General features: G+C 41.9%; 2 protein-coding genes across 4 annotated transcripts; both read left to right on the forward strand.

The window, feature by feature from the left end:
* The first annotated feature begins 7520 nt into the window (after positions 1 to 7520).
* On the forward strand, positions 7521 to 11214 carry LOC132830438 (dynein light chain 2, cytoplasmic). The gene is made up of 3 exons (XM_060848128.1): positions 7521 to 7671; positions 8841 to 8980; positions 9946 to 11214. Exons 2-3 carry the CDS (start codon positions 8849 to 8851, stop codon positions 10081 to 10083), a joined length of 270 nt encoding a protein of 89 aa, XP_060704111.1. The 5' UTR covers positions 7521 to 7671; positions 8841 to 8848; the 3' UTR covers positions 10084 to 11214.
* Positions 11215 to 18237: 7023 nt separating this feature from the next.
* On the forward strand, positions 18238 to 92458 carry heatr6 (HEAT repeat containing 6). Of its 3 annotated transcripts, XM_060847734.1 has the most exons (21): positions 29079 to 29109; positions 29205 to 29251; positions 32829 to 32936; positions 37904 to 38044; positions 40179 to 40294; positions 41786 to 41900; positions 44831 to 44932; positions 50174 to 50314; positions 54137 to 54426; positions 55619 to 55796; positions 57527 to 57733; positions 60626 to 60725; positions 70784 to 71145; positions 72526 to 72648; positions 74401 to 74487; positions 75851 to 75985; positions 77283 to 77405; positions 79717 to 79841; positions 81803 to 81899; positions 86386 to 86590; positions 89873 to 92458. In XM_060847734.1, the coding sequence occupies exons 3-21, from the start codon at positions 32898 to 32900 to the stop codon at positions 90430 to 90432; spliced, it is 3246 nt and encodes a 1081-aa protein (XP_060703717.1). In that variant the 5' UTR covers positions 29079 to 29109; positions 29205 to 29251; positions 32829 to 32897; the 3' UTR covers positions 90433 to 92458. The 3 variants fall into 3 exon arrangements, with proteins under 3 accessions (XP_060703716.1, XP_060703717.1, XP_060703718.1); XM_060847733.1 differs by lacking the exons at positions 29079 to 29109; positions 29205 to 29251 and adding an exon at positions 18238 to 18430; XM_060847735.1 differs by lacking the exons at positions 29079 to 29109; positions 29205 to 29251; positions 32829 to 32936; positions 37904 to 38044 and adding an exon at positions 38858 to 38924.
* Positions 92459 to 144179: the final 51721 nt, after the last annotated feature.

Consider the following 144179-nt stretch of genomic DNA (forward strand, 5'->3'; position numbering starts at 1 on the left):
TTACAAACTGTTGTAGATCTTTTTTTCTCACAATCAGCTGAGTGCCTATATCAAATGAGTAGCTGGCAGCACAGATCAAGAGGTCACAGGTTCAATTCCAGGAGAAAACTGATCGCGGAAGGTTGACAACAGAGTTGGTATGGTAATTTTTTTTTAGATTAGATTAGATTACTTACAGTGTGGAAACAGGCCCTTCGGCCCAACAAGTCCACACCGACCCGCCGAAGCGCAACCCACCCATACCCCTACCCCTACATATACCCCTTACCTAACACTATGAGCAATTTAGCATGGCCAATTCACCTGACCCGCACATCTTTGGACTGTGGGAGGAAACCGGAGCACCCGGAGGAAACCCACGCAGACACGGGGAGAACGTGCAAACTCCACACAGTCAGTCGCCTGAGGTGGGAATTGAACCCAGGTCCCTGGCGCTGTGAGGCAGCAGTGCTAACCACTGTGCCACCGTGCCGCCCTCAATCTTCAGCATCCCTGGGTTAGAGATAGAAGAAACAAGCCAATGTCTGGTGGCTGTACTACAAAGTATACATGATAAAGCATTATAAATGAATATGATCAAACTTGGCTGTTTTGCTTTGCATGAGCAAATGTTCAGAACTTGAGTCAGTGGATAGGGCAGGAGTGTGAATGGCATAGAGGCTACAAAACTGATTTAAGGGCTGGGCAAAAGGTGAAAAGTTATGTTCCATAAACATCAGTGTTAAGGTCATTGTTGTTCACCATTTACATAAACTTTACATATTTAAGTTTCTAAATGCAACAGAGCCATTTGGGGTTACAGGTACAAAAAGCATGAAACAATACGATGCAGGTTAATTTGACCATTTAAAAATAGCTGGAGTTCATTTCTAGAGGGACAGATCTGGAATGCAGAAACGTTAGGTCAAATTTATGTCTTGTGGCACAGTGATAGTGAATCTGCCTCTGAGTCAGTAGCTCTAGGTTCAAGCCCTAGTCCAGGAGGGTTGATCAGGGCAATGCTGTTGATTTTGTTTTTCTTTATTCTTAAGTTTTGATGTGAGCATTGTTGGCAATGGCAAACATGCATTGCCTACCTCTAATTGTCCTTGAACTGAGTGGCTTGTTGATCCATTTACAAGAGCAATTAAGAGTCAGCCTCATTGTTGTGGTTCTCAAATCCCATGAAGGCCAGACTAGATAATTTTGGTAGAGGTGATTTTTCAAAAAGACAAAAGGAAGGAAAGGGTGGTGGGAAAGCATTTTTGGTAAAAAGATGGAAGATAGCCATGAGAAAGAACACATTGAATATACATAGGACAGACTCCTAGAACAATATGTTGTGGACCCAACTAGAGATCAATCTATTTTGTGCAATGAGACATATTTAATACATGATTTCAGAGTAAAAGGTCTTGCAGGAACCAATGATCATAATGTAGTAGAATTCAGCATTCAGCTTGAGAGGAAGAAACAACTGTGTTAAGCTTACAAAATGGTAATTGCAAAGAAAAGGATCTTGAACATTGGGCCAATGGGCCAGGGAGTGGCAGGTGGACTTTAGTGAAGATAAATGAAAGGTGTTGCAATCTGGTAAGACAAATAAGGGAAGACTTACACAGTTAATAGTATGGCCTGTGGAGTGTGTTGTAGAACTGAGAGACTAAGGGGTTCAGGTGCAAAGTTAATTCAAAGTTGCATCACAGGTATACAGGCTGGTGTGGAAGGTGTTTGGCACAATTGCCATCGTTGCAAAGATCATCGAGTATAGGAGTTAGGACATCATGTTGCAATTGTATAGGACATTGGTGAGACCACTTTTGGAGTTCTGTGTACAGTTCTGGTTGCCCTTCTGGTGGAAAGATATTACTAAATTGGAGAGGGTGCAGAAAAGATTTACAAGGATGTTACCAGGACTGGAGGGTCTGTGTTATAAGGAGAGGCTGATTGAGCTGGGCCTTTTTTCCCTAGAGTGTAGAAGGTTGACGGGTGACCTTATAGAGGTTTATAAAATCATGAGGAACATGGATAAGGGGAATGGCAAGGCTCTATTCCCCAGAATTGGGGAGTGCAAAACTAGAGGGCATATTTTAAGGTGAGAGGAGAAAGATTTAAGAGGGACCCAAAATGAACTGCCAGAGGAAGTGGTAGATGGCTGTACTTTTACAAAATTTAAAAGACATTTAGACAGGTACTTGAATCAGAAGCGTTTAGAGGGATATGGGCAAACACAGGCAAATAGGGCTAGTTTAGTTTGAGAAACTCAGACAGCATGAACAAATTGGACGACTGTTTCTGTGCTGTATGACTCTATGAATGAGGGCAGAGCTGGCTGGAGTGGACTAGGAAAGGAGTTTACCAGCAAAGGCTGTTGAGGAAAAGTGGTAGGATACAAGAAAACAGTCTGTGGGTCACAGCAAAGACATATTCTAGTGAGGAAGAAGGATACTAATAAGGGGGTAAGCCAACCATGTTAACCAGGGAAGATAAGGATGGCAACAAAGTGAAAGAAAAACATACAACGTGGCAAAGATTAGTGGTAAGCCAGAGGACTGGGAAAGTTTTAAAAACAAGCAAATAATGACCAAAATATAGTAAAGCAGAGAAAACAATGTTTGAAATTAACTTGCAAGTAAAACCAAGATGTACAACAAAAGCTTATAAAATATATAAAAGGGAAGTGAGAAGCCAAAATGAACATAGGCATCTTAAAGAAAGAGGCTATGGAAATAATGGGGGAACCAGGAAAAGGCAGAGGAGTTGAATAAATACTTTGCACCAGTCTTCACAGTAGAAGACATTAATAGCTTTGCAAAATTATTAAACAATCAAAGGGTAAAAGGAGGAGGAGAATTAAACAAGTATGACTAGAGAAGAAGTGCTCGTGAAAATTATAGAACTAAAGACAATATGTCCCTTGAACTTAATAAGATGTACCCTTGGATATTAAAGGAAGTAACTACAGAGATAATGGATTGACTTGTCATTATCATGTAATAATCCTTAAATTCTGTAACAATCCCATCTGATTGCTAATTTCCAATGTAACACCATTTTTCAAACATGGAGGGGGATAAAAATCACACAACTATAGTTAGCTAAACAGCTATCATTGAGAAACCATGAGTCTATTATAATAGATATAATAGTAAAACATTCATAAATACATAAAATGATCAAGCAGAGTCAGCATGGCTTCATGAAGGTGAAATCATGCCTGACAATTTTACTAGAATTCTTTGAGGTAACAAGCAGGATAGATAAAGGGGAAGCAGTACATGTAACATATTTGGATTTACAGAAAGTGTTTGATAAGGTATCACATAGTAGTCTACTTAATAAGAGCTCATGGTGTTGGAGGTAGTATATTAGCATGCTTATGGGATTGGCTAACTAAGAGTACAGAGTTAGAATAATAGAGGCATTTTTAGGATCACAACCTATAATTAGTAGAGTGTCACAAGAATTAGTGACAACAATTATTTATAATATATATTAATAGCTTGGATGAGGATAGTGAATAGCAAAGCTGTCTCACAGCACCAGGGATCCGGGTTCAATTCCAGCCTCGGCGACTGTCTGTGTAGAGTTTGTACATTCTCCCCGTGTCTGTGCGGGTTTCCTCCGGGTGTTCTGGTTTCCTCCCACAATCCAAAGATGTGCAGGTCAGGTGAATTGGCCACACTAAATTGCCCAATGTGTTAGGTGCATTAGTCGGGGTAAATGAAGGGGAATGGGTCTGGATGGGTTACTCTTTGGAGGGTCGGTGTGGACGTGGTGAGCCAAATGGCCTGGTTCCACACTGTAAGTAATTTAATCTAACCTTATAACCAAGTTTGCAATGACACAAAAATAGGTGGAAGGCAATTGGTGAAGATGACACAAAGTTCTGCAGAGGAATAGAATCAGGTTAAGTGAGTGGTGAAAACCTTGACAGATGGAACATAATGTGGGAAAATGTGAGGTTAGAAGAATATTTATTTAAATGGAGATAAACTGCAGACAGCTACAGAACAAGGGAATTGTGAAGCCTTGTTCAAGGATCACAAAAAAGCTAGCATCCAAGTTCAATGGGAATAGGGGAGGCACAGAGAATGTTGCTCTTTATTTCAAAGGGATTGGAATATAAAAGTAGAGATGTTTTGTTAAAACTATACAAGGCATTAGTCAGACCACAGCTGGTGTACTGCATCCAGCAGTCTAGGGACTGCACTTAAGAGAAAATGTGAAGACATTACAAACAATGCAGAAGAGATTTAAGAGAAAGGTTCTAGGGTGAGGAATTTCAGATATGAATATAGATTGGAAAGACATAAAGAAAGCTATAAGGAGATCTGATTGAAGTTTTCAAAATAATGAGAGGTATGGACAGAATAAATATAGAGAAAATCTTCCCACTCTAAAGGATTGAAAACAAGAGAGCACAGGTTAAATGAAGCAAAAGTGACACGAGGAAACTCTTTTTCACGCAGTAGGTGGTTAAGGTTTGGAATGCACAGCCTGACAGCATGGTGGAGGCAACTTCAACTGAGGCATTCAAGAGGGAATTGGATGATTAATTGAAATGGAACAATGTGTTGGGTACAGGAAGAACATGAGAGAATGGCAATAGATGTGATATTCATTTGGAGAGCCAGACAGACACAATGGGCCAAATAGCCTCCTACTGTGCTGTTACAATTCTGTGATTGCAGAAACTTGGTTACCAAAGAAGGTGCATTGATAATCTAGCCAAATAAGTTGAGAGTCAACTTGTGAGTCCTAACATACCAATTATAAGCAGGAAGAGAGGGAGAGATTCCTGGTCAGCTCCGGGATGGAATGAAATTTGGAGCTTCTTCCATCAGTATCAATAACTCCAGATTACAACATGCACATAAACATATTTGTCACCACAGCCACCCAACTGCTTTGTAGGGCCATTTGGCTCAGCTAACTGGACAACCAGTGTGGTCGGGTTGGTGCCATTGGGATTTGATCCCTGTTCTCATTTTGTTGGATTCACGACCTTCCCCCTTGCCCTATTCATAGTGAAGGTGCTGTGGGTCAGACCTGCTTCAGGATGAGAAGAGGTCAAAGCCTTGGTTGACCCACACTATGAACAGGTCTGGTCTCCAAATTGTAAACTGCATAACAAGGCATTAGGAATTCAAAACAAAAAAATGCTGGAATTAAACCACAACTGAGAGTTTAGAGAGAAATGGCTGAGGTTCTTTCCTCTAGGAAAAACATGAAGTCATAACCTATGAAGATCTTGAAAACTGTGAAAGCGTGTGTTGGTGTCCATGTGGAGACTTGTGAGCGAGACCAGAATGAGGGTCCTTAAACACAATATTAGATTAGATTAGATTACTTACAGTGTGGAAACAGGCCCTTCGGCCCAACAAGTCCACACCGACCCGCCGAAGCACAACCCACCCATACCCCTACACATACCCCTTACCTTACGCTACGGGCAATTTAGCATGGCCAATTCACCTGACCCGCACATCTTTGGACTGTGGGAGGAAACCGGAGCACCCGGAGGAAACCCACGCAGACACGGGGAGAATGCGCAAACTCCACACAGTCAGTCGCCTGAGGCGGGAATTGAACCCAGGTCCCTGGCGCTGTGAGGCAGCAGTGCTAACCACTGTGCCACCGTGCCGCCCATAATATATCCAGTAACAAATTCAGTCAGGAATTTAGGAGAAATTTTTCCACTCTAAATACTTAGAATCTGGCACTTGTTGCCATACAGAGTGGTTGAAGCAAATAGCGCAGATGAATTTAAGTTTGGTAAATGTATCAGGGAGGAAAGGCGTGATTTATTGATTGGGGATAGATGATAAAGGATGAAGAAGGACAGAGCACAAGTTATGTAAATAAGTTGCCTGTCAAGATTCACTCTCTATATGTCCATAGAAGTGTTCTCCCCAGTATGCTGTACATCTCTATGTCACTAAGATTGGTATGCTTGCCTTTATTGGTCAGTACATTGAGTATAGGAGTTGGGAAGTCATGTTGTGGCTGTACAGGATATTGTTGAGGCCACTTTTAGAACACTACATGCAGTTCTGGTTTCTCCATGCTGTGAAACATGAAAGGGCTCTGAAAAGATTTACAAGGATGTTTGAATTATAGGGAGAGGCTGAATAGACTCGGGCTGTTTTTCCTGGATGCTGAGGGGTGACCTTATAAAATTGTGAGGGGAATGGATAGAATGAATAGACAAGGGCTTGTCCCTGAGATGGGGGAGTTCAAAACTAGAAGGCATAGGTTTAGGATGAGAGGGAAAAGATTTAAAAAGGACCTAAGGGGCAACTTTATCATGCAGAAGGTGGTGCATGTGTGGAATGAGCTGCCAGAGGAAGTGGTGGAAGATGGTACAATTAGAACATTTGGATGGGTACATGAATAGAAAGGATTTAGAGGGATATCGACCAAATGCTGGCAAATGTGACTTGATTTATTTAGGATATCTGGTCGGCATGGACGGAAGGGTCTGTTTCCATTCTGTACAGCTTTGTGACTCTATGACTAAAGATTTAAACCACTGTACGTAGCAAGGTGAGGGCACTCTTGTAAAAGTACTTCATTGTCTGCGAGGTGTTCTGGCACACCCTTAAAAGTTCCTGAAATCCCAGTGGAAAGCAGAAGTCTATTTCTCACGTGAATAAATAAATGCTCTTTTGAGTGAAGTTATTCTGGACGTTTACGCTGTGCATGGAGCCAACTTATAGTCCAGGTGTTCAAGGCAGATGGGAACAATTGGTGAAAAAAATGGGACGGGGGAGTATTGCTGACGAATATATTATTTCCTCACTCGATACAAACTGATTTCTAAAAAAGATAACTAAAGTTCCAGTGCTGGCCAATCGAATTTCAGTACCTCACTTTCAAGGGGACACTGGGATTCGGCTGTGAAGTTTCACAAGACGCCGCTGGGTGCATCACGTTGGACAGACAAGTAGAGACATTAACAAAGTGATCACACACATACACAAACACTCCCCCCTGCAGAGAGCAACTGAAGCTCCGGGAGTGGCGCTAGTCAAACGCTCGCCCTTCCAACCAAGCACCGTCAATTTCCCTCAATTGAGGGACACAATCGTTCATGTTTAGATGTGATAATAGAAACAGAAACCAGACAAAAGGCGGGGCGGGGGGGGGGGTGAAGAGAGGTAGAAACACACAGGACTTGCTGGAGAAACTCAGCAGGTCTGGAAGCATCAGTGCAGAAAGCAATAGAGTTAACATGTCGAGCCTTCATCGGAAAGGGGTAGACATCATCCACTGCACCCATTCTAATCTTTCTTCTTTTTCTCCTCCTCCTGTTGTTACCGAGGTGCCATTCCCCCCCCTTGCTATCAGTGTGTGTGTGTGTATCTTAAAACACTGTAGCCCAATCAGTAATGAGCAGCAGGGTTCCCTCAGCCCACTGCATTGTGGGCTGAAATAAGATGTGGGCATAATGAGGCCAGGGGAAAATGCACAGGCGGAGAGCACGGCCCGCGCCGAGCCAATGGACGTGGCAGGCGGCTCAGCCATTGCGGGGACTGGGCGGTATTTCAGGCAGGCAGGGAGGGGAGAGGAGGACTGTCGCAAAAAAAACAGCGGATCGCATCAGGGAAAAGCGGTTACAGGGGAAAAAGGAGGTGGTAAAGCGAGCCGCTTTGCTTGGACATAGATTGGCAGATTAACATCTGGAAGGTGAGATCATCACCTGCAAAGGTTTTCTCTATATTGTTTTTTTTTAAATGTGGTATCATCACGATTTTCAGTTACCTTTAAATGACCTAAGCTCTTTTTTTCCCCAATAAAGTGGCTACGATTCCAAGGTATCATTGCTAATGCACGTATTTGCTGCAGCTCCTATTCGGGATGGGGAAAATATAATATGATGTGTTTGGAAACCCAATTGGCTTTATGTACGATGAGAATTTTTTTCAATCTGCGAATGACTGACTGACTGGAGCTCTTCTTTTGAAGGGGTGAACAGTATAAATTCAGTTGAAGTTGCATTCCTTAGTACAAACTATAATTTGTAACGTGGATGATTAGGCAGAACGTGATGGTGACTATGTTTTTCGCGGATGTAAGGGGCTGATTTGGAATATCTGCAGAGATAAATGGACTCCACCTTCAAACACAGTAGCTTAATCTCGAAATAATTAATCGGACCTTTTTTCTCTTGTAGCGGTGGATTTTCTTATGGTGGGAGGTGTGTCGGGGAGAGAGGTGAGAGAGAATGGTGACCCTGCTGGGGAGGAGTTAATTGTCTCTAGTAATCCTAAAATGCCATACATTTCAAAAAGTCTGTTTGTACCCAAAGTGTGTTATTTTTGTTGTTTTGCTCTTTCCCTTTTTCATATACGTTCCCACCCCGGTATTAATCTGTATCGAGACAGAATCTAGTTTTCTCATAGCTTGAAACGCCAAGTTTTTAAAGGGAAAAAAAGGTAACGCTTCCTGTCATACCAGTGTAATTTATTTTTCTATTTGTGTGTGTCTGTCTGTGTGTGTGTCTCTCTCTCTCTCTCTCTGTGCAAATGGAGGCTTTCCCGTCTCGACTTGCGTGTCTGATGGGGAGAGGGCGCTATAAATCCCAGATGAATGAGCTGCATCCGTGCCGAGTGCTCGTACTTCTTAAATTCTTCCGCTTTTTCAAAGCGGGAAGTTTTAGGATGTGCGTTCTCGTGTCTTTTTTTTAAATTCGGACTTAATGTTGGAAGTCCAACTACGATCAAGTCTTTATATCTTTAGATGCATGTTCTTCTTGAAAGCCAGCAGTCCTGTACGTAGCTTTTATAATCGTGCGCTTTCAAATTAGTGCAATTTTAAATCACGGTGTGCTGCTTTTTCTGCCTTCCCCTGTCAAGCAAGCACGATGTCCGATAGGAAGGCTGTGATCAAAAATGCTGACATGTCTGAAGATATGCAGCAAGATGCAGTAGACTGTGCAACACAAGCCATGGAAAAGTACAACATTGAAAAGGACATTGCCGCCTTTATCAAAAAGGTACCTTGCTATATACTTATTTTCTTTTTCCGTTTTAACAATTGCTTTTAAATGGGTATAGCCTTGAGCTGAAGAGCTGGTTACTAAGACTGTGTGCAGGAGCCAGTTAACAATAACGTGCAGTTACCCTTGTGCTGTTGTAATGCAGCATCTGTATTGTTTATCTCTCCTCTTGCTTTTATTTCAATACAGCATTCAACCATTAGAAATTGAATTCAAAATCATAAGATCAGACTTCACTCATGCTCTTCTACAATAAAAGAACTTTGCCTAGCTTATCAGAATTTTGAGATACTGAGTGAATATTGTGCAACTGTTGCAGGGTTTTATCCTTGACGTTTAGTGTCAGATAATTGCCACTCACTTAGACCTCAAGACAATCACAAAATCAGTGTCTTCTAAAGGAATGTGGAGTGTTCTTGCATAATGTAACTTAAAATCACCTGGGAAAACCAATATTATGATATTGGAACAGAAAAGGCCTCTATGTTAAACACAAACCATGGACTTCGTACCCTGAATGAACAATAGGGGGAATTTTGTGAAATGTTAAGACTGTGTGTACATTTTCTACTTTTTAATTCTTAATCAAGTCATGCTAGTTTAGCTCCATATAGCCTTAAACCCCCCTGAATTTCAATTGAAATGTCATCCTTTGCATCATCTTCCAAAGATGGGTAATAAAACCCAATCTAATTTACTTTTACCCCAGAATTTTTTTCCATTACAACCCCTATTCACCAAACCTGGGACTCCATTGATTTGTATCTCTAGCACTGTACTATTTCACTTTTTTAATGTTTTTTTTTTGTTTAAAACAACAGTTAATAAACATTGTACTTTTATTCGGGATTGACCTATACTGACAATGCATGTTGTGGGAAGATGTTTGTGTGCGTGTGTGTGGTTTTTTTTAATGAATGATTGATTGATTGATTTGAGCTTGTCACCTTCTTTCCTTGCAGGAATTTGACAAGAAGTACAATCCAACATGGCACTGCATTGTTGGCAGAAACTTCGGTAGTTATGTCACACATGAAACAAAGCATTTCATCTACTTTTACCTAGGTCAGGTTGCAATTCTTCTATTCAAGTCTGGCTAAAAGGAGAAAGGGGTTTAAGAAATGAACTAATGCACTGACGGCTGGAGCCACAGTCCCTTTAATGGCTAAACAGCTGCATGGACTTTATCTTGTGTATATGTAGCAGTAAACTTGCTTTAGTTGCCCAGAAAGGCTTTCTTTTCTTTGTATTCGATTGAAATGGATAAATGCTTAACAGTGGCCTTTAAAAGAATAAACTGGAACGGTTGTACTTGAAGATTGGATCACTGGACTTCTCTTCAGAAGCAAAATTTTATTTTTCAATTCAACCCCAATCCTATTTTTTATTTTTCTCCAATTCTTTCTATTTGGAAGAGAGGGCGGTTGTACTGGAGATGTTGGTTGTATTGGCTTTCTTTTGTTTTTTTAAGCTATATTTTTTTTAATAGCAAAAATTGCTATTGCATTGAATTCCATCAGCAACACGTTCCTTTTTTTTTAAAATAAAAAGGTAATTGAATTTGATTCACCACTGTTCTGAGGCTAAGTAAGATTTTATTTAAAAATCCGCTACATAGAAACATGAAATTGTTGGATTACCAGAATGACCAGGAAGGCTTGATTGCACCTTAAGCAGGGCAAAACAGTGTGTTTTCCCCCTTGTGCTGTAATCTGCCAAGAGTGGAGAAACTTTCAATACTTAGAATTCTGTGCAAGGTCATCATCAAACCAGCAACAGCTGAAGTTGCTCTGACTTGCTGTAAAATGTACAGATGCTACCAGGCAGTTTGTACATGATCATGTGGTGTTTTTTTTTTGTTTGCATGTTTTCCAAGGTATCTGTAACATGGTGTCTTTTTTTTTCAAAACCTATCCCTTACACAAACCATTTTAAACATTATAAGCTATCCTTATTAATATAAGCAAACTATATATACTTTAAAGGTGCTTATATTGATTTTCTAGTCTTCCCAAATGTCAAACAAATCTAAACTGCTGAGAATTTTGATTTTCTTCCCCCCCCCCCCCACCCCCCCACCCCAATACCTTTACTTGTGTATGTACTTAGACTACATAGCTTGTGATTAAAGCATGGAAAAGCTTCACTCCTTGTTCATAATCTGTCAATGAGCTAACTGTTAATGTAATTGCCAATAAATGGAAAGTGTCAGACCTCTGTCAATTATGAAAGCTGTCTTGATGTTTTTCTTTGATCATGAAGGGCTTGAATGTGCAAACGAGTGCATTGTTGCTTTTTGCTCATTGAAATGACAACTGTAACTGGATACCATCTTACATGAATGAGCTGCCCTTGGACTCTGCTGAATTCTATGCCCTATCGTAACTCTTTTTATCCATTTGTATTAAATTAACAACTGAGCACAAGTGGACCATTGTGCTTGCACCTAGGTTTTGAGTAAAGCTGTTTTCTAACCTTTTTTTTATAAGCTAATATTTTTGTCTGTATGCTCCTTTTTTAAGGCCTTTTATTGTGCAATTGGATTTTTTTTTGGATCATCTTGGTGATGTAACTCCATGTACTTTGAAGGAAAGCAGGAGCTGAAGGACTATCCTCTGTAAGACTTTTTATTTTTTAAAAAAAGCTATTCGCTTGTCCATACAAACGGAGCTAAGAAAATAAGTTAAACTCCCAACATTTTTTTTTTCTATAGTCTGACTGGAGCACGACTTCCAAAGCTTTGGGTCAAAGAATCAAGATAACAATGAACATGTCCTGTCAATCTAATTGTTTTGAGTGACTCTTAAATATTGTTCAAATAATGACAGCTTTGCAAAGAAAAGGAAAAACAAAATTCTACATCCTGAGAATTAAATTTAAGGTTTGCAGGAAGGAGGGTGATAAAGAGAAAGAAAACACATAGTTTGTACTAAGCATGATAGCATCAAACAATTTAGTTTTAAAGAAGTTTCCTATGTTGTTCAGTAGCAGCTAGGCTGAATGGTGAGTGGTTTTCTTTCATTTGGGGTTCAGGAGAAGGAATTTGTTTTGGTTTTATTGTTTTTAACAGAAGTTAACGAATTTGCATTTGAGAGCCAGTTAATAACTAAAATCTTAATTACACTAACAAACTAACTTTCTTTTATATTGGTGTTTCTGCACTGCAAAGGCACAATTACCTGAGTGCTGTGGTGAGTTTGTTTGAACATCGAAATCCCGTTGAAATAAAAATGGAGTGGACCATATGGGCAAAAATACTTCAGTTTTCTGTCCTGTAAGTGTTGGAGGAAGTAATTTGGTTCTTCAAACCTACAGGAGTAATACCAACTTTACATTTCACCTTCTGGCATTACAATTCTTAATTCCCGTACTACCTAAAACGATCAACAGTAGAAAAGTGGCCTTTCAAAATGCTGAGGTAGTTGGGACTTCTGTTTATAATCTAAACCAGGAATAACTTGCTATCCCCAATGGCCAACATCACTGTCCTAGGAATGGCTGAAGTTTGGAGCAACCATAACCTAGTTGTGTTAGTAGAAAGAGCTCCATAACTACCTCCTATTACTCTATATGGCACTGCTCTTCTCCAGTGAGGAAACTAGGTGTGGATTTCAATGTTTAGTGGTACCACTGCTGTCCAAGTCATGCAGATGTGGTGCTAGACTCAAACAAATGCTCAGCATATGAATGTAGTCTACTTCACTTACATTCACTGTGGAAAACTGGTCATCTTGGATTAATGGATCAGCACAAGAATTGTATGCCACCACAATTTTTAACAGCTTGGCACAACCTTGTTTTGGTTTATAAGCGAGGCAGGAAATAAAATCCTTCAGAATGGAAGGATATGCTAGTTATACTGAAAATTATCATGCGATAATATTTAAAAAGCCATTTAGTCACCAGAAGTAGCATGTTGTAAACAGCTTTAGGATTCTAAAGCTTGCTGGACCAAAAAGGTATACAATCATGTTTAGGTTAAAAATGGCAGTTGGCACAGAGCTGAACATGCATGAATGTTCACAGCCTCAACCAATATGGCACTCAGTGGGAGCGAAAGACAAAGATGAAATGATTCTAACTGTTTTAAACCAGAAGGACAGTGTGTGTGGTCTCTTTCAGCCTCATCCCAATGACTTGTCATCCATATCATAATGTTATAAATATAACATTAAGTCCAGTCACTAATGTTGACAATCCACACGGCCATAACCACTCTTTCGGCTTACTGACAATATGAATGATTGACCAGTTATATACTTTTTAAAAAAAAAAAATTTAATCTAATCCACTAAATTACTGCAATATCAGCCTCCTCTCCATCCTCAGTCCAATAGGGAAAGGGGTCATCAATAGTTTGGATGATTAATGGTGAAATCAGGTTCCATAAATACAGCTTAGCTCTAGATGTTATCATAATCTTGATCGAGTGCTGTGAGCTGAATGCTAATAGAGAGGTTAGAGTACTTGCCCTTGACTTTAAGACCAGATTCAACCAGCTATGGCACCAAGCAAAACAATTAAAAGGGCCAAACCCTCCTCTGGCTACAAAAAGGACATGTCAAACAGGAAGATGGTATTGCAGTCCCAGACCACAATGTATCCAGATGTGATTCATCAATGACCATCACTCAGTTGCGAGGTCGGAAGTGGTTGTGTGCTGATGAGTCCACAAGTGTTCAACTGCATCCACACCTCTTTCAAAAACCCTTGTCAGCAGGACATGGATAATGAGTTAATCAAAAGAAGTTCCAGACATTTCTCCATGACCTTCAATGACACAACTATCACAAAGTCTTCTACTGTTATCAGAGATCACCAAAAGCTGGATGTTCACAATGTGTGATTCACCTCCGAACTTAGAAATCCCTACATACAGTCTGTGAGGCTTAATGCCCACCTAGAACAATGCAGCATCAGCTATGTTGAAGGTGTTTGACATAATTCAGTGTATTTAAGGTACCCCGGTCACCTTCATCTATATGCATCCCTCTTACCATTTGGTGTACTGTGGCTAGAGTTCCTAAGTCTGGCAAGGTTCATTGCAGCAATATAACAAAGCTTCTTTGACAGTATCTTCCTTCCCTGCAGCCTTGACTACTGAGAATCACAGAATCCCTACAGTGTGGAAGCAGGCCTTTTGGCCCATCAAGTCCATACCAACCTTCCAAACAGGAGCATGTCACCCCTTTATCCTATTCCTGTAACCCTGCATTCCCCATGGCTAATCCACTTAACCTACACATCTTGGTCTGTGGGAGGAAACCCACACAGACATGAGAATATGCAAACTCCACACAAACAGTTGGCTGAAGTTGGAATTAAACCTTGGTCCTAGGCGTTGAGGCAGCAGTGCTAACCACAGCCACTGTACTGCCCAAAAAGTACAGAAGCATCAATCTCATGAGAAAACCATAACTTTTAAATTCTTCAATTCACATGCTACCTGGAAATGGCCAGAAATCATACTCCTGCGATTTCCAATGCATCATCATCATTAGGACTGCTGTCATTTGAGAAGAAGGCCTCACATACAACACCAACCTCACCCTAGGACAACTGGGGATGGGAAATTAATATTGCCTTGTCATTGTCATTCAGAAACTTGGAAAAATATAGTAAGATCTTTAGGTCATTTCAGAACTCCAATGCTTTTGTGCCTAACAATACTACAAAGTGTAAAGATAAGCCAAAGAGACCAAATAGGACAAAAATGAAATTCTTGGGTTGCTGGAAGCCAGAAATCAAAACAGAAAATGCCTGGCATTCTCCTGTCAAGAGAGAAAAAGATTTAATGTTGCAGAATTAGACTAGGTTACATTCTAGCTTCTAGGTTAAATTGTCATTCTCTGTGGTTCTCAGCCAGGGAGGAAGCAGGAATGCTAAAATCAACTTCAGCATCCCTGAGCTGTCGAGAGGAGTTAGGCTTATTCATATCTATCAAATCATTACCGTTGAAAGACATAGACAATGAATAAAGATTAGATTCAGATCATTTGAACTTGCATTATTTTTCCTATAGTTCATGATGTCCTTAAGAGAATGTCAGAAGTCACACAACACAGGTTATAACAGGTTTATTTGAAATCACAAGCTTTCAGAGCACTGGTCCTTCATCAGGTGAAGTGAAGAGAAGCACACAGGCACAGAATTTATAGGCAGAGAGTTCAAAAGATGGAACAAATGGTGTGAGTGAAGTGTTGATAGACTGAATAGCAAGTCGCTGCAAGTGATCAAAAATGTCAGACGGTGTGAGTAAAGTGTAAACAGCTGAATAGCAAGTGAAGGGATGACCTATGATCTGATTAATTGAGGCTGAGAGATAATTACAAAAAAATTAAAAATAAGGTGGTGCTTAAGAGAACAACATTTATCATCCTTATCAGGTATGGCCTACATATGGCTCCAGGCGCACAACTTTGTGGATAAATCATAACTGAAACATCCTAGAAAGCTTTACAATTTCATAGTAGTGGATAATAAGTGCTGGGCTTGCCAGTGACACTCACATCCTGTGAATAAATTATTTTTAAAAAGTACTGATGCCAATATAACGACACCCCAGCAAGATTAAAGGCATTCAAACTGGAATGGTGAAAATTGTGCTTTCTACGCCCAATGTTTCCATAATTATTTTTCTTATTTTTAAGGTAATGAGGCTCTAATGCTAGGCTATAGTGTGCAGGGAATAGATCAGCCTCTAGTGATGGACTTCATCCAAGTTGCTGATCTTCAATATGTGAGCACTGATGATGAATGTTAATGGAAATCAGCAGGATGTTCAATAGTGAAGGCGTTGTTACTAATGCAGATTCTGTTTGAATTCAAAGTCCCCTATGATGTACTGCTAAGAATGAGTTCTTGAATACAATAAGGAACAAAATCTGAATACAATAAGGAACAAAATCCTTATTCTGTGTGGATCAGCTACTGGAGCAGAGATCAGGGTTTGTTGCTGGTCTGCCTGATTCAGATACTTAGGAGATTAACTTGGTAAGCCTGTTTGGATCTTATTTGCTATAAAATTATTAAATGATTCTCTTTCACAAAAAATGACCTTAAAATTACTCAGGCCTCTTGGTGCCACACTTTGTCAAATGCACTTGATGCAACGGTTGTTCTTACCTCACCATTGGAATTCAGTTGTGTTGACCCATTCTGGGCTAAGGCTGTAACTGCTTTGGAGTTGAGTGGCTTTGGTAGAACCCAAATGGAATATTGCTGAACGAAATGCTACTTGATAAAATATTGATTACACCTTCCATTAAAATACTGTTAATTGATCCTACCTGCCTGGTAGTGTGTCAAAATATTGATTAAACTAACTATACCTTGGAAGTTTTCATTTTCTTTCAGCTAAGTGTTGTATAGCTCTAGTGGAACAGCTAGTTCTGGAGCATCAGTATTCAGCACTACACCTGGGATGTTATTGGGGCCCATAGCCTATACTGCATTTGTATACTTTGCCATTTTTTAATACTACATGTAGTGAGAGAAACTGACTGAAGACAGGCATCTGTGATTGTGGAGTTCTCAGGAAGAGACCGAGATGGATCATTTACTCATTGCTTCTGACTGAAAGTGGTTACAAATACTTCAGACTTGCCTTTTACGCTTACACAAAAGCCTCACCATTGTTGAGCATGGGGAAATTCACAGAGTCTCCTCCTCCCATTGACTGTTTAATTGTCCATCACCATTAATAACCAGCAGTGACCGCAGTTAGGCGAAAAAAAGAAAAAAAACAAAAAAAAAGGAATGTTTCACACAGCATTGCCTTTAGTGAAGGGCACTGCTTGTCATTGGACCAGAAAAATAGAGAAAAAAAATAACCAAAAGTGGCAGGACAACGCTTTAGTCTGATCCATTGTTTGTGGGATTGTTTAGCTATATCTATACCATGGGGCTTCGGTTGTTTACCACAGTTGCAGTCCGTTGTAGCTGCATTATGTTGGTAGCTCATATTTAAGAACACCTGGTGCTACTCTTGATGGGCTCTGCTATCGTCTTAATTGAAACAGGATTAGCTTCATGGTTTGCAAGTAGTAATGTTCGAGTCAGATATATGCCAGGCCATGAAGTTCCAGATTCTGATGGAATAAAATTCTGCTGCTGTTGAAGCCACCATCATCTTCTGAATGTGCAGTTTTAAAGTTGGTGGTGACTTTATGCTGATTATGTTCCCATGATAGCGTTAGGTTGCTAATTCCAAGATGTTGACCCTATCCACGTTTGGATGCTGAATGTAATTAATGAGAGATGGCCTGACAATAGGCAACAAAACCACAAATCTCTAGAGATTTAAAACAAAATGCTGAAAAAAAACACGGATTTTCCAACAGTAAAGTAAAAAGCAGAGTTACATTTTGACATAAGTCTTTGCTAGAATTGAAGACTATAAGGAAGCTTGTTTAAAGACATTATGAATTTTCAAGATGAAAAATAGCTAAAATTTGTGAAAACAAATGTGCTTTCCAAAATTGAACAGGAAAGGATTCAAAATGAGATCCCCTTTTCTGTTTTACAATTACGTTTTTTTTCATAGATCAAATTATCATTCCATATAAATCACTTGTCGAGCACTCAACACACGCCATCTCCTCTGCTACAGAGTAACAATCAGAACCCTGGCAACACAATCCAAATCTATCTGGCTTCGTACAGTGTAACTGTAAGAAAACATAGCGCTTACCAACATCACTATCTCCACCTGGAGTAATTCACAATGCCAGCCACTCAGTAAAGGTTACTTGTTACCACTGTGTATACATATAGTGCATATTATAATTGTAACTACTTTTGTAACCAGAGAACAATTGGAATTATATTATTAAAAATATGGTTAAAGAACCGAAACTCGAAAGGTTTTAAAAAGAAAAGACTAACAGAATAAAGGATACATTAGTAAACCTTGATACTAACTCAGGTTCCCAAACAGAAAAAAACTAATCCTTATTCACAATCAAAAACCCTTCACAGCCATGAAAAAAAATCTTCCATTAAGTTTCCCCTTTGTCAAAGTAGCCCAAATGATTCGAATCTTGACTCAAATAATCTCGTTAACTCTGCCAGGAAGAACACTTAAGGTTCACAAACACAGCACTGAATCCCTCTCAATCGAGAGAGGAATGAGACCTTTACCAATCAGTTGTTGATGTAGGTGTGCCCTTTAACCCGGAGGAAGTCGTTGGTTGTGTACAGTTGTTACCATAGAGAAGAGTTCAAATTGAAGGAAGTGAGTCAATGGGAAGAGCCATGGCTGCTGAGGAAGGACAGAGGGGAAGAGCAGCGGTTTACCCTCAGCCAGACTGTGGCTTTCACCGCTTCTACACCAAGCTCTCCACCATCAGGGCCTCGGACGACGAGAATTTTAAAACCGAGGTCAACCTGGTGTTCGATCAGCTCATCTCGGAAAACTACCTCAACGATCCCAGCATCAGCCGCGAGGTAAGGAACAGGCGTGGGGGCAGAGCCCTGCTGCCTCTGGTCTGGGGTAAGTGACAGTCACTCCAGCCACAAGCCACGAAATACAGCCACGTCGCAACCTCTTGCTGCAAATCGTTTCATCTGGGAAGCAACTATTCAGATTGAGTTGTATAATGGTTCTTGTGGTGCGGTGGTAGTGACCCTACCTGTGGACTGGGAGGCCCAGGTTCAAGGCCCGCTTGCTCCAGAGGTGTGAAGTAATTTCACTCAACAGGTTGATTAGAAAAATGGGTTAATTTAAAAGAAAACATTGCCCCTCCCCTCTTCAGAGTAAGGGAGTTCAAAACTTGGTGGACCTAGGTTTAGGGTGAGAAGGGAAAAATTTAGATTAGATTAGATTACTTACTTCGGCCCAACAAGTCCACACCGACCCGCCGAAGTGCAACCCACCCATACCCCTATATTTGCCCCTTTACCTAACACTACGGGCAATTTAGCATGGCCAATTCACCTAACCTGCACATCTTTGGACTGTGGGAGGAAACCGGAGCACCTGGAGGAAACCCACACAGACACGGGGAGAACGTGCAAAAACTCCACACAATCAGTCGCCTGAGTCGGGAATTGATCCCAGGTCTCTGGCGCTGTGAGGCAGCAGTGCTAACCACCGTGCCGCCCACTTAAAAGGGACAACCTCTTCATGCACAGGGTGGCACGTGAATGGAATGAGCTGTCAGAGGAAGTGGTGGAGGTTGGTACAATTACAGCATTTAAAAGGCATCTGGATGGGTATAGCAATGGGAAGGGTTTAGAGGGATATAGGCCAAATGCTGGAAGATGAGACGAGATTAAGTTAGGATATCTGATTGGCATGGAGGAGTTGGACTGAAGGGTCTATTTCCATGCTGTACATCTCTACAACTCTATGTCCTTCTGGTCTATTGGTTGATATATTTAAAGGGGCACAATCTTGTCATCCTCCCCCATTTCAAACACAAGTTTTTCATCCCATTTCTTGCTGAACTCGCTGTTCAAAATTGGTCGAATCTGCCATACTTATTCACAATGACTACTTATTTAAAAGAAATGCTTCGTCTGTTGGAGAGCCCTTTGGAATATCTGGAGACACTATACATATGCCATTGTGTCTTTGATGGTGAGTGTTGTTAGAATGATTTGGATGTTGAGAAGGTGAATGCCACTTCATCATTATCCACTGTCTGCGAGTACACCTGTTTTTAAACAAGATCTGCTTGGTAATTATGAATGGATTGTTAAGGACCAGAACAAACCCCATCAAAATATATTGAGAAGATAGCCCAAACCCTATTTTCTTATTTTCAATGTAAGTGTAAGAGTTTGCATTCCAGATTAATTCAATTGGTCAAACTACTTGACTTTAAGCAAAACACACTTTATTGTTACACAACAGTTATACAGTCCTTGATCTGAAATCCTTGGGGGCCAGTTGTTTTTCAGATTTTTGAATTTTTCAGATTTCAGAATGAATGACATTTTCACAGTGAAATAAAAACATATTACCAAACATCAGACCCACTCATGACTAGTACAAGCTCTGAGACACAATTGACTCCTGCTGGTGCTGGGCCACGCCGCCACATCACATCTGAGTGAGTTAGGTTGAGTAGGTGTGGAGCTGGGTCACATTTTTGTATGCCAAAACAACCTTGTTATATAGAAAAGAACTTCATGAAAAACACTTCAGATTTCAGAATTTTACATAAAGGATTGTGTACTGTACACTTAAAATAGAGACAAAATAAAAATAGAACATAGAACAATACAGCGCAGAACAGGCCCTTCGGCCCTCGATGTTGCGCCAACCTGTGAAATATTCTAAGCCCATCCCCCTACACTATCTCATCATCATCCTAGGATTGTTTAAATCTCCCGAATGTGGCTGAGTTAACTACATTGGCAGGTAGGGCATTCCAACACCCTACCACTCTGAGTAAAGAACCTGCCTCTGACATTTCTCTTAAATCTATCACCCCTCAATTTGTAGCTATGTCCCCTCGTACCAGCTGACGTCATCATCCTAGGAAAAAGACTTTCACTGTCTATCCTATCTAATCCTCTGATCATCTTGTATGTCTCTATCAAATCCTCTCTTAGCCTTCTTCTTTCTAATGAGAACAGATCCAAGTCTCTCAGCCTTTCCTCATAAAAGCTTCTCTCCAGACCAGGCAACATCCTGGTAAATCTCCTCTCCACCTTTTCCAACGCTTCCACATCCTTCCTGTAATGGTGCGAACAAAACTGTACACAATATTCCAAGTGCTGCCGCACTAGTGTTTTGTATAATTGCAGCATGACGTTGCAGCTCCGGAACTCAATCCCTCTACCAATGAAACCTAATACACCATATGCCTTCTTAACAACACCAACCCTCTGCACATCCACACTACCAAGAATCTTTCCATTGACCCGGTATTTAGCCTTCCTGTTATTCTTCCTAAAGTGAATCACCATACATTTAGTTGCATTGAACTCTATTTGCCATCTCTCAGCCCAATTCTGCAGTTTATCCAAGTCCTCCTGCAACCTGCAATATTCTTCCACACTGTCCACTACTCCACCAACTTTAGTGTCATGTGCAGTCTTACTAACCCATCCACCTATGTCTGCGTCTAAGTCATTTATAAAAATGACAAACAGTAATGGTCCCAAAACAGATCCTTGTGGCACACCACTAGTAACTGGACTCCAGGCTGAATATTTTCCATCAACTACCACTCACTGCCTTCTTTCAGAAAGCCAGTTTCTAATCCAAACTGCTAAATCGCCCTCAATCCCATGCCTCTGCATTTTCTTCAATAGCCTATCATGTAGAAGCTTACCAAAGGCTTTACTGAAGTCCATGTACACCACGTCAACTGCCCTACCCTCATCTACATGCTGGGTCACCTTCTCAAAATACTCAGTGAGGTTTGTGAGACATGACCTGCACTTGATGAAACCATGTTGACTATCGGAAATCAAGTTGTTGCTTGCTACATGATTATAAATCCTATCTCTTAAAATCATTTCCAAAACCTTTCGTACAACAGAAGAAAGGCTCACTGGTATATAATTACCTGGGTCATCTCTACTGCCCTTCTTGAGCAAGGGCACAACATTTGCCATCTTCCAGTCTGGGTATTATACCTGTAAACAATGACAACTCAAATATCAAAGCCAAAGGCTCAGCTATCTCCTCCCTAGCTTCCCAGAGAATCCTCAGAAAATCCCATCTGACCCAGGCGACTTGTCTACTTTCACTCCTTCTAGAATTGATAACACCTCTTTGTATCTAACCTCGATCTTTTCTAGTCTAATATCTCTATAAGAATTGGTTTAACAGTAACTCTATTAAAATGCTTAACAAAATAATGTATGTTTTAACTATGACTAATTAACTGTTCCAATATAGTAACATTCCACAAACATTCCCTTGGCAAAGGCAAATTCAGTAAAATAGATTGTCTCACGTGCAGCAGGAAGAGAGTCCCAGGTTTTAGCTGTAAAGAAGAGATGGAGAAGAGTTTCTACATCCATCCTCAGAACCCCAGCAGCTGCAGAAAGTTAAAACTAAAACTCCTGGTTCTGGGGGAGCTTGGCCCGACCCATTCAGACTACTTTTATGGATCCAACTTTAAAAAATAACCCCAAGGCCTCACAACCTGTTTACTTTATTGGCTTTGGTTGTCACCTCTGTCTCAACCTTTCTTCATTTTTTTTAAAAAAAGGATAAAATACATCTTTTAAAGCCAAAGTATTGTCACATGGTTCCTTGGTAAATATTTATTCTGCCTTCCTGAATTCCCAAGATCACTTGTAGTGTCTGTACTACCAACCTCACTACAGTATAAATTGGAGATTAACCTTTTGGGTTCCTTGGTTGTGGTACAGTACTGCACTGTGTAGTACAAAGTAACTCACTGTTAATTTTTGTTTGCTCATTCGGAAAACAACTGGCTGGATGGCCTAAGTCTTATGTCACACAGTGAAGCTTCTGTTCTTGTGCCAAAAGCTTTGTCAACTTGACTGTGGTTCAGTCAATGAAAGAAATGAAGAGTGATAAAGTTGCACAATTTGTTTGAGGGCAGTCAGCACCAAGGAATTGTACCTCAGCATCTTTAAGGTATTGTATGTTAGTGATGAATTGTGGAACTGATTTTTGAATCTCAGAGTTGGTGAGATGTATCGCCTGAATCTTTTCTATTCCTGCATAGATGTAGGCTGTTGTATTTTTTGACATAACAAATTCAGTTTAACAACATAATAATTACAAAGCGCTTTTAACCTACTAAATTGTCTCACGGTACTGTGATTTGTTAGATATGAAGTGTTTCACATGCTTACAATATGCTTGCTTGTTCATCTCAGAAAATATGGGGACAAAATAGCAAGGAATCATCGTGACATGCATGATGTGTAGCATGTCTTATTCTCTTCTGTTATTAACTTCCTTAAAAGGTAATGTTGTACTAATGATTCTTAAAATGGATTTCAGTCATTTGGTTAGAAATGGGATTGAATGTTCTAGGGAGATAGGTGAGTTAATCTTGGATGGATCAATAAGAGGCATGTACTGCAGAACAGCTATTATCTGGGGAAAATCTTAAACTTCTCATTCTGCGCACTGCCCTCAGAAATACATAATGGGTCGTTATGACAATGCAATTTGAAAGAAGTAATTTTGCCAGGTCCAATGAACTTGACCTATTCCCCACTTTGCGTCCTAAACTTCAAAATGATGGATCCATTTAAATATGTTTCTAATTTTAAACTGCACAGAAGAACTGATTATAAATATTCCAATATCTTCGTTGATTTTTTTTTAAAAAAAAGGCAGTTCTGTTGATCTAGCACCAAGGAAAAACATTGCAGGAAATGTCCAATAATTTCTAACATTAAAGATTTGTATTCAAGCAATAATTGTACAAAGCCTTTAGTAAGCTTTGTCGAGTGGAACTGTTGTAATTATGCATCTGTCTACAGGGGGACTTTCAAAAGAATGTGACTGGGAAAGAAGAATTGATTTTAGTTTGGCTGGATTGTTATGGAACTGCAGCGCTTTCCATTGAATATCCACTTGATTATGTAGTTCTGGCAGGCTTTTTTTTTCTAGTGTGATATTTTGGTACATCTTGTATATTTTGTTTGCATTAAAGTTCTCCTTCTGGCTGTACATAGAAATGAGGGGAACACTTGCTTTGGAGGGCAGCCTGTGGCTGCCACATGACTCTTGTTGACCATGAGACTCTGTGCTCTTAGTGCCTGCTGTAAATGTATTGAAAGTATTTGTGGATTGATAATCAACTACTTTGACTCCACCATGAATACATCTTCCATGGCTATCAAGTCCTGGAACTGGACTTGAACACAGAGCTACTGGCTTAGAGACCAGAACACTAACTACTGGGTTATAAGACTTGCGCTTTTAATATTCCCTGTTTCATGACCTATTGTCACAATCACATGACGTACTTGGATAATTTCTGCTATTTAAAAGTGACTGCTGTCCATCCAGCCTGAAACCAAGGTATGACTGAGGCATTCATTGGAAATCCTTGTGCTAAATCTTGAAGCAACATTGCTTTTTGATTTAAAAAAAACATAACTCATTGATTGCTATCAGTTTGCACGAGATACCTGAGGAATCTCAAAATGGTGACAAAGGAGAAATGAAATTAGTTTCTCAAAGATAAAAAGGATCTGAGATACCTTTTTATGTATAATGTAAACTGTTAAACTGGCCCAGGAGAGGATGACTGCAGAATTAACCATACCCCCTGGGGGAGAAAGGGACTTTATCACTGGTGTTCCAGCAGCTTGGTCAGTGTAAAGTGTAGTTTGTTTAATGAAAGCACTGCTTATGCAGTATAAATCATTGGAAAATACTGCACGTCTACCCAAATCAGTCTCCCGATGCTGTTCTGTGTTTTTTTTTAAATGTAAGTGTTGGAATGAAGACCGTCACTGTTAAGGTGGCATTTGTTCCCTATCTGCGACTGCACTGGGAAAGTTTGAGACAACTGTGTAACTCTCAAGGTCACTGCAGAGGATAGTTAAGAGTTGCTTACGCTTAAAATACACATGTACCAGCCCAGGTGAGGATGGACAGGTTTCCTTCCCTGCTAGAGATGAGAGAACCAGTTGGGTTTTAATGACAATGCTAACTTTTACTGGCACTGAAATTTTGTTTTTAAATTTTTCAAACTCAATTCAAATTCTTGGACTCCCATTGCCTGGATTATTAGCCCAAGCCTCATGAAGATTAGTCCAGTAGAGGGACTGCTCAACAGCCAAATACTGCAATATCTAGTGCAGATAGATGTAAGGTACTACTTATGAGTATGTCAGAACTTCATTTGACTTTTCTCCAAATGGCAATCACTGCAGTTTTCCTGCATGTATGATATCAGGACATAAGTTGTATGTTTTTCTTTTCCCTTCAGGTCAGTTGTTCCCACCCAGCTGTGCTGCATTTTAGAGCCCACTATTATCTCCAAGAAGGGTGATGGGATGCTGGAGGTTACTAATAGAACGTGTGCTGCAGAGAAGCAGGTTGTCACTGAGTCAATCATGAGGTTCTTAATAGATGTGAGGGTCTGTAACAATTAAGTCCTTGCAGATGTTGCCCTCCCCTCGCTCATTCTCATCAGTTTCTAGAGTCTTTAGGGGAGTGTATGTTTTGCATAATCTGGTTGATGACAGGTGTTGATGCCTGGATGCATTCCAGGAACACTCGGAAACCCACTGACATAGTTAGATTGCATAATATTGGAATATACACAATTAACAGGCTTGGTTGGTGTTTTTGTCGATTTAGGACACAAGTGAAAATGTGATAATCCTGCTGCATGATATCCTTCTTGGATCTTCTTTCTACCTGACCATAGAGACTATCATCACCTTTTTTTTATTGGTTGCAGCCCAGCACATCACTCACTGAAACATCTGAAACACTGTCAGATTCTATCAGAGTCTGGTAGTCATTTTTTAATAGCACTCACAGGATATAGGTATCGCTGGCAGGGCCAGTGTATTTTGCTGATTCGAAATTTCCTTTGAGAAGTTAGTGATAAGCTGCCCTCTTGAACTGCTGTAGTCTGTATGATTAAATAACTTACACAAACTTTATGAATGGTAGCTCCAAAATCATGATGCATCAGTGAAGGAAGTGACATGGTTCCAAGTCAGGATGGTGTTATTCCCATGCATCTACTGCATTTCTCCTTCTAGAAGGAAGAGATCATGTGTTTGCAAGGTGACGTCATAGAGTCATAGCATCCTAGAGCTGTACAGCATGAAAACAGGCCCTTCAGTTCAACTTGTCCGTGCCAACCAGATATTCTAAATAAATCTAGTCCCCTTTGCCAGCATTTGGCCCATATTTCGCCAAATCCTTCTTATTTGTATACCCATCGAGATGCCTTTTAAATATTGTAATTGTACTAGCCTGCATCACGTCCTCTGGCAGCTCATTCCATACATGCACCACCCTCTGCATGAAAAAAATTGCCCCTTTATAAATCTTTTCCCTCTCACATTACACCCATGCCTCTAGTTTTGGACTTGCACACCCCAGGAAAAATACCTTGTCTATGCCCATCATGATTTTATAAACCTCTATAATGCCATCCCTCAGCCTCCAACAACCATGTGGGCTGCTTTGTCTTGAAACTCTTGGCCTTCTTAAGTATTGCAGGTGTTACGCTCATCTAGGTAAAAGGAGAGTAGTCTATAACACTCTTGACATGTACCTTGTAATTGGTGTAAAGGCTTTGGAGAATCGGGTAGCAAGTTATTCACTGCAGAATGTCCAGCCTCTGACTTGCTCTTCTCACTGAGTCCTTAAATGGCTGATCCAGTAAGACTCGTGTACAGTGGTAACTCCCAGACTGTTGGTGGTGCATGATGGTAGTACAATTGAATATCAAGGACAAGTGGTTAGACTGTCACTTTTAGGAGATAGTATGAGTTTCATCTTTGAGCTATAACTTCAGTGCTGCATGATAATATAACCAATTCCAAATGGTTATTAGACTAATTGCCTACGCTACTGAGTAATTGTTTATCTCTGATTTTTAGGTATCCATATTTACCATATTCTAATCCCAAATGGCTTTAAGGATGGCTACAGACATTGCCCAGTAGTCTCTACTCTCTGTATGGCATAAATTAACTTTAAAATTAGGTCATCATGAGGTAGATTATCATACCCAGTCATTATGTCTAAAAGAACTTTGTACTAATTTGTACTGTCCTCATATATTACCTAACAGGAAGCCTTATTTTAAATTTTATCAAGTCAGACTTATGTAGTTTATCATATTGTCCCATGCTTGCCAGATTACAAAATTAGTTTGGCTTACAGGGGCAAAAACAAGATCTCATTCTATGGAGAATAACAGCTGGTATTTGTGTATAATTAGTATAATATATGCCTTTTGTGAATGTATTTTCAAACAAAAAAGAAACTTTTCCGGATTGTAGTTTCTCCATGTCAGTCGCAGTTAATTATTACCAATTAGGGACTGAACGGCGAACCTGACTAATGTTACTTTCTCCCACTTGGCATTCCCTGATCTTCTTCTTTTGTGACTACAGATGTGGACAATTTTGATTTTTAAGGGTTTCAGACAGTTCATAATATTAGCAGGATAGGCATTAAAATTGAACTCACAATTGCACCCCCTGTCCCTTTGTGCTGCCTGTGCTGTCCTGCTGTTCCCTGACCCTGCCTTCAATTCCTGGTTTTTCTGTTGCCATTCTTTTCCTTTAGCTATCGGCGATATCTTTTTTCTAGAGTCCTGATTAACAGATGGAGGCAAACTGGGGGGTTCCCAGTCAGCAGCTGATTCAAGGTTTCTTAAGTTTGCTCCAATGCACAACAGCACTGAGATTTTACCGTGCAGCCTGTGTGATATCATCAAAATATCTGTGAAATTTTACAGATAAACCATTTTAGTTTATTCTTGCTCATCGTCCTTTTTACATCCTTTAAGAACATCGCACTTAATGTTTCAAAAATCTATTTATCCTGTCTTTAAATAATTTTAGTATCTAGCCTTCACAACTCTATGGAGTGGAGAATTCAAGACGTTCAGTACTACCTGAGAAAAGGGATTCTTTCCATCTCAGTTTTAAATGAGTGCCACTTATTCTGTGACTATGTCCCCTTTCGAGATTCCCCCACCAGAGGAAACTGCTTCTCAACATCCAGCCTGTCAAGCCTCCTCAGAATCTTCTAGATTTCAACAAAGGTATCTCCTCATATCTCTAAACTCTAATGATTAATAGCCTAATCTATTTAGTCATTCTCCATAAAATCCCAGGAATCTGCCCGGTGAATCTCTTTTGAATCCCAGTCAGTAGTAAGTTATTCTTTCTCAGATGTGGGGATCAAAGCTGAGAACTGTATAGTCCATAATATTAGCAGGATAAGCATTAAAATTGAACTCATTTTTGCACCCCCTGTCCCTTTATGCTGCCTGTGCTATCCTGTTGTTCCCTGACCATGCCTTCAATTTCTGGTCTTTCTGTTGCCATTCTTTTCCTTTAGCTATCGGCGATATCTATCTTTCTTCTAGAGTCCTGATTAACAGATGGTGGCAAACTGGGTGATTGCACAGAGGGATGCTGTGTCTGTGGGTTCGGCTTCAGCCGTTTCAGATATCCACAGTTTACAGTGGCCTGACCATATTATAGAGAATGTTCCAGAACCAGGGACCAGGGGCTGCTGGGAAGGTAAATTTCCCATTTAAGTGAATGGGTTTGCACTTATCCACAGTTTTGGGCTTCCGTGTTGAGTCTTGGAAAGTATCCCCTGTGGGTACGGAGGGGAGTACTGTGCTTCAGGTGCTGCCTCACCAACACTCTGTATGATGTAACCTGGAAAAATACACTGTTATTGGTCAAATCATGAAACTGACCATCAGCAATCTTCAGCATGCTTTACATAAAAGAGGATTAAGGCTGTTACAGTCCAAGTAAAGCTTCCTATTTGGATTTTTCTTTTAGCTGTTCCTATCCTGTAATGATTGCTGGAATGGCTTAATTTGTTTCTGGGAATGGTATTTAATTTTCACTTTGTTGGTATGTGTGCATTTTAAAAAGAAACATTTTTGTTTTAACATTCAATGCTTTTTTTCCATGTCCTATATTTTCCATGTAGAGTGTGCGCATTGGAGACCAACTTGTGGGCATTAGCCAAAATCACGATGTATCCTGTGGTCTGTGTTCAGCATCTTCTGCATAAATGTCCATCAATGATTAGGACTTTTGTGGGAGCCTTACAGAGGTATCACAGATACCAATCTTCAGCCAATTCATTTCATTCTGAGTGATATCAAGAAATTATTGAAGGCACCGGTTACTGCAAAGGCAATAAGTCCTGACAACATTTTGCAATAGCACAGAAGACTTGTGCTGCAGAACTTGCCACATCCCTAACCAAGCTGTTCCTGTACAGGTACCTAACACTGGCACCGACCTGACAATGTGGAATGTTGCCCCAATGTGTCTATACACAAAACGCAGGACAAATTCAATCATTCAATCAGTCTAGCCTCAATCATCAGAAACGTGATGGAAAGTACCATCAGCAGTGTTATCAAAGTGCTATCAAACAGCACCTGCTTAACACTAACCTGCTTACTGATGCTCAATGCATGTCACACATAAGAAAGGTAATGATCATCTTCATAAGAAACAACCTTCCTTCACTGTTGCTGGGTCAAAATTATGGAACTCTCGACCTGATATTATTGTGGGTCTATTGCAGCGGTTCAAGAAGGCAGCTGAGCACCACCGTCACAAAGACAAGTAGAGGTAGGCAGTAAAAGCTGGTTGAGCCAGCAACACCCACGTTGTATGAGTGAATTAAAAATAAATTCCAGTGTGCTCGCTGGAACTAATTACACCAAGACTGAGGGTCAGGTGCAGATGGTATAGGATGAGTCCATAAGAAATTTACAGTGATAGAAGAAGATCAAAAACATTGCAGTGGAATATACATTCCACAAATAACTGTCTGTGTTTCTATTGTACTTCATGCAGAAAAATGATCCAAGTGCTTTAAAAAAAGCAAAAATGGAATTTAGCTAAAGAGCAAGATGTTAAGATATTAGGAAGCTGAAGTAGCACTGCAAAACTCACAAATGACCAGGCTCTTAAATATGTTGTTGACTTTGAGAGCTACTGAGTATAACTTCTCAGACAATCACCAGAGCCTTGTCATTGGGTCTGTTGCTTCAGCCATTATCCACATTAAAAGTGTGATAGGTGTTGTTGCTGTTTTATATTGTCTCATTGTAATTGATCTTTTCCCAACACTGCAACTTCTTGTTAGGTCTCATCCTTTATTATCTGTACCTGACCTGCATTCTGGTGGTATCAGTTTCAACTAGCTTAATGGGATCCCACTCATTAAAAAGTTAGAGACCAATCCAGTGTTCTCTTCAACGGATTGTGTGTATGCCGTAGGGGAGACGGATGCACTGCAGGGAGCAGGCATGCAAAGGAAATATGTCGTTCTTGCCCAGTCTGGCTTACCTGTGACTCCAGAACCACAGCAATGTGCTTGTCCCTAAACTGCCCTCTGAAAATGACCTAGCAAAACAGTCAGTTCAAGGGGCAATTAAGGATGGGATATAAATGCTGACCCAGTAAGTGACACCAATAACCGCTGAACGAAAAGTCAGAAATAGATGAGTGGGCACTCAACCTGCCTTTGGTGATGATCACCCTGGTATGATTGGAATGTTTATAGTGCTGCTGTTCAGGACTATTTCTGCTTTCCCCCACAGTCTAGTTGCACTTGCATTTTAGCCACAGCTTCAATGTGAAGCAAAACTATGATCAGATATAATTAAATATGAATTTATGGCCTGCCATACAAATGCAAAACACTGGTACGCTTGTACCTCCTTATTTATTTCTGGCAGCCATAAAGCAGGAGCAGGTGCCATCTCACTAATAAGTTGAGAATTGAGGAAAATCCATTATGGACTCTCGAACGTATTGGTTTTCAAATTTGTTTTTGGCATCTCTGAATGTTTCACAGGGTCACCAGATTTGGGTTTGGAAATATTGCACGTGGAGAGTACATCTTGTAAATTCTGCATTCTACATTTTTCTACACTTACTTACTTTTTTCCTGCTTCTGTTATTGCAGGAGGATTTAATATTAAAAACACTTTCTGCCCTGTTTGTGTAATTTCCCCTTAAGCAGTTGACTTTCAAGAATGCTTCAGGAATTGGGGGGTCTTTCTCATTTTATAAAACAAATTTAAAGTGAAATCAAAATAGCTGTGCCGGGCTCCTTTTCTCTCTAATTCTCCATGTAAAGGTTTGATAGATGTTCCATGAAACATTTTGATCCGGTTGCATATTCCAACTAGATCTTGGGAAGTTTTAGGTCTTTGCAATGATGTTAAAGTCACCATAGTCCCAGGGGACATGAGGCTACTCTCTCATTAGAGAGAGAAGACTAATGGTGAGTTTAACCTGAGGGTCACCACGTCTCAGGCAAGAAGAGACAGCTCTTAATAGTAACCTTAGCCGATGCAGGAATTGAATCCGCACTATTGGCATTACTCTTTATTGTAAGCCAATCATTCAATTAACTGATATAACTCCAGTCACTTTCATATAACATAATATTAGTATTGGAAAATATTATTATTGATATATGCTAACATAGTAATACAGTGCTGAAATTCAATGCTCATGGATTAATAACTGCTTGCCTGTTAAACTCACTGGTCAGTGTCATAAGTCATATCAGCATAGTATTTCAGCTGTGTGGAATGGAGGTCAACACCTTATTTATAAGAGCAGGATTATTATTAGTACTATTCAACAATATGCATGACAATGACATAATGCAGAGATCTTGTTTCCACATAATGCTTGGGTTTCACTTGGAATGTTTTCACTTGGATTTCGTTAAAGTGAATGGTCAACAAGTGAAATCTTTATATTTCTCCTGTCAACTGTGCACATAATCTGGGTACAGTTATAAATGCTGGACTTGTCAAATGGTGTTGTACCTGAAAAGAGTATTTTGCATGAACAGCAGAAGAGTTTAATACTGTACTGATCTTGCTGGTAATGTCCACATCCTATGAAAAGATAAAATAATTGCAAAATCAGATATGGTGAATAAAAGCTTGCTTCTAGCAGTACTGTTGTGGTATTGATTTGCGGTATTTGATTTTTCATGCAAGAATCGTGATTTTCAGATGGACTGGTTTGGATCTAATATTTTCTCCCTACATTGCCTTGATGGCAGTACAGTAACTAAACTGATGATATCACAGAATTAAAAAAGCCATTCCTTTAAAAAAACTTCATATCTATTTCTGGTCTTCATTTATTATTAAGGGCACTTCTATATTTAACTGGGTTTTGAGAGAGCAATGCTAGTCCTTCATTTGAGAGTACTGTCCTTCCTTATCTGTGGTTAGTATGTCACTACAGATTAGTCAGAGGTCTTCAATTTAGAAAATGTAAATCTATTTGTCTAAACATATACTGTCAGTGCATGAACATGGTCCACAGGGGCATGTACTATATACAGAGTTTGTGAATTTATACTGTCCAGTGCCTCCGTTTGGTGTAGGTCCATTGGAGAATGCCAGTTTAGAAAGGGGAGAGTTTCCCTTTTGGGAAATCAGATCTCAGTTTTTCAAATTAACATCCTCTAATTGCCCTACACTGAACCAGTGGAAGCTCTTACTGGCATTTTTTTTTGCAGTAATGGAAAATCGATATTTCTTGTCTTTAAAATAAAACAATGGCCTGGAGAGCCCATGCATGGTAATGCAAACCTGCGCTCCAGTGTAAGAACACTGGGGAACCAAAATGAATCAGGACAATTAGTAAGCTATGCAGGGGGCAGGGATTTTGTGGCATATCTGGAGACTCAGCAGAAAGTGGCTTGTCACTGTTGCTGGCTAAATAGAAGTAAGTAAATTTTTTAAATTCTAAATGTCATCGCACTACAAGAGCTGCAATGTTGAAGAAAGTGATTAAGAGGATTACGTCTGCGAGTATTTAAGATAGGAACTGATATGGAAGTGTAAAAATCAGAAAATTGCAATTTAAATCACGACATGGAATACAGGTATAAACTGTTGGAAGGCAAGTGATGTAAATCATCTCAGTATGATGTCAACAAAATGTAACCTGAAATTGCAAGAAATCCTTTACTACAGGACTAATATGTAAGGTGGATTGTTTGATCAGGTCTTATCTAAATTGTGGCAGGTTTCTAACTCTTTATCACTGTAAATTATAAATAACCCTTCAACCTTGAGAATGAATTAATTGAAAGGTTGTTTGGATGAAGGATGAACTTTTGAGAAGTCTCAGTCGTCTTATTTTTCTCATATCTCAATTGCAGCACGTATGTTCTTTACTTGTCCAAGCCTGTCGACTTGTCCAGTTAAACCAGGAGCACCTCGTAAACAAAATGTGTCAACTAATCCATCATTTGCTTAACCGCTTACAGGTAGGAACCTAAATAAACTATTATATTTATGATCCCTACTATTTATAGTCCCTTTTTTGTTTGCATTTAACTGGTTTCTAATTCCCTTTCAACTACTCTGTTTTCAAGTACTTATGCTCAGACACATTGAACTAATCTATTTGTTTCATTAGAAAGTCTAGTAAATGCCTATCTTATTCACTAATAGTAGTGAACGGAATGGTTACAAATATCAAAGGTTATAAAGCAATATGTTCGGCTCTTGTGGAGCAGTGTTGGTGTCCCTACCACTGCGCCAGGAGGTCCAAATTTAAATCCACCTGTGCCAGAGATGTGTCATAACATTCCTGAACAGGTTGATTTTTTAAAAAAAAATGTAACATTAACTAACTGAATGGTTAAGTCTTTTTCCTGTGATAGGAAATGGAGTTAGAGTATCATAACGGGTTTGTTTGAATGGGTAGCATTGGGATACTAAACCATCTGACATACAACATCACAGTTTCAATCCCTACCATGGGCTTGAATCGTCTGGAGTGATGGCAGAAGTTTAACATTTAAAGCCTGGACTCAGAAGAAGAGGAAAAAGAAATTGCTCTAATGAACCCTAGGGGAAAGTGTGTGAAGATGTTGAGTAAGACGTGATGGGGCTTTGCTGTTGTGCCACTTGCCTTTCCCATCTCCAGATTGTGTTTGAAATATAGCCATTTGATAGAAGTATCAATGAGCAGGATATTCACAAAACCATATTCCAATACTCAGAAGTGCTTCAAATAGAAGTTATAAGGTTAGTACCCAAAGACTGAAGACTAAAGAAAGACTTGGGCTTTTTGTCCTTGAACACAAACCTTTAGGAGGTTATTTCATGGGCCCTTAAGGTAGTAAAATGGAAAAGTATACGTAGAACAGCACTTCAAAGCACCAGAAATGAGGCCACTGTGAACCATAACGAAACAACAAATACAGTTGTTGTGTTTAAAAATATTGTCTGTTCTGTTCTAAGATGAAGAATTTTAATAATGGAAACTGGGAATAACGATTGCAGCTGGACAAATGGGTTCCACCACTTTATCTTAATGCCCCCTTACCTGCTTAGATTCCCTACAGTGTGGAAACAGATCATTTGGTCCAACAAGTCCACACCAACCCTCCAAAGAATAACCCACCCAGACCCATTTCCCTCTGACTAATACACCTAACACTATGGGCAATTTCCCATGGCCAGTCCACCTGACCTGCATATCTTTGACAAAACCTCCCTACTTAAACATTCCATTCAACCTGTTTCTCTAAAACTATTGAGGGTCTTACCATTCATTAAATACTCCCTCATCTTGTTTCTCCTTCCAAAGTGGATCAGTGTTAAATACCACCTGCCCAATGCATCTATATTTTCCCATTATTCTGTTGGCCTTCCCTACTCTTGCTAAGTTTGAATGCAAGATTATGTTGGATGAGGATTCCAAATCCCTTTGTTTTGCAGCTGTCTGCAGTCATTCTCTATTTAAATAATATTCACCTCTTCTATTCTTTCTACTAAAAGGAAATAACCATACAGTTTCATACATTACATTCCATCTGCCAAGTTTTTGCCCACTCGCTTAACCTGTTTAATTTGCTTTGCAGTCTGTCATCCTCACCACTTGCCTTCCATACTACTGTCATAAAGAAAGCGTAGATGATTAAAAATGTATCAACTTTGTGTCTGTACAGAAGAAAATGCAGAAATACATTTGACAAAGATTTTCAAAAGATCTAAACTAATCTCAATTAAAAAACATCTAATACAATAATTGGAATGCCAATAACACTGGATCTTATCGATGTGAACACCAACGCTTCCACAAAAGCTTAGACATCCACTATTAAAGAAAACAGAATTTTTATGAAAAACTTTATGGCATTGGTTACTCATAACAAGTTGTATTGAAATACAGCACTGTGTTAGCTGCATGACAAACCTAACCACTGCAACAGAGCCACTGCGCATACTGCAATGAGGCTGTTTTGAAGAATCATCATTGGAGCCCTGGATCAAAGGGAGTGGCAGAAGGCTAATCAAGCCAAGCAACTCAGTGACAGGGAGAACACAGGGTTTTGTCAAACACAAGGGATGACATCCTAAGGAAGTTCCCATTGATGAGTTATCTCATTGGATTTCGATACCTTAGAAAAAGGGAACCCCTCCCTCCTCTTCAAACTACGTGACATGGCAGAGCCAAGGTCTCTAAGTCAGCACTAAGTTAACCTCCGGGTGGAAGACTGTCTTTGACCCTTCTCCACTGGACTTCATGTGGAGGAGGGGATAGGGGGCCATGTTGGGACAGCCATTAATCTTCACCATGCAAATCCCTATTTATGTTTAACATCCTTTCATGGAATGTGAATGTTGCCGGCTGGGCCAGCATTTGCTGCCGCTTAGGTGGTGTGAGCTAATTTCTTGAACTACTGCAATCCACTTGGTAGGTAGATCCACAATGCTGTTAGGGAGTGAACAACCCATTTCAAGAATTTCCCCTTTCAAAACTCCCAGCTTATCGCCACAGAACATATTAAGTTCCACCCACAATAGCTACCAAGCTGCCGCAAAGTTATGCGTCAAGCTAAAAGCTTTTCAAGAACATTAGTGTTAAACATAACCTCATGCTGAGTCACAAAACTAAAAACATAGCATCACAGAGCATGGAAACAGAATCTTTCGTCCAACTAGTCCACTCTGACCATGTTCCCAAACTAAACCAGTCTCACATGCCTGCCTTTGGTCCCTATCCCTCCAAACTTTCCTATTCATGTACTTATCCAAAATGTCTTTTAAACAGTGTAACTGTACCTGCATCCACTACTTTGTCTGGCAGTTCATTCCATATATGAACCACTGCAAACATTTTGCTAATGTCGTGGGCGGCACGGTGGCACAGTGGTTAGCACTGCTGCCTCACAGCGCCAGAGACCCGGGTTCAATTCCCGACTCAGGCGACTGACTGTGTGGAGTTTGCACGTTCTCCCCGTGTCTGCGTGGGTTTCCTCCGGGTGCTCCGGTTTCCTCCCGCAGTCACAAAGATGTGCGGGTCAGGTGAATTGGCCATGCTAAGTTGCCCGTAGTGTTAGGTAAGGGGTAAATGCAGGGGTATGGGTGGGTTGCGCTTCGGCGGGTCGGTGTGGACTTTTTGGGCCGAAGGGCCTTTTTCCACACTGTAAGTAATCTAATCTAATCTAATCTAATCTAATCTTTGGATTGTGGGAGGAAAACACTGGGAGAATGTACATAATGTACAGACAGTCATCTGAGGCTGGAATCAAACTCAGGTCCCTGGCGCTGTGAGGCTGCAGTGCTAACCACTGAGCCATCATGCCTCCCCTTGATTCCACATCCTTTAAAATTCTGTTATGCTTTGGAGTACCAGTTGGTGGAGGATGGAACCGAGACTCCGGGACCAATATGTGGAGCATACCCTAACTTCCAATTGCCATCCACTTTAATTCCCCCCTCCTACTCCCCCAGTGACATGTCCCTCCTTGACCTCCTCCACCATCAGAGTGAGGCAAAACTGAAACTGGACGAACAGCACTTTGTATTTTGCCTGGGAAGCTTACAGCCCAATAGCCTCAACATCGACTTCACCAGCTTCAAAGTCCCTCCTCCTCCAGCTTTATCCCATGTCTAGCCCCTCCCCTCCTCCTCACCCCCCTGACCTGTTCTAACCTGCGCAGCTTCCTATTCTGCTCCACCCTTCCCACTGACCAATCACAGTAACCTCCAACCTGCATCCACCTATCACCATTCCACCGACCCTTCCCCCAGCCCCACTCTCCTCCCTTCAGTTTTACTTCTGCGCTTCCATCCCCCTCCCCAGTCCTGACGAAGGGTTTCAGTGTGAAACGTTGACTTTCTTCTCATCTGATGCTGTCTGACTTGCTGTGCTTTTCCAGCTTCACGTCTGTTGACTCTGACTTCCAGCATCTGCAGTCCTTACTGTCTCCTGTTGATATTGCACCTGTCCACTAACGTTTAGTAACTTCTGAACACTGATCCCTCAATCTCACAGCTCTTCCACGGTTTCTGGTTCCTTACAGTTTAGAAGATACTCAGACCTATCTTTCCAAAGAAAATGACCTTTCATTTCCCTTCATTAAGTTCAATCTGTCACAGTTTATCCACTCATTTAAGCTGTCAATTATTCTTACTGCTTTATCTTCACTGTTAACCATGTCACCACCTCACTTGGTGGTGTTAGCAAACTTAGATGGACAGTTCTCGCTTCCTTTTATTTAAGTCAGTGATAAATACAGACCCCGGTCCAGCACGCTGGGGAACATCAGTCACATCCTGCAGATTGGAGAACATACTCATTATCCCTTCTCTCTGTTTCCTGACTCCTAAACAGTTCTCCAACATTGTCAAGAGGTTGGTTCCAATGCCACACCCTTTCATTTATGTGAGCATCTCTTGTTTAGAATCTTATCAAATGCTTCTGGAATATGATATTAAAATAAGTGGACACTCCCTTATAAGCTTTGTTAGCAAAACTCTTCAAAACAAAATTAACCAAGTTAGATCACTAGTTGTGATTTGTGGAGTGTTATTTACATCAAAATAACCTTCCACCAATCACTACAAGTTCTCTCTGATCAGTTCATCTTCATCAAAGTGATAAGGATAGCTGGAGAACAGCAATCAGGAAGAACATCTCCCGATAAGGGAGATCCATAGACATTTTGTCTGCTTGAATTGGCTTCTGAGACATTCAATACTCTAACAGAAACTGTTTGGGGGCAGTGCAAAATATTCCCTAATGGCTTATAAAAGAAATGTAGAGAAGTTTTTAAGACTTCTGTTTTTAAAGATACAGGGTGAAGATTACATGACATGTTCTTCTGGGAAGCCACTGTTAGCAATAGGTGGCCAGCTGGTCTGTTTTCTGTTGAGCTTTTAGAGAGAAGAATGTTGGTCAAGACATTTGGGGAATTAATTTTTGTTGTGTCCCAAGGTGACAGTGGATGAACAGAGTTTGGATCTCCTACTCTCCTACTGCATCCGAGCACTGCAGCAGTGTAACTCCTGGACCCATGTGGAAATACTGCAGGCAGTGGCTGCCCTTGTCTATGGTAATGGGACACGATGCCAAAAGGTACGGTTGCTTCCTTTTTTTTTAAAAGGGAAATGTTGTGTTGCAGGCCATATCGGTTGGTTATTCAGTGTGGACCAGAGTCAAGCAGGCCATGCAAAATGCAGATTTGATCCCTGATCTGAGTCATAGTGTTTTCAACAGCATGGAAAAGGCTCTTTGGCCCATCATAACCACATTGATTATCTATCTATTTCTGGTCCCATTGTCCAACACAAGGTCTGTAGCCTTGTATGCTATGGCATTCCAAGTCGTTAGCTAAATAATTCATAAACATCTTGAGGGTTCGGGCCTCTCCTGCCCTTTTTAGGCAGTGAGTTCCAGATGCCCACGAGTCCCTGGGTGAAAACATTTTCCCTCTAAACTTCCTGATCTTTACTTTAAAACTCTGCCCCTGGTTATTGACCCATCTACAAAGGGGAAAGCTTTTTCCCTATCTACCCCATCTGTGCCCCTCATGAATTTGTACACCTCAGTCAGGTCTCCCCTTGGCCTTCTCTGCTCTTAGGAAAGATCACCGGTCATCTAGTCTCTCTTCTCAGCTACGTTGCCCAAACCCAGGCAACATCCTGATGAATCTCCTCTGCAATCTCTCTAGTGGAAGCTCAGCCTTCCTGTTTTTTTAAAAAAAAGGAAATTCTGCAGATCCTCTAACTCAAAAACAAAACAGAAATTGTTGGAACAGCTCAGCAGGTCTGGCAGCATCTATGGAGAGAAAACAGAGTTAACATTTTGGACTGAGTGACCCTTGCTCAAGGTCCTCAGGCCTGAGGAAGGGTCACTCAACCCAAAACATTAACTCTGATTTCTCTCCACAGATGCTGCCAGACATGTTGAGCTGTTCTAGGAATTTCAGTTTTGTTCCAGACTTCCTGTAATGAGGGTAAGTGAGTCAAAGAGGGATAACAAGGAGAAATAATCTTGAACTGTTTGGAGTGTGCTGCCTTAAAAGATGGAGGGTTCAGATTAAATAGTAGCTTTCAAACGGCAATTTATATATAACTAAGAAGGGAAAAGGTGCAGAGTGATGGAGTGTGAGTAGGGTGACAGGGTAGGTGGGTGGTGGATTGGTTGCTGGGATGAATCGATTCACTCTTCACTCTTTTAATGGGCTGGACCAAGTGATCACTTCCTGTGCTATGTGATTCTTTGAATGTACTTAGAAGAGAGGGGAGAAATGTAAATTTTTTTCCAAACATTTTGGATGCAGAGATTTTAGCTCATTTGGTCATGTTAATAATGAATATTGCTGAACTCCCATTGAATTAGTTTTTTTGCTCTGTTGCCATGGAAATGGAAAAAATAAATAGGAAGGAAATCATGTACATCTGCAGTAAAGTCAGAAAATTACAGAAATACCAGAATCTGAAGAGAAAAAGGTCAGATCAGTGTTTCAGGCCTTTTATCTGAAATGGACGTAGTCATAGATAGCTATGTTTCCTGACACTGTTATGTTGTATAAATGAGGTGGAGCCTCTGTCTATTGATAGTTGTTCCAAACTCTGGGGATGTTGCTATCTGGCTAAAAAGGGCAGGTTCCTGGGTCTTTAGCCCGGCGTTGGCAGCAGAACTTCAGAGTAGCATTCCAGTTTTTTAAGAGGGGAAACTGTAGGATTAGATCAATTGGATTATTTTCCCCCTGAAGAATTGGGGCTGTGATGAAATGCTGTGACATTGCAGCTCTCCACAGGCATTTTGTGACTGGTCCCATCGAGGTGTGAAACTGATTGTACTCCCAGAGAAGCCATACAGATTCTTCAGGACACTCCCCTCAAACTACTGCCAGCCCCAATTAGGAAAAGGGCAAGAAGTACTGTAGCTCCCAGCTTGGATTCTCTTTACAAAGTAATGGGAGCAGGAACTTGGTGAAACTGGGTTTTGCTCCAGATTCTGCCATGCATCTCAGCAGAATCCTTTCCTCAAACCCTTAAGGGAAGCTTCTTTCTACTGAGGTGTCTGGCTAAAGGGACAACCTGAACTTATTCCTTGCAAATACTGACAGATCTACACCACTGCCTTTCCCTACATTTCTGTTTTCATATGCATTTTCTTTTTGCTTTTCCCTGTGATGCTGAGAGGCATGCAGGTCATTAACGTCAATCAGTTAATTTGCAATGTATTTTGTGCTTTCATCTAGTTCCTTCCAGACCTGCTGGGGAAAGAAGGAATCTTACTTCAGCTTAGCGCACCAACCCAGCCAGACGTGGACCTGCGGAGGGCTGCGGTATATTGCATGGCTAATCTCTGTCTTGGGTAAGTTTTCAAATATAAAGTAATTTGGTCCAGGTTTGTTTATAATTTTAGCAAATATTTAAACTTCAATTCCTTTATATTCCTCACTGGCTAGTGCCATTTTAGGAAATGGAAAGACACCTGGGGGGTAAGATTTAGAGTAGTTTATCTTCAAAGCTTTTCCCTGGTAGGCTGACAGGATATGAATTAGTAACAAAATGAAACAGCCTGTTCACTACTTGGAATGCACTGCTCTGTCCTGTTAAAATGCAATCTTCCATCTAATAGTTAAGTTGAAGAACTGTTTGACGACAAAGATTGTTGGTTTTACAGTTTCAGGGCATGACAATGGAATTTTATGTCTTTTTTGATTAAATTATTAATTCATTTTTTAATTCTCTTTTTGGGTTGTGGGTATTGCTGATATGTTTGTTTGTTACCCATTCCTAATTACATTTTGAACTGAATGAATTGCTGGGCTATTTCAGATAGCAGTTAAGAATTGACTACATTTCTGTGGGTCTGGACTCCATGTAGACCAGACCAGGTAAGAATAGCAGGTTTCCTTCTTTAAAGGACATTTGTGAGCCAGATGGGCTTTCATGATGATTGATGATAGTTTCGTGTTGCCATGTCTGAGTCTAATTTTCACTTCCAGATTTGATGTGGGCATCACCGATGAGGTCAGCATTAATTGCGCATCCCTGATTAGCCTTGAAAAGGTTTTGTCAAGTGGTAATATTGAACCTCTGCAGTCCATGTGATGTAGACACTCAACAGTTTTTGTTTGGGAGGAACTTCCTGGCTTTTGACCCAGTGGTGATGAAGACATCTCAAAATATTTCCAGATCAAGATGATACAAGATGCTTAGAAATGGCAGTTTTCCTAAGCGTCTACTTCTTTTGTCCTTCTGGGGGCAGAGACCTTGGGTTTGGAAGGTGCTGTGGAAGAAGCCGTGGCAAGTTATGGCTAGGCATCGAGTAGACTGTTACAAACTGTGCATGTCAAGGCACTGGTGAAAAGAGGTTTGACCAAGATGTTTTGTGTTGATGGGAATTAGAAAATACATTTTATTTGCAACCAATATTGATTTTTTGGTCCTTAAACTTTTTGTTTAGGAAATAGGATGGAGACCAGAGTCTGTACGATTCTGACCTGTATTCCAAACGCACAGGCCCCACTCTCCTGTGACCCCCTTCATCTGACGCACAATAGAAACCTTTCAAGGCTGAGGAACAACGATCCCTGGGTGTTCATGACAGTTGACCAAAGCAAATTTGCCAGATTTGTCTCTGGTGTCATGCACTTGCATTTATGTCGTTAACAGCACAAGCATAATATAAAAGTACATTAAACCATTCTCCTACTTTTAGGAAGGGCTGATTAAATTTACACTTCATGGGTTTCCATCGGTTTATTATAAACTGAGAATGTGTATCTGACAGATGTCAGCTGTTAATGCAAATATTGCACTAAAATTTTAAAGGACTATTTCACTTTCTTGCTAATAGTGTGCCTGGACAGCCGTACTTGGATGAACCGTACAAAACTGTGGCTCTACAGACCTTTCTCATTGTGATGCGGAACCCAAGGTCTCCTGATGTTGATGATGTCACCGTATGTAAGGTAACTAATAAAGTGTGATGGTACAATTATTTCTAATCTCAATACAAGTTTGGCTCCTGCTGCTAAGTAGCTAATTGCTGGGAGGTGCCTTTAAATAACATGGTAGTTGCATTCCAGCAAAACCTCGCTTAATAGAAATAATGGGGCCTATGGGAAAATTGGGGCAGACCAGCAAAAATATCGCCCATGGTCATTCAAAAATCTCTCAGAAGTCTAATGCAAAGTATATCTCAGCCTGAATGAAGGTTGAAATCATATTTATTAACAAAACAAAAGTAAATTTAACACAGTACATTTATAAAATGTAAGAAAGCTGCTCTTTGTACAGTATCTCTCTCAGAAAGCAGCTCTGTTGGCAGCTTACATCAGCATATGTGCAGAATGGCACGCAGACTGGCACCAACGTTGCAAATACGCAGACACCGGCACATGCGCAGAATGGCAAGAACATCGGCACATGCGCAGAATGAAGCGCACAAACCGATCCCCGCTGGAATCGTGCTATTGCCAACAGAGGTAAATGTACACCAAAATACCGTTCCCTAATTTTTCAGCGAAGTTATAGCCAATTGCGCTGCTGAAACATCCATTATCCCAGAACTACCTGTATTTTTCATTTCATTTTCTGTAGGGAATTATCTGGCCATCACTTAATTCCTTAGCATGACAGAAAGATTGTGGGGTCAAGTCCTGTTTCAGACACTTGAGCACATGATCTAAGCTGATACACCCAGTACAGAATTGAGGGAATTGATGTGCCATCTGTCTGATGAATTGTTAAACTGAGGCTTTGATTGACCTCTCAGGTGAATGTAAAAGATTTCAGAGGATGATTCATAGAGCAAAATCATTCTCTCTGACTAACCTTTATTCCTTAATCAATTCTTCGTGTGGAGAGTGGTGCATGTATGAAATGAACTGCCAGAGAAAGTGATGGAGGCTAGTACAATTGCAGCATTTAAAAGGCACCTGGATGGGTATATGAATAGGAAGGTTTAGAGGGATATGGGCCAAATGCTGGCAAATGGGACTAGATTAATGTAGGACATCTTGTCGACATGGACGAGTTGGACCAAAGGATCTGTTTCCATGCTATACAGGTCTATGACTCTAAGTAAAGCAATAAATCCAGTTCCGTAATTTGCTGCTAGGGGGACTTTGGTGTGCCCAAATGGCCACTTCGTTTCCTACATTAAAATAGCAGGTAGACATTAAAAATATTTGTGAGATGAAAAGTGCTTTGGGTTGTCCTGTGGTTGTGAAAGGCCCTGTATCTATTACATATGTGCAATACATAAAGTCTTTCTTCTTTCCTTATGTCAGACAGTATGAAAACTCATGTTGCTGTTTTCATGACATTCACAATTTCATGGCCACAAACAGCTCATGATATCCAGATTATGTCCGATAATGAGGGACATCTAGGGAATATTCAAATATTTTTAAAACCGAGGTGAATAAATTTTTTTTAGGCAGAGAAATAAAAGGTTATGGGTAGGGGGGAATGTAGAATTCAGAATACAAACAGATGATCTTACTGAATGGTGGATCAGACTCGGGGATTTGAATGTCCTATTTTAGCTCCCATTAAAATAACATGGGTATTGCTTGCTGCATATTTATTCTGCTGCTCTTCATCTTGGCAAGTAGCACAGCTTCAATGTTAAGACTGCTGCCATTATTCAAACAAATATAATAAGAATTTTAAATTAATTGTTAATCCCAGTGCTGCAACCTGCTCATAGGCTCTGACACAGAGCACGTAGTTAACTGTTGGGATGTGGCTGGACCTTTGATTATTACCTGTGTTCTTGTGGGGATGTTACCTGACCTTCTGCTCATCATTTCATTGTGATAGCTTTGCTCAGCTAGAATTCACCATGTGACAGCCTGGTTTTGAGTTGACATTGCACAGTGTCTTAGATTTGCTGTCTCAACAGCCAGCACTGTTCTAAGTGAACTCCCTTGTTTTGTGTTTGTTTCTTTTCAGCAAACTGGTCACAATGTTTCTGTTCCCTTAGATTGAGGGAAGTGTCTATGATGTGATGAAAAGCATCTAGTGTATAATAATGTTCCAAAGTGTATCATGTGGTTACTGATATGCGCAAGGACTCTAGTGACAGAATTTGTTATGAAACAAAGTTCTGCTGCATGTGATCAACAGAAAAGTAGCTTTTGTGAGGAAGCAAGACCTTACAGGTCACAGTCAGTTAAGTTGTTCCTGACTGTTGACAATTGTGCATACAACCTGTTAAACAAAATTCAGTTTGCAAAGAACCCAATGTTTGTGATCTGAATTTTCACTGTACAGTAAGAAAATTGGAAGAGATGAAAATGGAGACTTTGTTCTACACGATTCTATCTTCTGAAACAGTGTGGAAGAGATCAAAGGCTGTGTGAGTCTGGTCTTTTCTAAGTCCAATATCCATAGAATGAGCATTCTCCAAGAGAAGCCATCGGAAAGTGATCAGGACCTGGAAGCATGGCTTCTATCTGTTGCCCCTCCCAGTCTGTTTATATTGGTGAGTGTTACACCATACGATACTTCTATCCATTGAGCCACGAAAGAGATTTTGAAAGGATTTCTTTTGAGACTCTTTAAGCAGAGGATTTTTGTGAATTTATCTCCTGTTTAATTTTCTTCTACAAGTCTTGGATCACTGCCACTTTCTGGGGATTGTCAGATAGGTGATGTTTGCTCTGATTTTATGCTTCCCCCACTGGCGTGGTGCCTGATCTTTCACATAAGTAAAGCTAATAGTTGGGAATGTCGCAATGTTAGCACTGACTATGTTTCCACTGCCCTTGCATCAAGTGATCGTGCATCAATTCACCATGCCACTGTACTCAGACTTTTTCCTGTAAGTGAAGATTAGGATACCTGCATATTCTCTGGTAGTAACTTGACATGGTTGTAATTCTTGTTTCAGTTGTTGCAAAATGCATTGAAAGGCATCCATTCCATTCTGAATGCAGGGAGGATTAATCTGATGCAAACTGATCAACTAGGGAATCTCCTTGCAGTTCTAAAGGTAAATATTTCTAAATTAATAACAGTTTAACATTGTTGAATAGAATATGTTAACAGTAGATAGATCTAGAGAAGATGCATTAAGGTGGACAAGGTCCCATATCCAAATGGGATCTATCTCCGATACTAAGGGAAGTGAGAGAGGAAATAGCTGGGGTCTTAACAGATATCTTTGCAGCATCCTTGAACATGGCTGAAGTCTGGGAGGACTGGAGAATTGCTAATGTTGTCCCCTTGTTTAAGAAGGGTGGCAGGGATAATACAGATAATTATAGACTGGTGAGCATGACGTCAGTGGTAGGGAAGCTGCTGTAGAAAATACTGAGGCATCGCACCTATTTACATTTGGAAGAAAATGGGCTTATCAGGCAATAGACAACATGGCTTTATGCAGGGAAGGTCATGTCTTACCAACTTAATAGAATTCGTTTGAGCAAGTAACAAAGTTGATTGATGAGAGAAGGGCTGTAGATGTCATATGCATGGACTGTAGTAAGGCATTTGATAAGGTTCCCCATGGTAGGCTGATGGAGAAAGTGAAGTCATATGGGGTCCAGGGTGTACTTGCTAGATGGATAGAGAACTGGCTGGGCAGCAGGAGACCGAGCAGGGAATTTTTCAAAATAGAGAACTGTGACCAGTGGTGTTCCAGAGGGATCTGTGTTGGGACCACTATTGTTTGTGATATACGTAAGTGATCTGGAGGAAGGTATAGGTGGTCTGATTAGCAAGTTTGCAGATGACACTAAGATTGGCAGCAAACAGTGAGGGGGTCTGTCAGAGAATGCAGCAGAATATAGATAGATTGGAGAGTTGGGCAGAGGAATGGCAGATTTGCCCAGAATCTGGCCAAATGTGAGGTGATGCATTTTGAAAGATCCAATTTAAGAGCGAACTATACAGTAAATGGAAAAGTCCTGGGGAAAATTGATGTACAGAGAGATCAGGGTGTTCAGGTCTACTGTAGCCTGAAGGTGACAATGCAGGTCAATAGAATGGTCAAGAAGGCATATAGCATGCTTTCCTTCATCGGCCGGGATATTGAGTACCAGAGTTGGCAGGTCATGTTATAGTTGTATCGGACTTTGGTACGGTCACATTTGGAATACTGCGTACAGTTCTGGTCGCCACATAACCAAAAGGATGTGGATGCTTTGGAGAGGGTGCAGAGGAGGCTCACCAGGATGTTGCATGGTATGGAGGGCACTAGCTATGAAGAGAGGTTGAGTATATTAGGATTATTTTCAATAGAAAGATGAAGGTTGTGGGGTGGGAATCTGATTGAGGTCTACAAAACCATGAGAGGTATCGACAGGGTAGATAGTAAAAAATGTTTTCCCAGAGTGGGGAACTCAGTTACTAGGGGTCACGAGTTCAAGATGAGAGAGGAAAGGTTTAAGGGAGATATGCATGGAAAGTTCTTTACGCAGAGGGTGGTGGGCGCCTGGAGCATGTTGCTAGTGGAGCAGGTGGAAGTGGGCATGAAAGCGTCATTTAAGATGTAGCTAGACATGAATGGCTGGCTTCCGCCCCCACTGACCATGCAGCCTCCGCGATCGCCGTCCAGACAACCGCCTCCGCGATCGCCGTCCAGACAACCGCCTCCATGATCACCAGGAAGACCATCGCCGACAGATTCTTGGCCTCCGCAGGGTCCACTGCCACCGGGAACAACACCGTTTCTGCTGTCGCCGCATCTACCTCCACCCCCAGTGTCATCATTCACCCGCACAATGACCAAGCTGCATGTGTCTCCGCCCCCGTGCCGATCTCCGCCCCCATGCCTAACCCTGCCCCTACTCCCAGCTCCAGCTCCAGCCCCACACCAGGTCCTAGCTCCAGCCCTACTGTATTTTCACCATCCCTGCAGACCTCCCCGTCTCTGAGGATGAAAGATTAGTCCTCAGCAGAGTCTCGCCTTCATCCTCCTAAACTCCCGGATTAACGAGTTCAACACGCGGTGAGACATCGAGCAATTCTTCCGCTGCCTTCGCCTCCGCGCCTACTTCTGCAATCAGCATTCTCGCCCACCCTCTGATGACCTCTTCTCCTGCCTCCAACACACTCCATCCACCTGGACACCCGTGCTGGCCTCTTACCCGCCCTTGATCTCTTCATAGCCAACTGCCGCCGCGACGTTAACCGCGTTAACTTGTCCACCCCTCTTACCCACTCCAACCTCTCACACTCGCAACGTGCAGCCCTCCACTCCCCCTGTTCCAACCCCAATCTCACTATCAAACCGGCAGACAAGGGAGGCGTGGTGGTAATTTGGCGCATCGATCTTTACATTGCTGAGGCTAAACGCCAGCTCGTGGACACCTCCTTCTACTGCCCCTTTGAACATGACCCCACCTCCCACCACCAAACCATCATCTCCCAGACCATCCATAACCTTGTCATCTCAGGGGATCTCCCATCCACCGCCTCCACCCTCATAGTCCCACAACCCCGCACCGCCCGTTTCTACCTCCTGCCCAAAATTCACAAACCTGATTGCCCCGGCCGACCCATTGTCTCAGCCTGCTGCTGCCCCACCGAACTCATCTCCGCGTACCTCAACACGGTCCTATCCTCGTTAGTCCAAGAACTCCCCACCTACATTCGGGAAACCACCCACGCCCTCCACCTCCTCCATCATTTTCGCTTCCCTGGCCCCCAATGCCTTATCTCCACCATGAACATCCAGCCCCTATAAACCTCCATCCCCCATCATGAAGGCCTCAAAGCCCTCCACTTCTTCCTTTCCCATCGACCCACCAGTACCCTTCCACTGACACCCTCCTTCGACTGACTGAACTGGTCCTCACTCTGAACAACTTCTCTTTCCAATCCTCCCACTTCCTCCAAACCAAAGGAGTAGCCATGGGCACCCGCAGGGGCCCCAGCTATGCCTGCCTCTTCAGATATGTGGAACAGTCCATCTTCTGCAGCTACACTGGCACCATCCCCCACCTTTTCCTCCGCTACATCGATGACTGTATTGGCGCTACCTCGTGCTCCCACGTGGAGGTTGAATAGTTTATCCACTTTACTAACACCTTCCACCCCGACCTCAAATTTACCTGTACCGTCTCAGACACCTCCCTCCCCTTCCTAGACCCCTCCATTTCTATCTTGGGTGACCAACTCAACATGGACATTTACTATAAACTGACTGACTCCCACAGCTACCTAGATTACACCTCCTCCCACCAAGGACATGCAGGTCCTTGGACTCCTCCATCGCCATCGCCATCCCATATTCCCAATTCCTTCGCCTCCGTCGCATCTGCGCCAAGGAGGACCAATTCCAATACCGAACAACCCAGATGGCCTCCTTCTTCAAAGACTGCAATTTCCCCTCAGCCGTTGTTGACGATGCGCTCCACCGCATCTCCTCCACTTCCTGCTCCTCCAATCGCCACCAGGACAGAACCCCACTGGTCCTCACCTCCCACCTCACCAACCTCCAGATACATCGTATCATCCTTCATCATTTCTGCCACCTCCAAACAGACCCCACCACCAGGGATATATTTACCTCCCCTCCCCTATCAGCGTTCTGGAAAGCCCACTCCCTCCGTGACTCCCTCGTCAGGTCCACACCCCCCACCAACCCAACCTCCACTCCTGGCACCTTTCCCTGCAACCGCAAGAAATGCAAAACATGTGCCCAAGCCTCTCCCCCCCCCTCACCTCCCTCCAAGGCCCCAAGGGATCTTTCCATATCCATCACAAATTTACCTGCACCTCCACACACATCATTTACTGCATCCTCTGCACCCGATGTGGCCTCCTCTACATTGGGGAGACAGGCCGCCTACCTGCGGAACGTTTCAGAGAACACTTCTGGGACACCCGCCCAACCAACCCAACCACCCCGTGGCTCCACACTTTAACTCCCCCTCCCACTCCACCGAGGACATGCAGGTCCTTGGACTCCTCCATCGCCAGACCATAACAACACGACGGTTGGAGGAAGAGCGCCTCATCTTCCGCCTAGGAACCCTCCAACCACAAGGGATGAACGCAGATTTCTCCAGTTTCCTCATTTCCCCTCCCCCCACCTTGTCTCAGTCAAATCCCTCGAACTCAGCACCGCCCTCCTAACCTGCAATCTTCTTCCTGACTTCTCCGCCCCCACCCCACTCCGGCCTATCACCCTCACCTTGACCTCCTTCCACCTATCACATCTCCATCGCCCCTCCCCCAAGTCCCTCCTCCCTACCTTTTATCTTCGCCTGCTTGGCACACCTTCCTCATTCCTGAAGAAGGGCTTATGCCTGAAACGTCGATTCTCCTGCTCCTTGGATGCTGCCTGACCTGCTGCGCTTTTCCAGCAACTCATTTTTCAGATACATGAATGGGCAGGGAGCAGAAGGATACAGATCCTTAGAAAATAGGTGATAGGTTTAGATAGAGGATCTGTATCTGCACAGGCTTGCAGGATCGAAGGGCCTATTTGTGCTGTAATTTTCTTTGTTCTTTGTTCTTTTGTTTGTTATTACTAGGCAGTTCTTCTTTAAAAATTCATTTATCGGAAGTGGGTATCTCTGGCATGTATTGCCCACCCTTCATTGTCTTTGAGAAGGGGGTGGGGAGCACTTTTTGGACCGGTATGGTCCATTTGTTGTAAGTGGATTCACTATGCCATTAGAGAGGGAGCTGCAGGATATTGACCCAGCAGTGCTGAAGGAACAGTGAAATATTTCCAAATCAGGATGGTGAGTGGCTTTGAGGGGACCTTGCAGTTGGTAGTGTTTCCATATATCTGCTAGACTTGTCCTTGTTAACATGAAGGATTCTTCTTCTCATCTTCCCCTTCACATGAGGTATGGCGACCCTTAAGTTCAACCACCATCAGTCATAACTCTCGAATGAGAGAGCAGCCCCATGGTCTGGTCAGACAATGGTAACTTCACCTTTCTGTTCTTAGTGGTAGTGGTTGTGGATTTGGAAGATGCTATTGGAGGAGCCTTAAGTTGCTTATGCACATGTAATTATTTAATTATGCAACTTAATTAGGATTATTGTATGTAAAAAGGAACTGACACATTGGAGTGACCCAAGGTATGTTGGACTCCTGCAATCTATCCATTTGCAAGTGTAAGCCTCTTGGGGAAACTGACTGTAGGGAAGTCTGTTTTACCTTCACCCTATGTTGAATGTCTGCAAGGTGAAGTTCAGCCTACAGCGCACTCTGCAATTACTGCATCGCCTAACCTACCACCTTATTATTCCTGTGTTTCTTTCCTCGCAGACGTACATGTTCTATGGTTTTCCAGGTGTGAACATTGAAGTTCCTGCTGTTCTTTACCCAGCTTCTCTGCCACAGTATGAAGGCAGCTCACCCATAAAGGAGCAAATAGGAAGTGCTACAAACTCTTCAAAGCAAGTCGGGGTAATAACATTTCTCAATCACATGATTAAAGATGAAAGACATTACAAATGTTGAGATATCTTTGTTCGAGTAAGCAAAATCATTTATGTAAATGATTTGGATGTGAATATGGGAGGTATAGTTAGTAAGTTTGCAGATGACACCAAAATTGGAAGTGTACTGGACAGTGAAGAAGGTTACATTAGAGTACAATGGGATCTTGATCAGTGGGCCAGTGGGCTGAGAAGTGGGAGCTGGAGTTTAATCCAGATAAATGTGAGGTGTTACATTTTGGTAGGGCAAATCAGGTTTAGGACTTATACACTTAATGTTAAGGTCCTAGGGAGTGTTGCCAAACAAACAGACCTTGGAGTGCCGGTTCATTGTTCCTCGAAAGTGGAGACACAGATAATGAAGAAGGCATTTGGAATGCTTGGCTTTATTGGTCAGTCCATTGAGTATAGGAGTTGGGAGGTCATGTTGATGCTGTACAGGACATTGGTTAGCCACTTTTGGAATACTGTATTCAATTCGAGTCTCACTGCTATAAGAAAGATGTTGTTAATTTGGAACGGTTCAGAAAAGATTTATAAGGATGTTGCCAGGATTGTAGGGTTTGAGATATAGTGGAAACAGAATAAGTTAGGGCTATTTTCCCTGGAGGGTCGGAGGTTGAGAGGTGATTTTATAGAAGTTTATAAAATCACGAGGGTCATGAATAGGGTGAAAAGTCAAGTTTTTTCCCCAGGATACAGGAGTCCAAAACTAGAGGGTTTAAGGTGAGAAGGAAAAGATTTCAAAGGGATCGAAGGGACTTTTTCACACAGAGTGTGGTGCGTGTATGGAATGACCTGCCAGGGGAAGTGGAGGAGGTTGGTATAATTATAATATTTAAAAGACATAGAATAGCAAGGATTTAGAGGGATATGGGCCAAATGCTGGCAAGCGGGATAGATTAATTTCGGATATCTGGTCGGCATGTTTGATTTGGACCAAAGGGTCTGTTTCTGCGCTGTATATCTCTATGGCTCGATAAGTGGTGCCTGTTGCACAGAATCCCTACAATTTAAGCAGTATAACATCAAGAGTGCTGATTTTAGCTGCAGGCACTGGTGTAAAATGGATGATGTTGAATTGGTTGCCTATTATAAATGCAAGTTAATTTTGTGTTCCTTTTACTTCAATGGAACGAAGAATTGATTGATTGTGAGGGTGGTTAAAATGATATCACCTTCTTATACTGTCACTGATTTGTTAAAATTACAGCTGAAATGTATAGCTGATGCTTTAAAGAAAGAGGGTGGAACCTGAGACAAGTGGTCAGTCCTTTCAGTGTTGATTATCTCCTCTCACTGTGAACCTACATTATCAGGCACTGCACTTTAAAGTCATATGTTTTATGTGAAGTACTTTGAAGCTTTTCTGAGAAACGCAAGAAGATGCTACATAAGTATCTTTTTTTTCTTTTGAATGGTATTTCTTTTCAACACGATATGGGCTAAGTGCTGGCAAATGGGACTAGATTAATTCAGGATATCTGGTCAGGAAGGGCAAGTTGGACGAAAGGGCCTGTTTCTGTGCCATACATATCTATGATCCACACACCCCCATCTTCCAAGCAGGTGTGAAATGTGGAACCTGTGGGGAAGGGTGTTTTATGGGTGTCATTGCCCTTAAATGGAGAGCAGCATCCCATAGTTCAATCCTGTGTATTCTCAACTAATGTCACGCCTAGTTTTACTTTTGAGGAAGGGACTTCTCCTCTACCCACTTTATTAACTTGAAAGGCCTCAGGCTTATGAAAAGGGTACAGATAGGACAGATATCAACAAGTGAAAGGATGAGATCAAATGGATCATCAAACCTTCTACCGCTGCCTTGAGAAGTGAAATGCAAGTGGACTGCATGTGACCCTAGCCCATACGAAGACTATCAGTGCTCTCTACTTTGTATTGATGTCGGAAGTAATTCTACAGTTTTTATATGTAGATTAGATTCCCTACAGTGTGGAAACAGGTCCTTCGGCTCAGCAAGTCCACACTGACCTCTGAAGAGTAACCCACCCAGTCCCATTTCCCTCTGACTAATGCATCTAACACTACGGGCAATTTAGCATGGCCAATTGACCTGACCTGCACATCTTTGGACTGTGGGAGGAAACTGGAGCACCCGGAGGAAACCCACGCAGACATAGGGAGAATGTGCAAACTCCACACAGACAGTTGCCCGAGGCTGGAATTGAACCTGGGACTCTGGTGCTGTGAGGCAGCAGTGCTAACCACTGAGCCACCATGCCGTCTCATGTTTTATTTAAACTACCCATCAATTTTCTTTATGCACATAATTTTGGGGCAGTGCGGTGGCTCAGAGGTCAGCATTCTTGCCTAACAGCACCAGGGACCTGGATTCTATTCAACCCTCAGGCAACTGTCTGTGTGAAGTTTGCACATTCTCCCCATGTTTGTGTGGATTGCCTTCAGGTGCAGTCCAAACACGTGCAGGCTAGGTTGATTGGCCATGGTAAATTGACCATAGTGTCTAGGAATGTGCAGGCTAGGTGGATTAGTCATGGGAAATGCTGGGTTACAGGGATTGGGTGGGATGCTCTTCAGAGGGTCAGGGTGCTGACTGGCCTGCTTCCACAATGTGATTCTATGTTTCTAATCAATGTATGCAAAGATGCTATTACTCACCTATGGAGCAGGTGGGACTTAAAACTGGGCCTCCTGGCCCTGGTGTAGGGCCACTACCGGTATGCCACAAGGTCCCTAATGCTGACTGCCCTTGGTAATTCCCAGGTAGTTTCCCATCTAAGTACGAACCAGGCCTGAGTCTGCTTAGCTTCTGAGATCAGACAAACTCGTGCCGTAAACTAGAAAGTTTGTGAGCTGTCAGCTTTGATTACCTTGTTCAGCTGATGGATTTCTTGATGGACATGGGATTACTAAACTGGCAGTGTCTACTGTTTAGCATATCTGACAAAAGTTAATTAAATTGGAAAACCATGTTTAAACTCACAAAAGATATCAATGTGAAATCAGAGCTGTTAATGAGTAATTCTTCTCTAGAAGTGATGATAGAGCTCCCCCAATGACTCAATGGGTAGGTCACCATCAAAAACTCAACTGAATGCAACAGAACAGGGTGATCCCTGATCTGTGTTTGGTTAGTTGATCTCAATCTAAAGTCATTAATGAGTCCTCTAGAATTAACTTTGAGAAGCCCAGACCAGAGGGAGGGAAAGAAATCAGCCTGGATTCTGAATCAGGATGCTGACCAACAACAAAGACAATAGCAATAATCTGCACAAAAACAGTTTATATTTATATACAGTGGCTTCTTAGTGCGATAAAGTATCTTAAGGCTTTCACAGGAGCATCATAAAACAAATTATAATACCAAGAAATATGAAGTCTGATTATCAAGAGCTGAATTAGAGGTGAGTTTTGAGGAGTATCTCAAAGGGGAAAAGCAAGTGGTGGAGAGAGTTAGAGAGAATATTCGAAAACTTTGAGGCCTGGGCAAATGAAAATGTGGATATCAAAGGAGGACTGCTTAAAATCAGGGATACTTTAAATTCTGTAGCATTCAACAGGTTCCCCCATACTTTTTGTCAGCTCACTTAAATTAAGAATTACCACCCAAAGGATTATTTTGTGCTTGGGAAATCCATTTTCCAAATCTAAGAGAAACAAATTTGGGTGCAAAGCATAGCTGGGATTTTAAATTCCAGCTAAAGAGTAGAGTCCTGCTTAAGAAATATTTTAGGGTATATCAATTAGGCTTAGCAAGTGTGGCTTCCATTTTAAAAACATATATTTTAATTTTATGTTCTTAAAAAAGCATAAGAAAAGGAAATCTCGATCCAAAAACAAGAAGGAACAATTGGAAGATCAAAGGGAAGAGCAAAAAGAGACAACACAGCAAGAAGTTCTCCAAGGAGCAGACAGTGGGAGGCAAAGAGGAGGTGACTCAAATTTCAACCTCCTTCCAGGATGGAACAATTCTGATCAGATAGTGCCTTCTTTAGATGGAAAGGATCTTTCAAATTCCTTCTATCCCAGCTGGAAAAAAATAAATAGCTCTGATTCTGAGTATTCGGATACTGAGGGAGGAATCCAGTCCAAACTGAGGTGAGTGTTGTGTTGTGCAGTGAAACCAAGTTTGTATCTCACCTTAGACTAAGTTTGAAGTGTAAAGATCTACAGGGCCTTCTTGGCCTTGTCTAGTCAAGGAAGACCACTTTCTGGTCTAAGTAGAAGAAGCTCCTCAATTGAACAAGAACTGGTTTATTGCTTGTTAACCATCAGTTGGAGGTTACACTGATATGATAGACATTGTTACAGAGACTATAGGGAGGACTGTGGTTGGCATGGACCAAAGGGCCTGTTTCTGTGCTGGATAATGCTACAGCTCAATGACTGTATGACCTGGACGTTAGGTCTTTTGAGATCCAAAGCTGTTCTGCCCACAAGGGCATATAACAACAACTTAGGGGTTGTGCTTATGGTAAGTCCTCACACTTAATCCCTTCAGACCCTTATGGAACAAGTATTACATTCCAGTAAAAACAAATGCTACAGACATAGGAAATCTGATACAAACCCAGAAAATGCCAAATACTCAGCAGGGCTGGTAGTCTCCAGAGATAAAAAAAAGCCAAGTTAACATTTCCAGTCTGATAAACTCTTCCTTAGAACTGATGCTGAAGACGTGTAAAGTTTCTGGGACTAATTATCAAGCAGAATTGAGATTGTGCAATACTCTGTTACATGAAATCTGTGACAGCTTGGGAATTACGAGTATTTAGGATAAAAATTCCCTGTAATGGTCTGCCTAACTAAAGTCTTTGCACTGGAATCTGAATCGCAAAGTGATGGTTGGTGCTGAATTTGTTATCAAGATTAGAGTGGTGCTGGATAAGCACAGCAGGTGAGGCAGCATCCTCTTGTCTGAAACATCGATTTTCCTGCTCCTCAGATGCTGCCTAACCCGCTGTGCTTTTCCAGCACCACTCTAATCTCGACTCTAACCTCCAGCATCTGCAGTCCTCCTTTTCGCCGAGCTGAATTTGTTGTGCCATTCTAAACTAATCATTTAAGATCAGTCAGACCATCTTTCAACTTTGCCTTCCTGACAAGGAGCCATGCCTGCTGAAAGTATGTAGCAGACAACTCAGTGCACTGTATGTCTGAATTCTCATTGTGTGCTCTGTGGAGCTTCCAGCATTACATATCTTCAGGAGAGAAAGAAGTGTAAGGGGAAATAATGGAATGGTGGAAATGAAATAAATGTATCCCTACAGTTTTCCTTTTCTGATTATAGATCACTGCAAGCAAAAGTTCGCCAGGGGGCTTTATCCTGCTTCCTTTCAACTATAAAGTCATTAGAGAAGAAGGTTTTATATGGCTACTGGTCTTCATTCATTGCAGATATCCCTGGCATTGGAAGCCCACAAGCTGTTTCCTTGATGACAATTGCTTTGAAAGATCCATCACCAAAGGTAAAGGGCTTGCACATGCATTTGCTGAACAGCAGTTTGTACTGCTTTGGGATTTACTTCATTTCTGTATTGCCTTTATATCCTGTTGTTTGAACCCTATCTCAAGTTAGATACCAAGATATGAAGAGCAATGAGGAAATATTCATCTTGCTGTGCCGGCCTGAGGCACCAGTTGGAGATCACTGGATACTGCTCAAGAGTGGGAACCTTGACTGATTTTTCTTTTCCAGTAAAGGGCATGCTGTGACTGCTACTCTGAGTTCAATTGACTCAGAACAAATCAAGGACCAATCCTGAAACCTTCATGACCTGCCTGGTTTTTGCAAATCATTCATCCACAGTGTCAGATTTCCAATTTGTGTTCTCTGATCCCTGACTATTTGATCCTCAAAGGCAGTGTTGTCCTTGTTGTATTTGACATTTCTTCCTTGCTGGCTTGTGCTCTTAGAGTTCTGTGTATCTGGAAATTTGAGATCAGTTAATTTCGCACCATAGCTTCATTGTTGGAGAACTCTGAAATTAGCAGATCAAAACAAGTTGATGTAGATATAAATTGATAGAAATGGTGATTCAGCTCACGCAAATGACAGGTTACCATTTTTTTTTTACTGATGGCTCAAAATCTGGAACACCTTCCGTAATAGCTCTGTGCATATCCTTACACCAGATGGACTGCAACAGCTGAAGAAGATAATTCACCACTATTTTCTTGAGAAAATATGGGATTAGCAAGATATTTTTCCCTTACCACCGCATGCTCACATCCCATGAAATTTGAAAAGGAATTTCTTTTTTAATATTCACTCATGGGCATTGCTGGCTGGCCAACATTTATTGCCTGTTGAATTGAATTGAATTGAATTGAATTAGCTTTATTGTCACATGGACTCCGATGAGTTCAGTGAAAAGTTTCTCAGTCACCACTTACTGAGCCATCATGGGTACCCAGGTCCCTAGGTACTACAGGTTCTTGAGTACAGAAAGAGAAATAATAAGTCATATGTTACAGACCTTCAAAAATGCAAAATCATGATAATAAATTGGAAAAACAAAAGTTCAGAAAAACAGTTCTTTCATGATAATATAATAAAAAAGAAATTTATGGAAAGAGAAGGTGCTAGTGAGCTGCTTGAACATTTACAGACCATGTGCTGTATACAATGCCCTTAGGGAGAGAATTCCAGGAGTTTGACCCAATGACACTGAAGGAATAGTAATATATTTCCAAATCCGGGTGGTGAGTGGCTTGGAGGGGAAATTGAAAGTGGTAGTGTTCCTATGTATCTGCTACCTTGTCCTTTTTAGATGGAAGTGGTCATGGGTTTGGAAGATGCTATCTAAGGATCTTTGGTGAATTTCTACAGTGCATCATGTACATAGTACACTGCTGTTACTAAGCATCTGTGGTGGAGGGAGTGGGTTATAGTGGATGTGGTGCCGATCAAGTGAACTGCTTGGTCCTGAATGGTGGCAAGTATCTTGAGTGTTAAAGCTTCACTCAGCGAGGCAAATAGGGAGTCTTCCATCTCACTCCTAACTTGTGCCTTGGAGATGGTGGACAGACTTTGGGAGGTCAGTGAGTTATGTGCTGCTGTATTCCTAGATTCTGACCTGCTCTTGTTATGTGGCCCCTGAGGGTACATGTTTCAATTCTGTATAGCTAGCAGGTGAAAGTCTGGATATTGCAGAGTAATTTATAAGCTACTGTACTAATTTTGTTTTTTTGTCAGGTCCGTGCTGCTGCTCTCCAAGCCTTATCAGCCATCTTGGAAGGATCTAAGCAATTCCTGTCTGTTGCAGAGGACACCAATGATCATCGGAGAGCTTTCACACCTTTCTCTGCAACATTGGCTTCCAACATCAGGGAGCTGCATAGATGTCTGCTGATTGCCCTTGTAGCAGAATCCTCCCCACAGACACTCACCCAGATAATCAAGGTAAAACAGATCAATTCCTTTCACACCAAGACCACGTATTCATTAATTATCTTTCAGCACTTGACTTTATGAAGCTCTAGGATATTTCTTCTGTCTCATTTGGATCATTGAGTTTTAAGAAGCTCTTTTGTGATATAAGGAATTTTATCTGTTGGCTTGGGCCAATGCCAATGATTTAGTCCAGTATACATCAACACTTTAATTATCTGCAGCATTTTCACATGATAGAGCCTTTAACTGCACATCCAACTGTGAGTTCATAAGATATAGGAGCAGAATTAGGCCATTCGGCCCATCGAGTCTGCTCTGCCTTATGATCATGGCTGATATGCTCCTCACCCCTATTTTCCTGCCTTCTCCACATAACCTTTCAACTCATTACCAATTAAAAATCTTTTTAACTCCTCCTTAAATTTACTGACACACCCAGCATCCACTGCACTTTGGGTAGCAAATTCCACAGATTCATAATATTAATATTAATTTTGGCCAGAATTAGTTTCTTCTATCTCTATTTTGCTGATATGTAATTTGCTATATTTTCAGAGATAAATATTTCCTCCTTCACTACAGGTTCATGATGTATGTCCTACACACTAACCCTTTGAGAGAAGTAGTTTCTCCTCAATTCTGTTTTAAATTTGCTACCCTAAGACTACGTCCTCTTGTCCTAGAGTGCCCCTCAAGCAGAAGCATCCACTCCACATCTAGTTTATACATACCTTTTATCACCTTAAATGTCTCAATTTGATCTCCCTTCATTCTTTAAATTCTAGAAAGTTTAGGCCTAAACTGTTCAATTTTTCTTCATACGACAGTGGGTATTCATTGATCTAAGATCATGAGACCATAAGACTAAGTGCAGAAGGAGGCCATTTAGCTATTCAAGTCTGCCTCACCATTCAGTTAGATCATGGCTGATCTGATAATCTTCAGTTCTATTTCCCTGTCTTTCCCAAGACCCTTGATCCTTGATTGATCAAAATCTATCTCAGCCTTGACTACTCTTAATGGCCTAGCCTTAGCAGCTCTTTGGAGTAAAAAATTCCACAGATTTACTACCCTCAAAGAAAGGACTTTCCTCCTCACCTATATGTTGTGGCAACCCCCTATGCAGAGATTATGCCCTCTGGTTCTGTATTTCCCCATAAATGAACACAACCTCTCTACTGCAGCCATGTTGAGCCATCTAAGATTTTTGTATGTTTCCTAAGATCACCTCCCTTTCTGCTAAAGTGCAATGAGTACAGACTGAACCTACTCAACCTCTCCTCATAATATAATCGTTTCATACTTGGGATCAATGTAGTGAATCTTCTTTGAATTGCCTTCAGTGCCAGTGTATCTTTCTTCATATAACGAGACTGACACTATTCACCATAATCTAGGTGCGGTGTATAGTTTGTATATAGTGCCTTGTATAGTTTTAACAAGACTCTCCTATTTTTATACTCCATTTCCTTTAAAATAATGGCTAACATTCCATTTGGTTTCCCTATAGCCTCTGAACTAGTGTGTTGGCTTTCTGTAATTCATGCACAAAGACCTCCAGATGCCTCTTTGCTGTAGAGTTCTGTAAGCCATCACCATTTAAACAATATTCAGCTCTATTCTTCCTGCCGTAGTGGACAACCTCTAATTTTTCCACATTATAGTTAATCTATCAGGTTTTTGGCCATTCAACCTGTTTATAAACTTCCATTGATTCATTGTGTCATCCTCACCACTTGCCTTTCCACCCATGTTTGAGCCACCCACAAAATAGCAAAGTTACATTAATTTCCGTCATCCAAGTCTCGTATATCTTGCTAATAATTATGGCCCCAACATTGATCCCTGTGGCACTGTTCTAGTTGCAAGGTGCCACTGTGAAAATGTCTCCTTTATCCTAACTCTGTTTTCATTTAGTAAGCCAATCCTCTGTCCAGGCTAATAACTACTCCCAATGCCATGTGCTCTGACCTTTATTAAGTAGCCTTATATGTGGTGCCTTATTGAATGCCTTTTGGAAATCTGAATATATTACATCTATTGGTTCCCCGAGGTAAAATATAACATGCCAATCTCCCAGTGACCGAGGTTAGGCCTTTAGTTACAAGTTCCTGTCTCCCTTTTTGAAAAAGTGTGTTACACTGACAGTTTACCAATCCTCTGGGACTTCAGAATCTAAACATTTTTCGAAGGTTACAACCATTACATCCACTATATCTGTAGCTGTTTCCTTTAATATTCTGGAACACAACTCATCAGGTAAAAGAACTTATGCAGCCTCCCTTGTTTTAATAGTTTTAGAATTATATTTAGTGTTTTCCATTATGAAAGCTGAAGAAAGTGTTTATTCAACTCTTCTGCTATTTCCAGGTTGTACATTATTAGTTCTCTGGCCTCATTCTCTAAGGGATCTACGTTCACTTTTGCCTTTTTTTAAATTTATGTTTAAAGAAGCTCTTACAGTCAATGTTTACATTGCTTACTAGTTGAGGCTCCTAGTTCATTTTTCTTATATGGTCATCTTTTTTTTTCAACTTTCTCAATCCTTTATTGCTAATCTCTATTACATTTTTTTTTTCCTTTTCAATTTGATGTTACTTTTAACTTCCTTGGATAACCATGGCTGGTTTATCCCCAACTAAAATTATTCCTCCTCACTTACTTGATAATATTGTGTTTTTCTTTGGTGTATAATGATATTTTAATGATACCTCAGTGATAGTAAGGTGATTTCTGTCAACAGATGTGATTTCATAATTGGCTCCAGGACTTGGTGGCACAACCTTTATTTCAATGCAGTTATGAGATTGCCAAATTACTGGAGGTGCCAACTTTTAGATCATCTGTTTAGACAAGACCCTATTACTAATGTTTTGATTTTGTTTTCTGTTATTGAATCAGTGCCTTGCTAATCTGGTAACCAATGTACCATACAACCGCCTCAAACCAGGACTCCTTACCCGTGTTTGGAACCAGATCAAACCCTACAACCGCCGCAAAGGTTTGTGTATCAATTTGTTTGTTTGCAAGTAGATATCCAGTGTTGCTTTTGGCTCAAGAAGTGGAGACATTAGGGGGAAGTAAGAATGATGAGCTGAGATATGAAAAAAGGGAATAAAACTTGTAGTTACATGGTACATTTCAGCAGCTTGCTTTGTCACAAAGTGCTTCTCAACCAATTAAATACTTTTTGGAAGTTCATTTACATTTGTAATGAGGGAAGGGCAGGCAAGAGTTATGTGGATGAACTGTAGATTGAGCATAGAGGCAGATAATGAAAAAAACTAGTGGATCAGATATGGACCTAAGAAGATTTTTAGCTTTTTGGTATTGTTCTATATTTCCTGGGCATATGTGAGAATTCTTATGATGATTTAAGGGAAGTTCAAATGTTTTCAAAACATCCTTTAATATCTAGATTGAGGTCCTTGTGGCACAGTTAAAACATCCTTACTTCTTGGCCAGAAGGTCTATTTTTGGGTCCCATGCCAGGACTTACTGGTCATGGAAGGAGTGTTCATAATGTGGCCCATACAGGTTGATTGTCAGCCTGTTATTTCCATAATGCCTGTGGCAGGCAAAATGAATGGGAGAGTTTCCAGGTCAGTTGTAGCGCAGAAGGCAATGGCAAATCACTGCAGTACTTTGCCTATAAGCATGGACCAATGCAGTGGAAATCAGTGGTCTGATCTTTGAAAACAATGATGGGAGAAAAGACAGACCAACAGTATTTGGTTCTTTTAAAAACAGTGAGACTGAAAACTAAGTCATGAACCTATATTGAATCAATTGTCCCTGACTCCAGAAAATGCTGTTACATCAGCAGACAAAAGGAATAAAAATAAACCCTAATCGCCCAACCCATCACCACAAATTACCATACTTTTCTCTCTGACATTTTTGATTTTGAGTTATCTCTCTTGCTATCTTAATGTTCTGTACCATTAGTGAGTTTGAGAAGGTTTGTAGCTTAAGTTGAGTTTCTGGGTGTAGGTTTGCTGGCTGAGCTGGAAGGTTTGTTTTCAGATGTTTTGTCACCGTATTAGGTAACACCATCAGTGAGCCTCTGGATGAAGCACTGGTGCTATGGCCTGCTTTCTATTTCTGTTTAGGTTTCCTTGGGTTGGTGATGACACTTCTTGTGGTGATGTCATTTCCTGTTCTTTTTCTCAGGGAGTGTGTAAATGGGATCTAAGTCAATGTGTTTATTGATTTGAGTTCCAGTTGGAATGCCATGCTTCTAGGAATTCTTGTGTGTGTCTCTGTTTGGCTTGTCCTAGTATGGATGTGTTGTCCCAGTCAAAGTGGTGTCCTTCCTCATCTGTACGTAAGGATACTAGTGAGAGTGGGTCACATCTTACTGTGACTAGTTGGTGTTCATGTATCCTGGTGGCTAGTTTTCTGCCTGTTTTGTCCAATGTAGTGTTTGTTACAGTTACGTTTGTAAATGACGTTAGTTTTGCTTCTTGTCTGTATAGGGTCTTTCATGTTCATTAGCTGCTGTTTTCGTGTATTGGTGGGTTTGTGGGCTACCATGATGCCAAGAGGTCTGAGTAGTCTGGCAGTCATTTCCGAGATGTCTTTGATGTAGGGGAACATGGCTAGGATTTCTGGATGTGTTTTGTCTGCTTGTTTGGGTTTGTTGCTGAGAAATTGGGGGACTGTGTTTGTTGCTACCATCAACATCAACCAGACCAAGGAAACACTGACCACACTATAATAAGAACCAAAGACACATACTCCAAACACCACCAACTTCATCAGCAAGGACGGTATTGTCATTCCAGTGGACCTATGCCTTACCACCCACTTCACCTTCAACAATAAAATCTACAAACCAATGGAACACTAGTGGGATCTCTGATATCAAGGTTCTGAGCAGAGGCAGTAATGCAGAGACTTGAACAAACGGCTCTGTCAACCATCCAGCCCAAATTTTGGGTCCGCTAATTGGGTGACACCTTTGTCATCACAAAACAAAACAAATTAGAGGAAACCTTCTTCAAAACCATCAATAATACCCTTATTGGCATAAAATTCACTAAAGAGGAGAAAAACTACCACAAACTGCCATTCCTAGACATCGCAGTAGAGCGAACAGCCAATGGGCAGCTTCAAACCAGCGTCTACAGGAAAGCAACACGTGCGGACCAAATATTGAACTACAACATCCACAAACAAAGGTGCATTAGAACATTATTTCAATGAGCCACCATACACTGCAGCACAGAGGAACGACGAAGAGCAGAGAAAAATCACCTGTACCATGTATTCAAAAAGAACAGGTACCCAATGAACATAGCACCACTCTAATCTTGACTCTGATCTTCAGCATCTGCAATCCTCACTTTCACCCAATGAACACAGTCCACTGATTTCTCAGCAACAAACCCCAACAAGCAAACAAAACACGTCCAGAAACCCTAGCCATGCTCCCCTACACCAAAGACATCTTGGAAATGATTGCCAACTACTCAGACCTCTTGGCACCATGGCAGCCCACAAACTCACCAATACATGAAACCAGCAGCTAATGAACTTGAAAGATCCTATACGACAACAAGCAAAACTAATATAATTTACAAAATACCTTGTAAGAACTGTAACCAAAACTACATTGGACAAACAGGCAGAAAACTAGCCACCAGGATACACGAACATCAATTAGCCACAAAAAGACAGGACCCACTCTCTCTCTCTCACTAGTATCCTTACTTTAAAGATGAGGAAGGACACCACTTCAACTGGTAAGATGGGGGGATGGGACCCAGGGAGATACTGAGGAAAGAGATCAATCTGAGACCAGTACAGTTGAGAAAAGAGTCATGGCAGGCAGGAACAAAGCAGAGAACAAGGTAGGACTGATTAATTAAACAGCATTTATTTCAGTGCAAGAGGTCTGACAGGGAAGGCAGTGAACTCAGGGCATGGTTAGGATCATGGGGCTGGGATATCATAGCAATTATTGAAACGTGGCTCAGGGATGGACAGGACTGGCAGCTTAATGTTCCAGGATACAAATGCTACAGGAAGGACAGAAAGGGAGGCAAGAGAGGAGGGGAGTGGCATTATTGATAAGGGATAGCCCTACAGCTGTACATAGGGAGGATATTCACAGAATTACATTCAGGGAAGTTATTTGGGTGGAACTGAGAAACAAGAAAGGGATGATCACTTTATTTGGATTATCATAGACCCCCTAATAGTCAGTGGGAAATTGAGAAACATATTTGTAAGGAGATTTCAGTTTGGTAGGGGATTTTAACTTTCCAAACATAGACTGGGACTGCCATAGTGTTATGGGTTTGGATGGAGAGGAATTTGTGGAGTGTGTACAAGAACGTTTTCTAATTCAGTATGTGGATGTATCTACTAGAGAAGATGCAAAACTTGACTGACAGTTGGGGAAATAAGGCAGGCAGGTGTCTGAGTTGTCAGTGGAGGAGCACTTTGGGGCCAGTGACCATAATTCTATTAGTTTTAAAATAGTGATGGAAAAAGATAGACCAGATCTAAAAGTTGAAGTTCTAAATTTGAGGAAGGTGAATTTTGACGATATCAGGCAAGAACTTTCAAAAGCTGATTGGGGGCAGATATTCGTAGGTAAAAGGACGGCTGGAAAATGGGAAGCCTTCAGAAATGAGATAACTAGAGTCCAGAGACAGTATATTCCCAGTTAGGATGAAAGGAAAGGCTGGTGGTGTAGGGAATGCTGAATGACTAGAGGAATTGAGGGTTTGGTTAAGAAAAAAAAGGAAGCTTATGTCAGGTATAGACAGAATACATCACGTGAGTCCTTAGAGTATAAAGGCAGTAGGTGTATACTTAAGAGGGAAATCAGGAAGGCAAAAAGTGGACATGAGATAGCTTTTGCAAATAGGTTTAAGGAGAATCCAAAGGGTTTTTACAAATGCATTAAGGACAAAAGGATAACTAGGGAGAGAATAGGACCCCTCAAAGATCAGCAAGGCGGCCTTTGTGTGGAGCAGCAGAAAATGGGGGAAATATTAAACGAGTATTTGCATCAGTGTTTACTGTGGAAAAGGACTGAGTTTATTTTTCATCATTTTAATACCAGAAGTAGGGGAGTGGCTATATTGGTAAGGAAAAATCTGTCATTTAAATTGTTGGAATGTGTTAAAGACACATACGGGAGGTTTGTAATTCTTAAAGCCTTGATAAATGGGGAAGAATATGGCATTTTAAATGTTTATTGTCCCCCAGCTCATCCTTTTAAATTCTTGGTAGATGCCTTCTCTAAACTAATAAGTCTCAAGTCTCGACCCATCATTATAGGAGGAGATTTTAACTGCCTCATGGACCCCACAGTAGACAGGTTGCCTAAAGGTCCCTTGATACCCTCTGCACAAACTAAACAGTTATTGGGTTTGTGTGGGGAAGTAGGGTTGGTGGACGTCCAGAGGTGTCTCCACCCTACAGTTAGAGATTTCACATTTTTCTCCAGTCCGCATAGATGTCGCACGAGGATTGATTTTTTTTTTCTGACCCCCTGCGGTAACCCTGGATCTGGTGGCATCCTGTACGATTGGTAATATTGCCATCTCTGATCATGCTCCAGTGTACCTCATGGTTAAAATTAAGTATGTTACAGTGGATTCAAGGTACTGGCGAATGGACCCCTTTATTCTCATGACAGCAAGTTTGTGGAGTATTTCTCTAGGAAATTTCGGGCATTCCTAGACATCAACATAGACTCGGTTGATAGCTCATCTGTTCTCTGGGAAACTGCCAAAGCTTCTGCCAGAGGGTTAGTTATTTCATATTCCACAAGTAGGAAGCGGCAAAAGGGTGAGCAGCAACGTCTCCTTGAAGCATGGTTGAAGGCAGCCGAGAAGGCTTATTTTGACAGACCCTCGTTGGTCAAACTATAGAGGATTACCCAGCTGTGGTCTGCACTAAATTCTGTGCTCCCGCAGACAGCAAAGAAGAAGCTGGCTTTTGTAAAGCAAAAGTTATACGAGCATGGTGATGAACCAGGCAAATACTTAGCATACCATGCCAGAAAGAGAAGTGCCCCACAAACCATGACAGCGATTAGGGAGGGGTCTTGGAACCTAACATGTGATTCTAAAAAGATTAATGTGGCATTCCAGAGATTCTACTCTAAGTTATATCAGTCTGAGAATTGTGAGGAGGGGCAGGCCAAAATGGAATCCTTTTTGAGAGATCTGAAGCTCCCGGGTGTGACTCCCGAACAACAGTCCTTTCTCAATGCCCCATTATCAGAGCAAGAAGTGCAGGAAGCTGTGAGGCAGCTTCAGAGTGGAAAGGCTCCCGGTCCTAATGGACTTCCCAGTGAATTCTATAAGGAATTTATAAGTATACTGTCAGGCCCAATGCTGAATATGTTTAATGATTCATACAGTCATCTTTGTCTCCCACCATCTCTGAGAGAGGCCAATATTTCACTTATCCTTAAAAAAGGGAAGGATCCGGAAGACTGTGCTTCATACAGGCCCATCTCACTCTTAAATGTGGACTTTAAGATCCTCTCTAAGGCTCTTGCGTTAAGGCTGGAGACTGTGTTACCCTCTATTATTAAAGAGGATGGGCTTCATAAAGGGTCGCAGATCCTTCAATAACGTTAGGAGGCTGCTTAACGTAATTCAAGCATGCCAACAGCAGTCACTACAGGGATTGGTGATTTCTTTAGATGCAGAGAAGGCATTTGACAGTTGAGTGGCCATATCTTTTCAATACTCTAGACCAGTTTGGTCTGGGCGAAGTTTTCATAAGAAGGGTAAAGGTTCTCTACAGTGTACCTCTCGCTGCGGTCGTTACCAACGGGGTACGATCAAGCAATTTTAATATTTCTAGGGGCAGCCAGCAGGGCTGTGCCCTTTCACCATTACTTTTTACGTTGGTGATTGAACTGTTGGCAGAGGCCATTCGTAGGGATCTCAATATATCAGCTCCAGAAGTGGGGTCAAAATTACATAAGATCTCGCTGTATGCAGATGATGTTCTAATTTTCTTGACAAATCCAGCAGTCTCAGTGCCTTGCCTGATACAATGCATTCACGCGTTTGGCGCTTTTTCAGGGTATAAGATTAATTTTGTTAAACCAGAGGCTATGCCTATGGGTGGTCTTACGAAAGAGTTGGCTGTTGAGAGTGACTATAGATTCCCATTTAGGTGGTCACAGCGGGGTTTTGTGTATTTGGGCATATTCATTACTTCAGTTCTGGATTGGCTGTTCAAAGCCAATTTTACTCAATTATTTGAAAAAATTAAACAAGATCTCCAAAGATGGGAGGCACTTCCAGTCTCATGGTTGGGTTGGATAGCGCTTATTAAGATGAATATTCTCCCTCGTTTGCTATACCCTATATGGATGCTACCCCTGATTTTCAATAAACAAACACTCCGGAAACTGAACAGTTGGTTCAGCTCCTTAATCTGGCACCGTAAACAGCCCCTCATTAAATTAGCCAAACTGCAGTTGCCTCACAGATTTGAGGGAGTAGACCTTCCGGACATTAAAAGTTACCAATTAAGCTTGCTTTTGACATACACATGTGATTGGGTTTGTGGGGACCCTCTTTCAATATGGCTAGATATCAAAGTCTCCCAGGCAAGGTGCCCCCTTACCAGTTTGCTGTTTTTGGACAAGGTGAGGACAGTTAGGGAATATTGCCATAACCCAATAGTCATCAATACTGTTAAAGCATGAAGGGCAATTCGGCAGAGGGAAGGTAATATTGGCAAAACATCTTTGTTTACACCTTTAGTGGGTATGCTGAGTTTTCAACCAGGTATAATAGATTCAGGATTTAAACGTTGGGCAGCTAGGGGTGTATCTTGCATGGGTGATTTATTTGAGGGAGACGTGATGATGTCCTTCGATCAGTTAGTACGGAAGTACGAGTTACCTAATAGAGACCTCTTTCGTTTTTTTTTCAAGTTAGGGATTTTATTCAAAAAAAAGACCACACTTTTGACTGATCCCTACAAATCTGACATAGAAAAAGGGGTACTAAGGGCTAAGAGTACACTCTGTCAGTACTCTATATCACCAATTAGGGGGTGCCACCTCAGATGAGTCTGATCGACTCTGCAAGATGTGGGAAAGAGAGCTGGGTGTTGAAGTTTCTTCAGAGGCATGGGAGGATATTTGGGAGAATGCAAGGAAGATATCAATTTGCAATAGGACCCATGCTTTACAGTTAAAGATTCTCCACAGGGTCCACTTATCCCCAGACTGGTTGTCAAAATTTAAACCAGGGGTATCTTCAGCATCTCCCAAGTGCAAGGTCTGTACGGGTACTCTTACCCATTGTCTTTGGTCTTGTGACAGGCATCAAACATATTGGAGTGCTATGATGTGTGGAATGGAGAAGATTTTGGGTGTGGGGTGGCGAAGGACCCTATTTCTCTCCTTTTGGACCTACCCATTGTATTTCCTGCAGACTCGCATAAGGCAAAACGTTTCAATATTCTTACATGCTGTGCAAGGAAGAATATCTTGCTAGGTTGGATATCAGAAACCCCCCCAGGCCTGTCGGGTTGGCGGAAGATTGTTATGGAGCATATTCCCCTGGATTTTCTCACAAATATGGTACACCACAAAACTGAGAGTTTTTACAAGACATGGCAACCCTTTTTGAAATACCTGGACACAGATTTATCTGCCACACTAACAATTGTTAGTGTATATAGCTGTAATGATTGTGTTTCATGAGTCCAATATCCAGGGAGGAGGAACTGTGAATGTATGAGTGTTTTGTTTGGCTGGGCTAAGTTATTACTATTTGTTTGTTGTTAGGTATTTATTTAGTTAGTTAAATAGTTAGTTTAGGTTTTTAAAAAATTTTATACTTCTCTATATATGTTTATACATTCATATAGGAGGGTGGGCTGGGGACTTTTTTTTATTATTTGGGTTTAGTTTTGTACTATTTTTGTACTGTTTTGAATTGCATTGTTTTGTATTTGTTGTAATATTTAAAAATATATATTTTCTTAATAACAATATATTTTTAAAAAAGTAACAAAGAGGATTGATGAGGGCAGAGTAGTAGATGTGATCTATATGGACTTCAGTAAGTTGTTCGACTTGTTCCCCATGGGAGACTGATTAGCAAGGTTAGATCTCACGGAATACAGGGAGAACTCACCATTTGGATACAGAACTGGCTCAAAGTTAGAAGACAGAGGGTGGTGGTGGAGGCCTGTGACCAGTGGTGTGCCACGAGGATCTGTGCTGGGTCCACTACTTTTCTTCATTAATATAAATGATTTGGATGCCAGCATGAGAGGTACAGTTAGTAAGTTTGCAGATGACACCAAAATTGGAGGTGTAGTGGACAGTGAAGAAAGTTACCTCTGATTACAATGGGACCTGGATCAGATGGGCCAATGCGCCAAGAAGTGGCAGATGGAGTTTAATTTAGATAAATGTGAGGTGCTGCATTTTGGGAAAGCAAATCTTAGCAGGACTTATACACTTAATGGTAAGATCCGAGGGAGTGTTGCTGAACAAAGAGACCTTGGAGTGAAAGTTTATAGCTCCTTGAAAGTAAAGTTGCATGTAGATAGGATAGTTAAAAAGGCATTTGGTATGCTTTTCTTTATTGGTCAGAGTATTGAGTACAGGAATTGGGAGGTCATGTTGTGGCTGTAGAGGACATTGGTTAGATCACTTTTGGAACATTGTGTGCAATTCTGGTCTCCTTCCTATCAGAAGGATGTTGTGAAACTTGAAAAGATTCAGAAAAGATTGGCAAGGTTGTTGCCAAGGTTGAAGGATTTGAGCTATAGGTTGAATAGGCTGGGTCTGTTTTCCCTGGAGCGTCAGAGGCTAAGGGGTGACCTTCTAGAGGTTTATAAAATCGTAAGGGATATGGATAGGGTAAATAGACAAGGTCTGTTCCCTTGGGTTGGGGAGTCCAAAACTAGAGGGCATAGATTTAGGGTGAGAGGGGAAAGATGTACAAGAGACTTAAGGGGCAAAATTTTCATGCAGAGAGTGATGAGTGTGTGCAATGGCTTGCCAGAGGAAGTGGTGGAGGCTAGTGTAATTGCAACATTTAAAAGGCATCTGGATGGGTATGTGAATAAGAAGGGTTTGGTGGTATGTGGTGCTGGCAGGTGGGACTAGATTGGGTTGGGATATCTGGTCGGCATGGATGAGTTGGACTGAAGGGGCTGTTTCCATGCTGTACATCTCTATGACTCTATGACATCACCAAGCCAAGGAAGCTGAAACCCGTAAATAGAAAGTGGGCCATACCACTAGTGCTTTATCCAGAGGCTCACTGATGATGTTACCTAGTATGGTGTGGAAACGTCTGAAAACAATCCTTCGAGGTCAGCGAGCAAAACTATGTCCAGTTCTGTACCATTCTCTGGTTGAAATAATGGTTAGGTGATCTCTCCCAGAGCTATCTCTACCAACCCTGCCTTGTAACTGACTGCTGAAATCTGGCAGCCAGTTTTAGTTATTTTCATTCTTTTATCTTCCTGCCCATCTTTCATATGTTTTGTACTATTGTGAGGGGGTTTTTCATAGTTGCCTTTGTGCTTTCCTGCATGTGATTTTTGTCAGTCGCTGGCCAATGATTAGACTGAGAATCCAGTTAGGTTTTTCTTTTTGTTTTGTTGCAACCCCACCTTCAACCTACCATTCACCGTGGGGGCAAAACCCCACAAACTAGTAGGGTTATGTGCTAGCTCCCCCTCCAATCTAATGATTCTAATGTTGAGCAGTGTCAAACCTGGCTAAATATTCCACTTGTTTTTAAAAAAAAAATCCAGACTGTGTTAATGTTGGTGTCTTCTGAGATACCTACCTGGTCTGGATGGGTCAATGCACCACTAAGTTGCTCCTTTATTCACTGATCATAGACCACAACTTAACATTAGTACCAAACTATCATGAAATTGACACTGACCAAATTATTATTTATATATCAGTCATTTTCAGTTCTACAGTCAGGCATTAATCTTGATTCTTACTCTAATTTTGGGAAAACTGATTTGAAATCACTATTTTAAATCCCACTGGCTAACGTGTCTTTTTATTTCTTTAAACTTCAGATGTCAATGTGCGTGTGTGCAGCCTGACTTTACTGGGAGCGATCATTTCCGTGCAGGCCCCACTACCTGAGGTACAGCTGCTGCTACAGCAGCCTAGCTCTTCAGGCCTCTCTAACAGTGGCTCAGGAACACCCCACCGCCTCAGCGACTTAGAGTCTTGGAGAAAACCCCAACAAACAGGAACCCGTGATGGAGAAAAGGAGAACTCAGAAAGTCCACTGTTCGAGCTCTGCTGGTTGATTCAGTTGTGCATTTCCATCATCACATTACCAAAACAGGAGCCATATTCAGACAGTGACGCCAGTACAGGAGCAGCAAACAGCACGTATGAGCCCTCTCCAGTGCGAGTAGAAGCACTACAGGTGTGGTCTTACCTCTGGCTCATTGCAAATAAAACTGGCTTTTACTTTTAAATCTAAAGTATTTATTGCATGTTTAGTCTTTGCTTACTTTCTCCTATTTTCCTTGCAACAGCCCCTCTGGCTCACAGACTTTCTGCTGAAAGGAAAGACTAAAGATCTGCTTTCATTGTCACTTCTGTATGATGAGATTTCTCAAATTGGAGTTCTCCGAGGCTATCTTGATAACTCATTCATGCTGGAGTTTTGAGGAGGCTGCATTTCAGTCTTCTTTCAAGATTAATAATAGTGCACTTCATTGCTGTAGCTATCCGGAGGTTAAAGTTCAAAGTGCAAACAATCTGCCTGCCAATATATTTAGTACCTACACAAAATATCATTTATTCTCCAATTAGGTGTGGGAGGGTGGGGTGAAACATTGAGATGGAACTATTCATTACCTTGAATTTCCTAATTTGTAAAAAGTCCTGCTCTGTGGAGTTGAATGAAGCTGTTCTGTTCACCTGTTCCACTCTGTGGCTGAAAATTGATGATTTCAGTCACATTACTTCATTTTAAGAGAACAAGTATTTTGGCATTGGGTAATATTTCCATCAAACATTAGAGCCTAAAATGCTACTGCGCAGACCTAAAGTAACCCAGTCTAAAATTAAACCTGAATTTCCAGTTGCTTGCCTCTTCAAAGCACCACCATGTTCCTTGGCCAGTGTCTCTATCTTGGGCCTGCTGCACTGCATTGGCAATGTTCAGCACAAGCTGGAAGAACAAGCTGGAAGAACAGCATCTCATTTTCCACTTGGGGACCTTGCAGCCTTCAGGGTTCAATATTATGTTCAATAATTTTAGATCCTGAAACCTCCTTCCGTGTCTTTTACCCCTTTTACTCCCACCCCTTACATCCTCACATAACAAAAGTTGTTTTCAGAACATGCAACCCATTTCCACCCTGTCCTGGTCCCTAATATTACCCATCTAATTTTTCTTCTTCCCTGGGTTATTATGAGCAAACCCTTTCTCTGCCTCACTCCTCTTCCCCCTCCCCGTTTTTCTCTCTCTCTCTCTCTCTCTCTCTCTGTTTGGGCTCCGTCTCTACCTATCAGCTCACTCCTTTTCACCCCATCTTCTGTCATCAAGAAAAATACCAATTTTTTTTTTCTCCTGGGTGCTATCAGTTCTGGAGAAGGTTCACTGGATGTGAAATGTTAACTCTGTTTCTATCGGCACAGATGCTGCCAGATCCGCTGAGTTTCTCTAACAATTTCTGTTTTTGTAACACAACCTTTATTATTTCGTACGTTTACTGAGTGCACTCTGCTCTTTCTAAAGGAAGGTGGAAGTACAAATGACATTTGACTATTTTCTCCTCAATTATGTGTCCTCTAGGTATTGGCGTTGCTTGTTAAAGGATATTTCACAATGGCACAGGCCAACTTGCTGGAGTTGGGAGAAGTAGCATGTAAATGTATGGAGGAGCCAGATCCATCTATTCAACTGCATGGAGCCAGGGTAAGGAGAACACTAAAATCAGGTTTGTCATTTTTGTTTTGGGTGCTTTTCATTGGGGTGATGGAGTTAGGAAATGAAACTCCTTGCCTGGAATTTCTGTAGGAGTTCTCCCTGTCTATTGCTGCAATTTTTGTCAGAAACCCAATGAGAAACAGCTTTAAAACAAAAGGCACTGTTTTTTCCCTCGTTTATCTCTGAGGATGCCACAGGGGTTGTGTCACTTTCTTTTCAGAAGCAGGCATTAGTTTTAGGTATTTACTGGTCAGACATCACAAAAACATGTGCCCACTCCAAGGTTGTGTTTCCAACATTAAACCTTTTGTGGCCTCTTTGCATGAATTCGCAGTTTCTTTGTGCAATGTGCCTGCCCATTGCAAACTGCTGGGGGGCTGGTTCATTTTCATTTCATGTAGATTCCTTATAAACAGCATATGGCTCTCATCCCATGTAATTTTTAAAAATTGGCTCGCAGTAGTTCAGCTCCATGACTTATTTGTTCGGAGACTCGCGTCATAATGAAATAGGAGTGTGGACATATAACCTGAATGGAGCTCGAACGTTTTACTGAGTGCACTCTGCCCTTTCTAAAGGAAGGTGGAAGTACAAATAACATTTGACTATTTTCTCCTCAATTATGCTCGACAATTTTTAACTTTTCTCCTCCCATTTTTTTCCCTTCCTATCTGGAAGGCATCGCTCCACTTCTTGATGTCAATGTCTCACATATTGGCCACTGCCTCTGTGTAATCCTAGATGCTGTTTGCACTATGAGGAAATCTCCAATCTATCTGTCATTGTCTTCACCAGATATATCTTCCACCAGAGTTTGTGAGGTGTTGGGCTGCTGCCTGATTTAATTCATTGTTTGCTCCTGGAGCAGAGTTCCTGTTGCCAATTGTTGCTCCCTTTGCTGTTCTGTTTGAGGTTAATTTACCAAAAATAGATTAACGGTGAGACCTGATCTAGCTAAGCCAATAATCCACATTCTTTCATTGAAAACAGTGCCTCCTGTCTTCTGCAATCTTTAGTGCTATAAGTATTATGTCCTTTGTAGTTCAGATATTGATGTGTCTGTCCAGTGTATTTAAGAAGGCTGTATTTTTATGCCCAAATCTTTTGACTTGAAGACGGGAATTTAAAAGCAGCTTCTAGTTGTTCAAATTCCCTCACCAATATCTGTTTAAAGTTAGTGCAATGCTAGCTCCATCCAACATGTGCATTATGAAGTTAAAATATTCATGTTTTTACCAGGAACAATAGAGAAGTGCTGCATGTGTCTATGGAGTATCTGTCAGCCTGGGTGCTATTATTTGTGCACTGCTGTAATTTAAAATGAAATACTTAAAGCAGATAGCAGATTGCACTGGTATGTGGCGATTTAAGATTGGAAGAATTCAATTTTAATTTGATCATTCTCCTGGAAGTGTGCTATATTGCAGTCAGCATTGTGCTGTTCTTTGCCAGTTATCAAGACAAATTGTTGAGGAACACCATGGAGAAGCATTCGAAAATGACCACTGCTTATTAACTGCAGACGAATAGTGAATTGTCGCGATCAGGATTTCAGAGTAAATTAAAGTGTAAAAGGGACTTGGAGGGACACTACATACTCTTTTCTTTGTGTGTCCCCAACTGTTTCTCTCTGATCCTGTCTCCATCACACTGCAACTCCTCCTGCAGCAAGGACCATATCCAAACATCTAATCCTGTCTTATGAACATACAACTCTGATAAATGTGTTTTTTTTTTCAGCTGCTGGAGGAGATAGGCTCAGGGATTGTCCAGCAACATAAGCTGGACTCTCCCATACCCCTCTGTGACAGAGTGCTTGTCAGTCAGGTATGCTATTAACTTTCCTCTCACTGATTCAGTTATTGCTGTGGATAAGCGCTTATTTAATAATTGATATCATTTGCTGCTCTTTGAGTTGCTGTTGTCAATTTGTCTTCATAATTTGCTGTGACAATTTAACAGAATTAGAAGAAATTGGAATCAGTTAATATGTATTTTTATGAAATAACTTTGTTTTTTATTTATGGTAGTATCCCACAGCATGGGTTTTCTGGACCTGTGTTCTCCTTAATTATTACTGATTTTTGTTAATGGGTGAAGGTCCATGGGATCCAGGCTGTCAGGATTAACACATTATTCAGAGATGGTTGCAGGGCTATTTGATTGTTCCTGATCCTCCCCACAAGATTGGTTCTGTCTGTTTGATACTCAGTGTTGGGTTTTCTGGTTGAATTTCCTATCTCTAATCTGCTTCTGCCAATTACTGCCTGTCTATGGCTATCTCAGCTCATCTAATCATCTACCTCAGCAGCAACCGTGGATTGAACTAAATATTTATTTTCTAACAGTTTCTGCCAGGTTAGCTTAGAATGGGCCTGCCTCCAGTAATGTTACCCTCTGACACGGGGCAGTTCCCATCTGCTGCCCTCAAATGGCATGGCTTAACTCTCAATGTCAACAGCACAGGGTGAATTGAGAACAAAAACTGAGGTATTTTTGTTGTAGGGTCGGCTTATCTCAGTTGGCTGGACAGTTGGTTTGTGATGCAGAATGATGCCAGTGGGTTTGATTTCCCCCACTGGCTGGCGTTACCATGAAGGATTCATGGTTAAACTACCAATCACCAAACCTTCAGGAAAGGAAATCTGCCATCCTCACCTGGTCTGGCCTACTTGTGACTCCAGACATAGAGCATTGTGGTTGACAGTCAACTGTCCTCTGAAATAGCCTAGCAAGCCACTTAGTTCAAGGGAAGCCAGCAAGGCCCATGTCTGATGAGTAAACAAAAATGTAATCTCTCTCTCGCTCTCGCTCTCTCGCCCACTCTGTCTCATACACACACTCATTCTCTCTCTCACTCATTCTCTCTCTCACTCATTCTCTCTCTCATGAAAAAGCAGTTCCATTTTTTGGTAAGACCACGGCAACCATTTTATTGTAGAATCTGATTTTTCTTCTAACAAGCACACAATGTTATTGGTCCTTGAACAGAACCTGAACAACTTCGGATCAGAGATATGAAATGATCAAACCTCTTCAACTGAAGTTTTATTTTACTGTGAATAGATGCTCATTAGCTGTAGTTTTCCAACTCTGCTGTTTTCATCAGACTGTTCAGCACAAGTACAAGTTTTCCCTGTCTGAGTCTATTTTTTTTTGTACTGAGTTGGGATCATCTCTTCCAATGCAGGTTGTGACCTTCTGGTCCAGGATGTTGAATGGTCCTTTGCCCGGGGCATTACAAAATGATGAACATCCGACACTCCAGACTAGCACCTGCGATGCAATATCTTCAATTTTACCAGAGGCTTTTAACAGTCTTCCAGTAAGAATGACTGAGAAACACAGTCGATTATATTTCTTTCCTCACTGTACTTAGGCCTTATTGTATTAGAGTAATATAATGAAAATAAAATCACATGGAAACTATATTGTCAATACATCTCTCCAATGTGTAAATTGATCTGAGGATTGTTGTTAGGAAGGTAAGTACAGTAACTGTTTTGCACAGGACGAGATGAATGAATGTGGTAATGTGTATTTGGTGGAGTTGATGGGCTGATATCGGTGTGAATATTGGGAGACTGACTGTACTTCTTAAACCTGAACCAGCGATAAGAGCTAATTAAGGCCTTTTTTTGAAGGATTTAAGACCATGTGGCACCTATTCAGTCCTGCACTGAAAGGGGTTTCAAATCCTGGAGAGAGACATGAACTGAGCCTTGTCTAGCCAGGAGAAACATTGTATCCACACCAACCCTGCTATACATTTCAAATAAAATGAATACAATCTGAAAAATTGGAAATGAAAAATATTGCACTATTTTGGAAAAACTCGGGTAAATTTCTGGGTTTTTACTCTGTACTTGGTTATCATTAATCATTTGTGTTACAGTGTCCATTTCCGGAGGGACTTGGCAGTAAACTGGGAGTATTTAACTCATGGACCCTTTTTTACGGGACTCAGCAGTTTATGGAGAGATTGGAGATGGAAGAACTATGAGTATAGTTATTGATATTTGCAAGATTAACAACATTAAACTGCAAAGAGATCAACATGGCTGTATAACCAGAAATAGAATGAAGTATAAATGAGTACTGTTCAGTTTGGCATAGCAACATATGCTGAGGGATACTGTTTTCATTCTTGGTCTTTTTACTATCCAAGTTGGCAGTGCTACATTGGGCACATGATGATTAGCCATTGACACATGCACCAGAGAGGGAAGCTAAGATCACGTTCCTGTTCACTCTCTAATGACCTATATTAACAAACTAGTTCTTGATACTGGTGGAGGAAGATCAGGATTGTCTTCACTTGAAAAGTCTGTCGATGATTGAAGACCCTTTTTCAACTGACTGTCTAGAATCCCACATATAGAATGACCACTTGGGTGACGTGTTAGTGGTCTGGCAGTCTGTATAGTTTGTTACCCCAGCATGCTTCAATATCTCCAGGGAAGAGAACATTGGTTATCTTACTGTGAAACAAGAAAAGAAAGAATTTAGTAGTGAAAGGGATTAATGAAGCAGTTAAAGTTTATAGATGAATGGAAGTGTTGTATCTGAATGAGTTCTTTAACTGTGGATTTAATATTAATGCAATGGAATTGTTTTGTTAGAATGAAAAGCAGATTCTGTGCATAACTATGCTGCTCGGGCTCAATCATAGCGAACATCCTCTGGTCAAGGCAGCTGCTGTGCGAGCACTCGGTGTTTACATCCTCTTCCCCTCGCTCCGACAGGTCAGTACATCTTACAGCTGTACAGTTAGGTGCACAGCCTACTTTACTACCCAGAGAGATTTTGTCATGACTTGGTGATGGGCTGTGTGGTACCAAAGGGTATAAAATCATTTCTGGTGCCTGATACTTGCTGCTTCAAAAACTTGAAGACTCTGCAAATGTAGCTATTTAGATGCTCGCATTAATAATAATTGCATGAGTGAAGGAATAGTGGCAGCCAATGGAACCGTGCTGCTTCAGGAAAAGGGGGGGAAATTGGGACAGAGAAATATTTTTAAAAAATATACCTGATAAATGAACAAGGCTAGGAACATTATGGGAATTCTACATAAAATACCTGCTGATGTTTAACCATTTGTGATCAACATCTAACCCTGGACCAAAAACAGACCTCTGTTAAGCATCCCCTGCCAATTGTTTACTCTACATCCCTTGTAGCATAAATTACCTGGACTTTAAAATGTGTTTTAATTAATGTCATGATGTGAAGGTGCTGATGTTTGACTGGGGTGGACAAAGTTTAAAAACCACACAACGACAGCTACCTGATGAAGGAGTAGTGTTGCAAAAGCTAGTACTTCCAAATAAACCTGTTGGACTATAACCTGGTGTTGTGTGATTTTTTAACTTTACTTGATGTGAAACTGCTAGTGCTTCTGACATACGCATGCAGGTATTGTAATGGGAATTATAAAGAACTATGCATACCTTTGCAAGTGTAGATACTGTTTTACTAAGATTTATGTATATACACTGCTACAATTATGTAGTTTATGGCCTGATGAATTTTCTGCATTTGATCTATTCCTTGCCTTTTATGTCATGCAGTTACTATTATGACTTGTTCAGCAGGGTGCAGCACCTCACCTAAGCTGAAGTTAAATCAATAATCTGCACAAACCTTTGGCTTCTGTATTCATCTTTGACCCCGATAACATTAAGTAAGATTCTTGCCACTTTTTGTTTCATTTGTAATTCCTTTTCCCTGCTCTTGTTGAAGATTTGTCTCTGATTCCTTGTCTATACTAACCTTTTCTGTGGAACCTCCATAATCAATGAACAAAGCATTTTCCACATGGCTGTCATTGATGGATGCAGTTGTATGTGGTATTTCACAAGCTTGGAGAAATAGATGTTGACTAACTTGCGCTGAAAGTTTGCTGTCCAAAGTTTATTGGAGGGAAGAAAATGCTTCAGTAGGGTGGACAATTTCTCTCATACCTCTAAAATTTTGATTTAGGTAGAGTGAAATTTTCCCTTCCCACAAAATTATTTTGGATAACCTACCCTCAATTCCTAGTGAATTTGAGAGGCTAGGAAATGAAGAAAGAACACGCAGTTCTATATTTCCAAAGTTCGTTCGTGCAATGTGGACGGATTGGACTAAGTCAGCATTTATTGCCCATCCCTACTTGCCATTGAGAAGGTGATGGTGAGTTGCCTTCTTGAGTTGCTGCAGTTCTTGTGGTGTAGGTACACCCAAAGTGCTGTTAGGAAGAGAGTACCAGGATGTTAATATGGTGATCATGGTGATGTAGTTCCAAATCAGGATGGTGTGGAACTGTTCACCATCTCAAAACATCTCAAAGGAGGTAATAGCCAATGAAGCACTTTTGTGGAGTAGTAACAATTGGAGGGAATGGAACAGCAAGATTACACAATGGCTCTGTAATAATGAACAGGTAATTTTGTTAGTCTTACTAGTTGAGGGATAAATGAATGCCAGGATACCAAGTTAAGGAGAATTCTTAAGTTCTTCTGCAAAATAGTGCTGTGGAGTTTGTCTCTAAAGGAAAGCTGGAACACCTGTTTAACACCTAATCGAACAGACGGACTCTCTACAAGCATGGCCTTCCCACAGGCAGAAAGCCCTGAAGTGTTAGGCTCACTTCCATGCTTGCAGAACCTGAAGCTACAATTTTCACACACTGAGGAACGAGTGTTACTATCTGGTGTGGCTAATCCCTAGTATAAATGTATCCGTTATTACAGGTGACAGGCTGTGGCAGTCCTGATAACAGACGAAACAAAACTAGCTCATATACAAGTATGCCAGAGAGGCTTGTGTTCAAGTTCCGCCTGCTTCATAGATGTGTTGTTCAATCTCTGCGCAGGTTGATTAGACAAGATCTACAAGTATCCTTTCCAAACTTGGAATTGTGGCAGGAGAGGCACCAATTCAGTATGGCGGTAGATTCCTCATTTAAAAAGAGATTTTTCGTTTTTATTTGTATTGGTTTATTAGCTTGAAGTTCCTTCATGATTGCCCTAGGGAGTACTTATATTCTACTTTTCTTTCTTCACAAAACAGGATGTGATGTTTGTGGCTGACACTGCGAATGCCATCCTGACCTCCTTGGATGACAAATCCCTGAATGTTCGTACCAAAGCAGCCTGGTCATTGGGTAATCTCACGGACACCTTAATTGCTAACATGTACGTTTCTGTGGTTCCCTTATGTTTACATCTTTTAAGTGTACTGAGCTGGTATGGGTTGCTGAGATTTGTTAATTAACTGAGGCAGCTAGGTGGCTCAGTGTTTAGCACTGCTACCTCACAGCGACAGGGACTCTGGTTCGATTCCAGCCTTGGGTGACTGTGTGGAATTTGCACGTTCTCCCAGTGTCTGCGAGGATTTCCTCCAGTTGCTCTGGTTTCCCCCCCACAATCCAAAGATATGCAGGTCAGATGAATTGCTCGTGCTAAATTGTCCATAGTGTTAGGTGCGTTAGTCAGAGGTAAATATAGGGTAGGGGAATGGGTAGGTTGCTCTTCAGAGGGTTGGTGTGGACTTGTTGGGCTGAAGGGCCTGTTTCCATACTGTAGGGAATCTAATCTAAATTAAAGTCTTGGCACAATGACAATGTGTTGAAGTTGCCAGAGATAATGACAATGACTTATCTAGCACCTTTTACATAATAAAACATCCTCCGGTTCTTCACAGGAATGTTACAAAGCAAAATATAACGCTGAGCTACAAGAGAAGTTATTGAGTTAGATGACTTGCAGTTTGGTCCAGGAGTTAAATCTTGAAGGAGGAAAATAGAGGTAGAGAGACACAATGGTGTAAGGAGGGTATTCCAGAATACAGGTCCTAAGCAACTAAAGTTGCAGCCACCCTATTGTGTGTTAAACTGCTACTCATCTGTTTATTGAAGCAGGAAGTAGAAGTCATTCCCAAACTCTTTTGTCTGCTTCCATATTTCACTCCAGTCTGGTCTGTCCCCAGTAAGCTCCCCTTACTGAATAAAAAAGCCTTTTTGTTTCCTTTTTTTTAATTCGGAAGTGTTATCACATTCAACTGAATGTTTTTTTTTCTGCCCTGCCATCAAATTGCCCAAGGAAAAAGAACCCTTTTTCTTGAAATCACCCTGTTCAAAAATTATGACACACCTCTGGAGCAGGTAGGACCTCTGGACCAGATTAATACATCACCACTTGCGTGTTGCAAGAGCCACAAAAACAGCCCCTTTTTTTTTCTATATCCAGAAGTGCTCTTGCATACAAATGAATATTTTGTTTCCCCAAACCAAGTCACCTGTGGTATTATTATAGCTTCTGTCAACCATCACGAGTGAATCATCAGTGTTTTCCAGTTGGTTAATTTACTAAGTCCGTTAAGGCAATGCAAATCTTCAACGATGATGGGAAGGGAGCTAACTCAAAATGGAGTTAGAAGGGGAGATAAAGCATTCCACCTTGTGCACCTCCCACCTCCCTCTCTAGAGGTATTAGGAATATTGGTGGACACTGTGTGCTCCTGCTCCAAGGACACCCAACATGAATGTAGCCATGGAACAGAGGCAGACACTCAGCAGCTATGACCCCACCCCCGGCCAGGCCCGGGGCAGACCCATCGGAGAACCTCTGACTTGTCCACACCCCTCCACACCGAATGCTCAAAGATCAAGAGCATGGCTCTGAAGTGCAACTAAAAGCACAACGAAAGATTATTCAAATATCAGATAATTCCAGTAGTGTTCAAGAAATGTTTTAATCAACCTGTTCACGTGCTACTGCACACCTCTGGAGTAGGTGGGAGTTTAATCTGGGTTTCCTGACTCAGACAGGGAAACCACAAAAAAACAGCCTTTTTTTTTGAATAACAGATATTTGTAGATAATTGGGCGTTGACAAAACTAAATCATGCATGTAGGATCCTATAAGACCCTAGATGTCTAAAGTAAGACAAATATATAATGCAAGTATCAAAACTGTCCATTTAATGGCTGTAGAAAGGAGATTGAAATACAAGTAGCAAAACAAACATGAAGTGAGGCTGCACTCTTGGAGGGCTTTGTGAAGTAAAAATGTTGTTAGATAGTCAGGAAGGTGGTTATTTAAGATTCTGATCGAATGGTCAAATGATTCACTTGCGTTAACTTTTGTCTCCTCAGGGAGTCCATGGGGCTGGGTTTCCAGGAGGAGTTTTCAGATGTTCTGCTACTCAAGATGTTGAAATCCGCTACACATGCATCCAATGATAAAGACAAGGTACAAGACTGATGGATGAAAGTCTTCTATTTTTCTTTTTGTTTCCTCTCTCTAAATATATATGTACCTTTCTCAATCTCATCCTCTGATTCTCCCCTTCTGTGTTTTCTCTGGCTATCTGCTATAAGGAAATCTTATGTATTGTGCACTTCCTGTTAAGTCTGTCACTTACTTTCTTCATAACAAATTTGTATTATCTCTTTCGTGAGAATGCAGCATTTTCTCCAAATTGCCATAATCTAAGCCATGGGAAATGTGCCAATGTTGCATTGAAATTGATTGGTCAGGGTGCTGCAGATGCTGTGTCTTGTTAAGGATGCAAAAATCATCTTAAGATACTGTGTGACTCGCAGCTGCTGTCTGAAAGTAATGAGTACATTAAATATTGGTATCATTTCTGATCGAATAGCAGTCAAGCAGAATGAACCAAGGTCCTGTTCACCTTGCAATTAGACTTTGCTGCTTAAAGGGATATAGCACCTCTTAACAAGATTGATAATACATCCTGTAATAATTCTGTTTTTACAATTGGCAGTAGAAACTGGAGTAGGTCATTTGGCCCCTTCAGCCTGATATTCTACCCCTACCATTGTCTCATATCGTACTCAAAAACTCACATAATGTTACGTCATCAGCAGAATTGGAAATATTACACTTGGTCCCCATATCCAAATCCTTGATTTGGTTTAAGAATAGCTGGGTCACAAGCACTCAAACCTGCGATATCACACTAATCATTGCCTGCCAATTTAGTAATGACCTGTTTCTTCCTACTTGTTTTCTGTCCAGTATCTCAACTTCAGTCCATCCATATCTATTAACCCCAATCTCATGGGTTCTACTTTACAGCTTTAACAGTCAATACTTAGGTTTCCCACAAGTCTTATTTAATGTTCTTTTTTTCTTAGTTCTTCTTTGCCAAGTTCTAGAATTCTCTCAATCCTCAGGCATTGGTGCTGAATACATTTACCTGTATATATGTAGATTGAAATCCCCTTGGTTTCAGCGTTATATATCATAGATGCACCTCTAACTTGCTGCTTTATATTGTATCCTACATAACTACCATCATTTGATAAGCAATAAGCAATTCATTTTAATGTTTGTTATCTCTTGCTGTTTCTTAACTCCAGTGAAATTGATTCTATACCCTGATCTTCTGATCTAAGATTCTCTTAATAAAAATTGATCACATCCTATACTAAAAGCACTATTCCAGCTTCTTTTCCATTTGTCTGTTCTTCCTAAATGTTAAACACCCTTGAATATTCAGTTCCTGGCTTGGTTGGACTGCGGCATTATCTCTGAAATGGCAATTAAATTATACTGTACCTATTTACTTCTACTTGTGGGGTCAATTCAATTGCCTTGTTGCAAATGCTAAATTAATTCAGACAGAGTGCCTTTAATTTAAATTTTAAGTTTTAAAGTGTTTTTCTATATTTGATTTTGCCTTTGTTTCTGCTGGCTTTCAATCTCACTTTGAACTTTTTTTCCTACCATTACCAGCTTTGCTTTTCTTCTGTCTGAATTCATTCTCCAGTTCCCATCTCATTGCCAAGCTAAATTAAACTGAAACAAGGAATTGTAGATACTGGAGATCTGAAACAAAAACAGCAAGTACTGTAGAAACTCCAATCTCACTGCATCTGTGGAGAGACAAACAGAGTCAGTGTTTCATGTTGAGTGACCTTTCATCAGAACTGGACTTGAAATGTTAACCTGTTTTTCTCTCCACAGAAGCTACCAGACCTGCTGAGTTTCTCCAGCACTTTCTACTTTTTGGTCTTGAAGCTTGTTTAAGTCCTCCCTAACAAGAGTAGCAAATCTCCCTGTGAGGAGATTGATCCCAGTCCTGCTAAGCTGTAACCTGACCTCCTTATACAGACCCCCCCCCCCCATCACAGAACTGCTCCCAAGATCTCTGAAATCGAAAGCCCTTCCTCCTGCACCATCTCTCTATCATCTGTTCATTTGCTGCTCCTTCTGTTTCTGTGTTCACACATGGTGCTGGGAATAATCAGTAGATTGCCACCATACATTACAGCAACACATTTGATCCAGGAGATCTGATAGTTATATATATGCATCTTTTAATATATTTTTTACATCTGCGTATACTGCCATCGTTAACTGTGTCCATGTTTATAACGAAACTGTCAACATAAATGTAAATTTATCACATTGTAATTACAGCCTCCTGAAAGTAACAGTGCTATAGCATGTTACTTTTGTACCTAGCAACAGTATAACAAGTTTACATTTCCAATGTGAATGTAGACAAATAAATTAATTATGAATTATATGCAAACAAGGATAAAGTATGTTACTTAAAATGAGAATTGTACTATATATTTGAATCATAGCATGTAAATCTAAGCCACCCTGTAACCTGCTCCTTTCTGAAGATTAAGTTCACATAGATTGTGTGTCTGGAATGTCAAAGCAGGTTGACTAGCGGATATAGGTAAAAGTCTTGCATTGTCAAAGTGTTAACGTGCTAGAAAAAAAGAAATGCAGTCAGTAATTTGCTACTTTTTTTCTGTTCTTGGAAACCTGTCTTCAACCTGGGCAAGAACCAGAGATTTATAAAAACTCCCAACCTACCAAATGTTTTCTCCATAATCAATTTTGAGTGGTTTCAGTCTCTTGCTGGGAGGTTGTCGGTCATAAAGGGACAGTGTAGGCTAAACGTACAAAAGCTGAGCATTTTAACCAGTTCCCATGCTACCTGCAAACAATATTCTTGACTGGTTTTAGTTAGTGAATAACATTTATATTACAGTCAATAGGAAATCAAACTGGTGTCCACACCAGCATTATTAATGTCAGTGTCATGAGGTGTGATGCAGATATTTCATATGACTTCAATCAAAGACTTATATTTCTATCCCTGTCATGCAAACCAATTGGTAAATAAATTTGAGATGCAATTTATTCTTCCCAGCTACAGCTGCTGTATGGGATGAAATGCCAAAGTAAGAGCATAAAAGGCTGTCTTCTCTTCTGTATCTCACTGCAGATTTAAAGAATATGGAATCAACTGTAGTCATTTGATCACCTCTGGTCACTGTTCAATATGTTTCTCTGATGTCTATATCCAACAGCCAATATGTGTTTAGAATGTAGGCAATTATAATGTAGTTTAAATACTCAGAGTATCTCTATAACAGAAGAGATGAAACTGGGGAAATTCCAGTACTGCTTTTTTAGGACAATAATTCTGAAAGTTATTTATGCAGGAAAATCCTGAAAAGGAGTGTAAGATTCTCAGTGGGTGGAGGGGGAGGGGAAAGTCTCAAATTCTAAAGTGAAAACACTTGAATGTCTGAAATAAAGGGAAGAAAATTCTGTAGCAATCTCAGATAATATCAGCAAAATGACTCAAATATTCAAAGGTTCAGGGGAATTTTGCTCTTTTAGCAAATAAAATTACTCCAAGTCTCCATGGAGATTACTTCATAAGAGATTAATTTTTCAGATTGTCATTGGTGCTGCGGAGACTATATGAGTATTGAACTGACATTTGTCTTTTCATTGCAGGTCATTTAGAATTAACTGCTCAGTTGCAACCTGCCTTTTCTTACTGCTGTTCCTTATAGGACAACTCATAACCATCTAAACAAGTATCTATTAATTAAATGCATGGCAGGTTTTAAGGAATGAATCCCACTTTATACCTGTGATTGCAGGTGTACCTGTACATATTGGAAGGTTTAGCTTTTAGTTGGTGATTCAGGCTTGTTGCTAAACTCAGCTGCTCACTCCAATGAAATCCTGAACAAACTCTGGAGGGTGTTTTCTCTCCTTTCCTATAGGTTACCACTAAATAGTTCACAATAGGGAATGTGGAATTTGTCATGAGGTGATATTTCTACACTGACTGCATGAATAGTCATTTCATAGAATCCCTGGAGTGTGGAAACAGGCCTTTCGGCCGAATGAGTCCACACTGACTCTATTAAACCCACCCAAATATCCCTGATCACTATAGGCAATTTACCTTGGTCAGTGCAGCTAAACTCCACATCGTTGGACTGTGGGCGAAATCCACACAGACACAGGGAGAATGTGCAAACTCCACACAGTCGCCTGAGGCCGGAATTGAACTCGGGTCTCTGACGCTGTGAGGCAGCAGTGCTAAACACTGAGCTATTGTGCTGCTCAAGTCCCATAGTTCTGCAAAATTAAAAGTCTTGCATTGTATCCGAGGGGAAGTAACACATCAGTAACTTTACGCTCGACTGCAACTAATCTCTGCTCCGAGATCGCATGACAATGCAGTCTGAGAATGGTCAGGTGATGGGATTTCTGTTCGATATTCTTTCCATCTCTCTTTTCTCTGTGGAGAGCTCTGATCACAGTCTTCACATGACAGAACTCCATCCTAATGTTCTGTGGCACAGGACCAAAGTACTCAGTCCCACCATGCCTTGTTTTGTTTCTTTTAGTTCGGCCTGATCCCAACAGGGTTTCTGTGTTGCAGGTGAAGAGCAATGCTGTGCGAGCTCTAGGAAATCTGCTGCACTTCCTGCAGCCTCACCACATCTCCAAACCCCAGTTCAAGGCCAGCATTGAGGAGTCAATCCAGGCTTTAATCCGCACTGTTCAGAGCGAGGCCACCATGAAGGTGCGGTGGAATGCATGCTACGCATTGGGGAATATGTTCAAAAATCCAGCTATTCCACTCGGTATGTATTTATATTGATCTCTTTCAGCTTTGGGATTTGTTAGAACAAAGACCAGTACAGCACAGGAACAGGCCCTTTGTCCCTCCAAGCCTGCACCGACACATTTTGCCCTTCCACACTGAAACTGTCTTCACTTACAGGATCTTTAACCCTCTATTCCCTTCCTATTCATGTATTTGTCCAGTATTTCTTCATTGCAGCTATTGTCTCTGCTACCATCACCTCCCCTGGCAGTGCATTCCCAGCACGAGTTTGGTGCATGGAGCTCTTTAACTGTTTTAACTCTTTACATCTGATACTTCCTTGTGTTTGTTTTGGTTTGACTGTGGATAGGATGATCCCTGAGGTTTTGTCCTGTCCTTGCAGCTGCTGAATGCCTTTCTTTAATCATGGTGTCACCTGTCTCCATCTTTGGTCAAGAACACTTGTGGTTGATTGTAATATTACAATCTCTGGCTTGAATGAGATGACCAAACTCATCACAGACTAGGGGTTTAAACCTGGGATCCTCCTAGGTTTTTTTTTAACGTATTTTCAGATGCCATGTCAATTGTGTCAGACCATTTTCTGACTGAAGGGACCAGATGTAAGTGTTTTATTTCAAAATAATTTTTCTGCCCTACAATGTTTTGAAGGTGAAGATGTTAGCTTTGGAGCTTTAAAACTCAGTTGGCAACACTTCTACCTCTGAATTAGAACACCATGGGTAAAAACCACACTCTAGAATTTGTGCCGATACTTTAACCTCAGTAAGGACTTTCACTGTCAGAGGTGATGATCTTCACACGAAACATTAATCAAGTGCCTCATATGAATTTTCAGGTAGTTTACATGGCCATCAGTGATTCAAAGAATAGGGACTACTGCCCAGTTTTCCTGTTGAAGTGGGCACAATGGGCCAAATGACTCTATTAACTGCTGTCACCATTCTAAAATTCTATCCAGGGCATACACCTTGTGGTTAAATATTCTCCTGATTTTCTTGAGATCTTCATTTTGGTTTTCAGGAGCTCCTTTTTCGTCCTCACGAGGACAATTATTAGGTGATGCAGTTACTAAGTAACAAGACCTTCTGTATTTGTCTTGATATGTGGGTTATTTGAACTTTCACAGAAGTAGAATTAAAGCTCAATGGGCTGAATGGCCTCTATCTGCACTTTAGGGATCCTATGAGACTTTTCTCTGATTGTCCCCCACAATTGAATTTTCAGAGATGGTTTGGGAAGTTTTGGGGTGGGTATGCCCACAGTCCTCATATATTCTCCAAGTGGATTTGATGACATTCTGGTTCAAACTGCACCATGGAAAACATTTAATTTTGGTTCTGAGTGGTGGAACTTTCAGAGATAATTTCTACAGCATCTTCCAAACTAAATGGTCTTCCTTTCCTGTTGGGAGTTAGCAAGCACAAGCTCCGCCACCTAGTGGTGCCATCGGAATCAGCAGGCTTTCCTGTTTGAGATGACTTTTTATTAAGAGTCATAGAGATGTACAGCACGGAAACAGACCCTTCGGTCCAACTCATCCATGCCGACCAGATATCCCTACCCAATCTAGTCCCACCTGCCAGCACCCGGCCCATATCCCCCCAAACCCTTCCTATTCATATACCCATCCAAATGCCTTTTAAATGTTGCAATTGTAGCAGTCTCCACCAATTCCTCTGGCAGCCCATTCTATACATGCACCACCCTCTGTGTGAAACATTTGCTCCCTAAATCTCCTTTATATCTTTCCCCTCTCACCCTAATCCTATGCCTTCTAGTTCTGGACTCCCCCACCCCAGGGAAAAGACTTTGCCTATTTACCCTATCCATGCCCCTCATAATTTTATAAACCTCTATAAAGTCACCCCTCAGCCTCCGACACTCCAGGGAAATCAGCCCCGGCCTATTCAGCCTCTCCCTCTTAATCAAATCCTCCAACCCTGGCAACGTCTTTGTAAATCTTTTCTGAGCCCTTTCAAATTTCACAAAATCCTTCCAATAGGAAGGAGACCAGAATTGCACTCAATATTACAAAAGTGGCCTAACCAATGTCCTGTACAGTCGCAACATGATCCCCCAACTCATGTACTCAATACAGTGACCAATAAAGGAAAGCATACCAAACGCCACCTTCACTGTCCTATATACCTGTGATTCTACTTTCAAGGAGCTATGAGCCTAAATGTCAGAACCTGCCTGGTCACTTGCAAGGAATGTTGGTGATTGGACCTCCATTCACAACCCAGCCAGTCGAGGGACAATCAGAGTCATAGAGCTGTACAGCACAGAAACAGACCCTTTGGTCCAACTCGTCCATGCCAACCAAGTTTCCCAAACTAATCTAGTCCTACTTACCTAGTTTGACTCTCATCCCTCTAAACCTTTCATATTCATGTACCTATCCAGGCGTCCTTCGAATGTTGTTACTATCACTGCATCTACTACTTACTATGACAGGTCATTCCACATCCAAACCCCACTCTCCGTGTGGAAAAACTTGTCTTTCAGGTTCCTTTTAAATCTTTCTCCTCTCACCATTAAAGATATGCCCTGTAGTTTGAACTCCACAACCCCCCCCCCCCCCATCCTATTGAAAAGACCATTGCTATTCACCTCGTCTATGCCCCTCATAACTTTATAAAGTTAAAAATCACACAACACCAGGCTATAGTCCAACAGGTTTATTTGGAAACACTAGCTTTCAGAGTGCTGCTCCTTCAGTAACCACCTGATTAAGGCACAGCGCTCTGAAAGCTAGTGTTTCCAATTAAACCTGTTGGACTGTAACCTGGCGTTGTGTGGTTTTTAACTTTGTACACCCCAGTCCAACACTGGCATCTCCAAATCATAATTTTATAAACCGCAATAAGGTGACCTCGCAAAATGGCCCCACAGGATCCCCTGTCCCTTATACTCCAGTTAAACTGGGTAACTGAATGCAAGACCAATATCTATAGAGAAATGAAAAACAGCCTGTTTAATAGTAGTGAACTAGTAGTTTGCAGAAACCACTATTCTCGCACATGCTAACTGCTGTGTTTCCATCAACACCTGGCCATTGTGCAGGATGGGGGAATAGTGGGTGAAGACCCACATGTCATCACCCTGCTTTGCAGCAATTTAGGGTATTATGAGCTTGAGTAAAATGTCAGGGCGCTGGGGTTAAAGTGTGGAGTTTAGCAGTTTTGGAGCCCAGACTGTAGACTGTCCAAAGATGTTTTCTACCGAATAGTTTCAGTGTTACAGTGAAGTGAAAGTGGAGCTCGGTGTTTCTCATTGTGACTGTTCCTTACAGACTCCGCTCCCTGGGCAGCTCAGGCTTTCAGTGCCTTGACCTCGGTGGTGAAAACCTGCAAAAACTTCAAAGTGCGCATCAAATCAGCCATGGCCCTCTCCGTCCCCGACAGCCGTGAACGTTATGGGGACAGCAAACAGTTCAGCGAGATTTGGAACGCACTGGTGCTGGCCTTGGAAAAGAGTGAAGAGACCGAAGACTTCCTGGAGTTCAAGTACTGTGCCAGTCTGAGAACTCAGATCTGCCAGACACTGCTGCACCTTCTCCACCTCATCAACGCTGAAGACCACCCCTGCATCAGCAAATCCATTTCCGAGAAAGGTGACTTAATCCGAACCTTTGTTCAGCGCTTTCTCACTTCAGGGACGGAGGCTGATGAAACTCCGACAGACCCACAGGATAGGGTCAGGATGTTGCAAAAGGCCTTTCAGCACCTACGCAGCCTTCAGGAGGTGCCGTTGGAGGAGAGAGAGCGGGTGGCCAAATACCTGGATGAAATCCTGAAACATTGCGCAGAATCCACAGCCCTACAGAGTGGTCTGAAAGATAGTCAGGAGTGAAGTGTTCTGCCCACTTCTTGCTGAATGTCCAATGCTTTTGAACATTACAACAGCTCTGTCTGTTTTGCTTTTATAATTGCTTCTTAAAAGATGGAGGTGGGGTGCCCTGGCACGTGGGAGACTCCATTGCATTAGACGCTCCCGACCCTCCTCTGGGACTATAAGGTCACACTTGGTGAACATCAATAAGTTGAAAGTCCATTTTCTCTGTGGGTATGGAGGCATTTTTGTATCGTTTCAATCCAGGTTCCAGTGGACAGGAACCCTGAGCGTGTCAAAACTGCCCCAAATTCTCCAACAGACTCTTCCAGAGAGGCTGAAAAATGTCACACTGATGCAATTAGAGGCCATTCTTTTTAATTTATAAACCGAATACAGAGTACGTCACTTTGTGTCCAACCTGGTGTAGGAGTGCCCGATGGTGACACAGGATGCCTGAGCTAGAAAGGGCAATGATCATCAGCACTGACATCCTCTGTTTGACAATTTTTTTGTTGTTGACGTGTGGGTGGAATATTAAATACACTGAAATGCCATTGAGATGCCACAATGTATTCAGTGCAAGTGGGTGGCAGAGCTGTGGAGTGGAATATTTTCATTATGTATCTAATGACTGTTCTGATTCCTCTCAGGCTGTCGGTCAGAGAAGTATTTCTATATGTAATTGTTTTTTTAAACCTGTAGCACCATCACACCATTTCCACCCACACACTCCCTCACCATCATCAGCCAAGTATTACAGAAAGCTGGAGTCATTGCATTTTTCAGTGTATTGTGATATTGATCAGACCAACAGGGAGTAACATTTAAGACGGTTTCACACAAAGGGGAAGAGAGAATGAGTTATGGATGGATGTGGTGAACTCTTTTGCCCTGGCATCCTGTTTATGCTCCAGGGATGCATTTCCAGCTCCATTCCTGTTTCTGACCCCAGCCGGCTGATGTCACAAATGCTGTGTATTTAAATAGACTTCCCCCAGGGCTGTGATCTGCTAAAACTTGATTGACATGATGCAAAGGGATTTGGGCTTTCATAGGGAACGCCACAGCTACTCGGGATTTCACTTTTTGATTTTTGCATGCGCTGAGGATTATTGATCCCACTTCACATTTGCAATCCAAAATTAGTATTGCAAAATTCATGCTGACGCCATTGGCGGATCCTCGCAATGATCGATCAATCCCCATCTTCAACTCCTGGCTTCCACTCGGTTGCATTCTTGGGATTTCCAGCTGCTGAAATGTCAGGGGATAGGACTGAGACCAGAAAGAATTTTCACAGAGTAAGATATTTTGTTGGACTTGGAGTCAAGGTGAAGAAACCTTTTCACACAGAGGTACATGCTTTCAAACACTTGTGACCCAGAAGGAGCAAAGACATTTCTTTGGCACTTGCTCTGAATTGATAGAATGTGATTTTTCTCATAAAACTTGTGCCTTTTTCCCCATCCCCTGCCTAAGAGCTGCTTGCCACTCCACAGACAGCCAGAAATAATGCAGAGCAACAGTCACCCCAACGCCAACTAAAGAATTGGGCAAAGCCATGCAAGTGCTAAGTTTAGGCTTTACCATGTTAAACAGTGATCCTGATTTTGTGGGAATGACAGTGAAACAGTTAGAATTCGCTGTCATTACTACGCTGAAAGAGCAGTTTTGGACACACACACACACACACACACACACACACACACACACACAAAATCAGTCATTCTATGCTTTGAAGAAGATGCAGAGCAGAGTTTGCCCAGAGTACGATCCATAAAGAATCAGTGAATTGATGAGATCTTCCACTCTTATTTACACTTCTGGTCTCACTGTACAAAACAAAAAGCTTGGAAAAAATTGCATCTTGTTGAATGAGGTGTAATTGGGTTTTTAACAACGTACTAACAATAAATAATGCGAAACACCATCTCTGGCCATAAAGCCAATATTTTTATTTGTGGAACATCAAATGTCTCTGCTGCGATGATAAATTTCACGTTGGGATGATTTTTGAAAATTTGTTCATATTTTAGCCTCTGATTTAACCCATACATAATTTATTTTGAATGTTTAAATTAAAAAGATTATCAATGCTTCTAATGTCTTGTTTTTCTGTCATCGCGTATACATTCAGTAAGCTGACTGACATACCTGGATGTCCCAGTCAACTCAGTGCCAGATCCAAACTGCTGTTGAGAAAAGGGATGCCTCTATTACCTAGAAGATCAAGAGCAACAGATATGTGGGAACACCATCACTCCTCTAAGCTACATTATATCCTGATAAAGATAGCTAGGCCTTTTTGGAATGCAGAGATATTGTGGATCATTTTTAAATAACTGCATCTGCTCTGATACATGCAAATAGTTAACTTCAATCCATTGTGAATAATAACAGTAATGAAGATTTTCCCTTGAATAAATCCATTTCTTGGCACTCCCACATTCATGGTGGCAAACAAAAGGGTAATAGTAGTTTCTTTTGTTTGTGGCAATCTACAGCACAAGGAATAAAATTCAAACCAATTCTTTGATAAAAATGAGTGAAACCTGCCCACCATACTTATGGTTTCACTGTCCCACAGCGTTTTATAATTTCCAAATGCCCTTGGTGAATCATTTGAAGGATATGAAACTGAAGGGATCTTGGTATGACTAATCTCACATTGAAGACTAGTAAGTCATAAATAACAATGAGGTGCTTATACTGTTCAAAGTATAGGTGTAATAACAAACTATTGAGTACATAGTCTGGCCATCCTTCCAGATTTGCACACATTATTTATCTTGTTCTTGGACTTATCTCTTTCAACTTCCTTTCAGTAGCTGCTAAGTTCTCAGAGACTGGGGATGTATAGGCTTCAACTTCCAATTAAATGTAAGAGCATTTTTTTGGCACTCTTGAGAGTGTGGCTTGCTGTTTTCCCTGTACATGTTTTCTGATTCCTAATCTGAAGCACTGAATTCTGAGCATAATTCTGGGTAATTTCATCTTCTGAAGTGTAGCTAATAGTTTATGGTCTATTTTGTGATTAGGAGATGCCGGTGTTGGACTGGGCTGTACAAAGTTTAAAAATCACACAGCACCAGGTTATAGTGAAACAGGTTTATTTTGAAGCACTAGCTTTTGAAGCGCAGCTCCTTCATCAGGTAGCTGTGGAGTACAACCACCTGATGAAGGAGTGGCAGTCCGAAAGCTAGTGTTTCCAAATAAACATGTTGGATTATAACCTAGTGTTGTGTGATTTTTAACTTGGCCTATTTCAGTTTGATTTGTAATCCCATCTTCTTTCATGATCAAACATTTTCCCTCTTTGAACCAAAGCAGACTGGTCTATGCTTCACATCATCTCACACTTATGAGTCTTCAATGTGAGATTAGTCATACCAAGATCCCTTCTTTCTATTCACTCATGGGATATGAGAGTCACTGGCTATACCAGCATTTATTAACTTAGATCTGTTGCCCTGGAGAAGGAGTTGGAGAGTTGTTTTCTTGAACTGCTGTGGTCCTTTGGGTGCAGGGGCAAGGACACCCACTGAGCTGTTGACAAGGGAGTTCCAGAGTTCTTATTCAGCAATGCTGAAGGAATAAAGATGCAGCTCCAAGTCAGAATTTGCAGGTGATGGTGTTCCTATACATCTGCTGCCCTTCTGGGGTTAGAGGTTGTGAGTTTGGTAGTGCTTTCAAAGGAGACCTGGTAAGTTGTTGCCATGCATCTTGTATCTGGTACACACTGCTGTCATTGTGTATCCGTGGTGAGGCGTGTGAATGTTGGTGATGGGCAGGCTGCTGATCAAGTAGACTGCTTTGTCCTAGATGGTGTTAAACTTAAGTATTGAAGCTGCACCTTTACTGGCAAGTAGAGAGTGTTTCATACCACCCCTAATTTGTGCCTTCTGTGATTGTGGACATACATTAGGGAAACAGAAAGTGAGTTACCTGCTGCAGGATTCCCAGCCTTTCACCTGCTTGAGTTTGAATCCTACCATAGCAGAGGGTGAATTTGAATTCAATATGTAGTCTGGGATTAAAAAAGCTGGCCTAATGTAACAATTGAAATTGTTGTGAAAACTCATCTGGTTTATTGATATCCTTTTATAGAAGGTAATCTGACATCCTTACCTGCATGTAATAGGGTTAGGGTTGACTCTTTACTGAATTCTGGGCATTTTGCAATGGGCAGTGAATGCTGGCCTAGTCAGCAATGTCCACATCACATGAATGAATAAAATCAAAATCACTCCCTTTTATTTATTCATTACTTTGGAAAATATTGCAACAGCTTCCTTGTTCATGAACTTTTGTTTTACTTCAATGATCAAGGACACGTTGGAAAAATGCAAAGCAGAAAGTACAGGCAAGTTTGCTTCATGAACTGACAGCATGACAAGTCAGGGCACAGTTTGAAGTTGCTTTACCTTCCAGCACCACTGGGTGGATCATGAGACCATCTCACTCACATTTTTCCCCAAGCATAGGAACAGAGGAGGCCATTGAACCATTTCCATCATTTGACAAGATCATGGCTAATCTGTGACCCAATGCACACTTTCCTCCATATTGTATGTACCTTCAGTTAATAAAAATCTTTTGATCTCAAATTCAAAATTAACAATTGACTTCGCTTTTGCAGTAATAAGATTGAACCACCTACATCACTTTGCATGTGGAAAAGTGACAGGGAGACCAGAACCATTATTTGAAATAGATTCATAGGCAGTGCCATTCCTTCTTTGTCGTGTTGACCTATTGAAATGTTTACTTTTTGAATGTTGCTCCCTTTTCACTATGATACAGCTCTATCTTTGCTGAACAGGTACCACGTTGTAAGTAATCACACTATTTCACTTCAATGGCCATTTCTCATTTCTCACAGTTGGCAGGACAATGGGTTACAGTTATCCGAGGTAAGAAATGAGTGTTCTACACTAGAAGATAGCTGTATTTAAACAGAATTCAATTCCACATTATCATTTCTCACACTTCAGAAAACTCACACCATACTAATGACAAGCTCTCCGCCACCATTCGCGCACAATTAACCCTTAACGCAAAGCAAAGAACTGAATCAAAAACAGAAATTGCTTGAAAAGCTCAGTAGGTCTGGCAGCACATGTGGAGAGAAATCAGACTTCACCTTTTTGAGTCTGATATGACTCCCTCAAAAATGGTTTTGTGGAAAGGTCACATGACTTGAAACCTTTAACTCTGTTTCCTCCCCACAGATGTTACCACAGATCTGTAACTTTTAGTTAATCTATCCACCATTTGTCCTCCTCAATCCATTAGGTCTCAAGTATTCCTTTAGACCGCATGAAATGATAACAGTAAAGGAACCACATATTGATGCATGGTTTCGAGACATGTTCACTGTGCATTGTGTTATTCGCTGTGTAAATAGGTATTGGTTAAGTAGAAGATGAACCTTGATTGTGATGGTCCAGTAGGAGACACCACAGGACAGTCAGCAGCAATGCTCCCTCTGAGCTGTGCAGTCACTGGGAAGCTCAGTGCATGTTGAATGAAGTGTTAATGCATGGCCTCCATTTAAAGAAGTTGCTGCTGTGAATGGATCTTGGAGGCCCACACAACAGTCAGCAAAAATTGGAGGGAATGCTGAAAATTGCTGGCTTTCAATTTATTGTTTGACGAATTGTATCTCGTCTAAAGATCTGATAAAGTATATAAGAAGTTCATTGGTACCATATTTTAAGGTCAATAACAATTTTTACTTGACTTTTCACATTATTTTGGAGTTCTGTTTCCAATTTAGTTCTTCCTCTCTTGAAGCCATTTACTCCTGCTGCAATGTGACTGTCACCCCTCCAATGCTTCACAGAGGTAACCGTCCTTCATGTTGGGGAAGTCAAAACAGTAGCCAGCTATTAAACTGTAAGCACATGGAAGCATAATGCTGCCCTGACTCTGTATTCGTAAAGTAATCTTTCAGCACTGTAACTGGAATAGGACCCCTCTTTGATTGCCTGTCCTCATGACTTAAGAGTTCCTCTAATGCTGAAAGCTGCTCCCCTCCCTTCCCCTGACCAGCCACACAGACTCAGGTCAGATTGGCTCAGCTCGACATATACTCACTGAACTCCTTGAGTGGGGAGAGCGGGTCATGTTAAAATGAAATAAAACAAGATACCTGCACATACCTATTGCTTAATATTTGGATGGTCTTGCGGGAGGCAAGCAAAATATTTTGTTTGTCCTTGTGCTGAGGGATATTTGTGTCCTGAATGAACTGAGGGATGTTGAAGTTTGGGTAATTATTGCTGTTTACACCACATTCTGCTTTGTGATCAGAGCATTCACCATGGCAAACACAGAGGCTATGCTTATCACTGAAGAATGCTGTGTTTGTAGAAATAAGTTTCTAAATGCGGTGTTTTGTTCAGTTGAGTGACTTGATTCAGAATTGATCAGATGTTTCAAATGTCGCAATTCCAATCTGATTTCCTAATTGGGTCAAAATCCGTTCAGTACTAAAAAGAAGTTTGGGGCGGATGAATATTAATGTGGCAGACCAGGGAAGCCCGACTCCTCATTTCTTCTTCTTAGGCAGTCCCTCAGGACTGAGGAGAGCTTTCTTCCACTCCAGAGTTATGGGTCCAGAGATGATTAAACAATCCGATGTTGGACACATGCAACCTGATGCAGGGGGTGTTGAAAGGCTTTGCACATGGGATATTTGGGGTTCAGCCCATGCTGGAAAAGCAAGGGTTTAAGGCAATAGAGGCAGAAACCCTCAAAATATGTAAGAAGTATTTAGTGATGAAAGGCCAAGTGTTGGAAAATGGGATGAAAATATTTCTATGTGATTGGTTTTGACTGACACAAACCCGATGGTCCGAATGGCCTTTTCCTGTGCTGCAGACCTCTATGATTCTATGTCTCCTTCCACTGCTTTGTGTTTGACTTCCATCTGACCCTGTTGGAGATTCTCAAGATGGTGGACACCATCACAGATGTTTCTTCTCAGGTTTCCTTGATCATTAGGCTAAAGGTTTCCATGAGTAGATGGGATGTTGCATTATTCCGGAAATGTTTTGAGGACATCTTTGAGGCATTTCTTCTGCCTTTCTGGTAACACTTCTTGCTGTGGCAGAGTTTGGAGTAGAGGGTTTGTGTTGGGAGTTCTCTGAGAATGCATCAATGTGGCCCATGCAACGCCCAATCAGTTACGGTTATCTATGACTGCTAGATCATAGCTAGTACCTCAATGCTGGGGATGTTGGCCTAAAAGAGGACATTGATATTGGAGTACTTACGCTGCCAGTAGATTTTGTGGAGCCATTGCCAACAAAATTTCCTCAGAGATTTGAGTTGTCTACTATGCGTTGTTGATATGACCAGACACCCTCCACCGTGGATACTGAGTAGCAACAGTGTGTACTATCTACAAGATGCTCAAAAGAAATTTACAAAGGCTCCTTACACAGCACCTTTCAAACCTATGACCACTACCATGCAGAAGGACAAGAGCAGCATATACATGGAAACACCATCTTCTGTCAGTTCCCCTCCAAGTTTCTCATCATCCTTCCTTGGAAATATATTACAGTTCCTTCACTGTCACCAGATCAAAACCCTGGAATTGTCTCCGCAGTGGAATTATGGGACTACCTATAACACGTGGACTGCAGCGGTTCAAGAAAGCAACTCATTTCCACCTTCTCAAGGACAGAGGGATGGGAAATGAATACTGGCCCAGCCAGGAATGACCATGAATGATTAATAATAAAAAAAACCTCGTGTATGTCTCCATGAATGCATCGACAGTGGCTTGGAAGTCAGCCTCTGAGTGCATGCACGCACAAGCATTGCCTGCATTCTGCAGCTTGACAGCAGAGATTAGGGTGGTCTTGATTCTGAAGAGGAGCTGATGCAGGCTAAACACTATCCTGCTCATCTTGTAGAGAAGCTCCACCCCAGTGGGAAGTTTCAGAGTTATGGGATGGAGTGTTGTGATGAGGAAAAGAATAGGAAAAGAAAAAGAAAATTTTAAAGTAAGAAGAGAGAAAGAAAGCAGCGTTACAGATAAATTGAATCTGAGGTTCCACAAAAGCCCCATGATGCAAAGAACAGATGCTGGATTTAAAGAACCTAGGCTACTTACCAATAGCCATGATGTATATGGCTCATCCAGTGTAGTCAAGATGAAGCACCCAGTGACTTACCCTACTAAGAGCTAAGAATGCAGTATTGGATAGAATACTGCAAAGATCTCCAAGACCAAGACTTAGTTTTCAGTGTGAATGGCCTCAACTTCATTCCACAACATGCTCCCTGCCACCATCTCCTCACAATTCCACCAGGACGATGAAAAATTTGTCCAACAGAGAATCAATTAGGCCATTGGTTCAGGTGGAATCACCACTGAAATACTGAACAATGGCGAAAGGGCAGTCTTGGCTTGTGCATATAACCTCATCTTTCTCCTCTGGGCATCTCCATGATGCACTAATTGAGACCAAAACTAATTATAATAAGTACACTGGTATATCTATTTCTGCTGTCCACCACAGGGAAGGCCATTGCAAGAATCCTCCTCAATACATAAATAATCTGGCAGAAGCTATAGGTGGTCTGATTAGCAAGTTTGCAGATGATATTAATGTTGGTGGAGTAGTAGATAGTGAAGGGGACCGTCAGAGAATACAACATAATATAGATAAATTGGAGAGTTGGTTGGACAAATTGCAGAAGGAGTACAATCCGGACAAATGCTAGGTGATGCATTTTGGAAGATCCGATTCAAGAGTGAACTATACAATAAATGGAAAATTGACGTACAGAGAGATCTGGATCTCCAGGTCCATTGTACCCTGAAGGTAGCAACGCAGGTCGATAGAGTGGTCAAGAAGGCAGACGACATGCTTTCCTTCATTCGGACAGGGTATTGAATACAAGAATTGGCAGGTTATGTTACAGTTATATAAGACTTTGGTTCGGCCACGTTTGGAATAATGCGTACAGTTCTGGTCGCCACATTACCAAAAGGATGTGGATACTTTGGAGAGGGTGCAGAGGAGGTTCACCAGGAAGTTGCCTGGTATGGAGGGCACTGGCTATGAAGAGAGGTTGAGTAGATTAGGATTATTTTCAATAGAAATATGAAGGTTGAGAGGGGACCTGATTGAGGTCTACAAAATCATGAGAGATATAGACAGGGTGGATAGCAAGAAGCTTTTTTTCAGAGTGGGCGACTCAGTTACTAGGGGGTCACAAGTTCAAGGTGAGAAAGGAAAAGGGAGATCTACAGAAAGTTTTTTATGTAGACAGATACATGAATGTGCAAGGAGCAGAGGGATACAGATCCTCAGAAGATAGGTGACAGGTTTAGATAGAGAATCTGGATCAGCGCAGGCTTGGAGGGCCAAAGGTCCTGTTCCTGTGCTGTAATTTTCTTTGTTCTTTGTAACTGCTTCCTCTGGATGAGCTGATGACTTCCTTCTGGAATCACAATACACAATTCTGTCCTTCGAGAGGCAAAAAATGATCTTCACAGCAAGTCAAGTCCAAGAAAAATGCAGAAAGCAACAATAATTTCTATACATAACCTTCCTTGACCTCACAAAGGTTCTCAACAGGGAGAGAATATGGATCATATCCTCAGATTTAGCTTCCTGCTGAAATGTGTCACCATTCAACAATTCGACATGACAACTTGCAAGCTGTGATCTTCACCAGTAGGTCCATTATAGACCCCAATAAGAGTGCAGAGTGTGGTCATACAAGGCTGTCTGATTGCGCCAACACTCTGCTCCAACTTCTTCACTAGAACTATCTACAGTTAACTGCTCAGGATCTGGAGTATGGTGCTTTCCCACTTGGCAGCAAATATTTTTGAGGCTGCTGGAATCCTTTAGTTGTGTCTGGCAAATCTGGTGCTCTATCCTGAGGATCGAAGCCTCAGACACTTGGATGCAAAGTGTGGGCTCTTTAGATTAGATTACTTACAGTGTGGAAACAGGCCCTTCAGCCCAACAAGTCCACACCGACCTGCCGAAGCGCAATCCACCCATACCCCTACATTTACCCCTTCACTTAACACTATGAGCAATTTAGCATGGCCAATTCACCTAACCTGCACATTTTTGGACTGTAGGAGGAAACCAGAGCACCCAGAGGAAACCCACGAGGATATGGGGAGAATATACAAACTCCACACAGACAATTGCCTGAGGCGGGAATTGAACCCGGGTCTCTGGTGCTGTGAGGCAGCAGTGGGCAGCACGGTGGCACACAGTTAGCACTGTTGCCTCACAGCGCCAGAGACCTGGATTCAATTCCTGCCTCAGGCGACTGTGTAGAGTTTGCACATTCTCCCCGTGTCTGCGAGGGTTTCCTCCAGGTGCTCCGGTTTCCTCCCACAGTCCAAAAATGGGTAGGTTAGGTGAATTGGCCATGCTAAATTGCCCGTAGTGTTAGGTGAAGTGTTAAAATGTAGGGGAATAGGTCTGGGTGGGTTGCGCTTCGGCGAGTCGGTGTGGACTTGTTGGGCCGAAGGGCCTGTTTCCACACTAAGTAATCTAATCAGTGCTAACCAGCATGCCGCCCTCATCCTTGAACACCTTTCTAAAAGAAAACTTGCTTTAAAATTGAGAATGTTGTGTTTACTGTTTGAGTTAAACGTTGGGGAATGAATACACTTTTAGCTCCTGCTGGGACAGTGACAGAAGCTGCTGAAGTTCATTCCTGTCAGTTTCAGCTTCATTTGCCCTCTGACCATTCATTGGCCATTTTGGGGAAGATGCTTTCGAAACGATGTAGACTTCTGACCCATCACCCACCATGCTGACTCCTGCACTCTGGCATTTTGAGCTTGGCATCAGGGAGCTGAAGCCCATGGGTGAAATCCTACCTTGGGCACTTGTTACCTCCAAGATCCAACTGTGAATTTGATGCAAGTTGATGGAAAAATCTCTCCACGTGTGTGCAATGGCTGGAAGGATCTCTTGTGCTTCCTGGATGGTGTGGGATTCAAAACAATGTGACTGTGGGTGCAGTTGTGGGGAATTTTTCTCTGCATTTGATATCAGTGTAGGGAAAGGAGATGTAACTCGGCAATTGATAGTGCTGTGCAATCAGTTCTGCTATAACATGGTAGTTTCATTCTCGTACAATCCCGTTTTATAAGAAAATCGTGTAATAGCAACACTATTTAAACTAATGGGGCCAGAGTCGTATTATAACCAATACATGCTTTAAAAACTTTGCACTTTAGAAACAATGTCCCCAATTCATCAATCGTGTTATAGTAAATTCATGTTAATGAAACACGTGTTATAGCAGAATGACCTATATCTGACTGGCGGGACATCTTGATGCTTGAAATGGGGAGATTCCTAATTGTCTGGTACTAGACCTGATCAGCTCAACAACTCACAAAAGCAAATGACATAAGGAAATCTATTTGCTTTGCTGTTTATTTAGGTTATGGGTCCTGATTGCCAACCAGTGACTCTTACTGGTTGCAGTTTGCAGATGAATGTAAGAAAAGGCTCCAAAGCAGAACAGTCTGCCAATGCTGATGATCAGCCTTCACACACAAAACCAAATATTGGTCTGTAAAACCGTACTCCTAGTGAGCAGTCAATATAAGAAGAAGGCAGAAAGGCTCGGTGAAAAGAAAAGCAGTAATTAGTAAAATCTGGAAACTAAATTGACTGAACTGAGATTAGCTGATTGGTAAGGAGGGTCACTCAGTAGGAATGCCTTTAATTGACCTTAGAAACATGTCTTATCTAATCGGGACAGCAAAGTAGAGTGAAGGCAATAAATTGAACTCATTTTTGCTTATTTTGCCAGCTTTGTAATTATCCTTGTGTGAGGTTTTATTTGCAGTTGCACAATGTTTCTCAATAAGGTTAATGGAACACTGAAATGATATGGAAGTTGTGAAGGCTGTGCCTTGTCACTGCAGCAGGAGGGGGTGCAGTGCCCCACCAGGTCGATTGCACTGCACCATAGACATCAAATAACACCTGCACCTTTATTAACAAAGTGAAATATAGAATAGGAATGCTAGCTGAGATCTCAGGTTGAGGCAAAAACTAGCTTTCAATTGGCAAAGTACTTGATCATTATCATCATCATCATTGACGGTCCCTCACAGACGAGGATGACTCTCTCTGCTGTAAGGGTGAGTCTGTAGGTGGCTGTACAGACTGATACAGATACTTGGGGCAAGTGGTGGTCATGGGAAGGGGTGGGTGGGGATTTGGTGCGGAAGCACGCTCCTTTTGATGTTTCCACCTGACTTCCCCTTTTTCCTGACAGTAAGTCTCGAGGAGCTCGACGCCTTCCTGCATGCTTCTCTGCTTTGGACAGTCTTAGGCCAGTGATTCCCAGGCGCCTGTGAGAATGCTGCACTTCGCCCAGTGAGGCCTTGAGGGTATCCCTGAAGCACTTCCTCTGTCCACCTGGAACTTGTCTAACATTTCAGAGTAGTGATGTGGAGGACGTGCCCAGACATTGCAGCCAATCAAGGGGGTGGTCAGTATCTCAATGCTGGGAATGCTGGTGTTAGTGTGTCTGTCTTCCCAGCGGATTGCTTGGAAGTACAGTCAAGGTTTCCGTGGTAACTAAACCTACTTGCTACCTGGTTAGAACAACATTCCACAAACAGCACTGATACAAATGGGCACATTAAACTACAATTTTGGTGGTGTTGTCTCAGAAACTGCATATTTACTGGTTCTTAATCAAATTGTCATTATCAGACCTTTAATGTTCACTTAAACAGACAGATAATGCCTTCATTCAGTGTCCAGTCAAAACATGGTGCCTCAAATAATGCAGCACTCCTTGTATGACCCAGTTTCGAGCTGAAATCCTGAACTGGAGTAGGGCTTGAACCCATACCCATCTGAATCAGAGGTGAATGTAATTAACTGAGCCATATTGATACACAGAGATTACAAGCACTCACACATTTATTTTCAGCTTAATCCCCCTGATTCATACTTACCTAAAATATCCGTAGAACACTCCTCTGCAGTAACCTCTTGATCATTTACAAAGTCTCGAGATTTTGTTTTTAATTCTGTAACTTCAAATATCTACAGTAATAATTATTTTAGCAGTGACCCACAGCAGCCTTCTTTTGGTAGATACTGTCACCAGTTAGTCACGAACAATACCTTTAGAGCAAATTCAATGTGCTTGAAGTAGCGCCAGATGCTGAAGGGACCACTCTGCGTGTAACCGTGATGCTTTCAACAGAGTCTAAGAGCTGGGCTATTGCAACACCATTTAGGAAGCTCTTCTGTGATTGTATCCACTGTTGGCTTGCAGCTGAATAAAATCCATTTTAAGTTGGTTTTAATTCACAAAAGACATGCTGTGATAGTGTCTCATTTGGGTTAAACATGAGCAAGATCAGTAACTCAGCACTTTGAGTAATATAAAATAAGCTTCAGACTGAAGCTGTGCACTTTATGCAGAGGATTACAACACTGAAACAGACCATTTGACCCAACAAAATCCACGCTGGTGTTTATGTTTCATTTGAGCCCTCCCATATCTCTCAGTATCTAAATTTACCATCACTCCCTCTATTGCTTTGTCAGCCATTTACATGTCCAGCTTCCTCTTAATTGCATCAACCACCCCCTTTGCTAATGAGTTCCACTTTGTCATCGCTTTTTACTCATAGACATTTCTCCTGAATTCCTTACTGATTTCTCAGTTATTGTCTTATATTGATGGCCTCTAGTTAATGTATTCCCCACAGGGGGAAACAATCTCTCTGTATCACTCTACTAAAGCCTTCCTTAATTATGAAGACTTCTATGATACTACCCGATACCCAACCCAGACTTTATTCAAAAATTGGAGATCCAACATGCCATCCTATCGAAATGTGCCCCTGCACCTATTTTGTACCATCCTTCCAAGCTTTCTCTACAATTACTGCATGCTCAAAACTTTTACAATATGGTGCTCATAACTGGATAAGGTCCTCCAGGTGTATAATGTAAAGAACCTATTGGTCATATACAACTTACTGGATTGTTGCTAGGTCCTATTTGCTACTTCATTTACAAATACCAACCTTGAGTAAGATTCTCTCTTAGAGCCATGTGCACTGGAGGAGGGGGTGATGTTGGAGGTGGTGAAGGTGAAAGGGGCGTAATGAGAAAGAGGGGTCCCAGTCCTGATTGTGTACACTTGGAGCATATCAGGAAATGAAATAAATAAGGAGGACATGTGCAAGCAAGTATCCATTTTAGCATCATTCTATCATGGAACCTTTTATAACAATATAATGGCATCTTAAAAGGGTGTCCCAGGATTGTGGCACGTGCCTGGGAGCTGTTTGTTCACCCTCTCAGCAAAGACAGCTGGTACAGCATTTAGAGAGCTGGAAGCTGCAACAAAACACGATGAAACACAAGCAATATTTTCAACGTTGTGATTGCTGTCAGCTTAATGCCGACAAATATGAATAACTATGATCATGGAATCATAAAGAATAAAAGCAGGAGTAGACCATTGAGGCCATCGAGCCAATTCTCCCATTCAATAAGGCCAGGGCTGATTGTGACCTTAACCCCACTTTACTGGCCTGTCCCTCCATAATCCTTCTCTCTTTTGTCAATCTAAAATCAGTCTAATTCAGTTATGAATACATTCAATGATCCAGCCCTCACTGCTTTCTGTGTGAGATAATTCCAAAGACTAACAATCTCCCAAAAGAAGGAATTGACCCTAATTTCGGTGTTAAATCGGACGCTCCTTATTTTTAAACTATGTTTCCGAGTTCTGGATTAACCAGAAGGGGAAATGTCAGGTAGAAAATGATCAGCACATGGATGGATTCCCTTCAATGGGAGGAACACCTGCCTCAAGAGGTGCCAGCTAATCTCAAACAGTCCCAGCAGCGCTGCAAGCTCCACAGTGACTACTGCAGGTACTGCATGCAGGCCCACTATGGAGGTCCAATCTGAATCTGGATAGCTATGGATTTATGGATAGAGATATTTTATTAATTCGGTGACAGATCAAAGGTGTGCATGCATCGACGGGTGGGAGGTGGGTTTTAAAGTAGGAAAGAAAAGGATGCTATCTTTCCAAGAGGTGTCCCTGATGGGCAAATGCCATCTTCCAGTCAGAGTTTCCCATCATTTTAAGCACTTTAAAAATAAACTGTAAATCCCCATTCTTGTTCAACTGCTCACAGAAACTATATTACAGTGTGAGCAGTGCAATATTGGCTCTAACAAACTCAATGATCCTAACTATTTATTTACACCAATGGTGCCAATGTTGGTGCCTGCCTTGCTCTGTATTATAGAGGTGAGTTTGGGACGGTTGTGAAGGTGGTCACCTTCCTACATTACACACTTCTCCACAAATGTGCAGGCATTTAATATGTGGTCTAACCTCAGAGTATCTACCCTGTCAAGCACTCTCAGTGCCTTATACCTTTCATTGAGATCAACTTTAATTCTTCTAAACTCAATGAGTATAGGCTCAATCTTTGCTCATAAGGCAACTCCTTCTTCCCTTTTGTGAGATATCTTGTTGAACACCTCCTGCTTCCCCTCTATCCACTCTTGTTGAGACTTCCTCGAAAAACTCTCAAGGAAGATTTCCCTTTTGTTCAGCCATGCTGATTCTGCTTAATTAGATTTTGAGTTTCCAAATTTTCTGCTATTATTTCCTGAATAATTAATTCCAATATTTTCTAACAATAGATATTGGGCTAATCGGCCTGTAGTTACCCACTTTTTGGCTCCCTCCCTTTTTGAATAGAGGTGTCACATTGGCAGTTTTCCAATCGTCTGGTTCTTCTCCAGAATCCAACAATTTTCAGAAAGTTACAACCAATGCATCCACTATCTCTGTCACTACCTCTTTTAGGATCCTAGATGCAAGCCATCAAGGCCAAATGACTTATCTGCCTTTAGATTAGATTAGATTACCTACAGTGTGGAAACAGGCTCTTCGGCCCAACAAGTCCACACCAACCCGCCGAAGTGCAACCCACCCATATCCCTACACTTACCCCTTCACCTAACACTACTGGCAATTTAGCATGGCCAATTCACCTTTAGCCCAATCAGTTTGTCTAAAACTAATTCTTTGGTGATGGTACTTAATTTCTCCCCCATATTCTTTAGTATTAATAGAATATTTGAGGTAGCTTCCACCATAAAGACTGTTGCAAGATAGCTATCTAACTCCTCTGTCATTTCCTTGTTCCCCAAAACCACCTATCCAGATTCATTTTCTGAGGGACCTCTGTCCCCTTTGACCTCTCTCTTTTCCTTTTCATATATTTAAAGAAGCTCTTATTGTCAGTTTTTATATTCCTTGCTAGTTTTCTGTCCTAGTTTATTTTCTCTGTCTTTATTGTCTTTTTAGTCCCCCTTTATTGGATTCTGAATTTATTCCAGTCTTTGGGACTATCACTGACTTTGGCCTCCTTAAATGCTTTTTCTTTCAACATTACACTCTCGTTAACTTCCTTGGTTACCCATGGATGGTTTAACCATCTCTTAGAATCCACTTTATTGAGGTGTATTTTTGTTGAGAATTATGAATTACCTCCTTAAAGTTCTGCCACTGCTTGATTACTGTCATTCCCACTAATCTATTCACCCAGTTCAGTTTAGCTACCTCTATCCTGATTTAATTGTAATTTTCTTTATTTAAGTTAAACACAACTGTTTTTGACCCAAGTTTCTCACTCTCAAAGTGAGTATCAAATTTTGTCATGTTATGATCACTACTTTCAAGGAGATCTTTTACTCAGAGCTCATTTACTAAGCGAAAGTGAGGAACTGTAGATGCTGGAGATCAGAGTCAAGATTAGAGTGGTGCTGGAAAAGCACAGCAGGTTAGGCAGCATCTGAGGAGCAGGAGAATCGACATTTCGGGCAAAAGCCCTTCATCCTGAAATGTCAATTTTCCTGCTCATTTACTAAACCTGTCTCATTTCCCATTATCAGATCCAACATGGCCTAATCCATGGTTGGCTCTATTACATATTGCTCAAGGAAATTATCCCTAATATACTCTATGAATTTGTTGTCAGAAATACCTTTTTCAATTTGATTAACCCAATCAACATGAAGTTGCCCATAATTATTGCTCAATTCTTTTTTACATGTTCCTATTGTTTGTTGATATGCAGTCTATCCCACAGAGTCGTTACTGTTTAGGGATCTGTACAGTACTCCTACCAATATCTTCTTTCCCTTGCTATTTTTTACCTCCACCCAAATTGATTCTATTCCATCTAAGGTGAAGTCATCTCTCACAAATGTCCTCACTGCATTTCTTATTAACAATGCTATCAAACCACCTTTTCTATCTCTCCTGTCTCTCCGAAAGATGAATTATCCCTGAATGTTAAGTTCCCAGTTTTGTTCTCCTTTTGACCTTGTTTCTGCTGAGTTCATATTCATTTACCTTGAATTACACTACCAATTCAGTAAACCTTATTCCCGATGCTTTGTGCAATAACATACAAAACTCTTATATTTCTTCGTTTATCGAGTTTCCCTATACTTTTATGGTTCTCAATGTCAATCATATTCTGCTTTCCATTAGAGTCATAGCGATGTATAGCATGGAAATAAACTATTTGGTTTAACTTGTCCACACCAATCAGGTATCTTAAATAAATCTAGTCCTATTTGCCAGCATTTGGCTCATATCTGTCTAAACCCTTCCTATTCATGTACCCATCCAGATGTCTTTTAAAATGTAATTGTATCAGTCCCCACCATTTTCTCTGGCAGCTCACTCCATACATGCGCCACCCTCTGTGTGAAAAAGTTGCCCCTTAGGTCCCTTTTAAATCTTTTCCCTCTCATCCTAAATGTATGCCCTTTAGTTTTTGACTCCTCCATCCCGGGGAAAAGACCTTGTCTGTTCACCCTATCCATGCCCCTCATGATTTTATAAATGTCTATAAGGTCACCCCTCAGCCTCTGATGCTCCAGGGAAAATAGCCTCAGCCTGTTCAACCTATCCCTATAGCTCAAACCCTCCAAGCCTGGCAACATCCTTTTTTGAACCCTTTCATGTTTCTTCCTACCAAAGCAAACAAGCCTTGTACTTTCCTTCTTTATACTTCATCCACATCCCATCTATATTTCTTCGCAGACTCTTTGCATCTTCCTCTAAAATTGCTTTCCTAATGTCTTTGCATCATCGGCAAACTTAGCTACAATATAGTCAGTCCCTATGTCAATTCATTAATATAGATTACAAATAGTTGATACCTCAGTATTGATCCTTGTAGCACTCCACTAGTTAGTTAACCAACATGCAGGCCAATCTTTCCAATGTCCTCTGAGCCAGTCCTTTATCCATGCTAACACATCATTCCTAAACGTATAATCTCATATCATGTGCAGTTATCTTTTGAGTGATCTTATTGAAGGTCTTTTTGAAATCCAAACACGTTACATCTATTGATTTCCCTTACCCAAACAGCTCGTTACATCCTCAAAGATCTGTAATAAATTTGTAAAACGTAACATTCTTTTCACAAAATCACGTTGACTCTCCCTGATTTTCTAAAATGTCCTGAGACCACATCTGGAGTATGCAGTTTTGGTTTCCTTATTTGAAAAGAAAAGGCAGTTCATATAAACTTCGTTCAATTCATTCCAGGAATGAAAATGTTATCTTATGAAGAAAGGTGAAACAGATTAAGCCTATGCCTGTTGAGGGGAATGAATAGTGTTGATACCCAAAAAAATGTTTCTTCTTGTGGGGAAGACTAAAACTAGGGGTGTAGTTTAAGAATAAGAAGTCTTCCTTTTTAGACAGAGATGAGGAGAATGTTTTGTCTCTCAATGTTAGAATATGGCATTCCTTCCTCAGAAAGTCTTGGAGATTGACTTTGTGATCTATTCAAGGCTGAGTTAGACAGTTTTTTGGTTGACGAAGAAGTCAAGAATTATGGAGTGCAGATTCAAAAATGGAGTTGAGGCTATAGCCAGATCACATGAGATGTATTGAATGGTACAGCAGATTTGAAGGGCTGAATAGCCTACACCTGCTACTGAAATAACTTCACAGAGGCTGGTATTCCATCCCCAAGTCACCCTTGATTTACTTGTGAAAAGTCCTTGTCATTGATCCAGCTTCGTCAGAGCCAGCTCTCAGAGTGAACAGAATCTCTGACACTCCTGTTTATATCTGTCAGTCAGGGCTCCCTGATTGGACTAGATTACAGCCCCAATCAGGGAACTCATATTCTATGAGATCTAACTGGCTGACCACATTACGACCACTACATGTAGTAAGTCCTACATGTTTCTTTGTTTCCATCACCTCCATTAGAGTGGCTTCTAACAATTTCCCAATAACATTTGTTAGACTAACTGACCTGTAGCTTCCTGATTTCTGTCTCCCTCCTTTTCTTGAACCTTTCCAGAATATGCAGAATTTTGGAAGACAACTCAACCAATGCATCCTCTATTGCTGATCTTATGTCAATGATCTATTCTGATACATCGACAAGAGATATTAGCATTGTTTCTCTCCACAGATGCTGCCTGACCTGTTGAATCTTTGCAGCATTTTGATCGTACTATATTGCATTCATTAGCTCTGCAGCTACTCCCTTTATAACTCAAGACCATCATTTCCAGGGGTCATATCAGCCATTTGTTCCATTAATTTTCTTACTTCTTTTCTCAAGTGATGGTGTTTGCTTTAAGTTCATCTCTCTCTTGTGTTTCTACTAACCTAGGGATATTTCGTGTCTTCTACTGTGAATACAGTTACAAAATATTTGTTTCAAGTCTTCAGTATTTCCTGTTTCCCATTATTAATCCTCCCATCTCACTCTGTAAGGAGCCACTGCGTTTTGCTATTATTTTACCATTTATACACTTGTATAAATTTTTACAGTCTTTTTTATATTTCTTAATGTTTTTCTCATTTAATTTGTGTTTGCAGTCTTTTGGGCTACCATTAATCTTTGCCTCACTGTGCATCTTCCCTTCAAATTGATGCACTTCTGAACATCCTGAAATAATTTGTACAATTATTTGTAGAATAAATGTAGAATTTGTTTTGTGCAGAGGATAATGATGGATGGGGCATCCAGTGTCATCATTCAGCACTCAGAGAGTATCTAGATATCCAGTAAAGAAAGACTTGGATTTATTCAGTGTTTTTCAATCACTACAACTAAAACTAAATCAAAGTTTTAAAGCCAATAAAATACTTCAGAAGTCTTGATGTTCTTTTAATGTAGGAAATGCAGCAGCTAATTTGTACACAGCAAGATCCCACAAACTGAAATGTGATAAGCTAAGCAGATAATCTGACATTGTGATGTTGAGGTTAATCACTGGCCGGGGCTCCCTTAGCTGCACTTCTTCAAAATCGTGCTATCCCAGCATGTACATTCACCCGAACAGGCAGAAAAGCCACAGTTTAATGGCCCATTGAACAGTGCAGGACTCTCTCAATACAGCACTGCAGCATCAGCCTGGATTCTGCACTCAGGCCCTGAAGTCATGCTCGAACCCAGAACTGTATGGCTCAGAGGTGAGATGATTGAACAATAGCTGAAAATTCTTTGCCATGAGAAGGGCCTCCTGTATTCCCTCAGCAGAAATTTCTCTACCTATATTATCATGCTCACATGCTTCCTCTGAGTGTTACAGGCAATTGGTGCTGAATTATAGGCCCATATTACAGGAGTGTACTGGTTAGCAGTGGACATTACGGCAGAGTTGTTTCACTGTAAGTATTCTAACCAGCGGAGATGATGCTTTTTCTGTTTCAGTGTAATTTTAGCAACATCCAGCTGGTAAAATGTTGAAATGAAGCTGACTGGTGATGAAAGGTCTTGAATATGCAGGGCTAGATTAGGTTGGATTGTGATGTCCCGTTTGTGACTAACTGGGCTCCCAGTCGAAGACTAACAATGGATGCTGTCCCAGAGGACTCCTCACGTGGGAGTATCAGTATCCTCAGCACGATCTCAGAGAGACAAGTGGGGAAGTAAAACAAGGATACACAACAGTGCAATACTATGATTGTGATTCTCTCAGAGGGCCAAGCCAAAGCTAATGACCCACCAGCTGAAATATTTGCTTCTACCAGCTACCTACAAGATGATGTTTTGAAGCACAACTTGCTAATGTATGCCGAAAGGTGAATCTACTGGAGGGGAGAGTTATGAAAAACGATTACAAATAAAACAAAGATGTCTCCAGGTTAGTGCAGCCCTGCAGATGTGCAGACAGCAGAAGCAGAAACAAGCAATTACAAATGATTAATATTGTGCTTGTATGAGGTAATGAGTAGATGTTGCTGTTATTTGTTAACCAGGTGATTACACCTTTAAACTTTTTTTATTGATTCTCCACTGGCAAGGTCTTGAAATCTTTGTGACTGACATGTGACAAGTTTAGAAGCAAGTCTGTGCTCTGGGCTTCACTCCCACAAGAATTGCTGGATTCTGTAGGATCTGGATTTATAGGAGGTAAGGTGCATGGCTGTAGATTTGTCTGACCAGACCTGTGGAATGCAGAAAATCGAGGTCACTTTTACAATGTTTGAACAATATTTAGACACTTAGATAGTTTGCAGATAAAATATTTAGATACAGATTTTCCAATGTACAGTGTTAGCCAATGTTACATTTTATGAAACAGGTTGTTGGGACTGAGCACGTCAGGGTTGACTAATGTTTGTTATCGGCTTAGCCAGATGCCTTGAAGTTCCGGAGGGTCAAGAGACATTGATCTTCTCGGAATTTTTCCTCAGATGAGTCACCTTGCTCAGGTGAGCAAATGAGTTGGGGATGGGTGGCAACCAGGGTGGTGCCTGTGGCAGGAATGATATTGATGGACCAAAAGGTCTTTTCTGGGTCTGTGTTTTCGTAACTTGTGTAAGTGTAGCTGAAGTTCCAATAGCTACGGCTCCTATGGTAGTCTACCTAACCATGAGACAGGGCTGCTTGGTAATACAATTATGGAGAAAGCAAATGCAACTCATTTCTCAAAGAAGAAAAAAGGAATGGTAAAGGTGCTTGTTAAATGTAGGCAGTTATTGGATATAACAATTGTGAAAGGACACTCAAATTTCAATGCTTGTAAAATGGAAGAGAAGGGAAAAACAATTAGGAAAATCAGTCTACAGAACAAGACGATTGCAGGACCATTGAATTGCTAACCCTTTATTGAACCCCATTCTAATTCTCAACTTTTTATCAAAGTCTGTTTAACCAGAAAGACATGATTTCATCCCAGGAGTCCATCATAAAATTTGAAGCCCAAGGATCTTTGAACTTATTTCTGTGGCATCTTTGTGATGTGGGTCCACACTACCCTTGAGTAAACCTCAGTTCAAAATCCTGACAGTAGAGGAATCCTATTAGGTTCAAACATAATATCGAATCAAATGATGTAATTGTACTTGCTCTGCGTTTGATTGGCTATGTAGTCACTCAAACCTTCATTGGATGCTTCAGATCTCAATATTCTGATAGGGTGAATTATCCCAGGAAGTGTACTTACAAACAACTTGATTTTAAAGAATTAAGACACTAATTTTTATTAACAGTACACATTATATCGTTCAAAGGCTATTTGTTGAAGTTTTTTCTGATTATAGTGGATGTGGTGACAGATATAAATGAATTGATTGTGAACAACATTCAAGGGCTGCCATATTTGTCTTATACAGGATCCTATTGTATAAAGTGGAGGAGGTCACACTCCCACACTGTCTGTTCTGCCAGTCCATAGCTCTCTGTGTAGGGTTGTGCTGCTGTGCCAAATTACAGTGGAGTGACTCACTAACAATGAAGAGCATAGATTTAGTTAGCACTATGTCCTCAATCAGATTTGGGTTGAATAGCAGTTTTTAAAAAAAAGTGCATTTTCCTTGCAGCCAGCAACAAAAGACACAGAGGTAAACTCCATCCCTCTCTCACCCAATAATGAGAGGTGATCTGTTAACAGCATCAGCTGAACACAAAGGTTAGAAGAACAGAATATTACTGTCCCTGGTGGCTGTGATTTCAAGCCCCACTGTGGGATAGAGTCAGACAGTCTAAAGGCTGACACTTTTACGATAGTTCTGAGGGGGAGTCACTCAATCAAGATCCTGTTCATTGGCTTGGGTAGGCATTATTGATCCGATGGCAACTATTTGAAGAAGTTCAAGGAGTTTTCCTGACATCCTGATGACCATTCCTCCCTCACCAACAGCACCAGAAGCAATGAACTAGTCACATCTCTTTCAGTTTCTGAGCCTTCACTATTTATAAAATGTTTGCAATGTCTATTTATTTAATAATAGGAATTGCACTGTGTCATTCATTCTATCTGAAGTGTTTAAATGTTCTCAGAGATTCGATAGGTTCTTTCAATCAAGGGTTGTTTTTAAAAGCTGAATGTAGTTTTTTGGGTGGAAATTATGTTTGAACACTGCTTACACAGAATAGAACCTCATCCAGTAATACAGAGAGGGAGTACCATCAATCAGTTGGCCAGGCATGGTGTGATTTGCAAAATCCTGCGAAAATTCATTCAAAATTCCTCTTTTATATGAAATAGTCAGTATGCACGGCGATTACTCCTCCTCTGTTTAATTATGGACAGTGGACAAGAAAATAGACATGCTAACATTAACTGATACTGAAAGAGGTGCTCATGATGGCAACTCATCATATCCTGTCTTACATTAACGCACAAAGGTAAAGTTGCACTCAGGGTGGTTCTCCTCTCTTGCCAAGTGGTCTAAATGAGAGAAAGAAGACAATTATTACCCAGCATGGATGGCTCTGATCTTTAGATCTGGTTCCGGAGTGGTGTTCAGATCAGCCTAACCTGTGGCTGATTCAATGACTTCTGCCTATCTAACTTAGTAAATCAGAAAATCCAGATGCAGTAATTGTAATGAGGTTAGCCAGTGGACTTCATAGAATATGAGTTCCCTGATTGGGACTGTTAATCAGGCCCAATCAGGGAGCCCTGGCTGACAGATATAAACAGGAGTGTCAGAGATTCTGTTCACTCTGTGAGCTGGCTCTGAGGGAGCTGGATCAGTGTCAAAGATTCCCTATGTGTAAATAAAGGGTGACTTGGTGATGGGATACTGGCCTCTGTGGGGTAACTTCAGTTGTGATGAGAGAAAAGCATGCTCCTGAAGAATTTCTTTCGCAACAGTCATCTTTGAGTTGGGTTAAGCATTTCTGGCATTATGTGGTTACTTGGGTAGCTTGACACATTTGAACCTGTTGTCGAAGACTGGGCCCAGTGTGTGGAAATGATGTGCTATTTCTTTTCTGGGCAAATGAGGTTGGGGCAGATGAAAAGCAATGAATGATTCTCCTGACAGCTTGTGGACCCGCAGCTTTTTTGATTAATAGGAGCTACCAGGCACCAAGTACTAAAACCTTCAAGACTTGACAGATTTAGTTAAGGAGTATTACAACCCCAAGCCTCTTTTAATTCTGAAACATGATCAATTTTACTCGGTTCTTCAAAAACCAGGAGAATCTGTATCGGGGTTCAGAAGACTGACAAAGGAATGTGACTTTGGTTTAGCCCTTCATGAAATGCTGAGAGACTGCTCAGTGTATGGGATTAATCATGTGACCAGGCAAAAGCCCATAATAACTAAAGCCCAACTGGACTTCAAACAGACACTGCAATATGAGTTTCAGGGTATTCAGATGGAAGTGGACACCCTCGCCAGTCTGACTGAGCTTGGGAAATTTCATTTAAGTGGAGGCAATTACACAGCCTCACTAAGGACATATCCTGAACAGACGGACTCTAGGTCAGCCCATAGCAAAACCCCAACACAAAGCCAAGCCTTGGCCAAACAGTTAAAGCTGTCTTCAGGATCCGGGCCAGCTAGCTATTGTAGTCACTGCAGACAGCAAAAGAGTCCCACTCGCCCAAAATTGAATAAGAGAACACATAGGCCAGTATCTAGGAGAGTCCACGCCCTGGAAAGGACAGCTACATTTGGTTTGGAACAGTTAAAATGCTTAGCATCATCCAAATCAGAACCAGTCAAAATAAACATCTGGTTAAATGGTCATCCGGTTCAAATCGAGGTAGGACTGGTGTGGCTGTTTCAGTGATTAGAGAACCAGTCTTGAAATAAAATTCAGTCTGGATTCCAACCCTTAGGTTTGCGCAAGACCTTGGTTAGACTGACAGCCTATACCTCGGAATCTTTATAGATTAAGGGTATTACTTCGGTTCTGGTCTCTTATGAGAAGCAGCTGGTTCAGTTCCCACTGAGTGTAGTAAAAGGCTCAGGCCCAAGCTTGGTGGAGCGGAATTGGTTGAGAAAGATTCACCTTGATTGGCAGCCTGAGTCAAGTCCTAATTAAAGGGAAAAAGAGGAGGGGATGTAGCACTGCTAATCAGAGAGGGTAACACAGCTACATTAGTTACTATTGTCGAGGAGGGTCTGCCTACTAAATCAGTATGGGTGGAAATTAGGAACAGTAAGGGAACAATCAACTCATTAGGGGTTTACTACAGGCCCCCCAATAGCAGCAGGGAGATTGAAGAAAGCATAGGTCGGCAGATTTTGGAAAATTTTGAATGTAGTAGGGTTGTTGTAATGGGTGATTTTAACTTTCCCAATATTGATTGGAACCTCTTTCGAGCAGATGGTTTGGAAGGAGCTGTTTTTGTAAGGTGTGTTCAGGGGGGTTTCCTAAATCAGTATGTTGACAGACTGATGAAGGGAGAGGCCAATTTGGATTTGGTGCTCGGCAATGAGCCGGGGCAGGTGTCAGATCTTGCGGTGGGAGAGCATTTTGGTGATGGTGACCACAACTGCCTCACATTCTACATAGCTATGGAGAAGGGGAGAAGCAGGCACAATGGGAGGATATTTAATTGGGGATAAGGAAACTATGATGCTATCAGACATGAGTTGGGAAGCATGGACTGGGAGCAATTGTTCCATGGAAAGGGCACTATAGACATGTGGAGACTGTTTAAGCAACAGTTGTTTTGAGTGATGCAGAAATGTGTTCCTCTGAGACAGGCAAGAAGGGGTAAGATAAAGGAACCTTGGATGATGAGAGCGGAGGAGCTTCTCGTCAAAAGAAAGAAGGCAGCTCACGTAAGGTGGAGGAAGCAAAGGTCTTGCTCAGCTCTAGAGGATTACAGGCAGGCGAGGAAGGAGCTCAAACATGGTCTGAGGAGAGCCAGGAGGGGGCACGAAAAAGGCTTGACAGGAAGGATTAGGGAGAATCCAAAGGCATCTTACACGTATGTGAGGAATAAGAGAATGAGCAAAGAAAGAGTAAGGCCGATCAGGGTTAGCACAGGGAACTTGTGTATAGAGTCTGAGGAGGTAGGGGAAACCCTAACTGAGTTTTTTTGCTTCTAAGAAAAGGACCTTTTAGTGAATGAAACCATTGAGGAACAGGTAAGCATGCTGGAACGGATAGAGATTGAGGAAGCTGATGTGCTGAAAATTTTGACGAACATTAAGATTGACAAGTCACCAGTGCCAGACCAGATTTGTCCTCGGCTGCTTTGGGAAGCGAGAAATGTGATTGCTTCACCGCTTGCGAAGATCTTTGCATCCTCGCTCTCCACTGGAGTCATGCCTGAGGACTGGGAATGTAATTCCTCTCTTCAAGAAAGGAAATAGGGAAATCCCTGGCAATTACAGATCAGTAAGTCTCACGTCTGTTGTCTGCAAGGTGTTGGAAAGGATTCTGAGGGATAGGATTTATGACCATCTGGAAGAGCATGGCTTGATTAAATGCAGTCAGCACAGCTTTGTGACAGGCAGGTCATGCCTCACAAGTCTTATTGAGTTCTTTGAGGATGTTACTAGACAAGTTGATGAGGGTCGAACGGTGGATGTGGTGTATATGGACTTCAGCAAGGCATTTGATAAGGTTGCCCATGGTAGGCTCGTTCAGAAGATCAGGAGGAATGGAGTACAGGGAAATGTAGCTGTCTGGATACAGAATTGGCTGGTCGACAGATGACAGCGAGTGGTATTGGAAGGAAAGTATTCTGCCTGGAAGTCAGTGGTGAGTGGTGTTCCACAGGGCTCTGTTCTTGGGCCTCTACTCTTTGTAATTTTTATTAATGACTTAGATGAGGAGATTGAAGGATGGGTTAGCAAGTTTGCAGACAACACAAAGGTTGGAGGTGTCGTTGACGGTATAAAGGGCTGTTGTAAGCTGCAGCGTGACATTGACAGGATGCAGAAATGGGCTGAGAGGTGGCAGATGGAGTTCAACCTGGATAAATGCAAAGTGATGCATTTTTGAAGGTCGAACTTGAAAGTTGAGTACAGGATTAAAGACAGGATTCTTGGCAGCGGGATCTTGGTGTGCAGGTACATAGATCCCTTAAAATTGCCACCCAAGTGGACAGGGTTGTTAGGAAAGCATATGGTGTTTTGGCTTTCATTAACAGGGGGATTGAGTTTAAAAGCTGTGAGATCTTGTTGCAGCTCTATAAAACTTTGGTTAGACCGTGCTTGGAATACTGTGTCCAGTTCTGGTCGCCCTATTATAGGAAAAATGTGGATGTTTTGGAGAGGGTTCAGAGGAGGTTTACCAGGATGCTGCCTGGACTGGAGGGCTTACATTATGAAGAGGGGTTAACTGAGCTCGGACTTTTTCATTGGAAAAAAGAAGGAAGAGAGTAGACCTAATTGAGGTGTACAAGATAATGAGAGGCATAGATAGAGTTGATAGCTAGAGACTTTTTTCCAGGGCAGAAATTGTTAACACGTGGGGTCATAGTTTTAAGCTGTTTGGCGGAAAGTATCGAGGGGATGTCAGAGGCGGGTTCTTTACGCAGAGAGTTGTGAGAGCGTGGAATGTGTTGTCAGCAACAGTTGTTGAAGCGAGGTCATTAGAGATATTTAAAGGACTGCTGGACATGCATATGGTCACAGAAATTTGAGGGTTCGTATATTAGGTTTACCTTACATGAGGAGCAATGGTCGGCACGACATCGTGGGCTGAAGGGCCTGTTCTGTGCTGTACTGTTCTATGTTCTATGTTCTAAATAACCAAATGTTTTTCAGCAAAATCTAGGGACTATCGAAAGAGCCAAGGCCACCTTGCATGTTGACCAGGAAGCATTTCCACAATTCTTCAGGGCCTGCCCAGTACCATTTGCCTTACAGACGAAGATAGAGGCAGAAATCAAGAAGGTGCAAAGCGAAGGAATCGTCAAACCATCCAAGTTGTGAAATGGGCTGCACCAGTCATACCGATAGTGGAGCCTGAAGGGTCAATTTGCTTTTGTGGGGAGTTTAAACAATGAAGGTTTATATACAAAACTGGCAGTGGGCTGTCCTTATGAAGCTGGGGCATGAGCCACATGTACCTGCAATTGCAGTTAGATGAGGATTCCCAGAGGTATGCTACAATTAACACATAAGAGTTTGTGTCAATATACAAGACTGCCTTTTGAGTTTTCGTCAGCCTATGCATTTCTTCAGCAGATAGTGGAGAACATTTTACAAGATCCAACCCAGGTACCATTTATCTAGATGACATGCTAATAACAGGGAAGACCAATAAGGAGCACTTCAAGAACTTGGTGTTGACCTTTGATGTTTCTCCAAGCAGGCATACACCTTAGAAGGGAAAAATATGACCAACTTGGGCTACAGAGTGGACTGAATGATTGCACAGTACACGTGAAAGTGATAGGTAGGCCACTGTCACTTCATTCAATACTGTCGGAGAAGCAGAGCCAAGAGGGGCTCGATCTTAATTATATAAACACAAGATTTTCACTGTCCATCACTGATTGCTGTATTGCAAACACTTTTTTTTAATGCACATGGCTATGAATTCTCTATCAGTAACATGCAGCAGGAATACTCAGCTGGATCCCCAAGTCATTAAGTCAGATACATAGGATATTTTCTCAATGCGTAAGTAGAGCATTCTAATTTCTCTGCCTAAGATTTAGCCATTTGCCTACCTGCCTGTGAATCAGACTATGCCACTAATAACCTCCACTTGCTCCTAGAAACTCAGATGGTATCTAGAGACTGAATTTTAAGCTCAGACTCACTTGCTATTCCCTGACTAAGGTGTGTGGGTACTGTACTCATTCTTTCAATTTTCCCGAATAGCGAACTGGCAAATAGAGCAACCAATTCCTGGAACTATCTGTTGACATCACTGAGTTTACATCAGCTGATATAGTGTCACCCCTGACAGGTATTTGCTTTATTAATCATTTTGTTTTTCCAGGTTTTTGAAGGGTTTCCAATAGAAATTAAACTGTAACCAAGCCTCCAGCAAGTAAAATGTTCTTTATTTGCTGAAATTAAGAGCGAAATCTCACTCTCTGCACAATGGAATCCGTTTGAAACATTTTCCTTCTGTCATGTCATATTTATTTAAATTAAGGATAGAATAATTTTATTCATGCAGTGAGCTAGAATATTTTTATAAAGTTAAAGGTGATAGAACCACATCAGTGGCACATAATATAAAGCAGATAATTTACTTAAGGACCATAAGTTTTATTTTCTCTTTTTTTACCATAAGATCATTCATTGAACATATTTACAAGAGACAACCAATGTGTATTTATTTGAAGAATGTGAAAGTTTATTACACAAGAGAAACAAACCCAGACATGATGTTGTACTAGACAAGAAGTATCAGAATACTGTCATTGCAAACATCAGAATGAAAGATTCATGCCTTTTACTTCAATATCCTAGAGGCACCTAAACCTCAGTGAAAAGTCATCTCTATCTCAAGCCTAAAGTTTCTTGCTCAGGTGCTATGATTCTGACAGGTTTCCTTTCGACAAATATCTGTGCAGTTAGTCAATGCTATTTTCTTTTGTCAGTATCTCCCTTAGACCCTTAACACAAACTGCTAACTCGGCTCAATTATCACTTGACCTGGGTTTCCTACACTCATATCTTCAACAGCCTCTTCTTTACTATACCCACAGCCTTTTACTTTTAGAAACGTGCTTCCTACTGACCCCTAGGAGAAAGTGAGGTCTGCAGATGCTGGAGATCAGAGCTGAAAATGTGTTGCTGGAAAAGTGCAGCAGGACAGGCAGCATCCAAGGATGAAGGGCTTATGCCGAAAACGTCGAATCTCCTGTTCCTTGGATGCTGCCTGACCTGCTGCGCTTTTCCAGCAACACATTTTCAGCTCCTACTGACTCCTAAACAACTCAGGACTTCTTCCCAGACCTGTGTGTTTGGAGAAGGCTACTCACAGCATGTCTTCTGTTGTTGTGGTTCTGTTCGCTGAGCTGGAAGTTTTTGTTGCAAACGTTTCGTCCCCTGGCTAGGTGACATCATCAGTGCTCTGGAGCCTCCTGCGAAGTGCTTCTTTGATGTTTCTTCTGGTATTTATAGTGGTCTGTCCTTGCCGCTTCGGGTGTCAGTTTCAGCTGTCCGCTGTAGTGGTTGGTATATTGGGTCCAGGTCGATGTGTTTGTTGATGGAGTTTGTGGATGAATGCCATGCCTCTAGGAATTCTCTGGCTGTTCTCTGTCTGGCTTGCCCTATGATAGTAGTGTTTTCCCAGTCGAATTCAAGTTGCTTGTTGTCTGCGTGTGTGGCTACTAGGGATAGCTGGTCGTGTCGTTTCGTGGCTAGTTGATGTTCGTGTATGCGGATTGTTGGCTGTCTTCCTGTTTGTCCTATATAGAACTCACTAGAACAAAGGACCCAATACCCAACATGAGCAAAACTAATGTAGCTTACAAAATACCATGCAAGGACTGCACAAAACACTATATAACACAACCACTACAGCGGACAGCTGAAACTGACACCCGGAAGCGGCAAGGACCTCAAAGAAGCGCTTCGCAGGAGGCTCCAGAGCACTGATGATGTCGCCTAGCCAGGGGACGAAACGTTTGCAACAAAAACTTCCAGCTCGGCGAACAGAACCACAACAACGAGCACCCGAGCTACAAATCTTCGCACAAACCTTGATGCCTTCTGTTCCAGATGTTTCTCTGCATAAACATATTTTGGACATCCCACCACCTCTCTCTCTCTGAATTGAAAACTCAAAACAGTAAATGCCACAGCAATTATGTCCCTGGATGGCGTGAATACAGTTTCAAACTCACTGTTCAAAATGCCTTTCTAACCTTTGTAAAAATAAAAGTCAGATCTTCATAGAACTAAGAACTAAGATCCATTTTTCCTCAACTTTAGAATCCAAGTTCATAATTAATAATCATATCTTCTGAATTCTCATCACATTATACAGTTGAGGTAGTTAAGAGCAAAGAAAACGTTACCTGCAATAAACTGTAGGAGTGGAAATATAAGGGGTCCAAATTATTAAGAGCTCTTTTTCCCAGGCTAGTGAAATCCCAACCTAATGGACATAGGTTTAAGATGAGTAGGGTGAGATTTCAAAGGGACCTAATGGGCAACAATTTTCACCTAGAGGATGGAACGAGCTGCCAGAGGAAATGGTGAAGGTGGATGCAATTACAACATTTAAAAGGATTTTGATAGGTACAAGAACAGGAAAGGTTTAGAGGGATATGGGCCAAATGATGGCCAGACTAGGGTATCTGGTCAGCACTGGCGAGTTGGATGATCGGTCTGTTTCCATGCTGCAGAGCTCTATGACTCTATTAGTTAGTTTAAAGGATAGCTAATTTTCACAAGAATGATCACTTATTGGAACAACCTTTTAGACATGGGAGTGGGTGCAGAGCATCCAGAATCACTCAAGAAATGACTTGATGCTACAATGGGGAGGGGCAGTGGCAGTGTGGCATTAGCATCTTCTGACAGTACAGTAGGAAAGGCTAAATGACCTACTCCACAATGCAAAGTGAAGAAAGTGGGCTGGGGTGGTGAATGAGTTTGTACTCACATCCCTCCCTCTTTGTGACGCTGCATAGTGATTGCTTACAAACTGGTGATTCTAAATTGGCTGTGTGTGGAAAAGATTCTTATTGACCACAGCCCAGTGTTACTGGCCAGAGCAAAACCACCTCTCATCAGACACCAGTAAAATGACACCTGGAGTATTGTTTGCAGGTTTGATCTCCTTCTCTGAAGAAGGATATTCTGGTGATGGAAGAAGTAAAACAAAGGTTTATCAGACTGATCCCTGGACTGGCTGGACTTATGTAAAGGGAGAGACTGGATTGGTTAGGTAGCATGAGGGGAGATTGCATAGAAACCCACAAAATTCAAACAGGGTTAGATGCAGGAAGGGTGTTCTGGATGAGTGGTGAGTCCAGAAACAGGGCTCACAATGTAAGAATAAGGGATAAACCTTTTAGGACATAGTTAAGGAGGAATTTCTTCATCCAAAGAGTGGTGAGCACGTGGAATTCGCTGCCACAGGAAAATGTTGAGACCAAAATATTGAAAACTATCAACAAAGGTGTAGATAGAGCTCTTAGGACTAAAGGGATCAAGGGATATAGGGAGAAGCAGGAGCATGGTTCTGAGCTGGATGATCTGCCATGACCAAGTGAGTGAGGATGTGACTGGGATTGGAGCGTGTCAATTATAAGGAGACACTGAATAGGCTGGCTCTTGTTTCCTTGGAGGTTCAGGGGTGACTTTATACAGGTCTATAAATCATGAAGGGTATCAATAACGTGAACAGCAAAGGGCTTTTCCCTAAAATAGGGGAGTACAAAGTAGAGGGTATAAATTTAAGGTGACAGGAGAAAGATTTAAAAGGGACTTGAGGGGCAACCAAAATTTTCACACAGAAGGTAGTTCATTTGTGGAATGAACTGACAGAGGAAGAAGAAGATGGAGGTACAGTTATAACATTGAAAAGACATTGGGACAGGTACTTGATCAGGTTTAGAGGGATATGGGCCAAGTGCAGGTAAGTGAAACTAGTTTTAGTTTGAGAAACCTGCTGAGCGTGGATGAGTTGGAGCGAAGGTTCTGTTTCTGTGCTGTATTAATCAATGACTCTGAAAGGGAAAACCAAATGGCCATTTTTCATCATGTAGGCATCTGCGCAGCCACTAGGGGCAATGCTACCCCAGTGATAAATAAGAAGTCGCTGTTAGAACACTGTCCTTGCTAATTTGTAATGATTTAAATGCACTGCTTCTGTCACTCATTCTTGGGAGGGTTGGAACGCTGTCCAGGGGTGGAGGGGAATGCTAAATCTCCCTGACCAGACATCATGCAGAATTTTTAAAAAGCAAGATATAAAGATACAATTTGACATTTCTGTGTGTCACACAATATTTGAAGAGGTTGATTGCCTCCAGAAAGTATTTGCCTGCAGCACCACACCCACAGGTGAACTTTAATAGTAAAATCTCTTAGTTCTCTAGACTGTTTCCAAGTAAAACATTCCAGACGGGGCTATGTCGTAGTTCTGTTCAAGGAGAAGATAATTATCTTATCGGAAGGCAGATTTATTGCTGATAACGTGATAAGAGAGCTAGGTTACTCTTTTAGTCTTGGGCCTTGCGTTTTATAGCCCAGCTATACTCTTGCACGGAGCTGCTCAATTCTCCACCATTACTCCACCCCCACTGTACGGCCATCCCCTCACTTTAGCGTTTCATTAATTATTGAGATTCTCAATTAATTTTTAATAGCATTGACATAAACAACACAAGAGAAGCCGAGACTTTTGGATCTGGAAATTGTGGCAAACTTCATGCCTTTAATGAGGCTGAATACAAGTGACATTGGACCAAATTTTCCATGCTACGTTGTGGCGGTGGCTTTGGAGGGGCTTGGGGTTGGAAAGGGAGAGGTTGTAGGGGCAAAGGCAGTGGGGAATCTATGTTCCTGTTGCAGTGAAGTTTTCCATGGGAAACCGACCTGGGGCCAGCAGTCAATTTATAGGATTGATGCCCCAATCTGGGGTGAATTTGTTGCACCTCCATTATTTTGCCCCACTGCATATGAGAACTGCTGGAAAAGTGGAGGTTAGTCCGTTAGTAGGATGGGTCTGCTTTCAACACCACTGGGGAAGTGGGACTGGGACTTAGAGGGCTCAGTGCTCCAAAAAAAGGGGGGTGGGGGGTGGGATGCAGAAGTCAGGAAAAGCCCCACCACTGACCCAACCCCCTAAAAGCAGAGGGTTTCCCTCCGAAACTTCTACCCCAGCTCCTCTGAAATGTTAATTTGAACTTTACCTGCCCAGGGGCGCCTCCAGCAGGCAGCATCAGGGAGCTTCTCCCAGAGATTATGGTCACGGGCCCTCTTTGGCCTTGACATCAGTGTCCCTAACCCAGCAAAACATCCAGACCATGTGTTGACCAGACTGGGTCTGGATTTCGGTTGATGCCTATACTTCACCTTTTATTGAATGTCTACTTCTTTAAATAGTAACCAACTGACCAAATTAAATCAAAATTTAAGCAAAGTTAACATCTCAAGTCTTGGATACCTGTTCCTCAGAAGAATAAGTTCTGAAGAGTAGTTCCACCAGATTGCAGATGTTAATTCTCTCTCTGCACAGATTTTGCCAGAGTGGCTGAGTTTCTCCAGCACTTTTTGCGTTTATAGAGTCGTAAAGATGTACAGCATGGAAACAGACTCTTCGGTCCAACTCGTCTATGCCGACCAGATAACCCGACTCAATCTAGTCCCACCTGCCAGCACCCAGCCCATATCCCTCCAAACCCTTCCTATTTATATACCCATCCAAATGCCTCTTAAATGTTGCAATTGTATCAGCCTCCACCACATCCTCTGGCAGCTCATTTTATACACATACCACCTTCTGCGTGAAAACATTGCCCCTTAGGTCTCTTTTATGTCTTGCCCCTCTCACCCTAAACCTATGCCCCTAGTTATGGACTCCCTGACCCCAGGGAAAAGACTTTGTCTATTTATCCTATCCATGCCCCTCATAATTTTGTATACCTCTATAAGGTCACCCCTCAGCCTCCGATGCTCCAGGGAAAACAGCACCAGCCTGTTCAGCCTCTCCCTATAGCTCAGATCCTCCAACCCTGGCAACATCGTTGTAAATCTTTTCTGAACCCTTTCAAGCTTCACAACATCCTTCTGATAGGAAGGAGACCAGAATTGCATGCAATTTTCCAAAAGTTGCCTAACCAATGTCCTGTACAGCCGCAACATGACCTCCCAACTCCTGTACTCAATACTCTGACCAATGAAGGAAAACATACCAAACGCCTTCTTCACTATCCTATCTACCTGTGACTCCACTTTCAAGGAGCTATGAACCTGCACTCCAAAGTCTCTTTGTTCAGCAACACTCCCTAGGACCTTACCATTAAGTGTATAAGTCCTGCTAAGATTTGCTTTCCCAAAATGCAGCACCTCACATTTATCTGAATTAAACTCCATCTGCCACTTCTTGGCCCATTGGCCCATCTGGTCCAGATCCTGTTGTAATCTGAAGTAACCTTCTTCACTGTCCACTACACCTCCAATTTTGGTGTCATCTGCAAACTTACTAACTGTACCTCCTATGCTCGCATGCAAATCATTTATATAAATGACAAAAAGTAGAGGTAAGCAAAGGACTCAGCAAAGGACTCACCTTCATCCCCCTCCGCCCACGCATCAATGAATTTAATACACGCCGTGACGTCGAACACTTCTTCCATCGCTTCTGCCTCCGAGCTTACTTTTATAATCAGGATTCCCGCCCACCTTCCGAGGACCCCTTCACCCACCTCCAACACACTCCATCCACCTGGACACCCCGCGCTGGCCTATTACCTGCCCTCGACCTCTTCATTTCCAACTGCCGCCGGGACATTAACCGCCTCAACCTGTCTACCCCCCACCCCACTCCAACCTCTCACCCTCACAACGCACAGCCCTCAATCCCTCTGCTCCAATCCCGACCTCATCATTAAACCAGCAGATAAAGGGGGGGCAGTGGTAGTCTGGCGCATTGACCTCTACACCGCTGAAGCCAAATGCCAACTTGAGGACACCTCTTCCTACCGCCCCCTCGACCATGACCCCATCCCCCATCACCAAACCATCATCTTCCACACCATACAGAACTTCATCACCTCAGGAGATCTCCCACCCACAGTTTCCAACCTCATAGTCCGGGAACCCCGCACTACCCGGTTCTACCTTCTTCCCAAGCCTGACCACCCTGGCTGACCCATTGTTTCAGCATGCTCCTGCCCCACTGAACTCATTTCTACCTACCTCGACACTGTCCTATTCCCCCAGTCCAGGAACTCCCCACATATGTTCAAGACACCACCCACGCCCTCCACTTCCTCCAAGACTTCCATTTCCTTGGCCCCCAACGCCTCATCTTCACCATTTATATCCAATCCCTCTACACCTCCATCCTCCATGTTCAGCGCCTCCAAGCCCTCTGTTTCTTCCTCTCCCGACGTCCCCAACAGTACCCTTCCACCGACACTCTCATTCATTTGGCCGAACTGGTCCTCACCCTTAACAATTTCTCCTTCAAATCCTCCCACTTCCTCCAGACCAAAGGGGTAGTCATGGGGACCCGTATGGGCCCCAGCTATGCCTGTCTCTTTGTTGGCTACGTAGAACAGTCGATCTTCTGCAACTATACTGGCACCACTCCCCACCTCTTCCTCCGCAACATTGATGACTGCATTGGTGCCACCTTGTGCTCCCGCGAGGAGGTTGAGCAATTCATCAACTTCACCAACACATTCCACCCTGACCTTAAATTTACCTGGACCATCTCTGACACCTCCCTCCCCTTCCTGCACCTCTCCATCTCCATTAATGATGAGTGACTTGACACTGACATTTTTTAACAAACCCACCGACTCCCACAGCTACCTGGATTACACCTCTTCCCACCCTACCTCCTGCAAAAATGCCATCCCATATTCCCAATTCCTCCGCCTCCGCCGTATCTGCTCCCAGGAGGACCAGTTCCACCATAGAACACAGCAGATGGCCTCCTTCTTTAGAGACCGCAATTTCCCTTCCCACCTGGTTAAAGATGCCCTCCAACGCATCTCGTCCACATCCCGCACCTCCGCCCTCAGACCCCACCCCTCCAACCATAGCAAGGACAGAACGCCTCTGGTGCTCACCTTCCACCGTACCAACCTTTGCATAAACCAAATCATCCGCCAATATTTCCACCACCTCCAAGTGGACCCCACCACCAGGGATATGTTTCCCTCCCCACCCCTTTCCGCCTTTCGCAAAGAACATTCCCTCCGTGACTACCTGGTCAGGTCCACACCCTCCTACAACCCACCCTCCCATCCTGGCACCTTCACCCGCCACCGCAGGAATTGGAAAACCTATGTCCACACCTCCTCCCTCACCTCCATCCAAGGCCCTAGACTTCCACATCCATCAAAGTTTTACCTGCACATCCACTAATATCATTTATTGTATCAGTTGCTCCTGATGCGGTCTCCTCTACATTGGGGAGACTGGGCGCCTCCTAGCAGAGCGCTTTAGGGAACATCTCTGGGCCGCCTGCACCAATCAACCACACGGCCCCGTAGCCCAACATTTCAACTCCCCCTCCCACTCTGCCAAGGACATGGAGGTCCTGGGCCTCCTTCACTGCCGCTCCCTCACCACCAGACGTCTGGAGGAAGAACGCCTCATCTTCTGCCTTGGAATACTTCAACCCTAGGGCATCAATGTTGACTTCAATAGTTCCCTCATTTCCCCTTCCCCCACCTCACCCCAGTTCCAAACTTTCACTCAGCACTGTCCCCATGACTTGTCCTACCTGCCTGTCTTATTTTTCACCTATCCACTCCACCCTCCACCTCCTGACCCATCACCTTAATCCCCTCCCCCACTCACCTATTGTACTCTATGCCACTTTCTCCCCACCCCCACTCTTCTCTCACTTATCTCTCCACCCTTCAGGCTCTCTGCCTGTATTCCTGATGAAATCGCTTTTTCACGAAACGTCGATTTTACTGCTCCTCGGATGCTGCCTGATGTGCTGTGCTCTTCCAGCACCACTAATCCAGAAAAAAGTAGAGAGCCCAGCACTGATCCTTGTGGCACTCCACTGGTCACAGGCCTCCAGTCTGAAAATCGACCCTCCCCCACCACCCTCTGTCTTCTACCTTTGAGCCAGTTTTGTATCCAAATAGCTAGTTCACCCTGTATTCCATTAGATCCAACCTTACTAACCAGTCTCCCATGGGGAACCTTGTCAAACGTCTTACTGAAGTCCATATAGATCACATGTACCGCTCTGCCCTCATCAATTCTCTTTGTTACTTCTTCAAAAAACTCAATCAAGTTTGTGAGATATGATTTCCCACGCACAAAGCCATGTTGACTATCCCGAATCAGTCCTTGCCTTTCCAAATACATGTACATCCTGTCCCTCAGGATTCCCTCCAACAACTTGCCCACCACCGACGTCAGGCTCACTGGTCTATAGTTCCCTGGCTAATCTTTACCGACCTTCTTAAACAGTGGCACCACGTTAGCCAACCTCCATCTTCCGGCACCTCACCTGTGACTATCGATGACACAAATATCTCAGCAAGAGGCCCAGCAATTACTTCTCTAGCTTCCCACAGAGTTCTCGGGTACACCTGATCAGGTCCTTGGGATTTATCCACTTTTACATGTTTCAAAGGTCACCGTGCTGATCTTTGAGGGGCCCTGTTCTCTCCCTAGTTACCCTTTTGTCCTTAATATATTTGTAAAAACCCTTTGGATTCTCCTTAATTCTATTTGCCAAAGCTATCTCTTGTCCCCGTTTTGCCCTCCTGATTTCCCTCTTAAGTATACTCCTACATCCTTTATACTCTTCTAAGGATTCACTCAATCTTTCCAAAGATGTGCGGGTCAGGTGAATTGGCCATGCTAAATTGCCTGTAGTGTTAGGTAAGGGGTAAATGTAGGGGTATGGGTGGGTTGCGCTTCGGCGGGTCGGTGTGGACTTGTTGGGCCGAAAGGCCTGTTTCCACACTGTAAGTAATCTAATCTAATCTAATCTATCCTGTCTATACCTGACATATTCTTCCTTCTTTTTCTTAACCAAACCCTCAATTTCTTTAGTCATCCTGCATTCCCTATACCTACCAGCCATCCATTTCACCCTGACAAGAATATACTTTATCTGGATTCTTGTTATCTCATTTCTGAAGGCTTCCCATTTTCCAGTTGTTTCAGATTTCTAGCATTTGCTGTATTTTGCTTTTAAAACAAAACAAAGCTTGGCAGCTGCTGAAGAACAGCTTGGGTTTCCTCTAGGTACTCCAGTTTCCTCCTACAGTCTAAAAGATGTGCAGGTCAGGTGAATTGGCTATGCTAAATTGCCCATAGTGTGTTAGATAAGGGGTAAATGTAGGGGTATGTGTGGGTCGCGCTTTGGCAGATCGGTGTGGACTTGTTGGGCCAAAGGGCCTGTTTCCACACTGTAAGTTATCTAAAAAAAAATCTAACATTGAAACAAAAGTCCAATCCACAAATTAAACTGTCAGTTTTACATTGGGATGTAGTTCTGGGAGGGGATGGTCCATCCCAGCCTCTGTTGCTGACTTTCTAAGTTGATTAACTTAAGCTGCTGATATGTGCTTCATATGTGCCCAAGGGCTAGTGTTTCTTTCCATTGGTCAGTGTGTAGGAGTTGGGAGTCATGTTGCGACTGTCCAGAACATTGGTGAGGCCACGATTGGAATACTGCATTCAATTCTGGTTTCCCTGCTACAGGAAAAGGTTCAGAAAAGATTTGCACGGATGTTGCCGGGATGGGAGGGTTTGAGCTATAGGGAGAGATTGAACAGGCTGGGGCTGTTTTCCCTGGAGCATTGGAGGCTGAGGGGTGACCTTATAGAGGTTTATAAAATCATGAGAGGCATGGATAGGGTGAATAGTCAATGTCTTTTTCCCAGGGTAGGGGAGTCCAAAAAAACAGGGCATGGGTTTGAGGTGAGAGGGGCAAGATTTAAAAGGGGCCTGAGGGGCAACTTTTTCATGCAGAGGGTGCTGTATGTGTGGAACAAGCTGCCAGGGTAATTGGTGGAGGCTGGTACAATTATAGCATTTAAAAGGCACCTGGATGGGCATATGAATTGGAAGGGTTTAGAGGGGTATGTGCCCAATGCTGGCAAATGGGACCAGATCTGTTTAGGATATCTAATCGTTGTGGACGAATTGGACTTAGGGGTCAAGAGTGTGTTGCTGGAAAAGCACAACAGGTCAGGCAGCATCTGAGGAGCATCCTGCTCCTTGGATGCTGCCTGACCTGCCGTGCTTTTCCAGCAACACACTCTCGGCTCTAATCTCCAGCATCTGCAGGCCTCACTTTGGCCGATTTGGACTGAAGGATCTGTTTCTGTGCTATACATCTCTATGGCTTTATCATTCCAAGGAAAAGAAGTGGTTTAAAATGTACGCTTCAGGCAAACCGATAGGAGCATGAGCATGTTGTCTGTAAGTGGAGTGGTTCAGAAAGATTCAATGAGGATTTGGAGAAAATCTTAATTTTGTAGCTGCAGAAAGATCAAAGCTGTAATAGAACCCAACATCTGAATCATGATTTAATATTTACAGTTTAACTATAACTGCACTCTATATTATCCTTCCATGTCCAAAACTAATGGTAAAGGGATTCTCACAGAACTGATACTCCAGTCAACCAGATAAAGTGCAGACCAAAAAATGGCCCTCTTGCCTATCAAAGCCATTTCTTCTATAGATCCCACGCAACCTGCTCTATTTGGATGTCATAAGCACAAACAGAAAGGAAGTTTTGTCAGAATGAATTTTGTTTGCAGTGTCCATACAGTGATTGCTTGCTGTGAGTGTAGCTTTGGGTAGAGTTTGACTCAAGGTAGTCTGAGAGTGACTCTCCAGAAAGAATATTTGTACATCATCTTACTTCATTTCAAACATCCCCTTTTTTAATAGAAAAATGTTCATTTCGATTTACCCACACTACTCAATACAAATATTACTGTTTCATACATTTGCTGCTTATTATTCTCATCACTTTCTGTATGGACATTACATACATAGTCTTTAAATCATATTGGTCTCTTAATGGTATATGCAGGTGTTGTTGGCTGTTCATCTGGGTTATATTCCTTGACCAGAGTGTGTCATTTTCATGTCATTTGTTGCTGTGCTGCTACTGTTTGTTGTTCCATTTCTGTGTTGGGTTTTCTGTGGACCTCTAGGTCTTGTTGTTGATCAGTGGACTATTCTGGAGAATATTTCATAACTTGCTGATCAACTATCTGCAGTTGAGGAACAGCTTCTGCAGTTATATGTATTTGTCAGCATATGTGACAGCAATTTATTTCCACTATGTTTAATCACTGTGTACAATTGCCATGCTCCCTACATTCTAGATATTGAAGATAGCAAGGGACATGGAGCTGGTGAGTCTAAAGTATCTGTGACAGCAGAAAAGGATACCTAGGATTATCTTTGTCCTTGATCTTGATCCTAAAGAGTTTAGTAGCTTTTGGCGGAATAGAGGGGCCCAGTAGAGATTGATGTAGCTGAGCTATATTTGGTAAGAGGTAGCTAAGTCAGCGCTGCATCAATTATACTGGGGTCTGCAGCTCTTTAACATGAGGAACTGAACAGCAGGTCCATATCAGAGGGAAAGAAAGAAGGTAAAGTTTTTGCTAGGAGTGAGACTATTGAAGGTGGAGGTGGGAAACTATTTGAGTAACTCAACATGATCCTGAGTCGCTTGTAGATGGTGCAGTTAAAAGACAATTGTAAGATTGTAATGTGTGTGTTATTAGGAGAAGATGAAAAGGCAGTGAGACAATGGGGAAGGCCAATGGATATTGAGGGATACAAACAAGTGATTGGGAGATGACCTTATTCATTATATCAGAGAATATGTGAGTAGAGAGGTTACAGGAGATACTGAGCAAAGCTGGGTGACTATAAATATTGGCAGTCTTGCTTCTAATGATTTGAATTTCCTCCCTTAATTTTTCTACACTGCCTTCTTTAGAAACATTCTCAAAACGTGTCTCAACACTCAAACTTTTGGTTCCTATTCCTAAACTTTCCTTCAAGGGTAATAGCCTTTTTGATTTACATATTCTACACAAGAAGTGGGCATTGCTGGCTAACTTGCATCTATTGCTAATCCCGTTGCCCTTGAGAAGGTGGTGGTGAGCTGCCTTCTTGAACCATTGAAGTCGGCACCACACTGTTCTTATGGAGGGAAGTAGTTCCAGGATTTTGACTCAATGACAGTGAAGGAACGGTGATATATTTCCAAATCAGGATAGTGTGTGGCTTGGAGGGGAACTTGTAAGTGGTGATATTCCTATGCATCTGCCTGTTTTGTCCTTCGTGGTGGTAGAAGTGAAAGGGTTTTGAAAGTGTCATCTAAGGAGCCTTGGTGAGATGATTTGAATTGATATACTTATTGTCACAAATATTTTTGTTGCAAAATACAGTGGAAAATATTGTATAATGGTGCTATCTTAAAACACATAAAAGTAAACTAAAAAATAGAATATAAAGGCAGAAAAACAAATAAATAAAGAAAAGTGTTTAACAATTGCTGCAGTATATTGTGTAATTGATATTATTGCTATCACTGGATTGGTGTTGGGGAGAGTGACTGTTAAGGGGTGCCAATCAATTGGACTCCTTGTCTTGGAGTGTTTTAGAGCTGCCCTTATCCAGACAAGGAAAGGTAATATCCAATAGAGGATGGAGAACGTCAGCAGGTCTGTGGAGAGAGAAACAGTCTAATATTTGAAATCTGATATTATCGCTCATCAGAACCGATATCTTAGATTTCATGGATCTGTACTACATAATTGTTATAAAATAACGGATATAATTTTAAAGGTGGTGTGACAACAGAGGGGTTTGAGGGTAGATGTACACAAATCATTGAATGTTGCAGAGCAGGTTAAGCCAATAATCAGCAAGGCTTTATAAACAGAGCCATAGGGTACCAAAGTGAGGAGGCTATGTTGAATCTCTATAATACATAGGGTTGGGCTCCTTGGAGTATCATGTCCAAGTCTTTTGAAGAATATGCAACAATGGAGAGGATGCAGAAAAGATTCATGAAAACGGTTCAGGAGGTGAGAAATTTTGGTTACATGGAGGGATTGGGAAAGCTGGCACTATGCTCCTTTAAGAGGAAAAGGTGAGAGATCGTCTGATAGAGGTGATCAAAATAGTGAGAGTTCAGAAAGAGCAGATGGCAGAAATTGTTCCTATGAGTCAAAAGGTGAAGAAGCAGAGCCCTGATTTTAAAGTGATTGTCTAAATCACTAAAAGTGATGGGAGGAAGAACTTTCTTAGGCGGTGAGTGTCTGGGAGCTGGAATGCACTGCCTGAGAGGATGGTTGAGCAAATGGATCTTTTGAAAGAGAAGTAGATGATCATATGAAGAGAAAAGATTTGCAGGGCTTTGGGGAAATGGAAGGAAAGTGGGAAAAGCTGAGTTACTCTTGTAGAATCAGGACAGACACAATGGACAGAATGGTCTCCTGTGCTGTTAGCATCCTATGATCCTAAAATTTTATGAATATTGCTAACAAAAAGGCAAAAACCCTTCTCAAATAAATAAGATTGAATATTTAGTCAACTCTCATCTACTCTTGTGGCACAACAACCTATCTTGGCGTGATGCTAATTTAGTTATGTAATGTTGGCTCAATGGTTAGCACTGCTGCCTCCCAGTGATCGGGATCTGGGTTCAATTCCACCCTTGAGTGGCTTTCTGTGTGGAGTTCGCACGTTCTCCCTGTGTCTGCGTTGATTTCATCCAGGCACTCTGGTTTCCTCCCTTGTTCAAAGATATGCTGGTTAGGTGGATTGGTCATGGGAATTGCAGGGTTATGAGGCTAGGTTTGGGGCGGATGTAGTCTGAGTAGAATGCTTTTCGGACGGTTGGTGTGGACTCAGTGGGCTAAATGGCCTGCTTCCACACTGCAGGGATTCTGACTTTATGAATTAAAAATTGCTGTCTTTGTACTATTTCCAGAATCATCTGAGTTAACATTTATACAATGGAATATTTCAGAATAAGATCTTGTTCTATTGTCTTAATGGTGGAACTGCTGCTGGATGGAGATGTTGTTGGAACAGCATTTCTGCCTACACTGAGGTCTAGATTAGAGTGGTGCTGGAAAAGCACAGCAGGTCAGGCAGCATCGTTGACACACCCAGCCTTGTCCAAGTTATGACGTGGTGCATCTTTAATCAATTTGCAATGTAGCCACATTATTGCAATATAAATGTGATGGACTTCTAGTGAACAGGAGGACAACTGATCCCTTGGTTGAGATTGGATGGGGAGAACACCTATTTGCAGGCTGAGGAAGGGGTTTTATTTTGCTTAGGGGAAGTGAGCATCATTAGCAAAGCCAGGGTTTGATTTCCATCATGATTCGTCCTTGAGAGATTGGTCATGAAATTTGTGTAAACGTAAAGGGTGGAGAGCATCAATTTTACCTTGCTGCTTTGTCAGGGAAACGACAGAGACCCCAAATCTTGACGTTCACTGCTTCTGCCAACCCACATTGGGGGTAATTCCAGGACGATAATAAAGGATGTGGCAGTGGGTTGGCACACTTTGTCTTGCGTTAAAATCTGGCTTCAACAATTTCTTTTGAAGTCCACTGACTCTTACCTATGCAATCATCCAGGACTCACCCCACAATATTCCCTAGGCAACTCAAGAACTCAGGAAGCTATTGTAACATTCTAGGTGACAAAAATTATTATCACACCAAGTAATCACTCTTTGAGCAAAATAATAGCTCATTTGTCTTTTGTTCTAAGCAAACGGTGATGTTTCTCTCCACTTGAAACACCATCAGAGTTTTAAATATTGATTCTAAACCAAGTTAGTACATAACAACCTAGATCATGCAAAACCTCGGCAAGTCGAGACATTGGACAACCTTTGAGAGGTTAAGAGGCCATTGAGTTCCACACTTGATCAGTCCAAAGGTCATATCTGAAATGCGAAAGCCTACTATGTTATTAGTGAAGAACAAACAGTGTTTAAATGCTTCCTATTTAAGGAAAGATATGATAGAGCCAATTACATTTTATTGCTTTTCTTAAGGTGATTAATTGTACACAGAGACAGAGATATTACAGATAATAAATACATTCCTTCTCATATTACTGAAATTCTTAACATGAATTAGAAAGATAGGACTGAGTTAGAAACTAATACTTGTTGCACTCTAAAATTGTGCAGCTTAACCACTTTAATGGCTGTGTCCAGACTTTGATCTTGTTGATATTTTGCGTGAAATCTTTTATTTCGAGCGCTCTGATTTTGGGTCATAGTGGAAGAACAGGCAGGAATAAAGCAATTTCTTTCCTACTTATTTGGGTTATCAAATCATCATGGACAGAGCTGCAAATTCAATGATTGTGAATGGACAAAGTGAATAAAAAAGGAAAATGTGTGAAGCACATATCGGGTGATTGATTTTTGCAAGCATATCCCATGTTTACAAAGTGGTACAGTTATACACTATGATACACCACAGCTCAGGCTAGAGCTGCCTTGCTCATTGAAGCCAGTTATGAATAGACATGACAAAGCAGCAGCAGGGTGAAAGTTCACACCCAAAATCCCTATGCAATAAGTTTGCTACTTTGTTCGAGAATTATGTAGAATGATGGATATAAAAGGGTTAATCTGAGCGACGATGAAGCTTTGCCAACTCTGATAACTGTGTCACGACCCCTGGATGGAGCATCAGACAACTCAGGGCAATCTCCAGTGAAATAGCTTCACAGAGGCCGGTATCCTGTCACCAAGTCGCCCTTTATTTACACATGGAGAGTCTTTGACACTGATCCCGCTCCCTCTGAGTCAGCTCTCAGAGAGGGCAGGATGTCTGACGCTCCTGTTCATATCTGTCAGACAAGGCTCCCTGTTTGGACTAGATTAGCAGCCCCAGTCAGGGAACTCATATTCTGTAAGATCCACCTGGTAGATCTCATTACAATCACTACATCAGGGAGTTTGGGCAGGTACCAATTGCAGACTGGCCAAGTCGGGAGGCATATGTGTCTTACATATCTCTTGGTAATAATACAGATTGTAGCTCTTTAATCCAGCAGCCTCATGATTGAATGTTTGCTGATCCAGAGAATTTGGGAGGTCATTACATTCAAAGAAATGCATGTTAAATGTAAAGACCTCACTGGAATACTAGGGTATCCAAACTGGACAAATTGATATAAATAAAAATCAATGCAGAGCCACTACAGGGAAAGCAGGAAGTACTGTGGCTACCAAACCACAGAGTGGGATCAGACGGTGCCAGATTAAAGAGTTCCAGGCAGCAGTCAATATACCTCAGTGTTAATGCATTCTGCATATAGTTACTATAAGGCATAGGTGCAGCAGTAGGCCATTCAGCCCTTCAAATTTGCTCTACCACAAAATGAGATAGTGACTGATCTGATAATCCTCAACTCCGCTTTCTTGCCTTTTCCTTGCTCTTCGTCCTGGCTTAACATTCCCAACCTTTGATGCCAGCTACTCTCCCCCCAGCTCCAGCCTCCAAGGGAGCTCTCTCAGGGCTGCCACTCCCTTCCTCACTGCTGGTCCATTCACAGGTCCCCCTCACTTGCTGCTTATAGGCTCACTCTGAGCAACAAGCACTTAGGAGCTCAGATCTAATTGAATCTGATTAGAGGAACAGCTCCTAGCAAATTCTGACACATCTGTTTATCTGGATGGCTTTTCCCTGATTGGCTACTGTCACAAGGGGCTTTAGTTCCACAGCAAAGTTGACTCCCCCCAACTCATCCCAATGTTTGTTGGAGGGTTGGTGCATGTGGTCACAGAAAGGACAAGGTCCAAATCTCACTTACTCTACCCTGTTGCTACTTATCTCCACTCTCAGACTGTCTGTGATATCAGTTACCGATGGAATTCTTTACCACAGAGCGCAGTCAAAGTTGGGTCATTCATGTTCCAGGCTGAGATAGGCAGGTTTTTGCCCATTAAGGAAACCAAGTGTTACAGGGGATTACAAAGGAGTTGAGGATTATCAGATCAGCAGAATCTCATTGAATGGCAGAGCATACTCGATGGGCTAAATGGCCTCCTTGTGCTCCTACATCTTATAAATGGTTGGAGCCAATGTACCATAAACCTTACAGAACCATTTTATGGCACCAATCTATGATTCTCTGACCTCGAGTTTTAAAATGGCTTGTCAATTGGACAAGTATTAAATGCTCTTTTTGCCTCTTAGTCATCTTTAACCAGGGCCACCTTTATACTCTTTCCAGAGCACAGAATTAATCTGCATTTGAAGAGGCAGGATTACACACGAACAGTCAGCATGGCTTTGTTAAGGGAAGGTCATGTCTGACCAACTTGACTGAATTTTTCAAAGAGGCGAGCAGGTGTGTAGATGATAGCAATGGTTTTAATGTAGTTTACTTGGACTTCAGCAAGGCTTCGGATAAGGTCCTGTATGGGAGACTGATAGAAAAAGGTAAGAGCCAATGGGATCCAAGGAAATTTGGCAAATTGGATTGACAATTGGCTGAGTGGTAGGAAGCAAAGAATGATAGTTGAGGGTTTTTCCGAATTGAGTGTCCGTTGGGATCCCACAGTGGTCAGTGTTGGACACTTGTGTTTTTATAGCTTATCATAGAATCATAGAATCCCTATAGCATGGAAACAGGCCCTTCAGCCCAACAAGTCCACACCGACCTTCTGAAGAGTAACCTACCCGGTTCTTTCTGGGGAAGGTGGGACCTCTATAAACAGGATGGTCTCCACCTGAACCTGAGGGGCACCAGCATCCTTGGGGGGAGGTTTGCTAGTGCTCTTTGGGAGGGTTTAAACTAACTCTGCAGGGGCATGGGAACCTGGACTGTAGCTTTAGGGTACAGGACCTTGAGTGTAGGGAGGTTAGGAACATGGCATCGATCTCGAAGGAGGCTGCCTGTAAACAGGAAGGTGGCTTGAAGTGTATATACTTCAATGCCAGAAGTATAAGAAATAAGGTAGGTGAACTTGCAGCGTGGGTTGGTACCTGGGACTTCGATGTTGTGGCCATTACAGAGACGTGGATAGAACAGGGACAGGAATGGCTGTTGCAGGTTCCAGGGTTTAAATGTTTTAGTAGGGCCAGAGGTGGGGGTAAAAGAGGGGGAGGTGTGGCATTGCTTGTCAAGGATAGTATTACAGCGGTGGAAAGGACGATGGAGGAAGACTTGCCATCTGAAGTAGTTTGGGCTGAGGTTAGAAATAGGAAAGGTGAGGTCACCCTGTTAGGAGTTTTCTACAGGCCTCCTAATAGTCCGAGAGACGTAGAGGAAAGTATTGCGAGGATGATTCAGGAGAAGAGTGAAAGTAGTAGGGTGGTTGTTATGGGAGACTTTAACATCCCAGATACTGACTGGGAAAGCTATAGCTCGAGTTCGTTAGATGGGTTGGTGTTTGTCCAATGTGTGCAGGAGGGTTTCCTGACACAATATGTAGACAGGCCAACAAGAGGTGAGGCTGTACTGGATTTGGTTCTAGGTAATGAACCAGGCCAGGTGTTAGACTTGGAGGCAGGTGTGCACTTCGGGGACAGTGACCACAACTCGGTGACTTTTACTCTAGTGATGGAGAGGGATAAGTGTGCACTGCAGGGCAGGAGTTATAGCTGGGGGCAGGGAAATTACGATGCGGTGAGGCATGACTTAGGATGCATGGATTGGAAAAATAGGCTTCAAGGGAAGGACACAAATGTTATGTGGAGCTTGTTCAAGGAGCAGCTATTGGGTGTCCTTGATAAGTATGTACCAGTCAGGCAAGGAGGAAAGGGTCTTGTGAGGGAGCCAGGGTTTAATAAGGAATTGGAATCCCTTGTTAAAGGGAAGAGGGCGGCCTATGTAAGGATGAGGCGTGAAGGTTCAGTTGGGGCGATTGAGAGTTATAAGGTAGCCAGGAAGGATCTGAAGAGAGAGCTAAGAGCAGCGAGAAGGGGACATGAAAAGTCCTTAGTTGGTAGGATTAGGGAAAACCCAAAGGCTTTCTATAGGTTTTTTGATGATTAGATTACACAGTGTGGAAACAGGCCCTTTGGCCCAACAAGTCCACACCGACCTGCCGAAGCGCAACCCACCCATACCCCTACATATACCCCTTACCTAACACTACGGGCAATTTAGCATGGCCAATTCACCTGACCCGCACATCTTTGGACTGTGGGAGGAAACCGGAGCACCCGGAGGAAACCCACGCAGACACGGGGAGAACATGCAAACTCCACACAGTCAGTCACCTGAGGCGGGAATTGAACCCAGGTCCCTGGTGCTGTGAGGCAGCAGTGCTAACTACTGTGCCACCGTGCTGCCCATAAACAGACCCTTCAGCCCAACTAGTCCACACTGACCCTCCGAAGAGTAACCCACCCAGACTCATTTCCCTCTGACAAATGTACCTAACACTATGGGCAATTTAGCATGACCTGACCACATCTTTGGACTGTGGGAGGAAACCACAGCACCCAGAGGAAACCCACTCAGACACAGGGAGAATGTACAAACTCCACACAGGTATGTCAGGGATAAAAGGATGACTAGGGTAGGTATCGGTCCAGTCAAGGATAGTAGTGGGAAGTTGTGCGTGGAGGCGGAAGAGATTGGAGAGACACTAAATCAATACTTTTCGTCAGTATTCACTCAGGAACAGGACATTGTTGCTGATGTGAATATTGAGTCACAAGTGATTAGAATGGATGGCTTTGAGGTATGTAGGGAAGAGGTCTGGGAATACTGGAAAGGGTGAAAATAGGTAAGTCCCCTGGGCCTGATGGCATTTATCCTAGGATCCTCTGGGAAGCTAGGGAGGAGATAGCGGAGTCATTGGCCTTGATTTTTATGTCGTCGTTGTCTACAGGAATAGTGCCAGAAGACTGGAGGTTAGCGAATGTGATCCCCTTGTTCAAGAAGGGGAGTAGGGATAGCCCTAGTAACTATAGGCCAGTGAGTCTCACTTCTGTTGTGGGCAAAGTCTTAGAGAGAATTGTAAGGGATAGGCTTTATGAACATCTGGATAGGAATAATGTGATCAAGGATAGTCAGCATGGTTTTGTGAAGGGCAGGTCGTGCCTCACAAACCTTATTGAGTTCTTTGAGAAGGTGACCAAGGAAGTGGACGAGGGTAAAACAGTAGATGTGGTGTATATGGATTTTAGCAAGGCGTTCGATAAGGTAGGCTACTGCAAAAATTATGGAGGTATGGCATTGAGGGTGCATTAGAGGTTTGGATTAGGAATTGGCTGGCTGGAAGGAGACAGAGGGTAGTAGTTGATGGTAAAGGTTCATCTTGGAGTACAGTTACTAGCGGTGTTCTACAAGGATCTGTTTTGGGACCATTGCTGTTTGTCATTTTTATAAATGACCTGGAGGAGGGGCTTGAAGGCTGGGTGAGCAAGTTTGCAGATGATATGAAAGTCGTTGGAGTTGTGGACAGCGAAGAAGGATGTGGCAGGTTACAGCGGGATATAGATGAGCTGCAGAGCTGGGCAGAAAGGTGGCAAATGGAGTTCAATGTAGCTAAGTGTGAAGTCATTCACTTTGGTAGGAGTAACAAGAAGATGGATTACTGGGCTAATGGTAGGCTACTTGGAAGTGTGGATGAGCAGAGGGATCTTGGTGTCCATGTACACAGATCTCTGAAAGTTGCCACCCAGGTAAATAGTGCTGTGAAGAAGGCATATGGTGTATTGGGCTTTATTGGTAAAGGAATTGAGTTCAGGAGTCCTGAGGTCATGTTGCAGTTGTATAAGACTCTAGTGCGGCCTCATCTGGAGTATTGTGTGCAGTTTTGGTCACCATACTATAGGAAGGATGTGGAGGCACTGGAACAGGTGCAGAGGAGGTTTACCAGGATGTTGCCTGGCATGGTAGGAAGATCGTATGAGGAAAGGCTGAGGCACTTGGGGCTGTTCTCATTGGAGAAAAGAAGGTTTAGGGGAGATTTGATAGAGGTGTACAAGATGATTAGGGGTTTAGATAGGGTTGACAGTGAGAACCTTTTTCTGCGTATGGAGTCAGCTGTTACTAGGGGACACAGCTTTAAATTAAGGGGAGGTTGGTATAGGACAGATGTTAGGGGTAGATTCTTTACTCAGCGGGTTGTGAGTTCATGGAATGCCCTGCCAGTAGCAGTGGTGGACTCTCCCTCTTTATGGTCTTTTAAGCGGGCATTGGATAAGCATATGGAGGTTATTGGGCTAGTGTAGGTTAGGTAGGCTTCGGTCAGCGCAACATCGAGGGCTGAAGGGCCTGTACTGCGCTGTATTTTTCTATGTTCTATGTTCTACCCAGCCCATTCCCCCTACCCTATATTTACCCTTGACTAATGCACTTAACCTACATCCCTGAACACAATGGGCAATTTAGCATGGCCAATTCACCTAACATGCACGTCTTTGGACTGTGGGAGGAAACCGGAGCATCCAGAGGAAACCCATGTAGACACTGACAGGATGTGCAAACTCTACACAGACAGTCGCCCGAGGCCAGAATTGAACCCGGGTCCCTGGCGCTATGAGGTAGCAGTGCTAACCCTAGAGCATGATTTAGACTTGAACATAGGAGGGATTGATCAGTAAATTCCCAGATAATACAAAAATTGGAAGATAGTGAAGAGGATAACCTTAGACCACAAGGATATATAGATAGCTGGGCATATGGGCTGATCAATAGCAAGTGGGATTCGATCTAGATAAGTGTAAGGTTATGCACTTGGGCAGGACAATCAAGGCAAGGGAATACATGATGAGAAGCACCAAATATCAGAGAGATCTTGGTGTGCATCTCCACCTGTCTCTAAAGATATCAGGATAGGTGGATAACATAGTTAAGAAGGCATGTGGTACATTTGCATTTATTAGTTGGAGAGCAGGGAGGTGATGCTGGAACTGTATAAAACCTTGGTTCGGCCACAGATAGAGAATTGTGTGCAATTCTGGAATGCACATTTTAAGAGGGATGTGATTGCACGGTAGATGGTGCGAAGGTTTACGATGTTGCCTGGACTCGAGAGTTCTATTTTGAGGAGAGTTTGGACAGGCAAGGGTTGTTTTCCCTAGAGCAGAGGAGAATGAGAGGGGACATGATTGAGTTGTATAAAATGATGAGGGAAATAGTGTTTGATTCCTGATGAATGGCATATGCCTGAAACGTCGATTCTCCTGCTCCTCAGATGCTGCCTGACCTGCTGTGCTTTTCCGGCTCTGATCTCCAGCGTCTGCAGTCCTCACTTTCTCCAAAAAGACAGTGAAGACCGGAAGAAACTTTTTCCCCTTGGTGGAGGGATCAATGGCCAGGGGTAAAATTTTAAGGAAAAGGGAAGCAGGTTTAGTGCGGCTGAGAAGAAAAAGCTTTTTCGCACCAATGGGAATCAGGAACTCCCTGCCTGTACAGGTGCTAGAGGCAGAAGCCCTCATTACATTTAAGAAGGATTTACATATCCACGTGCAATGCCAAGGCAGCAAGGCTCTGGGCCAAGTGCTGGAAAATGGCATTAGAATAGTGAGCTGGTTGCTGTTGACCAGCACAACGCATTGGGCCGAAGGGCCTTTCTCTGTGCTGTAGATCTCTGTGACTCTATGAGACATTTGTCTTGTAGCATGAATTTCTGGGGAACACCAGAACCAATAATTTTCCTTTACAAGCCTTGGATAATCTCCCACAAAAAAAAGCACTTGGTGTGTTTTTCCTCCTGTCTCCTATCCTAATGTATTCTTTTAATGGTCAGGAATAGTTCTGTTTTCTCTGCCTGATTTCCACTGTCTTTGCAGCATTTCTTGGGGATTTACTTTGTCCTTATCTCATTACTGTGATAGCTTTGAGAGCACAGCCTGCCTTAGTTTAGCAGCCTGTATGCTAAGCTGGAGTCATCAGGCAGGATTGGTACTTCTCTAGGGCCTTATTACCCTTAGTTCCTTTACAAGTGTCTGAATTGACAAGGTTTTGGGGTTTTGAACTCCCTGAAGAAAATTACTAACTCCTGAAGGTTATCATTGGTGGCATCAATTTAAAGTGTTCATACACCATTGGTCATAGAGTCATAGAGATGTACAGCATGGAAACAGACCCTTCGGTCCAACCTGTCCATGCCAACCAGACATCCCAACCCAATCTAGTCCCACCTGCCAGCACTCGGCCCATAAGCTATTTAAATTTCAAGTATGCCTGGTTAGGCCATGTAGATTCATACAGCATGGAAATCTATCTCATCCATGCTGACTAGCTCTCCTGAATTGAACTAGTCTCATTTGCCTGAATTTGGTTTGTATCCTATCCAAGTACCTGTCCAAATACTTCCTCTGGTGGCCTGTTCCATGGATGCATCACCTTCTGTGTGAAAAAGTTCCTGGGGTGCAGAATATTTTCCTGCCCACCTCTGGCACTAACTGATATGCAATGAAAGCTGTCCTTTTTGCTGCCTCCTCAGGCACAGCAGAGTAAACTTTGAGCTTTCCTTGTCAGCCCGCGTTGCAATCGCAGTGTCATTTGCTGGACTGGTGAGTTTTACTGCTGTGCTAACCTTTAAAAACAGATAAAGACAGTGTCCACTTTTTCACATCACTCTCAAGGTTAAACGTACAAACTTTTTTTTACATTAGTGGTTTAATCTGGCTCAGTCTGGTTCACTCACCACTTTCCCTTCTCAGCTCAACCTGTTACAATTTAAACTCCCTTTCCCATTCCCTTTCCTGGAATTTTGTGCTTTATTTCCATTCTTGTCTCTCTTTCTGTTCCTGGAATTCCAGTTCTAACCTTCAGCGTTCAAATTTTAATTGATCTGTTTCACTGTCCTCTGTTTTCACTTCTGGATACTTTAGCAGTTGTTTTGCAAAGTGTTCTTATTTCTA

This window comes from Hemiscyllium ocellatum, chromosome 31 (genome assembly GCF_020745735.1).
Source record: "Hemiscyllium ocellatum isolate sHemOce1 chromosome 31, sHemOce1.pat.X.cur, whole genome shotgun sequence".
Taxonomy (NCBI): Eukaryota; Metazoa; Chordata; class Chondrichthyes; order Orectolobiformes; family Hemiscylliidae; genus Hemiscyllium; species Hemiscyllium ocellatum.

Bases quoted from the DNA above. Each gene is read 5' to 3' on its own strand.
- LOC132830438 (XM_060848128.1), top strand. From the start codon at position 8,849: ATGTCCGATAGGAAGGCTGTGATCAAAAATGCTGACATGTCTGAAGAT. The intron at 8,981-9,945 runs GTACCTTGCTAT...CTTTCCTTGCAG, and splicing joins TTGCCGCCTTTATCAAAAAG to GAATTTGACAAGAAGTACAA.
- heatr6 (XM_060847733.1), top strand. From the start codon at position 18,239: ATGGCTGCTGAGGAAGGACAGAGGGGAAGAGCAGCGGTTTACCCTCAG. The intron at 55,797-57,526 runs GTAAAGGGCTTG...TTTTTTTGTCAG, and splicing joins TGAAAGATCCATCACCAAAG to GTCCGTGCTGCTGCTCTCCA. The intron at 71,146-72,525 runs GTGTGGTCTTAC...TGTGTCCTCTAG, and splicing joins TGCGAGTAGAAGCACTACAG to GTATTGGCGTTGCTTGTTAA.